Source organism: Diabrotica virgifera, chromosome 5, assembly GCF_917563875.1.
Source record: "Diabrotica virgifera virgifera chromosome 5, PGI_DIABVI_V3a".
Taxonomy (NCBI): Eukaryota; Metazoa; Arthropoda; class Insecta; order Coleoptera; family Chrysomelidae; genus Diabrotica; species Diabrotica virgifera.
This window is the reverse complement of record NC_065447.1, coordinates 86,368,310-86,512,488: the sequence shown is the minus strand read 5'-3', so window position 1 is coordinate 86,512,488 and position 144,179 is coordinate 86,368,310. Positions and strand designations below refer to the sequence as shown.

The following is a 144,179-nucleotide window of genomic DNA, read 5'->3' as shown; positions in this document are numbered from 1 at the left end:
TTTACAATTTTTAATGATTTTTAATTTTGCAGCTTAGGATACTGATTTTAGAGAAAAACTTTTTAATAGAAAGTTGTAGTAAATTAAAAATCCTACAATTTGAGCTGTGGTAAGTTTAATTTCGTTCATTGGTTATTGCAAAACAGCCTGCGAAAGGTCCAAAATGGCCGTTTTTTACAATTGCATTATTTATTGTACAAATAATTTTTTTTATTTTTTAAAGCTTTAAAATGAAGATCTTTCAATTCCAAACATAAAAATGCTGTAAAACCAGATTAACGAATTTGATGCTTAGATATTATAAATTGTTTATCCCAAGAGGTCAAATGTCGAAGGCTATAACTTTTTGAAAAAAAAATCGTAGACAGTTGGTGAAACATCCCATCTCCTTCTAAAAAGTTATATTTTCATATTCTGATATAAATAAATGCGTAAAACATTTTCAAACCTCTAATTTTTGGGTTTGAAAATAAGGGGGCAAATTTTAACGTTATTAACATTAAGAGCTGAAGCGGCCCTGTACATCCTATGAGTTTTTAACTTACAGATGATTGTTGCTGAAGACGAAACGCAGATTTATAAGAAAATAAAAAAATTCTACGACCAACTGAAGCCGAGATAATTTTTGGGTTTGAAAATAAGGGGGCTAATTTCGTTAAAAACATTTAGAGCTGAAGCGGCCCTGTACATCCTATGAGCTTCTAACTTACGGATTATTGTTGACGAAGAAAAAACGAAGATTTATAAAAAAAATAAAAATTTTCTACAACCAACTGAAGTCGAGATAAATGTTTATTTTTCTTAAATCGTGGTGCCTTTATTTATAAAAATTAAGAAATTATTTTACAGTCATTGACTAAAGAAAGACATAATATCTTAAAATAAAAATTATTATAAAATATAATTACATTTAATTATTAAAAATTATTTTTTAAATCGGTGCTTTTGCAAGCGGCCGAATTTTGCAAATTGCCCGGCTCGCTTCAAATCCGCGCGCTCGTAAAATTTTTATGTAACTTGTATTAAATTTTGACAGAAAACAATTTAATAATATTAACATTATAATGTATTGTATTTACTATTCTTTTTGGATTTCACATATAAAAGTTTATCAAATAAACAAATACAGTGGTAAATAGACTGTATATTATGGTAATACAAGTTACGTAAAAATTTTCCGACAGCGCGGATTTGAAGCGAACCGGGCGATTTGCAACATTCGGCCGCTCGCAATATCACCGATTTTAAAAATACTTTTTAATAATTAAATGCAATTATATTTTATAATAATTTTTATTTTAAGATAATATAAGTCTTTCTTTAGTCAATGACTGTAAAATAATTTCTTGATTGTTTTAAATAAAGGCACTACGATTTAAGAAAAAAAAACAATATCTCGGCTTCAATTGGTTGTAGAAAATTTTTATTTTTTTTTAAATCTTCGTTTCATCTTCAGCAACAGTAATCTGTAACTTAAAAACTTATAGGATATACAGGGCCGCTTCAGCTCTAAATGTTAATAACGAAATTTGCCCCCTTATTTTCAAACCCAAAAATTAGAGGTTTAAAAATGTTGTACGCATTTATCTACATCAGAATATAAAAATATAACTCTTTAGAAGGAAATTAGATGTTTCGCCAACTCTCTACGATTTTTTTTTCAAAAAGTTATAGCCTTCGACATTTGACCTCTTGGGATAAATAATTTATAATATCTAAGCAACAAATTCGTTAATCTGGCTTTACAATTTTTTTTATGTTTGGAATTGAAAAATCTTCAATTTAAAGCTTTAAAAAATAAAAAAAATTATTTGTACAATAAATAATGCAATTTTAAAAAACGGTCATTTTGGCATTTCGCAGGCTGTTTTGCAATAAACAATTAACAAAATTAAACTTACCATACCTCAACTTGTAGGTTTTTTAATTTACTACATCTTTCTATTAAAAAGTTTTTCTCTAAAATCAATATCCTAAGCTGCAAAATTAAATATCCCCTAAAATTGCAAATTTAACAAATGAAAATTGCAATAAAAAAAAGCGCACAATATTTTTGGTTACATTTTAGTAGAAATTATTCCTGGCATCGTCCTTTACAACACCTGATAGGTTTCAAAAATTCCTGAGTTATATCCTGAAATCGATCTATTTTTCACCCACAGCCTGGAGTAGATGGTTTGTTATAATTTTAGACCAGGGCGCATCAGTAAAAATATTAGTACATTTGGATGTTGAGAGGTGACTCATATTTTTTTACAGAAATTGCTTGAAAATAATACATATTATATACTAATATTTGAGTTATCCTCCCACTCAAAAACGTCCGGAACATTGTTTAAATAATCAAAATGTCAAAAAATGTAGGAAAATTTCGATTTTTTTTTTTGGTTTGTTGATTATAACTTTAAAAGTATTCATTATCTAGAAAAGTCGGACCAACATAAAAGTTGCGTAATTAAATTTACTACAATATAGGATTAACTGAAAATTTTAAAAAATGTCACCCTTGTTGCAAAATAGAAATAATTTCGAAAAAAAACATAAAAAAACGAGTATTCGCATTTTACGTTTTTCAACCATTTATGCTCCATTTAGGACCTTCATATTTCACCCAAAAAAACTTTATATGATAAAACAATACGGTAAATTTCATTAAGATCGGTTTAATAGATTTTGCAAAATAAGTTTTGCAATCCAGCTTTCGCAAAAAAATTCATTTTTTAAAAATGTTGCAGCACTGAAAATAAAGCTGATAGCAAGTTGATTTTTTTTACATATAAAAGAATACTATACCTTTAATTTGCAATTTGCAAAATTAAAATCGGTTAACTACTACGGCGTCAGGATTTTTTTTAAATAAACATTAATTTTTGGTCCTACGCGCAGGACAGCGGATACGTTCGCTCTGATTGGGCATTCCAATGACCTTTGATAATGATTGATAAATTTTAATTTTTAGTACATTTCGGAATAAATAAATAAATTTGTTTATTGCAAAATAAAAACATAATATGTATAGGTACATAATACATATGTATATATATATATATATATATATATATATATATATATATATATATATATATATATATATATATATATATATATATATTGTTATATTTCTATTTGATATGAAAATTAAATTTTGATAATTATAGACAAAATTCAATTTAATATAAAATATTTTCAATTTTCTCAACCACGGGCATATAAATTTAGAACAACCTGTATACAACAAATTGTTATATTTAATTTTAAGAAGTGATTAAACGAAACTCGGGAAAATGCGCTTAGAATAAACAAAGTGAATGGCGTACCATTATCGTTGTTCGCGGAAGGTTCGATCATTAGCCTATGCTAAATAAAACTCAAGTGAAATCGATAATAGGTCATTATCGTAGTTCGCGGAAGGTTCGATCATTAGCTTATGCTAAATAAGACTCAGTTGAAGTAGATAATAGATCATTAAATTTTGTAATTAGTAGAAAGTAATTTTAGAATGGGAATTAACTATTTTTCTTTTGAAATCCATTAAGCATATTTAGAAAGATTAAAAATTGGTTTTGAGGAATACTGCGAATGAGAGTTGGTGGTGGAAGTTTGATTTGTGAATCTGGAAGGGATATTTAGAAAGTAGGGGAATGAATGACAAATAGAGATCAGAATGTTTTGAGCTGTCGAGAAGTGAAGTCCAGTAGTAGACGGTAGTGTACGGAGAGTGAGAAAGCCGGTGTAGTTCCGTGAGTGTGGAGTATCTATCGTGGAACGAGAGGTAGGCCAGGTTGAGAGTAAAAGAACCTCCTTGAGCCAAGAGTTCCCGGTAGCTGATTGCAGTTTCGAAAAAGGTAGAAGACAGCATCACGACAGAAGCAGGAAACGAGAGCTATACGAGCTAGTTTCAGAGGAGAACATTACTGGAAGCCAGGACGAGGTTTTGATTGCAGCCAAGGATAGCAGGAAACGGGTCTTGTGTGAAGACATTCTCAGTTCACCAGAAAAAGGCCAGTCTCATTTGTTTGGACATGAATGTATGGGTTTTTCGTATTAAATACCACATTTAAAATTGAAGAAACATAATCAATAATATCAGAAAAGCTTCATCAAACTTAAATAGAATTGTTGCTAATAAATCATAATAGTTAAATGTTAATAAAAACTTTCAATTGGAAACCAAAAGGAAATAAGATTCCCATGTGTAAATGTTATGTTTAAGAATAATAAGATATAGCAAATATGAAGCAGTGATTGCCATTTAAATACAATAAACAATATTTTGATTACAATTGTAACCCATATGTGTTATTATTTTACTCTTTTCTTTCCTATCCCGATTAGGAACCATTGAGAAATACTTAGAAGCCACGTATGTAAGTAATTAATTTTATAAAAAGCCCTGAGATTGAAAACATATTGATATGTGATCTGGTAAATTAATTAGATTATTATTAATGCATTGATTAAATTAAATGACATATAAAAATATTATCTCATATCAATAATCAAGATCACATCAATATATATACTCTGTCCTTTAAAATAACACTTTTTTTAGTAAAAACTTTATGTAGTAATAGTATAAGAGCTGTGAGACATTTTTGAGTAGGTATTTTAGGCAACCTGAAAATTTTTTAGGTGACTCTTCCATGATAGCCTAATACAAAAATGCCGGTCTGGCTGGAGGGTAGCGGTTATTTTCCCCAAAAATCCCCCCAAAGTTAAAAAAAGGGTAAAAATTGTTATTACAAAAAATATCATTGACGTGACTTTAAAGTAAATTTAAATATTCAAATATAAAGAAAATAAACAGGCCAGGCGATTTGAGGGCGATTTTTAACTCTGCAAGATACTTGCATGGGCGCCCCAGGATTATTTTCAGGGGATGCATCTGAACTTCAGAAGATTTCATCTGAATCTGTACATACTATTAACGAGTATAAAATATACAACTATACATGAAAAGCTATGTACATTCCTTCCGGACAGGGAAGTACAATTATTATTTTGACAGGGTATTTTTTAATATTAAAAATAATTATTCTAAAAAGACAGGTTTTTTTTGGTGAAATTTTCCAACTGCCATGTGATCGAACAAATTACGCGTGCATATAAATTAAAAGCGCTATAGGTAAGCAGGAGTGTGAGAAAGAGCGTATACCGATAGCTGTTTGCATCCTCTGTTGTACCTGAGCGAGTCCGTTCACTCGAGAAAAATCACGTGACCTGGCGATCCATGTTGTTGTGCCTCGAAACGTCAGAGTAACTATTATATATTATAGTTTTTTAAGTAACTTTTTCTTAATTAAAGGAAAATAATAGGTACTATACAATAGATTTTGCAAATATGATAGAAAAAGACAGATATATTATTAAAAAAGTTATAGGTAGAAAAGTATAAAAGTATAAACTAAATTAATTCTGTGTGCGAATCTTGTACTTCTTCTTCAAACTCCTCATCTGAGCTTAAATATTCACTGTCTTCTTCTTCGTCAAACTCCCCTCGAAACTCAGATTCCTCTTCTACATGATCTGTAAATAGTTGTAATATGTATTTATAATTAATTAAAAATTAATTACTGATTAATTAATTGAGTTGCTACGTATTCTCTGTCCTTTTATACGAAGTCGAAGCCTGGACAATCACGGGCGCATCTGAAGATAGACTTGCCATTGTTGAGATGTGGTGTTATCGAATAATGTAAAAAAATATCATGGACGCAACACGTAACAAACACGGAAACATTAAGAAAGATAAAAAAAGGCAAAACAAACACTCAACACTATGAAAGAAAGAAAAATGAGCTACTTTATAATATAAGGAAAAGTATTAAGTATTAGTTATATAAGTAAGAATACGCAGCAACTCAATTAATTAATCACTAATTAATTTTTAATTAATTCTAAATACATATTTACAACTATTTACAGATCAGGTAGAAGAGGAATCTGAGTCTCGAGGGGAGACGAACGAAGAAGAAGAGAATGAATATTTATTTTGGCTCATTTTTCTTTCCTTTATAGTGTTGAGTATTTCTTTTGCGTTTTTCATCTTTCTTAATGTTTCCGTGTTTGTTACGTGTTGTGTTCATGATATTTTTTACATTATTCAATAACAGCACATCTTAACAATGGCAAGTCTTTCTTCAGATGCGCCCGTGATTGTCCAGGCTTCGACTCCGTATAAAAGGACAGAGAATACGTAGTAATTTAATTAAATTGTCGTTAATTAATTTTTAATTAATTCTAAATACATATTACAACTATTTACAGATCATGTAGAAGAGGAATCTGAGTCTCGAGGGGAGTCTGACGAAGAAGAAGACAGTGAGTATTTAAGCTCAGATGAGGAGTTTGAAGAAGAAGTACAAGATTCGCACACAGAATTAATTTAGTTTATACTTTTATACTTTTCTACCTATATATTTATAATAATAAATCTGTCTTTTTCTATCATATTTGCAAAATCTATTGTATAGTACGTATTATTTTCCTTTGATTAAGAAAAAGTTACTTAAAAAATTATAATATATAATAATTACTCTAAAGTTTCGAGGCACAACAACATGGGATCGCCAGGTCACGTGATTTTTCTCGAGTGAACGGACTCGCTCAGGTACAACAGAGGACGCAAACAGCTATCGGTATAAGCTCTTTTTCACACTGCTGCTTACCTATAGCGCTTTTCATTTATATGTACGCGTAATTTGTTCGATCACATGGCAGTTGGAAAATTTCACCAAAAAAAAACCTGTCTTTTTTAGAATATTTATTTTTAATATTAAAAAATACCCTGTCAAAATAATAATTGTACTTCCCTGTCCGGAAGGAATGTACATAGATTTGCATGTAAAGTTGCATATTTTATACTCGTTAATAGTATGTACAGATTCAGATGAAATCTTCTGAAGTTCAGATGCATCCCCTGAAAATAATCCTGGGGCGCCCATGCAAGTATCTTGCAGAGTTAAAATCGCCCTCAAATCGCCTGGCCTGTTTATTTTCTTTATATTTGAATATTTAAATTTACGTTAAAGTCACGTCAATGATATTTTTTGTAATAACAATTTTTACCCCTTTTTTTAACTTTGGGGGGGATTTTTGGGGAAAATAACCGCTACCCTCCAGCCAGACCGGCATTTTTGTATTAGGCTATCATGGAAGAGTCACCTGAAAAATTTTCAGGTTGCCTAAAATACCTACTCAAAAATGTCTCACAGCTCTTGGACCATAAAAAAGTGTATTATTAATTTTTTACAAACAATAATCAAATTAGTTTGATTTTTGAGGAATTAAAATATGACTATACAACAAAATATAGAGTAAGAAAATAATATATTAGATAAATATTGGAAGGAATTTTGGTGGAAATCAACTTTTGTGAATCGAACACCGCTGCCCTGCGCGTAGCACCAAAAATTATTGTTTATTTAAAAAAAATCCTGACGCCCTGGTAGTTAACCGATTTTAATTTTGCAAATTGTCAAATATAAGGTACAGTATTCTTCTATTTGTAAAAAAAACTAACTTGCTATCTACTTTATTTTCAGTCCTGAAACATTTTGAAAAAATGATTTTTTTTTGCGAAAACTGGATTGCGAAATTTATTTTGCAAAATCTATTGAACCGATCTGAACGTAATTTACAGTATTGTTTTAACGTATCATAAAGTTTATCTGGTTGAAATATGAAGGTCACAAGTGTAGCAGAAATGGGTGAAAAACGTAAAATGCGAATAGTTGTTTTTTTTTATGTTTTTTTCGCAGTTATTGCTTTTTGCAACAAGGGTAACAATTTTAAATAATTTTAACAAATCTTAGACATATTGTAGGAAACTTAATTATGCAACTTTTATGTTAGTGAAACTTTTCTCGGAAGCGAATAATTTTAAAGTTATAATCAAAAAACGAAGAAAAAAATCGAATTTTTCCTTCATTTTTTGACATTTTAATTATTTAAACAATGTTTAGCACCTTATTGAGTGGGAGGATAACTCAATTATTATTATATGGGTTACTTTCAAGCAATTTCTGCAAAAAAATTAGAGTCACCTCACGTCCATCTCAAAACAGATCCGCACTGGACTATTTATACTATTTCAGTATATATTATGTGCTACCTGTGATGGTATGGATGGTATTTTAAGGATCAAAAAGGCGTAGGATGATCATTTTCAAAAAATAGACAAAATTACCAATTATAATGATTGAGTGGAAACTCTTTAACGGATCGGTACTATAATGATACTGCCTTTTAAATGATCCAAATTTTAAAAATACCTAAAAAATAACTTCGTTAATTTCCTCTTGTACTATAACTTTCACCATTCTTTATATTTATCGGCCTTTAAGTAGATTTCAAAATCCCAACATATAATGAGAATCCATTTTCTTCTCAGGTAATGAATTTTCTACCAAAAATAATGGTGTCGTTGTCCTTGATAAGGTCAGTTATCACTCAAAGTTATTGGAAAAGTTAACGACGGTCTGATAAAAAAAGTAGATATAATATCAAGGTAGATGGAATTATTAGGAATTGCAAAGCAGCATTGATCATTCTATAAAAAATATGTCATAGACAAAAGAGCAAAAATCAAAAGAAACAACGCTATAGCGTTTGCCACATTGTCATTTTTAACTCAGTTTTGTTTTTAAACCAAGAGGAGTAAACTAAAAAGACATATTCACACCCAAAAAAGTCACTAGAAATATCATCAAATACATCTTCTTTTTCGGTTGATCAGATCGGCATTTGACGGTAATCCATACATATTATATTATACTAATACGTTTCTAAAGAGTTCTAAAAACCCAGAAAATACAAAAAATATAGCTCAATTACCCTATGAAATGCCAGTAGTGTCAAAATTTTATAAATGTCATTAGTGTCGAATTTGATAACAATGGAGTAAACTTGCCTGAGGTTGGACCAATTACAAACAAGCTTTACGGCGCGGGGAATTTGAATTACTCCTCTTGGTTTAAAAACAGACATAAATAAAATGAAGTTATTATCTTCTTCTTTGAATACAGTGAAAAATCCTAAACAAACTGTATAATATTCCATAAAAAACGTAATTAATGCTAACTGGACCAATGCCGTAAACCGCGTGAAAAAATAAAGATCGTGGATTGTTGATAATAAAAATGAAGAACTTTATCAATCTATAATCATTCCAATGGGGCCCGACAACGAATCTGACACAGAAGAAAATGATGATATGGGAAACCATAATTTTTAAGGAAATCAATAAGTTTCTAATTCATGCACAAATGCACATTGCTTAAATCTTTGATATAGTCAGTTCGCTAAGCTCAGACACAACTGGCTAGTGATTTTAGTAAGTAATTTTGCCAATTTGGTAAAATTGGCAAAAAAAATTAATTACTAGATAGTTGACAATTACTAAATAGTTATTAATTTTGACAATTTTGGTAAAATTGGCCAAAACAAAAAAATTTCCGACTAAAATCACTAGCCACTTGTGTCTGAGTATAGCGAACCGACTATATTAATACGATGTATCCGCTTTAAATTTATTTCCTTTTTAATTCTCCAACACTAGCCCATGAGGTTCATATCTGTTAGGTATTATATTCCAAGGGTTTGTATTGTTATTTCTATGTGAACAGGATGGATTCTTAAAAATAATATCTAAAACTACATTTCGACAGGAGTGGATATTATTTTGAGTCATTTTAGTTTGGTCAGGTTTGCGTTTGCAATGAACTGACAGTTGTAAACAAATAAAGTATAAACAGCCTTTGGTTATATATTTTTGCACATATTTAGAATACTCTTTTAAACGATTTCTGAAGTGAAAAGGGAAACGTTACAGAACAATTATTGTTAAAATGTAATATTTATTACAATAAATTGTGGCTTACACCCATACACAAATAATATGTAGATTTATACATATACACACATAAGTCACAAGAAAAAGTTTCATAGCCCTTTTAATGAATATGATTTTTAACCGAAAGCATTTACTGAATATACAGTGATGAGCACACTAATAACCGGCAAAATAATGTAAAAGATGGAAAACAATAAGTTTGTGAGATAAAAAGAGATGAAACTAGTAGAGGTGAGAAATTTAGCGATAGAAACCTATAAATTAACATGATATTGATTGATTCCCACCTTTAGACGTATCAAAAGAGTATGTCAACTGAAACTGTCACTGTCACAATGGTAGTTACCAAACTCGTCCCATACGCCTAAAGGTGGGAAAAAATCAATATCATCTTAATTTATAGGTTTCTATCGCTAAGTTTCTCACCTCTACAAGTTTCATCTCTTTTTATCTCACAACCTTGTGTTTTTCCATCTTTGCTTTATTGTATATACATAATAATATTATGTAGATTCAGTGTAATTCATCCTTTTTTCTTAATTTACAATTTCAAACTTATCATCAAATGCATGCTTATCTTTCTGATTTAAAGTGCATATATGCTTATTTTGTTTTATGTGTTTGGTTGATGACTGGTAGTTTAACATTAATAGTGATGGTTTGTCATATACATACACTATTTTAGTTTATGTGCTAACTGTGATGGTATGGATGGTATTTTAAGGATCAATAAGACGTAGGATGGTCGTTTTTAAAAAATAGACAAAATTACCAATTATAATGATTGAGTGGAAACTCTTTAACGAATAGGTACTATAATGATACTGCCTTTTAAATAATCCAAATTTTAAAAATACCTAAAAAATAACCTCCTTAATTTCCTCTTGTACTACAACTTTCACCATTCTTTAAATTTATCGGTCAATAAGTAGATTTCAAAATCCCAACACAGAATGAGAATCCATTTGTCGTGTTCTTTAACCGGTTTATAAATTTTTTTCCCACTGCATTAAGATAATTCAGATTGACATTCTTTTAATATTGTAGTCAGTTTGGTTTATATTACTCCCGGTTCGGAATAGTAATTGTATTAATCAGCAATTTGCATAATTTTTAATTTAGATTTAATCTTTGCTACAATGTTGTCTTATTTGAAACGTACTAGGATTAAAATTTCATTAAAATAATGATCACTATGTCATAGATATATGGTATAATACAGGTTTAAACACACAAGTGTTCATCAGAAGATGGTATTGAGAAGAGATATTTTAATTATATATAGGTACCTAGTAATGCTGCAAACTTGTGAAGTTTTCTATTTTTTTGGTGTGTAAACAGTGGCGTAACAAACTACGTCGCCCCCCCCCCCCGCAAAATAGGAAATGGGGCCCCCTTTAAAAAATTACTAAATGCGACTTGTGTAACAAAAACGTCTATGTGTTAGTGTATTTATGCACTGTTTATAAAAACTTATATTTTTGATCTTTATTGTTACAGAATAAAATAGAACAAAAATTGAGAGCGTAGGCGCAAAATTTCGTGCCAATGCTTTTTAAATTAATTTTTTTCGAATCATGAGATAACTAGTAATTATTTTTAAAAAATTTAAACGCAAAATGAATCATTACATATGAACCTTGAAAACTTCTATAATGTTTAATTTAATAAGTTACAGGGGTGAAAAAAAAGAGAATATTTAGTATGATTTTTAATTTCAAATATCCCATTCAAAAGAAACTTTATGTTTATTCTAAGTAACTTTCAGCCCTCGGTAATAATGTAATCTTTCTTTCTGCGTTTAAACTTTTCAAAAATTTTATTAGGTTTCTCAGGATTAAAAAAATGAATGCATTTAAATAGCATTAGTCCGAAATTTTGCGTCTACACTCTTTAAATGATTACATTATTACGTAGTATTATTCTATGAGATGAACAACCTTCTTTGTGCACTACTATTAGCGAATATATCTACAATTATTTTATTAATATCTATATCTGATGGGCAACTTCGTTTTCAATACTCATAAGCGCTAGAGAAGATAACCGTGCTTCTGACATTGTATTACGAAGATATGGTTTTATTAATTTAAGTTTAGAAATATATCTCTCTGAACTAGCGGTCATAACAAGTAAAGTTAAAAACAAGGTGTACGCATGACACACTCCTGGTACGCAAGATGCAAGCACTAGTGCAATGAAAATCTATAAGGATAATTTGGGCTGCATCATAAATTGAGTTCGCTGATTCCACCTGTGTCCTTAATGATTTTCTAACAAATTGCAGTTGCTCCAAAAACTCATTACTTAAATCTGACGAGTACGCAGCAACTAATTTACTGGCTCCTGCAAAAACTTCTAAATCCGATTTGAAAAGATATCCACTTCTAATGTTGTTCTGAAGCTATTTCCTTGTGGCATTTTTATAATCAACTATTTTTAATGGGAATAAGCCACAATTTTACCAATTACCAACCCCAATTGGTAAAATTGTGGCTTATTCCCATTAAAAATAGTTGATCCACTTCTAAGATGTAAGACTTTAAATCGTTGTTCACTTTGTACATACTTATAAATCCAGCTTGAATTTGTTCAATGACTACATCGAGATTTCCGAAAAACACGCCTACTCTATAATATTATAATATTATATTTCTTCAGGGTTTGAGATGCGTTGATTATGTAATAATTCATCAAAATATTTCTTAACTCTACCAAACCTTTTGATTTTAAAAGTACAGGGAAATTCACAATTAGTAGCAAAATCTTTAGATTCGTACAAAATAACGTATCGTTTTGCCTAAAGATTTGACAAACATTCTTTAGAGTTATGTAAAAGTACTACTATTTTGTAAAATAGATGCGAATACATATCCAAACTGTTCCATTTTACTTTTTTAATTATTAGTTGTCATTCTCTACTCACTATCTGTGGTAGTTAATATTACTTTAGACAATGTTTTTAAAATTTTCATGTAGTTCTGCTTTACACCAAAAAGAGTTTGAAATCTGAATGGCCACCTAGTCACTTATAACGTTTTTAGAGTAAGCGATTTTGGTTGGACGTTTTTCTGCATTCTTTGGTAATAAATCGAATCGAGGGAAGTTTTTGAAGATTTCCAGGCACTGCTTAAAATCGTTGCGTATTCATGCGTAAAATAATATGTCAATAACACATTTTTACATATATGAGACGACAAGATGGGGCCCCTGATATATTGCCCCCCCCCGCAAGAGCTTCATTCTGCGGGGGGGCCTCTGTTACGCCCCTGTTTGTAAATACCTAAACCATTTTACTCCTGAGAAATATGCAAAATTTAAGGGGGTTCTAGTTCTAGATATCTCAATACCCAAATATTTGACTTTTTTGGTAATAATATACCTATATATAGTAAGAACCCTTTCTGCAGAAACTTCGGCGTGGTTTTTAATTATTAACAACTAGCTGACCCGGCGAACTTCGTACCGCCTTAGAAATAAATAAAGTGTCAAAGTTCAATTATAGTTGCGTTCGCAGAAGCCTGTCGTAAACAATTAGTCCACGACAAGGCAGGCACACTTTAATTCCATATTATATTTATTTAATGTGTTATCGTTTATTCATATTACCAGAGAACGGCAGTTCTCGCCAGTGGCGCACATCCACACTACCCTACACGCGACACTATATACACGAAATTTTAGATTTTCTAAATCTGACGGAATTGAAAATTGGGCCAACTCCCATCTTAATGTCCAAGAAAAGACTCACCCATTCTATGTCAACCATCCATTTTGGTCCACGGGTGTGGATTTTACGGCTCTTCTTATTTAGGTTCTGTTTTTAGTTCTCGTCCCCAAAACTCCCAAAAAATTCGCAAATTGAACTCCGTCCTTTGCGGCTTCTGATAGTACTGATCATTACCTGTCTAACGCTTGTACAATTTTGAAAATCGGTTATACCATTCAAAAGTTAAAGAGCTCAGAAATATGACTCAACTTTTATTTAAAAAAGGGAAAATGTTTGTCGACATGTATGTATGTATGTGGAAAAGTAAACCGATCTGAATTTTTTTTCTGTGTTTGAAGAGGGGGTCATGGCCGATTCAGAACCGATGTTGTTTATGACTTTTGACCACCCATAAGCCAGCTATAGGACTTGGTAAGTACAAAACGGCATATTTTTGGGGGTATATATTTCGGTTAAAGAAGATACAGGAGAACCGCAAATACACCAAATCAGTAGTATTGAGTTAAGCTTTCAAATAGTGTCTAAGCCGCCAGGATCAGACATACACACGGCTCAGTATAGCCGAAAAACTGAAAAACTAAACTTTGAAAATTTTGGTTTTTCGACAATTACTCAAAATTTCAACCCACGAATTGCGCCAATAACTGAGCGTTTATAGAAGGACTCTAGGTGAATCTAACGGTGTATACCTCATATCCAGGAAAATTCTAATTTTTATGTTATAGGCTGCATAAATATGATCAAATCTATTTCTTATGGGAAAAACGGTTTTTCAAGCTCAATAATTCCTGTAATAGCTTCATTTATCATACTTGACCTTAAATTTATCAGATACTACTTGTCAATACGTTTCAAACTCATGCTAAGTGATCAAAATCGGTTAAGCCGTTTAGAAGTCATTAAGCTACAAATGTATAATCCAATTAACGATTATGCCCTAAATGGTTTATGTAGTTGTAGTGGTTTCGACGCTAAATTTTATCTGGAAACGGGCAATTCGAGTTCATTTACCGGCCATCCCAATATTTTTTTCAATCTATTTCGAATAGAAAAAATCTAGTGTACATTCGATGGACACTAGATCATTTGGGAAATAATGCGACAAATGCGAATATTTATAAAAATTAACGTGTAATCGAGAAACATTGCATTTAACTTAATACATTTAATTAATAAATACAATATTCCAGCTACAAAAGATCTGATATGAATATTACGTGGCGCGAAAATATATTTTCATTTTGATGCAAAACAAAATTCTAGTTTTATTTTAAAATATTTTTCCATAATATTTGATTTTGAAGTAAAACGCGCCACAAAAGAGTAACTTTGATACAGTTTGTATTTTGAAACTCTTCTGTGGCGCGTTTACTTCAAATTTAGAAAATATTTTAGAAAAATCTTGTAAAATAAAAGTAGAATTTTGTTTTGCATCAAAATGAAAATACATTTTCGCGCCACGTAATGTTGAAATCAGATCTTTTGTAGCTGGAATATTGTATGCGACACTCATTTTTACGGCGTTTAGCGGTTTTTTATTCTTGTAATATATACAGTGATGAGCGCGCTAATAACCGGCAAAATAGCGCAAAAGATGGAAAACATAATACATTGCGTAACAAAAAGAGATGAAACTAGTGGAGATGGAAATGATCGTTATAAACGTATAAATTAACTCACAATAAAACACTGAAAAACGTTTGTTTTTCTATACTTCCACAAAATTTATTACAACTATGTTATTACTACAGCTGTTTCGGCAAAGTGCCCTTTCTCATCACTTGAGAAAGGCACTTTGCCGAAACAGCTGTAGTAATAATATAGTTGTAATAAATTTTGTGGAAGTATAGAAAAACAAACGTTTTTCAGTGTTTTATTGTGAGATAAAATGAACTTCCATCAAGTAACGGTCGAATCCATCAATTGTATAAATTAACCTTACATCACATAGTTTCCCACCTTTAGACGTATCGGAGGAGTATGACAACTGTCACTGTGACAATATAATTTTATAAAATACTCCTGCCATAGACGTCTTACGGTGGGAAACTATGCAATGTAATGTTAATTTATACGTTTATAACGACCTCCACTCTTTTATATTCCGATCGTTTATAACGATCATTTCCACCTCCACTAGTTTCAACTCTTTTTGTTTCGCAATGTATTATGTTTTCCATCTTTTGCGCTATTTTGCCGGTTATTAGCGCGCTCATCACTGTATATTGATAGATCGTATATTATAGTCTGTTTTTAAACCAAGAGGAGTAATTCAAATTCAAAAACCTTTGCGGGCTCATGCACAACAATTTGGCTTAAGGGAAATTGAGCAAAATGCAAAATTTTGGCGCATGTAAAAATTTTAAATATGTTTCAAATGTATTAATTTTTTTCGAATCCTGCCGAGACTACTAAAAGACTACTTTATTGCCGAGCGCCGAAAGTCCCCTAGAATAAATAAAAAGTTTCTTTTGAATGAAGTATTTGCAATTAAAAATCACACTAAATTTTCTCTTTTATTTTCACCCCTGTAACTTATTAAAATAAATATATGTTACCCCAAATTAAAAGAAAACATTGACGTTGGCCCATTATTAACAGATATTATTGGAAACAACTCCTCCGCCAATTTTCAGACAAAAAGTTTTCATTTAAGGTGCTACAAAAATCATCATTTTTCAAAATATTCTACAATTTTGATTGTGTATTAATGCCATTGTTAAGAAGTAGGGTTGATAGATGTACTAACAAACTTTAAAATGTTAGTATTGATAAAAATTTAAACTTAGAAAAGCTATCTCTGCCAAAAATGCTTCTAGAAAATTTTTATTGTTTTGTGGATATGTAGAAAATTACCAAGAATACGAATATCGAAAAAAAATTTCGAGATTTTTTATGCCATGTCATTAAAAAAATAAGTTTTAAACAAATTACACCAATTTTCAAACGCCATTTTGGAAGGGTGTCTAATTGAAATTTTGATTTGTCAATACATTCGTCGAAAACATACATAAAAGCAAAACAAATGAGACCTTAAAGCTTGTATACTCTATCGGCAACAACCGCGTTTTTGCAATTGAAAAAATGGTAATTTTTTATAAACAAATTAAATATACCCTATTCCACGAACATACGCCTGTTTTGGATTACTTCGACAACGAATATTTTACTGTGCAAAATAAGAAGAACGAAAATAAATTGCAAATAACATTGTTGTTTATTGGAATAATTATTAGCGCCATGTACTTTCGTACTTCTTATGTTGCACAGTAAAATATTCGTTGTCGAAGTAATCCAAAACAGGCGTATGTTCGTGGAATGGCCCATATCTCATAAACTACTTAATATTTATCGACCAATTTTTTTGCCAATTTATAATGATATTATAGCGCAAGTTTTTCTGCAAAACAAAATATTTTATAAAGCCTATTTATATTGCAAATAATATTTTTTGGAAATTTGTTTTTCAATTTTGATTTACAATTATTTAAATAAATTAAGGGTCAAATTTAATTTAGTAAGTGTCATATAAAGGACTGTTTCTTCATCTCTGCAGAAAAAGATTGTAAAATCCTTAATAAAAACACAAATTACCGCAACAGTTAAAAAAGTAAATTTTGTGCAAAAATTACCCATTTTTAATTATTTAAACAATGATCCCCTCATATGAATCATATACTTTCTTGAAAATATCTTTTGTTTGGACCTAAAATTTAATAAAAAATTTATTCCAACCTGTACGGAATTACATTTTGATTTACATGTATTGTAAATTTATTTGATCGGTCTATAAATGTATTTAATAGCAATAATATCCGAAAAACAAACAAACGAATGGCAGCGGAATTGTTTCAACTTATCCTAAAGTGCTCATTTCACTAATCATTATTTCTTATATTTTACTAGCAAAAACTATTGCCAAAGAATCATAAGCATTTTTTACTGCGATCCTGTGGCTGCCTTTTGTTTCGATATATACTATATTTGCTTATGTAAACAACTTTCCAAGGTAATATTCAACCTTTTACACGAGGTGTAATACAAACTAATGGCTGTACGAAACTAATCTCGGCAGTTTTTATCGCATGCTTTATACAGAACTCACGTAGATCTACCATTGTAATTGATTTCACACTTTCATTTAACAAAAAAACGCAAGTCACCTGAAATAAAAGCTCCTTGCTGTGAGATCTCTAACAACTGCGATTGCGTCACCTCCTTCTTGGCATTGTTAGGTTCATTATTTATTTTTAAACAATATAATGGCCAAAAATGAGTGCTTTTCAATTACTGGATTGGATTCAGGAAGCTTGTAAAGTAGCTTTGTATTCGAGAGAAATTATCAACTACGTGACGGTTATGATGAAATTAATGATCGATGATGTTTTTTAAAAATTTAAATAAGTTGCTAAATAAATGTGGTTTTTAAGTAAAAGTATTATACAACGTGGAATGAAGTAAACACTTTTGTTGTATGTAGGTATATGAATTTATTAAAATTCTTAAAATTTATCCACGTGGAAGTAAAAAATATACCGGGTGTCCCAATAAGAATGGCGCTCGGCCATATCTCAGGAACCGTTTATAGTACAGCTTTGGGAAAAAATTTTTATAACAAAAGTTACCTCGAGAAAAGCCTGAAAATTATTTCCATAATTGTAAGTCCACAGCTAGAGGGCGTAATTGAATATCAAAAATTAAAAAATCGAAATTTTACAAAATTTGCCCAATGAAAGGGCACTGGAAATCCGATTATCGTATTCTTCATAAAATTCTCCGCATATTTTATTTCACAAGTTTAACGACGTTCTACACTTTCGGCAAAGAATTAAAGATTTGCATGAAATTTTAGTATGTTATAGTTTACTTCAAAAAACTAAGACTTGATTTTTAAAAAATTGTTTTACCGTGCCGTTTAATTATTATTAAGGGTCAAAGTTAAGTTTTAACATGGGCTCTTATGGGAATTCTTAAAAAGTTAATAACTTTTGACCCAAATTTACGATTTTTATTTATTTGTGCTTAAATTAAAGGTTTTTTTGTAAGGAATGACATATTAAAAAATGAGGATTGTTTACCGTACCATTTATTTTTAATTTATTTATTATAATTAATTCCGTAATTTCCGTAATTTATTATAATTTATTTTTATAAAGTATTCAATACTGAAACATATGATTTAAGTATTCTGCTATAAATGCATTGTTACCAACTTTCGCTTGCATATAAGTTTCCCCCCTTTCCTCTGAGAGGCATACCCCGCAACGAAGGTGTAGAACGTCGTTAAGTCTACCTGTGCAAATAAGAGGTGGGGGTGAGTGGGAACCTTGTTATGAAAAAATCGCTGTAAGGCCGGTTCTGCTTAATCGATTTTTGCAAACTTGGTCTGGTTGAAAACAGCTCTTTTTCGTAAATGTAATAGTTATAATTTGGAAACAGCCTATTACGTAATATGCCGGCTAGGAGGCGCTATTTTTTTCTTTTTAGAAATCTAGTTTTCTTTGAAAAATATTAAATACAAGTATGTATTTTTTCCCTGTTTTACAAAGTTCGACCAAATTAGCAATAGAATACCGAAAATCGCATGTCTATACCTTTTTTCTATCTCGAGATATCTTAAGAAACGTGTAAATTTTAAACATAACTGTTGCTGTCATATAAGTGGAAATATATAGTAGCAAGTAGTGTGCTATGGAAAAAACAAAGAAACATTTTCCAGATGTCACCGTATATAATAAATCAAAACAAACTATGAAAAACTCTGCTACTGGAGTGACGTCTTTGGGGATATTTCATTGCATATATTCTAGCCGCAACAGTTGCATTTCTCATACATTCAAAGAATGTGGTTATCATGTCAAACGCTTCTTAGTTTGTAAGAATCATCTTGAATTTCACTCTGCATAAATTTTATATAAAATTTAATAGAAAAAACCGCAACAAACCATCAATGAACAAATTTTTATGTTTTACTGATTTGACACATAATTTGACACATGATGACTTTCTGAAGTTAATACTTCTAATAGTTCTATTTTTTCCATAGCACACTACGTGTTTCCACTTTGACTTCCTTGACTTAGTTTACCGGTGACAATAACAGTTATGTATTTATCTTAGTTGGGAGTAGGATAATTGATATTAAAATATAATGAAATAAAAATTAAAAATTTGTGTAGAAAATCTGACGTTTTTACATTTTCTACGATTCATCGAGAGCAAAGCAAATGCGCGGAGGCAACAATTCATAAAAATTTACATATTAACGCTATTTTTTGGTATTATTTTAAGTATTAAAATTAGTGTAATATTTAAATAAAAATAAAATTAAACTGCTTAAAATATATTTATTTCGTTAAAATCATAATAATAAAAATATAACTTCTTACTCGCGTACAAAGTACACACACTCTTTTTTGTTATATTTTATAGTGTTATTTGTCTTATTGTTGTTTTGATTCATTATATACGGTGACATCTGGACAATGTTCCTTTGTTTTTTTCCATAGCACACTACGTGCTTCTATATATTTCCACTTATATGACAGCAACAATTATGTTTAAAATTTACACGTTTCTTAAGGTATCTCGAGATATAAAAAAGGTATTGACATGTGGTTTTCGGTATTCTGTTGCTAATTTGGCATAATTGTGTAATACAGGAAAAAAATACATACTTGTATTTATTATTTTCCAAAGAAAACTAGATTTCTAAAAAAAATAGCGCCTTCTAGCCAGCATATTACGTACTAGGCTGTTTCCAAATTATAACTATTACATTGACGAAAAAGAGCTGTTTTCAATAAGACCAAGTTTCTAAAAATTGAATAAGCAGAACCGGACTTACAGCGATTTTTTCATAACAAGGTTCCCACTCACCCCCACCTCTTATTTGCACAGGTAGACTTAAACTTGTGAAATAAAATATGCACAGAATTGTATGAAGAATACTATGATTGGATTTCCAGTGCCCTTTGATTAGGCAAATTTTGTAGAATTTCGATTTTTTAATTTTTGATATTCAATTACGCCCTCTAGCGGTGGACTTACAATTATGAAAATAATTTCCAGGCTTTTCTAGGGGCAACTTTTGTTATGTATATACACCGTTCTTAGGCGTCAACGCCCTTCGGTAGGGATCTATGGGGGAGTATCACCGAGCCGCAAGCCCTTATCCCTTGCCGTACTGCTCCCTCATAGGTCGATCAGATGCCCGCATATTTCAGTCTAAGCGCCAGATTCATATTTAAAATTTTATACTGACGCGTTAGCCTTTTTGTTTTCCGATGGCCTGGGCTGGGCTTGAACTCTCGTACCTCACGGCGAAGTGAAGTGCGGGTCAGCCGCTAGTCGCACTGAGCTATCCGATCGAGCTGTAGTATAAACGGTTCCTGAGATATGGCCGAGAGCCATTCTTATTGGAACACCCGGTACAAAACGTTTTCGGTCAAACTGACCATCATTAGTACAAACCTGCATATAAGTAAACCACTTAAATTAAAAGCAATAGGGTGAAATTTTGACAGTTGAAAAAATAGAAAATATGGTTACTTACGTCCAGTATACAAGTAGTTAAAACTAGCCACTTCAAGAGGTGTAAATAGCTCTAAATTACATTAAAGTTACATTAGACATTAAAAAGCAGTTGACATTAAGTCGATGTCTTAAGATTTTTAAGTTAACATGTGGATGTACTTCATCCTTGCTCGAAAATTGGACAAGGTAATGTTCAAATGAGAGGTTAACAACCAACTAATTGCTAGACAGATTGGTGCCAGAAGTGTATGACAAGATGTCACAGGTAGGTGAATTTTTGTCTGTCATCCGAAAATTTAATAAAGAAAATTACTATTTTATTTAATAATTGTAGCCCAGTCGGGATACCATTTGACCTTGCATTAGGAGCTGCCCCAAATTTTATTTTTCTAATCTTTAGGGCGGTCAATAGCAGTATAAATTTAAAATCTCGACTGAATTTAACCGTTGCGTTAGCCGCCATCTTGATTTTAAACGAGAACCGTTTTTGCTTAATATCTCCGCCATTTTCAACTTTTCGACAAATATAGAAACTGAAATTGTTGAAAATGCGATTTTCTATAATTTCGTTTATTATAATTTTGTTCGTGCGGTCTTTTATCTGAGTTGCAATCATCGTAGCTCTCAGAATTGTCACTGTTAACAGCAAAAAAGCCATTTAGATTTGAACAACCTGCATTATCATGGACACATAACATTATTTTCATGCTTATGCATGTCCCTTACCAAATTTTAAGAAATTAATCTGGCTCCATCTATTATTAGGAGGATAAACTAAGTCAAATTGCCTGCTTTGCCATGTCCCTTGCCATCTTTTACATACTATTTCGCGAAAAATCAAAAATTGTTCCTTACCATTGTTTACTACCGAGCCCTTCAATTATAAAAAAGATACTTATTTTGCATTAGCAAAATCTTGAAATAATATCACTTACTTCAATTTTTGTTTCATGTTCAATACTTACTAGTGCAAAATTTGTCAATCGACTTTGCGACAATGTTGACCTTAGATAATTTTTAATTATTTTCAATTTAGAAAATGATCTTTCAGTGTTAGACCAGGGCGCATCTGTAAAAATATTAGTACATTTGTACGTTGAGAGGTGACTCAAATTTTTTTGCAGAAATTGCTTGAAAATAAATCAAATAATAATATTTGAGTTATCCTCCCTCTCAAAAAGGTCCGGAACATTGTTTAAATAACCAAAATGTCAAAAAATGACGGAAAAATTCGACTTTTTTCTTTGTTTTTTGATTATAACTTTAAAAGTATTCATTTCCGAGTAATAAAAGGTGCGTAATAAAATTTCCTACAATGCAGAATTGGTTAGAAATTTAAAAAATAGTTACTCTTGCTGCAAAATAGCAATAATTGCGAAAAAACCATACAAAAACAGGTATTCGCATTTTACGTTTTTCAACCATTTATGCTACACTTCGTATATTACCTTCGTATTTCACCCAGAAAAACTTTCTAATACAATAAAACAATACTGTAAATTTCATTAAGATCGGTTCTTTAGATTTTGCAAAATTAATTTTGCAATCCAGCTTTCGCAAAAAAAATTCAATTTTTCAAAATGTTACAGGACTGAAAATAAAGCAGATAGCAAGTTGAATTTTTTTTGATTATAGAAGTGTACTGTACCTTTAATTTACAATTTGCAAAATTAAAATCGATTAACTAGCACGGCGTCAGGAGTTTTTTAAATAAACATTATTTATTGGTGCTACGCGCAGGACAGCGGAGAGTTTGCTCTGATTGGGCGTTCCAATGACTTTGATACTGATTGATACATTTTAATTTTTATTACATTTCGATATAAATAAATAAATTTGTTTAATGCAAAATAAAAACACATACTCTATCCTTTGAAATAACACTTTTTTAGCAAAAACTTTCTTTGTTCATGTATTTTAACTTAGAGAATAAAAGTTTATTATTTTTAATCATATGCAATTGTTTAAACAATATTTCACAAACAATATTAAAATTAGTTTGATTTTTGTGGAATTAAAATAATAAAATACAACAAAATATAGAGTAAGAAAATAATATATTAGATGAAGATTTGAAGACATTTTGGTGGAAATCAAGTTGTGTGAATCGAACACCGCTGTCCTGTGCGTAGCACCAACAATTAATGTTTATTTAAAAAATTTTCTGACGCCGTGGTAATTAATCGATTTTAATTTTGCAAATTGCAAATGAAAGGTACAGTACACTTCTATATGGAAAAAAAATTTCAACTTATATCTGCTTTATTTTCAGTCCTGCAACATTTTAAAAAAAATGAATTTTTTTTGCGAAAGCTGGATTGCAAAATTTATTTTGCAAAATCTATTAAACCGATCTTCATGAAATTTACAGTGTTATTTTACTATATCATAAAGTTTTTCTGGGTGAAATATTAAGGTCCTAAGTCTAGCATAAATGGTTTAAAAACGTAAAATGCGAATACTGGTTTTTGTATGGTTTTTTTCGCAATTATAGCTATTTTGCAACAAGGGTGACTATTTTTAAAATTTTTAGCCAATTCCATATTGTAGGAAATTTAATTACGCAACTTTTATATCAGTACAACTTTTCTCATAAATGTATAGTTTTAAAGTTATAATCAAAAAATCAATAAAAGAGTCGAATTTGTGCTTCATATTTTGACATTTTGATTATTTAAACAATGTTCCGGACCTTTTTGAGTGGGAGGATAACTCAAATATTGGTATTTGAGTTGTTTTCAAGCAATTTCTGCAAAAAAATTTGAGTCACCTCTCAACGTCCATCTCAAAACAGATGCGCCCTGGACTATGTGCGCTACTGTCACTGGCAATGTGAGGTAAATTCTAAGAGCAGTGAACAAATTTGGGAACACTGAACAAATTTGGGAACACTGAACGTAATTTATTTGTATACAAGTAATTTAAAATGAAGCTGGACCATAAATGCTGCATCAATGAAAAACTAGAATCATTCGAGCTGTGCGTGTATATAAGAATTCTGAAGTTATCGTGGACGGAACACGTCACAAACAAAGAGGTTCAAAAGGAAAGCTTAAATACCATAAAAACAAGAAAATTGGAATATCTCGGACATATTACAGATGGAGAGAGATACAACTTGTTCCAATTGATTATACAAAGAAAGATTCAAGGAAAAAGAAGCATAGGAAGACGCAGAATATCGTGGCTGTGCGTGCAACCTGTGAGAAAGGTGCGGATGTACATCAAATGAATCTTTTAGAGCAGCCGTCTCTAAAATCCGAATAGCTATGATGGTTACCTACCTCCGTCGCGTCACTTAAAGAAGAAGAATTTAAAATATCCAAAGGTATAGTAGAATCATCGATAAAAATTTGTAATAATTATATTTCATTAAAGGGCTCAAACCTATCTACGTCTGAAGAGCCCACATGACACAATTTATTTTCTAAATTAGAACAATATGCTCTTTTTGTATCTAACTCTAAATCCTTCTAGGGTTTTTATTTTTGAAGGAACGAAAAAGTGTCTTTATTTTGCTTTAAATGTGCTAATAGCCTTAATAGTAAAAATTTACTTCAAAATGTATTTTCGCGTCAGTTACTGAACCAAATACTGAGATGGGAATCAAAGTGAATGGGGTATTGATCAACAACATACGATATGCTGATGATGCTGTCTTAATTTGTGACAACATAGCAGATCTTCAACAACTTGTCACTCTAATCGGAGAATACAGTAAGCGAATGGGATTAGAGATTAATACCAAAAAGGCCAAATTTATGATCATCTCCAGAAACTTGGATGCATTTAAAAATTTCACGATAACACTGCATACTAAGTCCATTGAAAGAGTGAGCATATTTAAATACCAGGGAACGTGGCTTTTTGAAGACTGGGCATCGGACAGGGAAGTAAAATGTCGCATTGAGCAAGCTCGACAAGCTTTCGTAAAATTCAGGAAGGTACTGACCTGTTCAGAGTTCGATCTTACACTGAAACTAAGGTTAACTAAATGCTACGTGTGGTCACGTGCTATAATGGCATACAGGGCTGGACACTCAAAACGAGTGATATAAACAGATTAGACGCCTTCGAAATGTGGCTTTATCACCGTATAAACGAAAATATCAGTTCCTTTAACTTATAATCCAAGGTAAAATTGAAGGCAAGAGAGGAATAGGACGCAAGAAAATGTCCTGGCTCCGAAACATAAGGCAATGGACAGGGATTAACGACATACAATCTCTGATGCACATTGCAAAAAACAGAGTGTTAATGGAAAATGTGATCGCTAACATCCATTAGTGAATTTGCATCTGTAGAAGAAGAAGCGTCAGTTACCGATTTATCTTCCGCCTCATAATTAAAAAAAAATTCATATTTTATGTTGAAACAAAGTAAAGGACCCGCTCTTTGGCGCTTGGCGCCCCCAACATCCCGGCGCTCGTGTGCACCGCACACCCTGCACAATAGTTAAAGCCGCCTTTAGTCCAGAGACAAAGATGCAAAAACAACAAATAAAATATTACAATTAAAGCTGATGGGAAGACGAAAAAAAGAAGGCCAGAACGAGATGGATGGATAACGTGGAAGACGACCTGAAAACCATGAATATAAGACAATGGAGGAGAAGGGCACAAGAGAGATCCGAATGGAAAGTCATAACGTGACAAAGACTCATCCAGATTTTCAATGTCAAAAGAAGAAGAAAATTTATTAAAAAAACGCAAGTCACCTGAAATAAATGCTCCTCGAAAGTTCCTTACAAGGAGACTTGTAACATACAAGATATAGTACGGCGGGGAAGACAGACACGACGAGAGTGGAATCAGCATGTGACGAAAATGGACAGCAAGAGACCAATAGGAAGGCCCTTAAAAAGGTGGCGAGATAGCTGGCAGTCAGCATCACAGCTACGAATACAAGCTCAAAATCGGCAAGGAACAGGCCAAGAGGCCTATTATAAGAAGAAGAAGAAGAAGAAGAAGAAGAAAGTTCCTTGCTATGAGATCTCTAACAACTGCGATTGCGTCACTTCCTTCTTGGCATTGTTAGGTTCATTATTTATTTTTAAACAATACTGGATTGGATACAGGAAGCTTGTAAAGTAGCTTTGTATTCGAGAGATATTATCAACTACATGACGGTTGTGATAAAATAATCGATGATGTTTTTCAACATTTGAAATAAGTTGTTAAATGAATAAATGTGGTTTTTGAATAAATGTATAGGCTAGCCGATTTAAAGGTTAAATGATCTAGCAGGTTAAGATAGTGAAAATGCCCCCAGGGATATTCCAAAAATAAAAATACCATGTTGTTTTACATCCAAAGGTACTCAACCAAAAAAAAATTTAGTTACATGTGGTGACTTTCCAAAAACTTACATCGGTCAAACTGGCAGAACCTTTAACAAACGCATAGCAGAACACAAAAGGGCTTTTAACGATAGAAAAACAGTTTCTACGTACGCACTTCAGCCTCTATATCATAATCACTCTTTTAATCAACAGCATCAAATTTTTCATCCTCAAAATAAAGCCCTTACGCTACATTTATTAGAATATAAACATTGAAGGAAATATAATCGAACAGATAGAAGTATTCAAGTACTTAGGGATAAGTTTAAATAACAAGGGGACACAAGAAGGCGAGATTGGTGCCAGAATAAACTCAGAAACTAGATTATATCATGCACTATACAAAAACTTCTTGAACAGAAAAGAAATAACAACAAATACTAATAGTAGGGGAGAGAAAACAAAGTATGCTAAATGTGCAGTCATTCGAGCGTTATGGGGACCTATTGGGTTGTGAAGAGTAGGTGCTAAAACCAAAAATGTTAAGTAAAGTTTTCCATTCTAGTGGGCGCTTGCCATTTTTTAATTTAATTTTCCAATTCCAACAATTGTTTTTTCCGATTATAACGCCATCTATCCATAATTCGAAAAAATGTTTTGAATAAAAGTTACGTATTTTTACGTAAGGAATTCAAATCTTCAATAAAAATAGGGGCTCCTATTTAAGATTTTAAAGTAACCCTCCACCCCACCTCCATGGGGGTCGTGTTTGGTGACATTCGATAGATTTTTCAAAAATACTGAATAAGTGTATTTTACAGTTTTTCGATCTGATGTTCATTTCGCGAAATATCGCGGGATTCGTATTTAAAATATTAAATTTACCCCTCTCCGTGGGAAGTCGTGTTTGGTATCATTCGATAGATTTTAAAAAAGATATTTAGCACCAATTTTTTAGTTTTTCGATCTGTCATTCATTTCGCGAAATATTCGCTTTTTTCTTGTGAAATTTTGGGACTCACTCATTTCCTTACGCCCGGCTCAAATCGTCAGATTTTTGAAATATACAATCTTTTGCATGTACTGCACTTACCTTATCTTAATCTGACAATCTCGAGTTTTTTTAAGGATAGATTTTTTTCGGGCGTCCCTTAACGAACTCCCCTGTGTTAAGAGCCAATATATGGTAGAGGTACATCTGCAGGGTACCAGGTTTCTCCCCATATGATAATCTGACGCGCTCGAGTAACTGCAAAAATCCCCGCTTGGGCTCCCCTACCATAAAATGATCGTATACCAAACAGCGTAGCAACCTGTATTAACCTACGGGGCAGAAAACTGGGTAATTGACGACAGACAAACAAAGCGACTGCAAGCAAGTGAAATAAAATATTTAAGGATAGTGCTGGGTGCTAAGAACAGACAGAAGAAGAAACGAAGACATTAGACAGGAACTAGGAGCGAAATAACTAAAGGTAAAAGCAGAAGAAAAGAAACTGAAATGGTGAAGAAGACTAGACAGAAAATCTATGTCTAGTAAATGAAGAAGACTAGAAACTAGACAGGTGAAGAAGATATGGGTGGCGGGAAGAATAGGAAAAAACCGTAGAGGACGACCAAGAAAACATGGAACAAAAGTATAAATGAGATTCTCGAAGAAAGAGGGAAGACATGAAGTGAGGCGAAAGAATTAGCTAGAGACAGAAAAGAGTGGCGTAAAGTAGACAAAATTTAAGAAAGTTTGTACACCTCAACACCTACGGGTATAAGAGGTTTTTGATCGTGTATGTATGTATGTATTCGAATATAAGATATAATTGTGAATGACTAACTTAAGACAAACACCTCTCCAGTCCACAACATTTTCAGTTAGAAATTTTCAATTGCAGTAAAAAAACCTAGTAAAATACTTACCTCACTTGAGAAAGTCACTCACCGAAAATGATTTAGGAACATACCCTTCAAATAAATTTTGTGGAGGTATTGAAAACAAAAGCTTTTAGTGTGTTATTATAAGATAAATAGTATATTGTAGAGGGCACTATAGTTGAGGGTATTGAAAGAAAACAGCTCATATGGTATGGGCATGTGAGCCGAATGGGGGACGAAATATTGCCTAAAAAAACTATGATGTGGCAACCCCCAGAGAAGAAAAAACGAAGAAGACCACCACAGAGCTGGAATCTGGGAGTTAGGAAAGAAATTAGCGCTCGAAATCTAAATGAAGACCTAACTCAGGACAGAATACAGTGCCGTTTGGGAGTCGGACAACGTGTTATGAAACCGAATATATATATATATATATATATATATATATATATATATATGTAAAATATTATACGGGAAATAAATATTCTACCTTCGTCTGTGCTGCCATCTTGGGAACGTTTTCGCTGTCTACAGCTCATCAGCCAAGCTCTCAGAACAGACGAAGATGTAGAATATTTCCTCCGTATACCCGAGGCCGTAAGACAGCCATGCAGTCCTTATGGGACTAGCGCAATCTGAGTTAGTTAGAAGCAACCTACCTTGCTCGTTTCGGTACGAAACCGATCTGTGCCTCTACTTTGAGGCCACGAGATGTCACCTGGTATTTATTGAAAAATACCTACGGCGTCAAACAAGCAGGAAATAATCGCAACTTTCTACTTTTTAAAAGTATGAAAATAATATGTAAAATATTATACGGGAAATAAATATTCTACCTTCGTCTGTGCTGCCATCTTGGGAACGTTTTCGCTGTCTACAGCTCATCAGCCAAGCTCTCAGAAGCTATTTCCCGTATAATATTTTACATATTATTTTCATACTTTTAAAAAGTAGAAAGTTGCGATTATTTCCTGCTTGTTTGACGCCGTAGGTATTTTTCAATAAATACCAGGTGACATCTCGTGGCCTCAAAGTAGAGGCACAGATCGGTTTCGTACCGAAACGAGCAAGGTAGGTTGCTTCTAACTAACTCAGATTGCGCTAGTCCCATAAGGACTGCATGGCTGTCTTACGGCCTCGGGTATACGGAGGAAATATTCTACATCTTCGTCTGTTCTGAGAGCTTGGCTGATGAGCTGTAGACAGCGAAAACGTTCCCAAGATGGCAGCACAGACGAAGGTAGAATATTTATTTCCCGTATAATATTTTACATATTATTTTCATACTTTTAAAAAGTAGAAAGTTGCGATTATTTCCTGCTTGTTTGACGCCGTAGGTATTTTTCAATAAATACCAGGTGACATCTCGTGGCCTCAAAGTAGAGGCACAGATCGGTTTCGTACCGAAACGAGCAAGGTAGGTTGCTTCTAACTAACTCAGATTGCGCTAGTCCCATAAGGACTGCATGGCTGTCTTACGGCCTCGGGTATACGGAGGAAATATTCTACATCTTCGTCTGTTCTGAGAGCTTGGCTGATGAGCTGTAGACAGCGAAAACGTTCCCAAGATGGCAGCACAGACGAAGGTAGAATATTTATTTCCCGTATAATATTTTACATATTATTTTCATACTTTTAAAAAGTAGAAAGTTGCGATTATTTCCTGCTTGTTTGACGCCGTAGGTATTTTTCAATAAATACCAGGTGACATCTCGTGGCCTCAAAGTAGAGGCACAGATCGGTTTTGTACCGAAACGAGCAAGGTAGGTTGCTTCTAACTAACTCATATATATATATATATATATATATATATATATATATATATATATATATATATATATATATATATATATACGTCTTCATATCAAGGCGAGATCCGACTAAATCGAGGACAACCCGAGATCCACCAATAGTAAATTAATTATTGGAGTATATTGTTCATAAGTATCTTTATAATTAACATATTAATCATGGCACACTTAGAGGGGAAAAGATTTTTGTACTTAAATTTTTCTGATAAATTTACAGCGAAACGAGATCCGTAGCTGAAAAGTAAAGGGGAGGACTTATATACGAAATTTTAGATATTTACCGTTCAACGCGAGATCACACACTGATGCCAGCTCTAAAGAGTATTAGTCGAGCGATTGGAGCTCGTGTTGTATTGTATATTTCCCACGATATACAGATATATAGTGGGCGGAGTCAATGGCGGCAGCAACAGCTTTGTCTCGAATTCTTTATGTAACTTTTAAGTATCTCTTCTTTTGTGTCTTTAACGTCTACCGTGGTTTTCTTTAAATATTTTGAATTTATTGTGTATAAACCATATCTGCTACCCTCTTTAACTATAACTATTTAGATTTACCTTTCAGAATGTCCCTTAGATTTGTTACATACATAAGGGTGTGAAAAAAGAAAAAGAATACTTCACAAATAATAACCATTTAATAATGATAATTATTTGCAATACAGTATTTTAAAACTATACATTAATATTCTTAAAAAACACTTACTACAAAATCAAAATGTAATTATTAGATTCTTAAATAATACAAATTGTTACAAAATAATTATTTAAATGATTGCTTGTTTTAAAAATGCATTACAAAAAAATAAAAATTTTTATAATTATTATTAAAATTTAAAAAATAAAATAACTCAATATGTAATTATTATTTGATAGTTAAAAAATGATTTTAAGTAAAATGATTTAAAAGATAAAAAGAAACACACATAATTTTCAGGGTCAACTCCTAATTGCATTAAATTTTGGATTTAGGTTCTACCCATCCCCCACTTCAAAGTTGAATTTGTGCCGTTGATTGATTTTACTTAGAGGTGAAAAAATCATCATCATCATTCTCTTTGCCTTATCCCTATGCGGGGTCGGCTTCCCTAATTGCATTTCTCCACACAATTCTATCTTGGGCCATATCAATGTTAATCCCCTTTACCAACATGTCCTGCCTTATCGTCTCCCCCCAGCTCTTCTTTGGTCTTCCTCTCCTACTCCTTCCAGGAATCTGCACTTCAGCTATTCTTCGTATTGGGTGGTTAACGTCTCGACGTTGAACATGACCAAACCATCTTAACCTATGCTCTCTCATTTTGGCATCAATTGGTGCCACACCTAGACTTCCCCTAATATACTCATTTCTAATTTTATCCTTCTTTGTCACTCCACTCATCCATCTAAGCATTCTCATTTCCGCCACATGCATTCGCTGTTCCTCTTTCTTTTTCACTGCCCAACATTCAGTTCCGTACATCATAGCTGGTCTTATGGCTGTTTTATAGAATTTTCCCTTCAGCTTCATTGGAATTTTTCTGTCACACAACACACCACTCGCTTCTTTCCACTTCATCCATCCAGCCCTAATTCTACTGCATGCATCTCCATCTATTTCTCCATTACTCTGTAATACCGATCCTAGGTACTTAAAACTATTGCTTTTTACAATCATTTCACCATCCAAAGATACCATTTTATTTGTAGTAGCTCCATCTTTAAATGAACATTCCAAATACTCTGTTTTTGTCCTACTAAGTTTTAAACCTTTTTCCTCCAGAGCTTGTCTCCACTGTTCCAGTTTTTGTTCTAAGTCTCTTTCACTATTTCCTACTAACACGACATCATCAGCATACATTAAGCACCATGGAATGTTACCCTGTATTTTCGCTGTTATCTGGTCCAAAACTAATGAGAATAAATACGGACTAAGCACAGAACCTTGATGCAATCCTACTTTCACATGAAATTTATCAGTCTCTCCCACACCTGTCCTAACACTAGTCGTTACTCCCTCATACATATCCCTCACAATCTTTACATATTCACCAGGGACTCCTTTCTTATTGAGTGCCCACCACAGAATCTCTCGAGGAACTCTATCATATGCTTTCTCAAGATCAATGAATACCATATGAGCGTTTGTTTCTTTACTCCTGTATTTTTCCATCAACTGCCTTATAATGAAAATTGCATCTGTTGTTGATCTACCCTGCATAAAGCCAAATTGATTCTCGGATATTTCGGTTTCTTCACGTATCCGTCTATCAATTACTCTTTCCCATATTTTCATGGTGTGGCTAAGCAGTTTTATAGCCCTGTAGTTTGTACATTGTTGTATATCTCCCTTGTTTTTGTAAACAGGTACCAGTATACTGCTTCTCCATTCGTCTGGCATTTGTCCAACTTCCATAATTCTATTAAATAGACCTGCTAGCCACCTTGTTCCTGTCTCTCCCAATGCTCTCCATACTTCCCCAGGAATATCATCTGGTCCTACCGCTTTTCCTTTCTTTATTTTTTGAAGCGCTTGAGCCACTTCCTTGTTGGTTATTTTGGTGACCATTGCTGCTACTGTCTCCGTTGACTCTACAGGCTGTCTGTCAAATTCTTCATTTAATAAGCTGTCAAAGTACTTTCTCCATCTATTTTTGACATCCCTTTCGTGAACTAGTATTTTATTATTTTCATCTCGGATACATCTAATCTGATTAAAATCTTTTGCTTTCTTTGCTCTCTGTTTGGCTATTTTATATATCTTCGTTTCGCCTTCCCTGGTATCAAGTTGATCGTATAGGTTTGAATACGCTTCTGCTTTAGCTTTTGCTACTGCTACTTTCGCTTCCTTTTTGGCGACCATATAGTTTTGAAGATCTATGTCCGATCTGGTTTCTTGCCACTTTTTATATAATTTTCTCTTCTCTTTTATGTTTCCTTGTACTTCATTTGACCACCACCAAGTCTCTTTATCTTCAAACTTCTTTCCTGACGTTTTCCCAAGTATTTCAATAGCCGTCTCTCTAATAATATTGGCCATTTTTCTCCAAATTGTGTTAGGGCTTCCTTTCATGTTCCAACATATTTTTTCTACTATTCTTTCCCTGAATAGACCTTCCTTCTCATCTTTTAGCATCCACCACTTGATTTTTTGTGGTCCTCTCCGATATTTTTGTTTAGTTTCGCTTTTTACTTCGATGTCCAGAACAAGCAGCTTATGTTGTTGGCTTACTGTCTCACTAACTATTACCTTGCAGTCCTTGCATTCACGTATGTCTTCTTTCCTTATCATTAAGTAGTCTATTTGGGATTGATGTTGTCCACTTTTGTAGGTAATAAGTTGAGTTTCTCTCTTTTTAAAGAATGTGTTAACAATCGCCATATCCAATGCTGTTGCTAATTCTAGCATGTCATCTCCAGCTTCATTTCTAGTTCCAAAGCCTAATCCCCCATGTATTGTTTCATATCCTGTCTTGGCTTGACCCACATGTGCATTGAAATCACCTCCTATTATAACTTTCTCCTCCGCTGGAATATCACTCAGTATGTCTCCCAATTGATCATAGAAAGCTCTTCTTTCATTCTCACCCAGACCTGTTTGAGGAGCATACACACACACAACATTCAATACCTCTTTATCAATTACAAATTTCACTGACATCATTCTATCACTCGTTCTTACAACATCTATTACGTTATCTTTCATTTCACTATCAGCAATTATACCAACTCCATTTCTAGTGTTACTACTCCCTACATACCACAATTTATATCCATCACCTAGTTCTTTCGCCCTTTGTCCTTTCCACCTAGTTTCTTGAATACAAGCAATTTGGACTCTTCTTCGTTTGAGCGCATCCACTAACTCCAGACTCTTACCTGTAAGACTACCAAGATTCCAAGACCCTATCCTGATTTTTCTAACCTGCAATGGTGTTCCCACTGAGATAGTCCTCACCCGGAGATCCGAATGGAGGCTCATTTTACTTCCGGAACATTTTACCTCAGGAGATGCCATCATTTCAGTATAAGTTTTTATTTCGTTTGGAGAAGGTCTTTTCATTATTATGGCCTGAAAAGATTTTTGGATATTTGATGCCTGAATGCCTTTTCTATCAGCACCATACCCTGCCCTGTCCTGCACGTTTAGCCAATACACCACCAATGCAACCAAAGTGCAGTATTACCCCACACCCGCCTGCATTTTTCTGTATAGGCCAGGATCCCTACTGTAAGGACTGCCCTATAAGCCAATGTATTGTTGCCCGTATCCCGCCACTAGGAGGCACGTACTTCATTCGAGATACGTTTGAAAATCGAGAGGTGAAAAAATATACGTTTAAAATAAGTCCGGAAACAGATCTGACTAACTTTAAGCAACTTTTGTTCTATAGAGTTTTTTTAACTTAGGTACTAGGTTAATTCAGTAGTAGGTACAAGAGTAATTTGCGACTAAAAATGTTTACTTTTCAACAAAAAAAATACGTTTTCGGTGGTTTTTCGCAAATATTCAAAAAGTAAGTATTTTATCGAAAAAATATTCTTGGAAAAAATGTAGCATATAAAAAACGAAAAAAAGGTATATTCTTAGTCTATAGAACCAAAAGTAAATTTGTAGCTCATAAAAAAGACGATCTTATCCTTCAAATTCCAAATCAAATATTTAAACTTGATACATAGTACCAAAAAATGAAGCTCTTTTCGGGGAAAAACCCATTAAAAATTTTTTAAAGTGTTTACAAAAAGCTTGATTATATTTTATAAAAGTTATATACGCGTAGGAAAGACAACGGAACAAATTTTCGAATGTTTAAACAGACGACATCCCAGATTTACCAATTTCTGGACAATTGATCCAAAGGCTGGATTCTAACAGCGAAACAGTTGTGGCTTTTCAAGTTTTCAATGAGAGTCAGAATGAAAAAACATTAGTGACCTCGAGTATGATGGTTTGGAGAATTTGGCTGGTTATATCTGCCATAAATTGAAGGACTACATTATTCAATCCGAAGATGTTTCAACGTACACGTGGGTTGATCATTTGAGTAAGTGTGGTTTATGTAAACCATCAGACACTCTCTTGTCATATATTAAGTAACTGGAGACAATTTTTCGTTCCACATGAATGGTGATTCCATTTTGGTAACTAAAAATTATTTAGAAAACCTTATGCCCAAAAGTGTAACTGTAGACTGTTCTAACAAAGCGAACAAGTTATTTTTTAGGTCTCGGATGTACTTCCGAATTAAAGAATTAAACAAGTGTCTTAACCTGACATTGCGTAAAAGAAAAAATTATAAAAACTGCTACATAGTTGCTGTATGCACGTCTATTTCACATGCACAAAATTTGAATAAAGTGCATGGCATGAAAACTGTAAAACTTATTTTTGTCTTTTCCAAGCCTCTTACTTAAATCTGATGAAATACATTATTTAAAAAGTAAAAATTTTTGTTTTTTTATCAATCCATTAAATTTGTGGTTTTATTTTGGGGCTTTTCTTCCCCTTGGTAAAAACTATATTTACTAATGTGTAGGCCACTGATCAATTTTTGCCAACTAACGAAATATAATAATTTTATTAGATATCGATTATATGAATATTTTTATTTTCCGGATACCAATTTAATCACGAAACTGGGAACTTTACAAATAACTGAAAATCAATTTAAATAAAAGTAAATAGTTTAATAATTTTCCTCTAAACTATAAAAATCACTTAGTTTCTGTTAGTCATAATTCATTCATTTTTACTATTCTCAAATTTCATTCGCGTTCGTATTACGAACGCATAGACGGGATTATGCTTTACTCTGTTGCTGACGTCATGCGCCAATCGGAAGAGCTTACGTAACTAGAATATCAGGGTGTGCATATTTCCGGGTCCCGGTGAATTTGTACCTATTTTAATCCCCCATCCTAATTACAGGCCAACTGGTAACTCTGGTGCGCAGTTAATTTTTAGATAACCCATTAACTACAGGTGAATTGGTAACTTTAATTTTTTAAGTATTGCTGATAATCTAATATCGGTATTCCAGGTATTTCGCGCTGCACTCCTAGAAAATGGAAAAAATGGCACAGGAAGTGAAACCGATGACGAAACGAAACGCAAAAGAGAAAACTTGGATGACTGTTTTAATAGAAGTAAAATTACAAAACGGTCACCAAGCAAAGCAGGCAACGAAAACAAGGAAGACATGGAAAATGTTATTATTACAATGATGAAAGAGCTAATGAATAAAAACGATTAAATGCTTTAGGAAATAAAACAAATAAGGAAAGAACAACAACAAACCAATAAAGAGTTAATGGATGTAAAATCAGAGAATCAAAAACTAACAAAAGACGTAAAACAGCTACATGAAAGAATGGAGCAACTGGAGAAATTTAGCAAAAAGAAAAGCTTGATCGTAACTGGGTTGAAAGTAGAAACAAATGATTATAAGAAATTAAAAGAAGAAATGGAAAATTTCATAGCACAAGAGTTGCAAACACAAATAAAACTAAGAAGTGCAACAAAAATAGGAAAAACAGTATGCACAATAGAAACAGAAACCCTCACGGATAAAATGGAAATCCTAAACAAGAAACATAAACTACAACAGCATAAAGATCGTATTTATATAAACAACGATTGGACATCGAAAGAAAAAGAAATACAAAAGGAAAAAACTAAAATAGCAAAGGACGAAAGAAGCAAAGGTAAGCAAACGAAAATCGGCTACAAGAACTTAATAGTGAATGGCAAAATCTGGATATGGGACGAAGAGAGAGAACAACTGATAGAAAATTCAAAAAACTAATAAACGAAGAACATCGACAAAAGAAGAAATTGACATGGCAAAAAAAGACTCGGCAATGCAAACGGTTAACGAAAACAAAATAACGCACACAAAATAAAGAAAGAATCTCAATAAGAAGAAAAGAACAAAACCCATTAGAATGGGATCTTGGTATATAAGAACCATGCTGGCAGTAGGTAAGATGCAAGAAATAGCTCTTGAAATGAAAAAATACCAACTAGAAATCCTAGCCCTACAGGAAATACGATGAGGGGATTGATACAAAGAGGGAACGAATGGTACGGCATTTATGGTGAACAAAAAAATGAGGGAAAAAGTGATACAATTCAAAGCAGTTAATGGAAGGATATCTTACATAAGAATAGAAAATAAATAAGCCAACATCTCGATAGTCAATTGCTATGCACCCACCGAAGAAGCAAACCAAGAAGATAAACCACAATTCTACGACATCCTGGAAGAAACCTGTGAAAATATTTCGAGGAATGAAATATTAATAATATTGGGTGATTTCAATGGAAATATCGGTAAGGAGGACTATAATCGTAATGTAGCTGGCAAAGAAACCATTCATGAAACTACGAATGATAAAGGAGGAGAAATCTGCAACCTAGCAGCAGCAACAAACACATATATAGTTAGTACTGGGCATAAACATAAAATAGAACACAAAATAATATGGATGATACCAGGAAGAATGGATGGAAACCAAATAGATCATACTCTAATTTCGAAAAAGTGGACACAAATAGTACAAGACGTAAGGTCATATAGAGGGGCAAATGGAGGCACTGACCACATATTGTTGATAACAAAACTTAAGATGAAAATAATCAAAGCAAATAATCATAAGGAAGGAAAAAGGAGGAAATGGAATATAGCCAATCTGAAAACGCAAGAAACAAAGCCACAATATACAGAACAACTGGAACAGAAATTGGGTCAGTACGAGCACATAGAAATAGAAGAAGAATGGAAAAACATAAAGAACAGCATAATAGAGACAGCAGAACAAATAATAGGATTCCAAAAAACAAAGAATCGAAAGAATGGTTTGATGAGGAATGTCACCAAAAAATTCAACTGAAGCACCTCGCAAGAAACAAATGGCTACAAAGTGCCGAACAGGAACAACTGGACCAATATAGAAAAGAAAAACAAGAAGCATTGAAACTCTATAGAAGAAAGAAGAACACATGGATCTCTGAAGAAGGGCAAGACTTAGAAACGAATAATAAAGACAACAAGAAATTGTTCGTATAGATAAAACAACAATACAGTACCAAAAAATCTGTCACAAAAATAAACAAAAAATATTGGGAAAAACATTTCACGGACCTATACAAAAACGACAACAAGGCATATTCAGAGGATGAGGATATAAGAGATAACAGAGATGAAGAGGAAGGCTCACCTACTTATCAGGAATTCATGGAGGTATTAAAACAACTAAAAGTAAACAAAACACCAGGGCCAGATGAAATCAACAACGAACTGATCATCAACGGAGGAGAGGAGCTCACGAAGCGAAATGCACAAGTTAATGGTTACAATTTGGAAGGACGAAAGCATGCCCATAGAATGGAAAAACGGACACATCGCACCAATCTTTAAGAAAGGAGATCCAACTAAGTGCTGCAACTACAGACCAATTATGCTACTAAATACAACGTATAAGATATTGACCACAATTATAAGAAACCGACTAAATCAATACACAGAAAAATTTATAGGACCATACCAACAGGGTTTTAGAAAAGGAAGATCAACAATAGATGCAATACACGTACTGACACAAACAATTGAAAAAAGCTATGAACATGACATAGAATTACACATACTATTCATCGACTTCTAACAGGCCTTCGACAGCATATACAGACAACAATTAAAAAAAATTAAAAAAATGGAGATACCGGCAAAATTAATAAGACTAACTAGAATGACAATAAGACTCAACAGCAAAAGTTAAAACAAATGAGGGCGATACAGATGACACCAAAATAGAACTTGAAGTAAGACAAGGAGACAGTCTGTCAACGACACTATTTAATATCGCTCTAGAAGGAGCAATTAGGGACACAGGGCTGAAAAAGACAATTGTTCAAAGCTCAACACAGATCATATGTAGGATATGCAGATGACCTGGGACTGGTAGCACGAGATAAAAAAAGACTAGAAGAGGCACTTTTAACCCTGGTAACAGAAGCAAAGACGAGAGGATTAATAATCAATCAGAATAAAACAAAATATCTTATAAGCACACGAGACAATGTAAACAGAATAACAGAAATAAAGATAGGTGAAAATACATTCCAGAGAGTAGATTGCTTTAAATACCTGGGGGTGATATTGGACGGCAAAAACGGAAGGAGTATAGAGATAAACGAAAGAATTAAAGCAGGTAATAGAGTATATTGGAAATATCACCGACTACTCAAGGACAAAAACCTGAGCAAAAAAAAAAAACAAAATCAAAAATATACACAGCAGCAATCAGATCAGTGATAGCCTATGGAGCAGAAGTAATGTGCCTTACGAAAAAAGACGAAGAAAAGTTAAGAATAATTGAGAGAAAAATTATGAGAAGAATACATGGCCCAGTAAAGACAGAAACAGGGGAATATAGAAAGCTGATGAACCATGAAATAATAAATATAAATAAAGGAGAAGATATAGTAAAATTCATTAAAGCACAAAGGCTCAGATGGTTTGGGCACACACAAAGAAGAGGGGTAGAAGAACTGATCAGGAAGATAATGAACTGAAAACCAGTAAAAAATAGACCAAGAGGAAGATCAAAAATAAGATGGGAAAATCAACTGCTAGACGATATATCAAAGATGGAAATTGCAAACTGGAGAGAAAACATTCAGGACCTGAGAGAGTGGAGCAAGTTAGTAGAGAAGGCAAAAAAACATCACAACCTATGAACTACGACCTAAAAGAAAAGCGGACTAATTTACCGCGTGAAATGGATTAAAAGAGCTCATATTTGAGCGAACTATACTCTAACAAGAGCGAACGGTCCATATAATAATTCCAGGTATGTACCTGTATAAATTACCCTCCTTGAAGGTGGTGTAAAAGGTACTCATTATTTATGTATTGTCTTTTGAAGGGATTACTAGAGAAAATCCAAATAAATTTTGAAAAATGGCTGAAATCGCTGAAATTCTTGTAACAGATTTCGTAATGAGTGAACATGGGTGTAAGTTATTGGTGGTAAATTATTTTAAATTTCACTTAAAGAAAGTGCTAAAAAGTGGAAAACATTTATGGTACTGTTCTGCATCTGGTTGCCAGGCAACCTGTTATACCGACGGTTAGTTTTTTTAATATTTTGAGTAGTAACTATGTTGGTTATCAACAATTTGATGTCAAAAATATACGTTTTGCCATTTTTTGTCTACCAGTAAGAAGAAAAATATTCAAAACAAAATTTAAGATAACCGCATTATAGAGCATGTTAAACAATTTAAACAAGGTTTTATAAATTTCGCTATACTTAATTGTTGCTTATAAAACTATAAATTAAGTCAGTTTAACGTAAATAACTTATGTAAAAATACAACTTATATCTCGATATTACGTGAAATAGCTCGAAGGAATGAGTAAAAATACAAGGTTTTTATGACACTCAGTGTAACTACGTAACAATTGTTTTAGTTTCTATATGGACGGAATAACAAAATTTATGTAACTCATGTAAATGTATTATATATTGACAATTTAAATGAAAAATAGCCGATTTTAAGAATTTTCGTCTATAAGTTACAATATTTTACCAAAAAAACTGAAAAAAGAACCGATTAGTTTATTGAAATAGCCTTAAAATGGGTTGAAGTAAAATAGAATTGGAGCTTTGTTTATCAATAAAAATTAATGAAAAGTATACATTTACGATAGTCTCTGTGTTGGCTTAATCCGTTACTGTTTAAATTTATTTCTTACGTTTTAACCTAACTACCTGAGGTACCCCTAAAGCCTAAAAATGTCATCAAAACGACGATTTTGAAGCTCTTACGACTGGATTAAAGAAGCTATTATCGATTCAAACAAAAGTTGTGTATTTTTAATTCTAAATTTCAACTATTTAATTAACAATAAAGTGTTTCAGTTGAAAATTCAAAGTTGCTACACCCACCGCTTTCGCAGGCAGAATAAGAACCCTGCTATTGCATAAGTATATAGATTTTGAAAAACCATTAAAAAAGCATTCCAAAGTTTTTTCGATATGACGTCTAGTTCTCGAGATATTTGGCAATTGCCTTTCTGGACAGAGCCCTTAAATAATGTAAATATTCTTATTCAAGCTAGACATAAGCCGAGTGAGAGAGCTGACCGTGAAATTCATTTGCGATGTTTCCAAATTTACCGGATCTCGGATTGTCTGCAAAATATATATTTAGCACATACACAACGGATCGCGCGCGCTGCCCTCTACAGCGGATTTAGTGGAACCACTGCAATATAAAATTCACCAAAAGGGGTGCAAAATGAGGTCCAGACAAAAATCGATTTCCTTGTACCCCAACCATTGTTACATCGAGATGTCACTATATACACGTGAATACAAGGTGAGATCCATAATCGGATCTCGCCTTGCAAAACGGATCTCATCTTGTATAGCTTATGATACAAACGGACCTCGCCTTGATATGAAGACATATATATATATATATATATATATATATATATATATATATATATATATATATATATATATATATATATATATATATATATATATATATATATATATATATTTATATCACTTAAAACTTTTTTGACTTTTTAAAAAAATATTTTATTTTGAAAATACAAGAATTAAAGTTACATGTACTAAATCTAAATTATTACGAACAAACATTAAACACCGGCAAATGGTTTTATATGATTTACAAAATGCTGAGGTTGTGAGAAAGCCTGGACGTAGTAGTTCTCGCTGACATTGGCATTGAAACTGGATGCGTCGATTCAGATGGCTGACACCTGATATATCCTGATGGGAAATAAGTAGGTACTTCATTATTAAGGTTAGTTGGTAAAAACGGATATAACAGCTCCCCTTGTTAGAAGGAAGTTGACGCGTGGCAGCAACTTCCAGAGTGTCTGTTTATTGGTATTCAGTGCGATTTGCTCTTCTTCGTCTATGGAGTCGCTTAGATGGATACTGGGTTTTTGTCTTGGAAAGATTTTGTCTGAGAAGTGATTGCAGCAACTGAATGGTATTTGAACTGGATGACTTTAGTATGTAACATTGTCGTAAGCGTCGATCAATTTCTGGGAGTGTACTCTTGTACTACCAATAAGGGCATCGCACGTGGGTTGTAGTTTGAGCACGTGGTTAGTTTTGATGATTTCTGACTTGACTTCTCTGAATTAGCATTTGATTGTAATGGGCTCATTACAAAAAATTCAAGCTGATCTTCTGAACGGTGTAGTCTTTGGCAAATATTACGGAAGTCTGGCATGTTCTAGGAAGTTGGGCTTAGCATTTGGCGTCGCTGTCGATTGGATAACAGATCTTGGTTCTGGCTCGAAGTGTTTTGCATAACTCAAGGCTATCTATTTATTGTAAGGTATAACAAAGAATCATCGTTTCGCGCAATATATTTATGAGTTGTTGTTAATATCGAATGTAAACCTGTTCGATTATCCAGTATTGGTATTGGATAGAGACTATATAAAGTATATTGTTCTGTATCAGTTAAAGGAATATTTAGGACAAACACAATTCTTGTGTCTAATTGATAGGCCTGTAATTCGATAATATCGAGATATTGAGGGAGATTTGAAGTATAGATTGATAGGAGATTATTTTTCTGTAATGATTGTGATACATGCCTAAGCGATTTAATTAAATCAAACAGGGTAATAATTGAACTATGTAATATTTTTAATCTAGCAAAAGTTATAGCATTTACTATATCATTTAACGAATCTTCGATAAATGAATAGCTTTCCATTAGCAATTCACAAAAGTTCAGCATATCGATTTGAGATTTATAGAATTTGAATTGGTCAGAGATATTCATTATTGATTTTCTAATTTCTTTAATATTATTGTTGAAGGTTTCCTCATCTATTTGTAATTTTCGGATTGTCGCGTTGAAACTCTTAATGAAAGAAGTGGTAACCGATATTTGAATTTTTAATAGGTTTTCGATTTGATACTCATCGCGGGGTATCTTATTAAATTTATATATTCATTAAATTATTCGCCATCTGACGAATCTAAGTTTCCGGTTATTGTTATTGATTTCTATATTGAACCTATACCGTTAATAAGTTCAAGTTTTTCTCGGAAAGCGTATTGTTTCGTATCAGCCATTATTTCTGTATTTTTAAGATTAACGGAACTAGAGGTTTGAGGAGACTTATGTGAGTTTGGACAGATTTGAATGATTCGAGGTATATTTTATTTAGTGGTATCTAATAAATTGTCTAAGATTCTGTCGTTTTTGTCGATAACATCTCTGATTGAATATTGAAGCATGTCTTTGTATACCAGGAGGGTCCATTTGTCGTTTGAAATTTTGAGATTGAAAAGATTTAGTGGAAACATACAGGAAGCAGCGTTAAACATTAGTAAAGTTATCTTAGTTAAATTAATTAGTTAATAGTTAAAAATGGAAAACAAAAACAAAAGAATGATGTGATGGAGAAATGCTAAAAATGGTAGAAGCAATTGGAAAAATAAGAATAAAAACGTAATCAATAATAGTGACTGTAGTAGATAAAAATACAGAGAATTGAGGACAATGATTAAAATCATGTGCAAGGCAAAAAAAATACAATGAAGATGAACTCAAAAGAGGTCGAAGAAAGATTCCAAACAAAAGGCATTAAATCCTTTTACCAGGAAATAAAGAACAATGGAAAGAGGATATAAGAAAAATATCCCATATTATGAAAAATGATGAAGGTAGGTACATTAATAAATAAACCAGGGAGTTAATGAGAAATTGGCAAATTTACTTTATGCAACTGCTATACGAAAATGAAGAAGAAAGGAGAATAATCCATGAAATTGAATATGACCTTATAGTAATAGAAACTTCTACAAAGGAAGAAATAGAAAATGATATAAAGGGAGAAAACAATAAAGGTCTAGGAAATTTGAACGAAAATAAAAGAGTAGAAAATTTATCAGTCTTTCAACTAATAACATAAATATCGGCGGAAATGGTAAAAGTAGGAGAGAAAAGGCTGCCCAAAGAGATACATAACTTGATAAAAGCACATGGGAAACAGAAAAATGTCAACAGAGTGTGCGATAGCAGGGGTATGTCCTATACACAAAATTTGACGAAATAAAAGGTGAAAACTATTATAGTAGAGACAACTGTAATAGAGATATCGCGCTGTTATAAGTAGTTAGTTTAGACAATCTTGACACAAATCATAAGAAAAAGCTAAATCAATATAAGGAAAATATATTGGTCGAATATCAGGCAGAATTTAGAAATAATAGGTCGACGGCAGACCAAAAGTTTGTGCTAAAAGGAATCCACACTACGTGCTACGAATATAAACATCAGTATTATGTTCTGTTCGTTGACTTTCAAGTACGACTAAGATAAGGTAAAGCGGCAACAGATATACAGCAGGAAAAATGAAAGAATACCCATGAACGAACATATAAAACACGCTGTATTTTCCTGTCACCGTGTCACACAAAAAATTGGCCAGCGCAAGTACATGTAATAATTATTGTTACATGTACTTGCACTGGACAATTTTCTTTGTGACACGGTGACAGGAAAATACAGCGTGTTTTATATGTTCGTTCATGGGTATTCTTTCATTTTTCCGACTGTACGATCTAATGAAAGAGATAAGCCTACTAATTAAAATCGTCATGATGAAAACAAAATGCCTATGGATAACACAATAACGAAATAGCAAACAAGGGCAAGGGCATAAACCAAGCAATTTTGAAAGAAACGAAGGATTATAGTAAGGGTACAAATTATCAATGACTCCTTTTTTTTTTAATCTAATACTAGAAGGAATAATCAGAAAAAGTAAAATAAAGATGCAGGAAATATTTTCAACACGGCCATCAAAGTATGGCAATGTATAGATTTAACACTATTAATGACAAGTAAGAAAGAACTAAAAGGATTAATGAACAATAATATAATAATAGAAAAGAAAAGGGGTAAAAGATTTAGTCTTCTAATAAATAAGGAAATAAGTAATAAATAAGGAAAAGACAAAATGCATGATAATGGGAGAAAGACATAAAGAAAAAGAAGATAATTTCGCCTTAAATAGAATGAAAAAATTTCTGTTCGAATGAGTTTCCGAGTTTACTCAGGTGAGTCTGAAATTATGTGAAAATGGACACGGGGAAGGAAAGATAAAGACAAAAATAGTAAAAGGAAACAAAAAGTATAGAGTGTTGTGATCATTAGTGAAATTCGAATATGTCTCGAGAAAAACAAAAATTATAATCTACAAAACAGTTATCAGGCATACAGCTACATACGCATGTGAAACATGGGTACAAAAATCAGAAATATATTTTTTTAGAGAGATGGGAGAGAAAATACAGGAGCGATATAGAGAGGTGTGAAAATAAATAATAATAGAGTAGAAAGAATAATAAGAGACTTTTTATTTTATAATGGCTTTGGCTTAGTCAACTAGCCAGACTATTTGTTTTTTTTTTGTATGGAATAATAGACTTAAATAACGAGTCAAAAATATTTATTTAAATTAGAGCATATGGAATATGATATTTAGAACAAATTGAAAGAATGGGAAAGGAAAGAATGTTGAAAATGGTACTCTCACGAAAATCAATACATCAAGAAGGAAAGATAGACCAGGAAGGATATTAAATGTTACAGTATATGAAGACTTACGAAAAAGTAATAAATATCGAGAATTGGAAAGAAAAAGCTTTAGACAGAAAACAATGGAAACAAGTAGTTAAGAAAAATTTATGGAAAGACTATAATAAAATTTGTATATTGTAAATATTTAATATTAAGTGTGGTATTAAGTGTTTAATAAAAATAAATGTAATATTGTCTATATTAGGTATAGTAGTAGGAGTAGGTACAGTGTAGTATTATTATGTACTTAATAATAATTGTGAGGAAAAATAAATTTCTCAGCTCTATGGATTAGAGGGCTCTTGAGCTTAATAAATAAAATGAATTCTTCATGAAAGAAGATTCCAATAGTGTTGTTAACTGGGGTTAACATATATTGGGAGTGGATGACTGAAATAAGTCTAAGGACTTTGAAAGGGAATTCATGATAGATAATTTATTAAAATTTACTTTGATTGTTCTATTGGATTGGATTTTTAATAAAGTAACAGAATTTACGCGAGTTTCTTGGGTTTCGAAAGGGCTAATAAACTTATTTTGGGGTTGGATGCAAAGTGCTCAAAATATAGCACAATGGACAAAAATGAGGAAGGCCTATGTCCAGCAATGGACGCAAAGGGCTGGAGGATGAATAAACTTATGTTGGGTTTTGGCTTTAGGATTACTTAAGTCCCTAAAGTACTTTGATAAAGAGTTTTCTCATTATAAAGTGTTTCGGGTGGTCTAACAGAAGTATATCCAAAAATTAGGGCGTAAGGTATAAATCCATGAGTTTTTGCATTATAAAATAATTCGGGTGGTCTAATGGAAGTATATCCAAAAATGAGTTCGTATGGCATAAATCTGTGAGTTTTCGCATTATAAAATATTTCGGGTGGTCTAATAGAAGTATATCCAAAAATGGGTTTGTACGGTGTAAATTCGTTAGTTTTGTTTTTTGTGTTATTAGGACAAATAATTGCATAAGGCAGGATATTGAAAGGATGTTCATCGAAATTTTCAGATTGATTGGCTCTTTTGTTTTTATATTTTAAGAAAAGGTTTTTTACTAGTTCTCGTTCTTCCTTGTTAATATGTTGTATTAGAAGTCGAGACTTGATGTTGTCGTTTCGGTATATTTTATCAGAGCAATAATTTATTATGTTATCGTTTGACTGGAAATTTAGAATCGGGTAGTTTGAATAGGGTTCAGTTATTGCGGTATCGGGAAAATCAATAATTTTGGAGATTGTGTTTGAGTTTACTATAGATGTCAGAAATTTTTCTTTTTCATTCACGTGTACTAATTCGTTGGGGGTATGGACTTTATCATTTTCATTTTTGTGCAAAATTGCATCTGTATTCGACAGATGACATGTTAGATTAAATATTTGCTCGGATCTGGGATCTATTTTAATTTGATTAGGAGATTCATGGTTAAGCGAATTAGTTTCTACTTTGTAGAGAGGTAATGTTTGAAAATTTGTGATTAGTTGTTTGTTCTTGAAATCTATTGTACATTCGTAATGTTCAAAAAAATCGAGGCCTAAGATTCCATCAAAATCAATATCTAAATTATAGATAAATACTTTATGGGCGTTTCCCATTTGGAAAGGGAATAAAGTGGATTCGGTGATAAGAAGTTTTTGGTCTGTACTACCTTGTATGGTAATACTTTCGGGAAAACGCGGTTTGAAATTTTTCGCAGTATTTTCTTTAAAAATAGAGATACCAACACCGGTATCGATAAGTAGTCTAAACTTGTTTGATGCGTCTGTTATATAATAAAGATTTTTATTGTTTAGAGCAAAAGGAGGGCTCAGAGAAATTTCTGTTCTGGAAAATTCAGAGACGGGTTCATGTCGTCTAAATTTAGAGTTTGGATCTGATTTTCTATTTGAGACAAAGGTTCGCTGATTGAAATGGCATTGTCTGGTGGGTGGTTTTGATTTGGAACTGTGAGAAAATCCTGATAGTCTTGGCTATCAATTAAATCGGTCTGTTCATCTAATGAATTGTAATAATCAGGAGGTGAATAATAATTATTATCGGAGAAATTTTCGTAATGATAGTTTTCAATTGGAACTGGGGTATAATCATGAACATAGTCATGTTCGTAGTTAACGAAATGAGCTCTCTGTCTATCGTTAGAAAAATTTGGGTTCTTATGAATTACAGAAGGGCGTATTTGTGGGTTATTTTGATTGAACTGAGATCTTTGTTGGTCGTTAGATCTAGCGTTTTGATAGTTATTATTCGGGCTGAAGTTTTGCCTCTGAAAGCCATTATTTTGGGCATTATTGAAGTTTTGATAGCTAGTGAAATTTCGAGTATCGTTAAAATTCTGGGAATTATTTTGGGAATTTTGTCTAGAGCGACATTCGTTATTTGAGTGGCCAATGCGTCCACAAAAGGTGCATCTAGGTGGTTGAAAGTTTGGTCTTCTAATGGGTTGATTATTTTGATTGGGTCTTGGAGGATTGGGGCGATTGGTTTTCTGTATTTCGAAATAGGATAATTGTAGCTCTCGTCTGATGCGGACCTGAGCTTGAAGAAGGTCTTTCGGATTACTAGCACGAACAATATGTGCAATTTTTGGATCTAGGCCGGTCAATAAGGTATTGAGCGCCATTGATTCGATTAGTACGATTTGGGCTTGTTTCTCTTCAGGAGTGAGGCCAGATTTCTGGATATTGGCATGCATTTTTGCATTAAGGACTTGGACACGATTGAGGAATGTAAGAGCCGATTCATTTGGAAGTTGTTTGACTCTCTGTAAATCTTGTATGAGAGAAGATAGGTCTCTAGTGTCTCCAAAGTGGGAATTAAGAAGTTGCTTAATTTCTACATATGATAAGGGATTTCTAGAGCTTATGAGTTGCGCTGCTCTTCCGCGAAGTTTATTTTTTATGTGAATTACTAATAGTTGTTTTTGATCACGCGTAGACATATTGTAGGCATAGTCACAAGCATTTAGAAAGGTTTGTAAAAATATTTGATCGCCTTCAAATTCGGGTACGATCGAAAATATTTCGGATAGTTTATAAGGTTCTACTTCGGGTTCATTCTCGATATGAGATACGGGGACTGCGGGGCGAGAAGTGTTACTACTGTCAGTCATGATGATCAAATAAATTTAAATAAAATAGGTAATCAATATATCAAAAATATAAAAAAAAATGGTCAAATAAAACAATTTAAATATGGAATAATCAATATATCAAATAGTAAAAATAAAAATGGTCAAATAAAACAATTTAAATGTGGAATAGTAAATATATCAAATAGTAAAAATAAAAATGGTCAAATAAATCAATTTAAATATCAAATAAAAATCAGAAATAATAAAAAAATATACCAGAAAATGTTTTTATAACAACTGTCCGATTAGCGAAATGTGCGTGTTTCAGACGTGTATATAAGAACAATAGTGAAAATAAAGGAATGACGATTAACAGAATAAACGTCAAATAGTTAAAAGATAATCAGAAAAATATTTAGTGGTTGTATTTAATATTAAAAAAAATGTTCTTATAATAACTGCCCGATGAGCGAAAAGTGCGTGTTTCCGGCGTTTTATAACAACAATAAATAAATAAAAATTGACGATTTACAGTATAAACGTCAAATAATGAGAATAAATATGTAGTTGTCTTTATTGATTTTCAGTATAATCAATATTGGAATATCGAACAGTATTCAATAATAATAATAAAAAATATAATAATAATATACGAGATGATTCAATATTACACTTACACTAAATCCAAAAACATCTAGTCGTCTTGTTCTCGACAGCGTCTCTACCAGGGGCTTCACCAGGTGTTCCTAATCCGTAGATATCTGCAAAGTGATGACGGCTCTGCCTTTTGGATGGTTCGTTTCTGAATCAAAGGATTGGAATCCACCGTTGTTAGTTAGGCCTTTCCGTGTTCTAACAACGTTTCCAGATCCTACTGACTGCGCCAATTTTTATATCACTTAAAACTTTTTTGACTTTTTAAAAAAATATTTTATTTTGAAAAATACAAGAATTAAAGTTACATGTACTAAATCTAAATTATTACGAACAAACATTAAACACCGGCAAATGGTTTTATATGATTTACAAAATGCTGAGGTTGTGAGAAAGCCTGGACGTAGTAGTTCTCGCTGACATTGGCATTGAAACTGGATGCGTCGATTCAGATGGCTGACACCTGATATATCCTGATGGGAAATAAGTAGGTACTTCATTATTAAGGTTAGTTGGTAAAAACGGATATAACATATATATATACATATATAAACAGTATATTGTACAACAAGATAGAAAAAAGACATATTTCTCACGAGCGCAGAAGTTTGTTCTCGCCTGCGGCACTCGCCTCGTGCCTCGGTACGAGCCGAGGCACGAGGCGAGTGCCGCAAATCAAGCGAGAGATAAATATGTCATTTTCTCTCGTTTTGTACACTGTACTTTTTCTATGGATGCGTTTTTGTCAAGAGTTCAAACTTCAAAATTAAATAATTTAGGTGCTTTTAGGTATATTATATGCCTAAATTGAAATAAAATACATAAATACACATAGGTATAAAATATTCTTAATATTTATATACTTTATTTATTTAAAATTATAATTCACAGTTGAACAGTCCTAAAAGGTAATTTTTGATAAGTTTTGACAAGTTTGAACACTTTTGTTTGACAAAAATAATTGTGTTTGTATTGTGCATGTTACCATGGAAATAGAGATCATATGTATGTAAACCGGCGATGAACCCGTGAGAAAAAATATTTGTCACTGCAATGGCCGATTTTTCTCACTGCCTGAGAAATTGTTCGTTTTGAATGTATGTAAGTAGTGAGAGAAGTTGCACATTGTATAGCATCCATAGAAAAATGAATTTCCATCAAGTAACGGCCGAATCCATCAATTTTGAAATAGAAAGAAATATTTAAAACAACCGAAGGAAATTAAAAAATCATATAAAAAAGAATAGAGTATAATAAATAACCAATAAAATAAATCACTTAAAGGGCACCTTTCCTTTTTAAAACAATTTCTTTCCCTCTCTAGTGGAAAACATTACTTGCCATCCTTTATTTTCTAACAGAATACATTAGTCCTGTTCAAATATTAATGCAAAAGCAGTACACCAGTACACACATTCAAGCTACAATTTACATAAACGTACCTATGTCAAAGTTATGTTTGTATAATGAATTGTTTCATATTCAGAATCAAATTATACCTAGCGAAATGGAATAGTAACGTAGATCCTGTGTTATTTGTCCTTTGTAAAGGAGTTAAGAGCTACCAGTTCAGCTTCAGACATGAGTCGTGTGTAGTTTAGGAAATCAAACGTATTGTCGGCGAAATTTCCAGAACTGGCTTTAAGGAAATTTCAGTGCAATATCGTAATTAGTACATCACAAACTATTTTGAAAATTATAATTTTTATTCCCTCTTGCTAGTGCCTAATATCTGCAAGTCCAAATATTAAAAAAACAGTCTCATTAGATATCTATAAAACCAATTTTATAATTTTTATTGACAAATAATTAGCTTAATAATAAAATAAAAGCAAGTAGACCAAAAATAATAGTATATTACTTTATGAGGCGGAGAAGCATGACTTTTCTTGATGCGCCCGACATTACGCGCCGAACGAAGTGAGGCGCGTAATAGAGGGCAAGTCAAGAAAAGTCGCTTCTTTGCCGAATAAAGTATACTACTTTTTCTTCAAACTTAGCAATTTTCAACCATAAATAGTACAATTCATACGCTATTTTTACTCGAAATTAACTGTGACAACTATCAAAGTCGTCTAGATGTTAGAAATTAAAATAATTAAGTCGTCGGTGGGATTTGCGTCTCCCTGGTTACAGTTGTTTGACAGTTGTTTGCAATTATTAAAGACAGCTTATTGTTGTTGCAACCGCAAGCGCAAATTTAGTGCGAAAATGGAAAACCTAAACGAAATTGAGTCCGCGGCTAATGATGCAGTAGCACGTTTGGGGCCCTCCAAGTCCGGAATAAAGTATCGGTTAGCGTACAAGCACTTCCAAGAGTGGTGCGATACAAGAGGAGTACGGCAAGTTACCGAAGACGTTTTACTGGCATATTTTAATATAATGGAAAATGAAAATAAATGGAAATCTTCTACAATGTGGTCACGATACTCTATGATAAAATCCGAGTTAGTTGTTAGAAAAAATGTGGATATAAGCAAATTTTTAAAGTTACGTGCCTTTCTGAAAAAGACAAGCGAAGGATATACTGCAAAGAAGTCTAAAGTTTTCACTAAAGACGAGTTTGATAAATTTTTGTTTGAAGCGCCAAAAAATTTTAAACCCTCATGATTCGCCAACATCGGGAATGATTGCTGAAAGTTGTGCTCGACCATCAGTATCATCAACAATTACCAATGCGTATCAAGAGTCGGGAACATTTTTGCACGGTTTCAATTTTGAAAATGCCTCATTATCTAATTGTACTTTTAATATTACTATAAATAAAAATGATGTTTAATTGTTGTTAATGACATTTGTATTGTTGCCATGACAACATTTTTCCCTCCGCCGTAAAGAAATGGGAAAAACAACTGCTGCCGGCGGAGACATCAAACTTGGACAGGAACAAGTTAGATAAGTAATGTCATCATTATTTGACGTTTGAAGAAAAAATATTTATTTATTCTGTAACCTTGTATGTGGGATGATTATAGAAGAAAAAGTCAGGAAGAATGGGAACTGAATGGCAGACTGACAAATGGAAATAAAAAATAAAATTGGAAGACTAAAGTTGGATTTATAGTTTGACGTAGCGTAGACGTAGACGCAACGGAGACGTAAGAAAATTATATGTCAATTTATAATTCGACGTAGCGGAATTTTTGCGCATGAGTAGAAACAATGACTTAATTTAACAACATAGCCTATAAATTATACGAACCGTAAAATAACTTTGTGTTTATTTATTTATACTATTATTTATTATAATATTTATCCGTTTTGTGTGTTACAATGGATTAGGAAATAAACGAAGGTATGCTCCTTGGTGCCGTGGAATTTCCAACTATGTATGTTGTTTCATTTCCTGGTCTTTAAAATGTTCATTGGATTTAATTATCGGATGTGTGGATAACTCCGAATTAATAGGCTAATAAACAACTTATATTTATCTAAAATATTGAAACTACACTATAATATATTTTTATTAACATTAAATCATTATCGTCTTAATTATTCTAACTGTACTAATATCCGTCGATTAATTCTGAATGATTAATGGGTTGTTAAAACATTTTATCTGTAGCGGCTTCTGGAATGTCTTAAAAATATCGAATTTCATTGATAAAATGCACATATCCCACCGATCTTCGCTTCGATCATAAACCTATATAAGTAAAAACCTATATATATTTAAAAATTTTCATGTCCTTTTAAAAAAATGGATAAGAACGGTTTATGGTTTATGAATATAACCCTTATTGTTATCATTTATCATTTCCTCTTCGTAAAATGAAAGAATTTTGAAAATTTATTTTGTTATTGCAATAAAATTATTTTTTGGTGATTGTTATCATTTATCATTTCCTCTTCGTAAAATGAAAGAATTTTGAAAATTTATTTTGTTATTGCAATAAAATTCTTTTTTGGTGATCTTTCCGGGCCCCATTAAAATGCGGGCCAAAGACAGGTGCGTCACGGGCACAGTGGTAAAATGGGTCCTGATGGTAGCGAAGTATGGACAATGAAAAAATCAAATACAGAGTTACTGGAAAGATTGGCAAGGAAAATGCTCAGAGCTATAATATATTTTGCCTTCATATATTTTATGGAGGCAAAAACACAGTGGAACGTTGGGTGCGGGTACGACGAACGAACAGAGAAGGAGGACCAAGCATCACTCGCTTTATAAAGGCACAAAGAGTGAGATGGATGGGGAATGTGATGAGAATGAAAAGGAAGAGAATGACAGAGATGATCCTAAAGCGGGGCCCAATAACAAAAAGAAGGAAACGACGAACCAGACAAATATGGTTTGATAGCTTACAGGAAGACCTCAGATTTGTAGAATTGTAAGATATTGGTGGAGATTATTCGCAAACATTGCTTTTATATAAGGTATAGCAACTTTTTGAACGGCTTAATATTAGCGCCTTACTCCCTTAAAAAATGATTGGTTCCTAGGTCTGAAGTCGCAGAACGAGCTCATTTTAATCATTTACACAGACGGAGTAGCATTATCACCCATTTCAGTTTCAGTTTTAAATTTCAGTCTTGAAATGACTGGATCATGGGACAAATGCAACTTCGTAGTTGTACTGTCTGAAGCACTACAAATCGTATAGCAGGTCTTTATAGAGTAATTTATAGAGTAATTGTTCTTAAATATCGGTTTGCTACCTTTAAATCAACGACACAACAGGTATGGCTGCTTGTACTTCTTCTTTACTTCTACATTCCACGGCGGAGGTTAGCAACCATCATTGTTGTTCTAATGTAAGATATGGCTGAAAAGTTCGATAGATGAGCATATAGACCATTACCTTAACTTAAGCAAACATGAGATTCTTCTCCATTCTAGACATTTTCATCCAAATGATCAATCGATATTATTTATTGGATTTTACTATATAGCCACAATAAACGTAGATAAAGTTTCTTCAGTGTCACCATGTTTAGGGTCCACGCCTCTATTCTATAATATAGTAGTATCGAATAACACCTTGTTAATATGTATGACTCTTAAATACAGCCTCAGATGTTTTGTACAAAGCAGCCTCCTTAGTTTTTTAAAAATTTTACTTGAGTTTTCTTTGCGCACTCTAAGTTTTTTACAGTAATACCTGATTTAATTGAAAAAGGTGCCAAGGGCAAGATGGTTGTAATTCTCTACTTGTTCCAGAGTTTACGTAAACTGCTATTAAATCTTTATCATTACTTTGTAATGATTTTAAAACCTTCATAAATATTGTTTTGTTGTACGGTCAGGTTATATGGTTTCCATTTGTCAGTGGATTCAAGGATGGAGTCGATTTATACCTTAATTTTCGTTAGTGCATGCTTTAGATGTCTGGGTTAGATTATTAGCTACCCTGTTAATTTTTGTATTTATTACTACTACTACTACTACTACTACTACTACTACTACTACTACTACTACTACTACTGCTACTATCAGTTTACAGCGTTCATTGACACCTTCAGACTCCTCTATCCGCCATTTTTCTCTGTTTAACAATAGACCTGGTGAAATTTCTATTTTCTCTAGTTATTTTTTAATCCCCTCTGTCACAAATGTCTTTGCCATATGTAGGTACGATCTCAAATATTGATTTCAGAAAAAGAAAATAAATGATATTAAAATTGTATAAAATATAGTTCTCTACATTTTTTATGCACGTATGTTGTACAGTTAATAATAAACGTGATTCAGTTCAATGATTATGCTTCCCCCAGCCCCGCTATTTTTTCCCTTAACTCTAAAATACCGACCGCACTTAAAAAATGGAACTTTTTGGTTTAACTGGACTGGTCTAGTTGACAAAAATTTATGACAACTTGTACAAAATCTTCAAGATTCTAAGAAATCGTCATAACGTGAGATTACGAAATATGACAAACCGCAATGAGAATTTTAATTTGAATGAGAAGCCACAAATCATAGATGGCTCAAATATCAACTTTAGGGTACCAAGCGGCAGAATAAACTCAGAAAAGGACACTATAAAATAGCTACATAGTAGCAAGAACTTCTAAATAGGACTGGATTGGACCCGGTAACTAAATGTAGATCACAAAACTCTTACAACAAATATTTAGTGTTTGTTTCAGCCAACGTCTCCAGTTCTTTTTGTTTTGCAATTGTTCAACTCTAAGGCAAGCCGCACACCGAAGAAACATGAAACGAAAAACATGAAACATGAAACGAAACACATGAAACATGAAACGTAAAACATGTTTCATGAAAATAAAACACTGCTAAACAAATCTCAAAGTCTGCCTACCAATGAAACGAGTGTGATTCATGCTCATGACACATTTTTATTTTCGGAGAGTTTCATAAATGGCCGAACGTATATTTGTTTACCAGTGGTTTATTTCCATGAAACGTAATTTACGTTTCATGTTTCTTTAATGTGCGGCCTGCCTAAGGTCTCGTTTTTCTATGGCCTCGTTCACTTCATCTTTTTTCTATTGGGCTCCAATCCGTAATCCGGAAACAAAAACAAAATAAAAAAAAACCAAAAAAATGTATACGAGGCTAACATAAAGCATGAGTTGCTAACACCTTATTTTCACCTCTAACCTAGAGGTTACAAAAAATGTTATTTTGGAATATATTTTCGTATCCTCTATGTTCCAATTTTATATCTATACAGGGTGATTCATTAAGAATGTCCAATATCTGAGTTGTAGATCCTAGACCTCAAAATATTAAGATTTAACCCAAATCACTTAAATAAAATGTGGCCCCTTACTGAGTTACAGGGTGTTTTATTTAAACATTTTAAAACTATTTTTACCCAGTACTTTAAAACTATTTGACATATCCTTGTTATCCTCGGCAGAAAGTGCAGTTACCGTACACCCTACTAAATTATTATAAACAAATGTTTCTGTCTACTACTAGAGGCGTACGAAAGGAAAAGTGAATAGTTTACCCTTCCCAAATTCTACGCCACTGGAGGAATTGATGTTTCAGCACAATATTTCCATTCTCCAATACCTTCTAGGTAAATAATATACTCCCTACTCGTATCGATAAAGTCATTAGTTTTCGAGATATTTGAAGTTGAAAATGAAACGGCAAAGCTATTTTGATTAATGTATTCCTCTTCAATTTTAACTTCAAATATCTCGAAAACTAACGATTTTATCGGTACCAATGAAGATTATATTATTGACATAGATAGTATTGTAGAATCTACAAATTGTACTAAAACAGTAATTTCGCCAGTGGCGTAGAATGTGGGAAGGGGCAAACCGTTCACTTTTCCCTTTCGTACGCCTCTGGTAGTAGCCAGAAAGATTTATTTAACATATTCTGGTAGGATATTCGGTACCTACACTTTCTGTCAAGTATAATAAAGATATGTTAAATGTTTTTAAAGTACTGGATACAAATAGTTAATATTTAGGTATAGTAGTAGGGATGTTTGATTTAAAAAGTTAAAAATTATTTGTACACAGCGCTTTAAAAATATTTAAAATATTCTTATCATACTTGTTAAAAAGTGAAAGTACTGTACAGTTCACCCTACTAATTTGTGTTAAATAAACGTTTTTGGCTACTACCAGAGGCGTACGGGGAAAACTGAATGGTTGACCCAAATTATACGCCACTGATGGAATTGCTATTTTGCAATGCAACTTGCTCCGTTAGTGGAGTAGAATTTGAGAAGGAAAAACCATTCACTGTCCCCTGTCGTACGCCTCTGGTAGTATGCAGAAACATTTGTTTATGGTAGTTTAGTAGGATGTGCGATAACTACACTTTCTGAAAAATATGACAAGGATATGTCAAATAGTTTTAAATTACTGTAGCTACACCCTGAAGCTCAGTAACGAGCAACATTTTATCTAAGTGATCTAATTGATCATAAGTAGAATCTACAACTCAGAGATTGGATTTACCCTGTATAAGGATATTTACAGTGTTTTTTCAGCCAACGTCTCCAGGCGTTTCTGCTCTCCCATTCTCCATCTCTAAGGTCTCGTCTTTCCATGGCCTCGTCCACTTAATCTCTCCATGATCTTCGGGGTCTACCTTTTCTTCTCTTTCCTATTGGGCTCTAATCCGTAATATTTGATATCCACCTTGTACGATCTGCTCTTCTCACATGTCCATACCAAATTAAACGTTTTTCTTCGATGTAGCTGAGTATGTCTTATTCTACAGCCATTCTTCGTTTTATCTCCTCATTTCTAATACGGTCTATTCTTGTCACTCTGCAACTTCTTCTCATTAACTCCATTTCAGTTGCTCTAATTTTGGACCTGTTTCGTTTGTTTGTTATTGTTCGTCCGCTATAAATTTTCCTATGCGTCACGATTCATTTTCAAATAAATTAAGTCAAAACATAAAGTGAAACGAACGCCGATGTGTGTAGTAAATAGTATACAGTATACAAAATGTATACCGGGTGGTGAATTGGAACACGGGCCATAGGAAACTCAATGTAAAATTCTAAACTGTTGAATTCCTGCTTCCCTAATTATTTTACATCGAAAGTCATAAGAAACTATTTGTAGAGAATTGAAATCTGTATTGAAAACAACTGTTAATATTGTTCTACGAACAATAATTTTTCAAAATTTTGTAAAAATATAATACAATTTTCAGAGAAATACGCCAACGTTACGCCACACACAGTGCAATAATGTGTATAAGATTGCATTCGGTGACAATGAGTTTATTATATTAACAATTTGAACTGTCAATTTCTTTATTTATTTTATCATTTATTGTTTAAAACACAATAAATAAAGTTGATCAGGTACCCTCAGTTAAGGAGAAAGTATTAATAATAAAGATATTTTCTTCAGTGAATAGTGTGCTCACTGTTAGTTAAATAGTAACGTGTGGCCTAACATGCCCACACATACCTACTGCGGTAAATACATTATATTTTTCAAAATTTTGGAATGTGTTTAAATCGTAGAACAATTGTAACTTCTGTTTTTAATACAGATTTCAATCCTCTACAAATAACTTCTCATGACTTTTGATGTAACATAATTAGGGAAGCAGAAATTCAACAGTTTAAAATTTTACATTGAGTTTCCTATGGCCCGTTTTTCGATTCACCACCCTGTATACACATCGACGTTCGTTTCACGTTATGTTTTGATTTAATTTGTTTGAAAATGGATCGTGACGCATGGGAGAAGTTATAGCGGACGAACAATACCAAAGTCTCTGCTCCATAGGACATTACACTAAGTACCAAGGTGTTATATATTTTCTTCTTTGTATTTCTGGTAATCTGTCTATCTAACAGTACTCCATACATTTGTTTAATACACGTTCTTGTATATGCTGATCTGCTGGTTATCTCTTGCTCGGTCGTTCCATTCTTTAAAAGTATGAATTCTAATATTTAAATTTTTCATTGCCGTTAATTTCTCTATTATAGTCCATTTCCAAGTTTCTCACTGGTTCTTGTTCTGCTGTTAAGTATTCGTTATTTTCTAGGTCTATTTGCAGGCCACTTTTTGTGTATTTCTCTTCTAGTTTTCGGAGCCTATAGGACAGATCTTCTTCATCTTGAGCCGTTACCACTTGGTCATCTACAAAACAACATCTGTACAAGAAGTTGTCCCGGATTGGTATTCCCATCCCGTCATATTTCCTTTCCATGGTTTTGATATTTTTAAGTATTTAAAATTATTTAAAATTCTCTCATCTTAATTTCCTCGGCATCCTGTATGATTTATAAAGTATTCCACCTGTTGTCAATCTGGTGGTATGCAGACGATATTTATTGTCGTTTTCTGTGGTACTTCGATTGATAACTTACTTTGTTTTTCGGTAGATGGCCCTAGTTCATCCGTGACATTTCTTTCTTTGCAATTCGGAAAGGCCCAAAGTATGGTACGTGGAAGAATCTGAGAGAGGAGGATATGGGACTACTGATGAGGGGGAAACAACCCCCGAAACCGGTATAGACTCTTCCTGCACTCTCAGATTTGACCACAGTATTATGCAGCTGCTGTATTTTCATGTTGCAAAGGAATTGAGAATGTTTATAAGGTTTTAATATTTGTTGGAAGTCAACGAGGTGTCTCTTTGATGAAAAGGTATTATAACTGTATAATCATGATGTATTTTATGGCTTATAAAATTGAAACATTTGTTCGTTTTATTCGTTCTTAAAATTGGAACATTTGTTCGTTTAGTTCGTTCTAATATTGGTACAAATATTTGAACGAACAAAACGAACAAATGTTCCATTTTATAAGCCATAAAATACATCATGATCATAATAATATATGATCAACAATTGAATCCATGAATAATCGGAAGCTCAACCAAATACAATTTATACCTTTGTATCAAATAGACAACTCCAGGACTTGACCTACCACCTAGGACTTGGCGCACAATTAATCGCATCAGAACTCAACATGGTCGATGTGCGTTATATTGCGCAAATGGGGTAAACTACCATCATACTCATGCAGCTGCGGTGAGGTCCAATCTATCAAGCACATATCGGAGGAGTGCCATCAGAGAGCCTACAAGGGTAGTTTCCAAGATTTCCTATTTGCAACGCCCGACCCGAATCTATTAACTACGTAAACAATCTCGATGTTTGCCTGTAATTTGTATATGATTAAATATTTTTATATAGAGTCAATTATAAACTAACTTGTTTACTGTTTATTCGAATCTTATAAATGTGTCTAAATGGCCTACTCGAAATAAAATAATAAAGAACAACTAATGATAGTTTCCTCTAATGATATTATTTATTTCATCTTCTCATGGGATCAGACTTTTTTTCAAAAATTTTATCAAGCCGACCCTGCGAGAGTCTGCGTTTGATATCTGACAATTCCTAATCCCACATGCTGTTCCGATTTCTACAAACAAACATCATAATTGCGTTCGCCAAATAGGTGGAATTCTCTATTAATTTCAAGACCAACAATAGTTTCTAATCACGAGATGACAAACTTAAATGCAATAGAGAGAACCGGTCAACGTAACAAGGTATTAAAATATTATTGTTGAATTAATTGGAATTGGAGCATGAAAAGGGGTGGAAAAGTAGGTCAGTGTCACGTGAAGTAGGGTGTAAATTAGTTACACATTGAATCTACAGGGTATCCAGGAACTCTCCTGATAAACTAAGACCGCGGAGATTCCTCAGATAATTTTAACGCAATTTTTTAACACAAAAAAATATTTGGAAAAACGAAAATTGGTACGTTTATTTATCTTCCAGAGGTGAATCGATTTATTTCATTAATTGCAAATTTCTAGTACCGGTCATATGCGGCCGTTTTGGGTAGGTCAACGGTTATTTTATCGCATATCTTTTTGTCTTTAACTTTTAGCATTTTTCGCACTGGATTATTAAATTATGAGGAACACTAGTACTAACAGTAAGTTACTTTTGCTTTAAGTCATTAAAATACACGGCTTATAAATGAAAGTTTTTTTTTCAAATCTTTTTCAAATTCAAAAACGAAAAATTTTCAAATCGATTCTTCTAGAAAACGGTGTATTCTACCGACTTAAAACAAGAGTGCCAAGTATACCTTTTGACATACCTCGTATACTATTGATAACGTTTTATATCTAATGTACGTACATCTTAGGTTTTAGCCTATGCAGAGCATTTTATAACGAATCAGTTTTTTTTCATAAATTTAATAATAAAAAGTGTTGTAAAAACGTATATCTTGTTTAAAAATAGTCCTAGAATTTTTCTCCATACATCATTATAAAGTAAAGAAAATAACATAACATAAAAAATAATAAAAAGTCTCTGGCAACCAAAAAACAATTTTTAAAAATTTGTGCATGTGGAAATTTTGTGAGTGATGTCCCATTATTAAATTATTAAATGTTTTACACTTTCTTAACATTAAAAATAAAAAACAACTGCTAAATCAGACAAAAAACAACTGTTAATGATAAAAAACATACACCACTGGGAACACAGGAATTTATGCCAGGTTCCACATTGAACATATCAAACAACTTAAGAGACTAAGGGCTGTTTGACTGGTCAACTTTTCTTATGGGGCTGGTGACTTCCATGTACATCTTTAGCTGTAGAACAGTTTCAATGGCTCTTATGTAAGTACATACCAATTACTACTAACTTTATATTATGTCGTTTGATCGCATGCCATCTTGTCAGGACTCCATCAACCCTTAACTAGTTAAGGATTGATGGTAGTATATATTAAATTATATACCAAGCAATTCTCATCAGATTGGTCGCTCCCAATGGCAAAATGTCTCATTTTTTACATGCTATAGACTATTGAGTTCAATACTATACAGTTGTTTGGCTTTATTGTGTGTGATTAAAACCAAGACAAAGTTGTTTTTTATGTTTTATATATGTATATGTACTGTTATATTTCTATTTGATATGAAAATTAAATTTTGATAATTATAAAAAGGATTCAATTTAATATAAAATATTTTCAATTTTCTCAACCACGGGCATATAAATTTAGAACAACCTGTATACAACAAATTGTTATATTTAATTTTAAGAAGTGATTAAACGAAACTCGGGAAAATGCGCTTAGAATAAACAAAGTGAATGGCGCGTACCATTATCGTTGTTCGCGGAAGGTTCGATCATTAGCCTATGCTAAATAAGACTCAGTTGGAATCGATAATAGGTCATTATCGTTGTTCGCGGAAGGTTCGATCATGAGCCTATGCTAAATAAGACTCAGTTGAAGTAGATAATAGGTCATTAAATTTTGTAAATAGTAGAAAGTAATTTTAGAATGGGAATTAACTATTTCTTTTTTGAAATCCATTAAGCATATTTAGAAAGATTAAAAATTGGTTTTGAGGAATACTGCGAATGAGAGTTGGTGGTGGAAGGTTGATTTGTGAATCTGGAAGGGATATTTAGAAAGTAGGTGAATGACTGAAAATAGAGATCAGAATGTTTTGAGCTGTCGAGAAGTGAAGTCCAGTAGTAGACGGTAGTGTACGGAGAGTGAGAAAGCCGGTGTAGTTCCGTGAGTGTGGAGATCTATCGTGGAACGAGAGGTAGGCCAGGTTGAGAGTAAAGAACCTCCTTGAGCCAAGAGTGTCCCGGTAGCTGATTGCAGTTTCGAAAAAGATAGAACACAGCATCACGACAGAAGCAGGAACGAGAGCTATACGAGCTAATCTTCAAAGGAGAACATTACTGAAAGCCAGGACGAGGTTTTGATCGCAGCCAAGGATAGCAGGAAACGGGTCTTGTGTGAAGACATTCTCAGTTCACCAGAAAAAGGTCAGTCTCATTTGTTTGGACATGAATGTATGGGTTTTTCGTATTAAATACCACATTATAAATTGAAGAACATAATCAATAATATCAGAAAAGCTTCATCAAACTTAAATAGAATTGTTGCTAATAAATCCTAATAGTTAAATGTTAATAAAAACTTTCAATTGGAAACCAAAAGGAAATAAGATTCCCATTTGTAAATGTTATGTTTAAGAATAATAAGATCTAGCACATATTAAGCAGTGATTGCCATTTAAATAAAATAAACAATATTTTGATTATAATTGTAACCCATATGTGTGTATTATTTTACTCTTTTCTTTCCTATCCCGATTAGGAACCATTGAGAAATACTTAGAAGCCACGAGAGTAAGTAATTAATTTTATAATTCGCCCTGAGATTGAAAACATATTGATATGTGATCTGGTAAAGTAATTAGATTATGATTAATGCATTGATTAAATTAAATGACATATAAGAATATTATCTCATATCAATAATCAAGATCACATCAACTGTCGTCCAACGTGGAAAGCATTGAAAAGTATTTCTAGTGGCAAATTTGAAGGATAGAAAGAGTAAAGCCGGTATTTGAAAATTTATATGCCTGTGGTAAAAAGTGAGATACTTACATTTGATAACATAAAATTTTAGATCTCTTTATGTACAAATTTTACATAACTGATTTAATATTTTATTTTTACGATATTTGCATTTGATATATTTATTGACAATTTATAATATTTGGGTGAGAAAAAGTCGTCTTGGTAACATACTAGTAAAATTTCATATTTGGCGGGGACAGTACTTCTTGAAAACAAATGTCTGTGACAAGAAGCCAAAGCAAAGACAATAAAAAACAAAAAGAACATTCAAATCAAGAGGATAATTCAGACCAAGAAGATATTTTAGACACAACAATCATGGAAACAGGAAAAAAAGGATTGTCAGAATTAGAAAAGATATTACAACTTATGCAAATCCAGTCACAAAAAATGGATGAAGCAAAACGAACAATGGATAAAAATCAGGAAGAAACATCAAAGAAAATGGATGAATCAAATCAAAAAATGGATGAAACATCAAAGAAAATGGATAAAGTGGATCAAAAAATGGATGAAACACAACAAAAACTGGATGACAATCAAAGAGAAACAAAACAAGCAATGGATGAAGCATCAAAGAAAATGGATAAAGTGGATCAAAAAATGGATGAAACACAACAAAAATTGGATCAAAAAATGGATGAAACACAACAAAAAATGAAACAAGCAATAGAAGAGAACAACAAGAAAATGGAGGAACGCATAGGAAAGTATGAAAGGAAGTAAAAGGATGTTTGACAATAATCAAGAACGATATGGGACAACAAGAGACAGAGATTAAAAAAATCAAAAGCAAAATAAAGGAAATAACGAATTGCCAGAAAAAGGAAATAGAAAGTTTGGAAAACAAGTTGCAAAACGCTATTCAAGCAGACATAGAAGAAGTGGAAAGAAAGATTGCGGAAATCAATACTCAACAAAATGTCGGAGAAAGAAGAGAAATGGTTATACATAGCACAGATGACGTGAAGATAAGGTTTGGTGGGGACGTAAGAAGATTACACCCAGTGCCGTTCATAAATAGCCTGAAAAAGAAAATACAGCACATCGGAAATTTCGAAACAGTAAAAGAAACTATCAGAAACCATCTAAAATATGAAGCAAGCCTATGGTTCGATTGCAAAGAAGAAGAATTTGACAGTTGGCAACAATTTGAACAAAAATTTTTGAATTATTTCTGGGGAAAAGTCCAACAATTGGAAATTAACAAGGAATTGCAAAATGGGAAATACAATGATAGGATGGGTATATCAGAAAGGACATATGCATTACAAATTTACTATAACGCAAAACATTTACAATACAATTACTCATCGGAACAATTAGTCGAACTGATTGCAAGACATTTCGAAGAAACGCTGGAAGACCATATCACATTGCAAAACTACAAAGACATAGATAGTTTATGCCAATTCCTACAAATAAGAGAATCACGTCTAAGAGAAAGAAAATCAAGAAGGTCGCGAGAAGATTACAGGCCCCGAGAAACACAAGATTACAGAGATAGAAATCAAGATAGGAGGGACTATACAAGACGAGATTTTAATCCCAGAAGGGAAAAAGAAAATAGAGACAACGGAAGAGGAAATTATGAACAAAGAAATAGGCAATGGAATGAGGACAGAAATCGAGAATACCAGAATAGAAACACCACACGCTCAAATCAAGAAAACAGAAATAATGGTAGACAAAACGAACAGGGATATCGAGAAAACCGAAACAGATCCGACAGACCAAGAGAAAATAGAAGAGAAGTAAATAATACCCAGACAGATGAATATGACGGAGAGAGACATTAGGACGAAAATATAAACAACGATGAGCAACCGGCGTCTTTTCACGACGGCGCTCACTAAAAACCAAAAATCAAACAGGAATCTTTTGTAACCCCAAGGAGTTTATTAAATTGGCAGGAAACAACGAAAAGAAAAACGGAGTTAATTTAAAATTTGTGGATGGATTTATCAAGGAGAAACCAATTAAAATTATGATAGACACTGGATCTGAAATAACATTGGTCAACAGAAAACTAATAGAAGAAGTTAACTTAACAAATTTAATTTACAAAATACCTAGGGTAAATTTAATGGGCGCAAACAAACGGACATTGGCAACTATAAATGAAGGCATACGAGTAATGGTACGACTGGGTAAGAAGATGTATGCACTACAATGTGTAATAATGCCAAACATGTCACATGACATGATAGTAGGAGTTGACGAATTGGCAGAAAAACATGTAGTGATAGATTTGAAAAATAATACGATGAATCTAACAGAAGAAAAAGAAGAAGAACAGGACAAGGAACAGGAGAAACAAAATACGGACAAATCAGGTAAAGAACAAACAGTGGAAATGAATTTGGCAACGAAGCAAGGACAAAGAAGAAAAGGGAGAAAAAGTCAGAAAAAGACAAAAGAAAATGAAACCTGTGGCTCCTCAAAAGAAGAGTTGAGCCCAGAAGAAGAAAAATTGAGAGTATCAAAAGCAAAAGAAAACTGGGATTCCTCAAAAGAAGAGATGAGCTCAGGAGAAGAAGAAATAAAGCTAACAAATGAAAGCGAAAAAGATATAATCGAAACAGTAGCATTTGAAGAGGAGGCATATGAAAACGAGGATGCAGAATGCACGGTAAAAGTATTTGAAAAATCTGAGGAAAAAGACAGAAGATTGATATGGGAAAAACGGAAAGACAACATAATAGCCGACACTCTAACACAGGATGAGGACACTGAAAATAAGGAAACAATTACTCTACAGGTGGGACTAATTAGAGTAATACAAGAAGAAGGGGTATAAGACGTAGATTAAAGTAAGGAAATATACAGGGAGTTGGTTTTGCCTCGAGAAAATTTATTTAAAAATGCAGATAAATTTTATCGAATACAAGGCGGGGATTTGTTATATTTCTATTTGATATGAAAATTAAATTTTGATAATTATAAAAAGGATTCAATTTAATATAAAATATTTTCAATTTTCTCAACCACGGGCATATAAATGTAGAACAACCTGTATACAACAAATTGTTATATTTAATTTTAAGAAGTGATTAAACGAAACTCGGGAAAATGCGCTTAGAATAAACAAAGTGAATGGCGCGTACCATTATCGTTGTTCGCGGAAGGTTCGATCATTCTTCTTCTTAAAGTTCCCTCTCCTATCGGAGGTTGGATATCATAATGGCTATGGTCATTTTGTTGGCTGCTGCTCTGAATAGTTGTAATGAACTACAGTTAAACCATTCTCTAAGGTTCCTCAGCCAGGAGATGCGTCTTCTTCCTATGCCTCTTCTTCCTTGGATCCTTCCTTGCATAATAATTCTCAGCAACTCATATTTTTCTCCTCTGGTAATGTGACCCAAATATTCCAGTTTTCTAGTTTTTATACTTTTCATAATTTCTAACTCCTTATTTAAACGTCGTAGCACTTCAACATTGGTAATCCTTTGAACCCACTGAATTTTCAATATTCTTCTGTAACACCACATTTAGAACGCTTCTATTCTTCTTATGTGTTGTCTCTTCAATGTCCAAGCTTCCATTCCGTATAGCAATATAGAAAATATGTAGCATCTTAGAGCCCTCAATCTGAGAGGCAACTGAAGGTCTTTGTTTGTAAGCAGTGTCTTCATTTTTATAAATGCTTGCCTTGCAGTTTCAATTCGGACTTTAATTTCTTTGCTTTGGTCATTTTTGTCATCAACCCAGGTTCCCAGATATTTGTATGTCTTAACTTTTTCTATTTGGGTTTGCTCTATCATTAACCTTTCATTTCCATGTTCTGTTTTTGAGACAATCATAAATTTAGTTTTTTTCTTGTTTATTTTTAGTCCGTATCGAATGCAATAATCGTTAATTCTATTTAGCAATTCTTGTAGTGATTCCAGGGTGTCTGCCATTATAACGGTGTCATCAGCGAATCTTATGTTATTTACTATTGTTCCGTTTATAGAGATTCCATCACTTAGCTCCGCTATCGCTTCCTGAAATATGGCTTCACTGTACAGGTTAAACAGTAGCGGCGACAGAACACAACCCTGTCTTACTCCTCTCTTTATATCAATATTCTCGGACTCCTGTTCTTCTATCTTTATATTGGCCTTTTGATTCCAATACACATTGATGATAATTCGTAAATCTCGTCTGTCTATATCTCTGTTTTTCAATAATTCTATTAGTTTTTCATGTCGGACCCTGTCGAACGCTTTTTCGAAGTCGATGAAACAGGAGTAAATATCCAGGTTCATATCTAAGCATCTTTGAGAGAGGACATTAAACGCAAACAATGCCTCTCTTGTTCCAAGTCCTTTGCGGAACCCAAATTGGGTATCATCCATATCATATTCTAGCTTTCTGTATAATCTTCCATGAATCACCTTTAGAAATATTTTGAGGGTATGGCTTATTAGTGATATTGTCCTGTAGTCCGAACAATATTTGGCGTATATTGTTTTTGGTATTGTCACAAAGGTGGACACCAACCATTTCTGAGGGATTTTTCCGGTTTTATATACTTCATTAAACAGATCCAGTAGTACCAGTAGAGTTTCATCGTCTAGACATTTCAGTAATTCCGCAGGTATTTCGTCTGGACCTACAGTTTTTCCGTTTTTTGCGTTTCGTATTGCTTGTTCGATTTCCTCCATTATAATCTCTGGTCCCGTTTCGCTGTCGATTTCTTCCGGTTCTTGTCTATTATCCTCAAACAGATCTGTTATGTATGTCTTCCACTTTTTTAATTTCTCTTTGACTTCTATAATAATTTTTCCATTTATATCTTTAAGAAGGCCATCTCTCTTTTTTCGCTGTGTATTTGTGATTTCCTTAATTTTCTTGTGCATGTTAAAGCTTTCATACTTTTTAGAATATTCTTCTATTTCACTACATTGATTTGCCAGCCAGGTGGATTTGGCCTCTTTTATTTTCTTTCTTATTAATCTCTGGATTTCCTTGTATTTTGCCTTACTCCTGCCTTTATGTTTCCTTCTTTCCTCCATTAGCTCTAGGATTTCTGAAGTCATCCATCTCTGTTTTTTTATTATTTTTGGATAATATCTTCTTTCCTGCCTCTACTAACGTTTCTTGTATTACGTTCCATTTGTCATTTACATCTGTTGTCTTTATCTCTTCTTGTTTGATTTTCTTTAAGTTATCATTTATTTCTGCTTTTAGCCTCTGACGTACAGGTTCTTCTTTTATATTTGAGACATCAAATCGTTGTATATTTGTTTGTTTTTGGATCTTTTTCAGTTTTCTCTTCATTACGCCTACTAATGGATTATGATCTGAATTTATGTCAGCTCCGGGGTATGTTCTCACAGACTTTATAGTGTTTTTATATCTGGATTTGATTAAAATGTAATCTATCTGGTTTCTTACAATGTGATCTTCCGAATCCGCCGGTGATATCCAGGTATAAAGTCTTCTTTTAGGTAATTTAAATAAGGTATTCATTACTACCATCTCCTCGCTTTGGCAGAATTCGACAAGTCTGTCCCCCCTTTCATTTCTTTCTCCCAAGCCAAATTCTCCCACACATCCATCCACTTTTCCTTTTCCAATCTTGGCGTTGAAATCTCCCATCACCAACAATATGTCATCTTTTTTTGTGGATCTTATGATTTCGTTCAATTGCATGTAGAACCTTTCTATCTCGACCTCATCTTTGTGTTCGATCATTAGCCTATGCTAAATAAGACTCAGTTGGAATCGATAATAGGTCTTTATCGTTGTTCGCGGAAGGTTCGATCATTAGCCTATGCTAAATAAGACTCAGTTGAAGTAGATAATAGGTCATTAAATTTTGTAAATAGTAGAAAGTAATTTTAGAATGGGAATTAACTATTTCTTTTTTGAAATCCATTAAGCATATTTAGAAAGATTAAAAATTGGTTTTGAGGAATACTGCGAATGAGAGTTGGTGGTGGAAGGTTGATTTGTGAATCTGGAAGGGATATTTAGAAAGTAGGTGAATGACTGAAAATAGAGATCAGAATGTTTTGAGCTGTCGAGAAGTGAAGTCCAGTAGTAGACGGTAGTGTACGGAGAGTGAGAAAGCCGGTGTAGTTCCGTGAGTGTGGAGATCTATCGTGGAACGAGAGGTAGGCCAGGTTGAGAGTAAAGAACCTCCTTGAGCCAAGAGTGTCCCGGTAGCTGATTGCAGTTTCGAAAAAGGTAGAACACAGCGTCACGACAGAAGCAGGAACGAGAGCTATACGAGCTAATCTTCAAAGGAGAACATTACTGAAAGCCAGGACGAGGTTTTGATCGCAGCCAAGGATAGCAGGAAACGGGTCTTGTGTGAAGACATTCTCAGTTCACCAGAAAAAGGTCAGTCTCATTTGTTTGGACATGAATGTATGGGTTTTTCGTATTAAATACCACATTATAAATTGAAGAACATAATCAATAATATCAGAAAAGCTTCATCAAACTTAAATAGAATTGTTGCTAATAAATCCTAATAGTTAAATGTTAATAAAAACTTTCAATTGGAAACCAAAAGGAAATAAGATTCCCATTTGTAAATGTTATGCTTAAGAATAATAAGATCTAGCACATATTAAGCAGTTATTGCCATTTAAATAAAATAAACAATATTTTGATTATAATTGTAACCCATATGTGTGTATTATTTTACTCTTTTCTTTCCTATCCCGATTAGGAACCATTGAGAAATACTTAGAAGCCACGAGAGTAAGTAATTAATTTTATAATTCGCCCTGAGATTGAAAACATATTGATATGTGATCTGGTAAAGTAATTAGATTATGATTAATGCATTGATTAAATTAAATGACATATAAGAATATTATCTCATATCAATAATCAAGATCACATCAGTACATGTCTCTCGTTTTGCGATTTTAACTTTTAGTTTGTATTGAGAAGACTTTTTGTACGGGGCCTGATGATGAGTCATATATTGTAAGACTCGGAACCAATTGCCCCATTATTTATATAACAACTAATAAAAATACAAACATAGGATTGCGAGTATTGACTACATTACGATATCCATTTAAAGAAAATAAGTTATCTTTTTTATTGGACAATGTATATACCTAAATGTTCAAGAAAAAAAATTAAAATGAGAAATTTAAATATAATTGTAAAATATAAATATCAAAAATCATTAAAATTTTGAAAAACCATATCTTGCTTAAACATACTTATACAGCCTTCTACAATAGATTATTTTAAAGGTACCTAATTGACTTAGCTTCCTATTAAATGTTTCATTGCATATACCTAAAGCTCCGTAGAAAAAAGTTACAGAACAAGTTTTGCGAAATAACAAGGAAATGGCCCAAAATGGCTGTAAAAGGCGAACTTTGAAAAATTATATTTCGGAAATTGTAAATCCTAAGGACTTCTACCAAACGTCATTTTAAAGAGGCAGGATGGAAGTCTGTGAAGCAATGCCTACACCTATATTCCCGTGGAAAAAAGTTATGGTGCAATAAACAAAATTGCTTTGTTTCGTGTTTAATTTTTCCTTTTTTTTGAATATATTTAAAAAAAAATATCTTTGTAAATTTAATTTGGAACAATTTTTCTGTGGACTTGTTTGTACCAAAAGTGCATAGATCTCACCCTAATGCACCCTGTGCCTAGGGACTAATTCACGCTTTTCTCAAAAACGCACCTCTTTAAATGGTAGCACTCCGCGGTTTTTTCATATTCAGATGTCCATTGACCGTATGAAACAATAAAATTCCGTTAACGTTGTAGTTTTTTTCTAAAATACATAATCAATAGCCTGTAGTAGGAGACTGGCCAACCAAGAATCAATAATGAATAAAATAGCAAAGAGACAAATGAACTGGTCTGAGCATTTGATGCGGATGTAACCCAATAGAATTGCAATAAAAGTCCACGTAGCAAAGAATATCGTAAAAAGAAAAGTAGGCAGACCAAGAAAAAAATGGATACAGCAAGTACTAGAGGCGGTAAAAGCTAAACAAAAATCACTCGAGGAATTGAAAATAATGGCAGGAAATAGAAAATAATGGAAGAGATGGGTGAATGAAAATTAAAATAGCTAGCCCAAATTCGACACCTTTCTGGTATGGACATTTGATGTGTCCTCGAAGTCTACGAAGCAAAAAACATTGTAAAAGGGAAATGAGGCAGACCAGGAAAAAAAGGATACAGCAAGGAGTAGAGGCGGAAAAAGCTAAACAAAAATCACTAGAGGAATTGAGAATATTGGCAAAAAGTAGAAAAGAATGGAGAGATGATTGAATGGGAATTTAAATAGCTCACCCAGATTCGACACCCTGATATGGTAACAGGAAATGAAGACCAGAAAGAAAGAATGAGTTATTAATACTGTAATCTCTAATCTCTATGTCTAAATATAAGTTGTTCAAAATTTGGTTGTTATATTATTGTTTCTTGTTGTGGTTTTTTTTTTAATTTCTCGAGTAGAAATATCTGAATTTTATTATTTTTATTGCTAATAATTAAAGAAAACTTTTTACTTCTAGCCGACTATTTATGAATCAGATAAAAGACACACATTGTACAAACCCAAATATTTACAGCATCCTCTCTATAAAACTTCACAATGTACATTGAAGCTAAACATAAACCTCCAAGTCCCGGTTTCCCCCAACAATCACTTCTGTTTATTTGGCGGGCGCGCCTAACAGAGGATATATTCTCGGACTTAATAGCCGTGTTGAAAGAAACAACATGAAGGGGAAACAAAGCAGTTAATAAATCGTTCCTAACAGATGGAATTGTTTAAGTTGAAATTGATGATTGAGTACATAAAATTTTACGGTAAATAAACATGTACTTTATGAAGCTCTCATTTACAGAATCGTTTAAGTTTAATTGCTTATTGTAACTAATTTTCTGATTTTAGTCGCAGTTATGCAATTACCAGTTGAAAATGAGAAGTTGTCGAGCGTTACAAGAGATTAGAATATATTTATCATATGAACAGGCAAAAGCGGGTAGACAATATGACCTAAACAAAAGAAAATAATGGGTAAAGCACTTTGAAAAACAAGACCAATTACTTAAGAAAATATAGTTATATGATAGGCTATTGATTATCTTCAAAAACGAGGGCAAAAAGAAATTACAACGTTAAAGAGGTTTTATTCTTTCACATGTTAAATGGACCCTTAAATATGAAAAAACTGCTGAGTGCTTACTATTATTTGTCTAACATTATGGAATGCAATTTTTACTTTTTAAACTTGACATACCCAAGACACTAGCTCTGGTTGTTACGTTACAAACGGCACATCTTTTCTATTTTATTTTTAAATAATTATTCTATTTTATTTTCTTTAATATTTCATTAATAATTATCTTCTGTATTCGTTTTAACTTGCTTTTTCGTTAAAAACTTGTTTGGCGCCCTTTTTTATTATTCTCTATTTCCTATCTCTCTTTTCATCTAACATCTAAATCATCAACTGAACATACTGAACGTACCCCGTATATCCTTACTCTCTAGATATCTGTCTTTCAATATGGAACACGCCTGCTACTTCATACGAACTTGGTCGTCATTTCAAATGTCATTTTCAATGACAGTGACACTTCATCCCTACCCGCTAACACAAATTGAAAATGGAAGGGAATAATTAATTTATTTAAAGAGATGAGCTTTAGATTAGGCCTCATTTTGTTCCGAATCAAATCTTCTATTGGCTTTTTGGAAAGGAATAAAATATTTCTCCCTTCGGGAGCCTCCAGCGTAAAGCCTATCGCCGGCGATGACACTAAGGCCGACAGCAATCAAACCATGACATCTAGACTGCAACGACTACCATCTCCAGCAGCAGGGGCCTAGGGCCGAACATCTGCTCAGATCTACAAGAAGTCTACAGCAGTACCATTCGACATCAAGAAGTTATCAGCGAACCAGATACCAAAACCCATATGTATAATCCAGAATTGTTAGTTTTTGGCAAGAATTCGAATATATTTGTTAATGCATTTAATAAGTCACATATTTATTATATCTTTATTGAACAGTAAACATGATTAGTTAAACATGTTTGCAAAAGTTGCAAAAGTTCGGGTTCCATCATCAGATTGTCTTGTGGTTTCAAAGTTTACTAATTGGCCGTGTTCAGTATGTTAAAATTGGTGGCGACCTCTCTGAAACTATATTCGCTACTTCTGGTGTTCCTCAAGGGGGACACTGTTCTCCTTCACTGTTCAATGTCTTTGTTAATGATATCGGTAATTGTTTTAAACATAGTCACTGTTTAATGTTTGCAGATGATTTAAAACTTTGAAGGATTGTTGAGGGCCCAGACGATCAATTGTTTTTACAGAATGATTTAGACTAATTACACAGTTGGTGTCGGGTTAATAAGCTTGATCTCAATGTTAAAAAATGTTGTGTTATTAGTTTTACCCGTAAAATAATCAAATACCAGTCTTCATATGTCATTGATAATCAACCACTTAAATATGCTACTACTGTCAAAGACTTGGGAATCATATTTGATGAGAAATCAAGTTTTATAAATCATATTAATTCAATAGCTGTAAATAGTTATTTTCGTGCAGAAAGTCATACTTTTCCGCACGCGGCTGCAGTTTGCCGAACGACGCGAAGCGAGAGTTCGGCAAGCAGTCGAGTGCGGAAATGAGACTTTCTGCAAGAGTTAGGAACAATATTTTTTCTACGAGTCTTTAAAAAATTACCAAATCCTAATCAACTAATTTAATTAATATGAAAATACATACACAAATTAATTCTTTGACAAGGTTGTCAAAACCAAACTTTCAGTATAATTAGTTAGCATGACGACGATCTTGGTTTCCATGACGATGATTCAAAACGACTGTTATTGTCTACCGATTTGACTTTCGAATATTATGTCAAAATAATTTTATTTCATCGAATTGTCGCGTTAATTTCATTAAAACAGGAACACAATAAGATATATTTGAAATAAAATAGTAAATAATATCTAAATATTAGTTTACTGCATGTATTATAATTATTTTAAAGTCATATTAAAATATCTACACGCGTGCGGAAAAGTAAAACTTTCTAAACTAAAACGCGTGCGCGAAATTAGACATTTTTGCACGCTCGTAGAAAAAAGTAGTAAAATGCTTGGTTTTGTGCTAAGAAATTGCCAATACTTTTCAGTTCATACTGTCAGGGTTGTTTATTGTTCTTTGGTCAGATCAATTTTGGAATACTGTTCAATAATTTGGTCTCCTTATTTTCAAAATCACATGTTTTATTTGGAAACAGTTCAACATAGATTCTTAAGAGTGTGTGCTTTTAAATGTGGACTTACTATAGCTAATCATAATTACATGGAGATTGAGCAACACATTTCATTAACTCCACTAAGCATCTGTACAGATAGATTTTCACTATTAATCTTATTTAAGTTGGTTAATGGTCTGTTAGATTGTCCTAATATCTTAGAATATGTTACTTTCCACATACCACGTCGTGATCTAAGGCAACAACCAATTTTTCGAATTCCCTTTCATAGAACAAGTTATGGTGTGAATAATCCTCTTGACAGATGCATGTCTTTGGCCAATAATCTGCAGATTGACTTATTTAAATACAGTTTGAACCAACTAAAGAGTTACCTATCTTGTTTTACATAGTATTAGGTTTGTTTTAAATGTTTTTGTTTTAATAGTTTAAAATTATTATTTTTTTAATAGCCTATGTACTAGTTATCTCAATGATCTAGATTTATTAAGTCTGATACAATTATAATTACTTTGAGTTTTTTTAATTTGGATATACCTAGTTATAAGATCTAACCTGTTTTAAGATTTAACTTATATTTTTGTACTCTTAATGGGGGTTTCCCGTAAATAAATAAAATAAAATAAAAAAAGTATTAGTTTTGTTTGCTTCCTTTCTGGATTTTCAGAGTTCATATATCTAATATTAGGACAAGACGAACACGCACCTAGAGATAATGAGCTAAGCTTAGGGTGAACGATAGCTATCTTAGTTGGTTGAAATATTATTTTGAATTAGCTGGGGTAGTCTATTGTGATTTTTGTTTCATGGTAACTCAAATATGTGTAGTAATTCCTTTAGATAAGGTAGAATTGGAAGAAAAACATCGGAAAATTTCTGTATAAATTCTGAGTTGAGACAGGAAACCTGGTCTTAGAATATGTCATGCGAAAAATTTATCCACAAATCAAACCAGACATAGCTACTCGGGGAGCAAAGATCATAGTCGCCTTTGCTGATAACGTAAGTATAATCAAACATACGTTATGGAATTTTCTCGAGCTTTGAAGCAGCTGCAAATATCGGTATAAAAGTAAGACAAAACCTATCTTGTTTTAAAGACAAAACAGAATACTTGGTCATTTTAAAACAACAACGACGGCGAATACGGAAAAAAATACTATAAGCAATCATATCTTCTATTTTTGAAGTGGTTAAAGAATAATTTAAATATCTAGGAGGGACTATCACCAGTGATAACAAAGTAGAACGAGAAGTTGAAACACGAATAATGACGTGAAGTAGATCTTTATTTGCAATGAAACATGCAGTGAAGTCGAAACTTCTCTCACGAGGTGCAAAAGTTCAGATAAGACCACATTACGAGCAGCAGTTGCGTATGAAACTGAAACATGAACGATAATAAAAAGAGAAGTAAATAAATTGCTGGTATTGCAACGTAAAAGCCTTCAAGTGCTATATCGCCCTTGCAGAGATGACGTAACATCACTGCAAGGGCGATATCGATTTCATAACGAATGGAAAAGCAGATATAACAACAAGTTTAAACCTCTCTTAGGGAAAGAAAATCTACTGAGATATACAAAATCTAGTAGACTAAGATATGCAGGACATATGACACGCAGTAACGACGATCGCCTTATAAAAATGTGATTTGGAAAAGACCGTATAGGCGAAGGTCTCTAGGATGGTAACACGATGCAGTCAGAGAGGATATGGAGAAAATGGAAGTGAGACAATAGGAAATAGTGGCACAACAAACATGGACCGACAAACATGGAAAGCATAGTAAACGGGCAAAGACTCAGGAAGGGCTGTAACGCCATTGATGATGATGATTATGATGATGACTTCTTATATCCGAAAAACTTAATACCTTTTTCATTATGTCCTTTTTCTGTATTATTTTTTTTTTAATAGCATAAACTAAACTTTAAATCTTTGTTAAATCTCCTCTGCTGTAATAAAATTGGCTCTTTTTCAGGCATGTTTTATCGATCGACTTTATCGTATTTTATCGCAACAGCAACTTTAGCGAAATCATTGTCATCTCCACAAAAAGAGAAAAAAAAAAGAGATTTACAACAACAATTACAGTCATCATTCCTAAGAGTAATAATAAATGATCATCGGCAGATACAAATAAGCAAAACGCAAGTGACGCAATACGTTAGGTGGCCGGTGTATTAGTCCGGAATGTCTGCCAAGCATTGTCTGCTTGATGTGGATTAATGATCATCGCTGGACCCTCTAGAGGCCGACAACAAATATCTAAAACATTTGCATTAGCTAACTCATAGCCTACTTATCTTTCTCAGCGGTTTGCGGTTTTTGGCCCTTACTGGTCGTGATCTACGTGGCAGAAATTCCGTTGTTTGTGAAAAACAAAAAAGAGAAACGCAAATTTCATCGCAATAAAAATTACTGTTTGAAAATTAAAGAATTTTGCACTAATGGTTAGTGGTTAATTGAAAAAAAAAATAAAAGAATGCATTGGAATACCATATCAATGGCATAAGTTATTAGAGTTTTGAAGAAAACATATGGTATGTATAAAAATGAGAAAACAGTTTAAAAAAATGTTCTCAAAATAGTGCAAATGAGGGGTCTGGATTCAAAACGACATTTCCACTTTATGCCATTCCGAGTAAACTGAAAAAAAAAAAAAAACAATTTACAACTTTACTGTTCCCTATCTCAATTCTCAAATTGGAGGAAAAGGCCATTTTTGCATCTGAACCAATTCTTTCACACTGAATTACTACCACTGTCCAATTTTGCTCTTTATCAAATTGTTAATATATGGATTTTTAATCACAGATTACAGAGGTATATTCAGCTAGTTTTGATCAAAAAGTGGAAATGCCCGGTTTTGCATCTGGACCCCTCAAATCATCTATACTATACAGTGTGGGCCAAAGAAAGCAGTCCACCTCGATATTTGGCAGTATTTATTAGATTTTAAGGAAATGAAGAAACAGGTCCATTTTTGATCTAAGGGGGACATATTTTTACGGTACACACATCTGTCATTTTTCAACCCCCTCCCTTCCACTTTCCCCAACACTTATTTTTAAATAGGGAATAGGGGTCGTGTGCTAGCTCATTTGAAAAGATATTTAATTCTCTATTCACTAATATTAACATTGACATAATTATTTATACAGGGTGTCCAAGCAAAATTATTTTGAATTAAATTAATGGACACAAAAAGAAGAATGTATGTATTTTTTCTGTTTTGTGACAGCAGTAGAATATATTATGAATTAAATAAATTACATACATTCTTCTTTTTGTGTCAGTTAATTTAATTCAAAATAATTTTTCTTGGACATTGTATAAATAATTATGTCAATGTTAATATGTATTACTGAATAGAGAATTGAATAACCTTTCAAATGAGCTAGCACACGACCCCTATTCCCTATTTAAAGATAAGAGATGGGGGAAGTGGAAGGGAGGAGGTTCACAAATGCCAGATATATGTGTACCGTAAAAATGTGTCTCCCTTAGACCAAAATCGACCTGTTTCTTCATTTCCTTAAAATCTAATAAATACTGCTAAATACCGAGGTGGACTCTTTTCTTTGGCCCCCACTGTATAAATAAAAAATAACATATACATGATTAACTATTTTTAATGGGAAATGAGCCACAATTTTACTAAAAAAATGATTTTATTACCGTTTCGACGTCCAAATCGGATGCCGTTGTCAAAATACAAAAAATATTAATAATAAACAAAAATGTTGCTGCCTAGTAAAAAATTTATTTAATCTGACTAATTTATATCAACAATTCATACATATATTATACATTTTAAAGTAGAAGACTTTAAAATGATATTGCCAATATTTATGAGTTGCATTTACTAACATTTTTGTTTAATATTAATATTTTTTGTATTTTGACAGCGGCATCCGATTTGGACGTCGAAACGGTAATAAAATCATTTTTTAGTTAAATTGTGGCTTATTTCCTATTAAAAATAGTTAATTGCAAAAGTGCCACAAGATAGTAGCTTCAGAACAATATACATGGTTGACGTAGATTTGGAGTTTTTATTGAGTGATGAGTTTTAGTGATGAATTTTAATGAACTTGTCGATTGTATTTGTCGCTAAGGAGCATTTATTATATTATACTTACCCTTATTTTGGAAACTTTGGACCACATGGATGTTGGATTTGCTGGCATATTTCCGTAACTGAAAAATATATCCACACTATATGCCGTATTTTTGTATGGATATACCCGATTCCACGAATATACGACCGTCTTGGATTATCGCGACAACGGATATTTTACTGTGCAAAATATGAAGAACGAAAGTAAATTGCAAATTATATTGTTGTTTATTGGAGTAATTATAGGAGCAAAATATTTTCGTACTTCTTATGTTGCAAACTAAAATATTCGTATAACGTACTGGGAGTTCCTAATGGAATTTTTGCCACGATTACTCATTTGGAGTATGGCCAATACATTACCATTGCATTAGGAGACAAGAGGAAAGAATGACGACATACTCAGTCAGAGCAATTAAAACAACTAAAAAACAATGACAAATACATTGAGATTAATCACAAGAACAGAAATATGATAAAGAAGGCAACAGAAAAATTCAATAAAATTTAAACCCATGGTCAAAAAAATACGGACACAGGCATTATGTACATATTTTTTAATTTTGTCAGTGTAAAGTGGTTGACGAAGGCGAAGATGACACTTATAAAAGCAGTGGAAAAATTAAATATGGAAGTGAAGAGAATAGGGCTACAGATAAACCAGACGACACAATAGTTCAGAAATATCTAATAACACATAACCATAAATTTGAAATTGTATCTAACTTTAGCTACTTGGGAGTAACAATAGAAAAAACCGGAAAAGATAAAACAGAGGAAAGAATTCTAAAGTGCAAAAAAACATATGGAATGGATATCTTCTTAGAAGCAAGACTCTAAGTAAGAGAACAAAGATGAACCTATACAGGGTGCGCCAAACCTCTGGTTTTCTTTGATTACGGCTAAATTATGAGATATACAAAAAATGTTTATAACAAAACTAATGTGAATCAAAGAGATCTATAATTTAAAATTATTTTCAATTTTACAGGGTGAGTCAGAACGACGGTGTGAAATAAAGTTTACTTTTTTTAAATGGAACACCCTGTATATTAAATCATTTTTGAATATACTATTTAAAAATATGAAAAATTTGAATAAGGTCTTATAGGCCTAAAGTTAATAATTTTCGAAATATTTACATTTTTATTGAGAAAAATGGTAATATTTATAGGGTTGTGGATTATGTTTCCAAGGAAATAAAAATTTAAGTAATAGGTCAAAGTTTTTAAAATATAGTGTTATTTTTAAATAATTTAATTTTTTTTACTTTTAGCCATAAAATATACAGTGTGATCAGTATTTGCAAATACAAAATTTTCTCATTTTTTTTAAATAGGACACCCTGTATATTAGTTTTGAGTTTTGTAGTAAATATTACAACCTTTCTTTTGGTATAAGGTTGTATGTACCTAGCTTTCGTTTTGTAGATAATTATAAGCTGGTTTTAGAAACATACACTAAAATATAAAATATGAAAATAAAAACGTAATTAAAGATTAAAATAAATCGTATGCTAGTACAATTCAATTGTATTTAATAACTTTAAATTATTTTACAAAAAATATTTTACCATATTAATGAAGGCATAAATTAGTTACTAAATTAAATAAACAACAAATTTTAAATCAACCGTAGTAATTTTTCTACCGCAACAACTTTCCTGTACCAAATTAATTGTTAGTTATGTTGTATTTACGAGTAAGATCAGTTAATAACTTTTTAATTTACCTACATCTTGAGAACGTATAAAGTATGCTTTAAAACAAATGAACGTTATGGAAGTATATTAAAAAGTAAATAGTATCTATGTACCTACTCGTGTCACAAAAACTGGTAATAATTTCTAATGGTTTCGCCAAAAACAAATGTCATATCCAAAAATTTTTCGGTTAAAAAATTTAAATTTAAAATATAAAAAATTGTTACAAAAATTTCAACTACAAAATTATTACCAGCTTTTGTGACACCAGTAAATACTATTTATATTAATAAATAATTTGGCTGATACATTTAACATTCATTTGTTTCAAAGCATACTTTATAATAATTTTTATATTCTCAAGATGCATGTAAGTAAATTTAAAAGGTAAATTAAAAGTTTACCTAAATACAATTTTGGTACAGGAAAGTTGCTGTGGTAGAAAAATTACTACGGTTGATTTAAAATTTGGTTGTTTATTTAATTTAGTAACTAATTTATGCATTCATTATTATGGTAAAATATTTTTTGTAAAATAAATTAAAGTTATTAAATTCAATTAAATTGTACTAGCATACGATTTATATTTTTCATATTTTATATTTTAGTGTATGTTTCTAAAACCAGATTATAATTATTTTTTTTGCAAAAAAATTTTTAAATACAAAATCCGCAAAAACGTAAAATCTATAGATTTTTTAAAATATCTACAAAACCAAACATGCTAGGTACATACAACCTTATACCAAAAGAAAGGTTGTAATATTTACTACAAAATGCAAAACTAATATACAGGGTGTCCCATTAAAAAAAATGAGAAAATTTTGTATTTGCAAATAGCGATCACACTGTATATTTTATGTCTATAAGTAAAAAATATTAAATTATTTAAAAATAACACTATATTTTAAAAACTCTGACCTATCACTTAAGTTTTTATTTCCTTGGAAACATAAACCACAACCCTATAAGTATTACCATTTTTCTCAATAAAAATGTAAATATTTCGAAAATTATGAACTTTAGGCCTATAGACCTTATACAAATTTTTCATATTTTTAAATAATATATTCAATAATGATTTTATATACAGGGTGTTCCATTTAAAAAAATAAAACTTTAGTTCATACCGTCATTCTGACTCACCCTGTATAATCAAAAATAATTTTAGATTATAGACCTCTTTGATACACATTAGTTTTGTTATAAACATTTTTTGTATATCTCATAGTTTAGCCATAATCAAAGAAAACCAGAGGTTTGGCGCACCCTGTATAAGACCTTAATAAGACCTGTTGTTGCATATGGGATGAAAATAATTTATAATACGATTCAAGAACGAGGAAGATAGCCTTTTGAAATTTGACAGAAAAATAATGAGAACAATACTGGATAAAAAGGTTCTTTTAATGTATTTAAATGATCGCGTCACAATATAAACAATATTTTAATATTTGGCACAACATTTGGCTTTATTTTGTTTTCTAGCAACAGATTTTTTGCATTTTTCATTGCATTTACGATAAGTTTGACGTTTATGTTAATAAACTCAGTTAACTGTTCATAGGTGTTTTCAAATCGTGTTAGTATTGATCCCGAATATAATGATAAAGTTCTGGCAATACGTGAATACGTTAAATGGCAAATCATTTGAATATTGCCAAAAGTACCATCCATGATGCTCTTGAGAAGTACAGTAGAAACCCACAAATCCTAACCCCGCTAATCCGAGCGTTCGGCAAATCCGAACCAACAGAAAGTGAAAACAATTTAAAAATTCAAGACAAAAACTTAAAAATATGTTTATTATACAGAGTAAAACTAGAAAATTGAACAATGTAGGGTTAATAGGACTTTTATATTTAAAATTTCTTAAAAATGAATACATACTTTATACATAGTGCCTATAAAGGTTAAATATAAACATACTTCGGTTCTCTTGCAGTCAACTTGAGTCCAAAAATATTGTGCACACTCTTGCTTGAACGTTTTGTGACTCAAAATCAACGACAATGAAAGCTTTGAATTATTAGTTAGGCTAACTTTCGGATAATCCGAACTTTTTTGAATTTGAATAGGCTGTCCCCCCAATTAGTTCGGATTTGCGAACGATTTGGGGTTCTACTGTATCTTCGGACTTCGGAATAAACTACAAGACAAGGATCAGGTAGAAAAAGTTGCAGATATTAGAGTGATGAAAATTTTTTTTAAGATCTTCACATTACGAAACCGTTCTTTGACGTCAAATGTCCTCGCTGGTCGTTTGTTGTTAGAAGCTCGAGGAGCTCATATTTCTACACGAATTGTAAGAATAATACTGCACGAAAATGATTTATATTCTCATAAACCAGTAGCAGGTCCAAAATTAACAGCGAGCAGCTCATCGAGCTTACAGTATGAAACTGACGAATGATTATATGTAGAGACTGGACTGTTCATGGACTACTTAATTACTGTAGGAATTTTGGATTGGCCCGCTCGGTGTACTGACATGAATTCATTTAAATATGAGAAATTTTAAGGAAAAGATTAAAAAGAAGCAACCATTATCAGAAATTATTCAAAAGATGGAAATAGCGTTGGATGAAGAATGGTAATATACACCGTAAGAACAAATTCAGCAACGTATTGCAGGTATGCCTTCTTCCTCTTCGTCTAGCCATTCACGTCCACATCTGAACCTAAACCTCTTCAAGTCTTCCTTTCCTTTTTTCTTCAAGTTCTTTTTTGAACTGAGTAGAGAGCTGTGGAAGAGTTTGCTATGGAACTCTAAGGACCTCTTTGCCTTCTTTATGTATGAATAGAAAACAAAAAAGTTGTGACTGGCTAATTGACACCCAATTCTATGCCATAAAACAAAAAAAAACAAAAAAAGTCTTCCTTTCCATAGTTTTTTGTTGTACGCTACTTGTAGCCAATTTTTCCCGGCAGTCCGTTTCAGATAATTTCTTTATCTCATGGAAGGTCTGCCTCTGGGTCCTTTTCGTTGGTATGGTCTCCAGGTTAGAATTGTTCCGTGTCATTTGTTTAGATCGCTCCTAGCTTCATGTCCAGCGTATTTCCATTTCAATTTTAAAGATTTTTGTATCATATCCGTGATTCTGGTTTTCTGTCTTATCCATGTGTTTGTTTTTTTTGTCTTTAAGTGATATGCCAAGCATTGCTCTTTCCATCGCATGTTGAGGGACTCTGAGTATGTTCATATTCTTTTTTGTGATTGTCCAAATTTGTGCCCCATATGTTAATATCGGAATATTGCATGCATCAAAAACTTTAGATCTAAGATGTAGTTGAATTTGCTAATTTCTGAGTATATAGTTTAGTTTGCCGAATGCTGCTCATGCTAACTTTCTTCTTCTTTTTATTTCTTCCTTTTGAATTTTAGTATTTATTATTATTTTTTGCCCTAAGTGTATATATTCTTCAACTTTTTTTATAACTTTGTCGTTTATTATTGTCACGGTTTCTTCGGAGTGCATGCCTTTTGTTTTATTTAAATTCATTTTCAGTCATATTTAAGAAGATTCGGTGTGTAGTTCTGAAAGCATGGTTTGGAGTTCTTGTAGGTCAGTAGCTATCAGGATTATGTCATCTGCAAATCGTAGATTACTGAGGTAGCGGCCATGTTCATTCCCTTATATTTCCAATTTAGGTTCTTAAAAACGTCCTCTAAAACTAAGGTGAACAGTTTGGGTGATAGAGTGTCTCCCAGTTTGACTCCCCTCTTTAATGGTACAGGGTTCGTGTATTCACTTTCATTTAGGTAGTATGTAGCTGTAGCTTGGTTCATAGGTTTTTTTATTAAGGTAATATATCTGCTGTCTATTCTACAATTTTGCATTGAGTTTATTACGGCCGTGTGTTCTATGGTGTCGAAAGCTTTTTCGTAGTCTACAGACGCTATATAAACTGGAATCTTGTATTCGTTACATTTTTCTATTAATACTTTTGTGGTTAACAGGTGATCGGAAGTTGAATAGAGTTTTCTAAAACCTGCCTGTTCATATGCTTGGCATTCATCTAAGGCGGCAGGTATGCCTAGGCGTATTAAAATTCTCCGGAGATCTAGGGGACGCAATACCCAATACTACTTCAAAAACAGCCAACTATAGGCAAATGAAATTTTATTTCCCTTTTGGTTAATTTTTTAACTTTAAACACAATGTTAATTCTTTTCGTTACTTATTACGTTCGTTTAAGTTACTTATTTTTCCTATTATTACTTTTTTAGTGTTTTACATAAACGATTTCTTCTATTGTTTCCTTCCTCCCCACTTAACACCATGCAAGTGTCCGGATTTTTTTTACCAGGAGTGTATATTCGGAGCATAATCTCATCTTTGTAATAAATAACAAATAGATAATGTTGTACTTCCTTCTAATTTATTCATATCAAAAAATCCCGTTAAGCATACACAAATTTTATTCGAGTAATTAAATCTACACATTATCCGACCACAAGAATTATGATAACGTCATGAAATACAAAAAATCCTCCACCATCTACAACTATTCTTATAAGATTAGCGTAATCAATAATCATAAATTATGAAGAAACCTGTACTGAGGTCTCAATCTGTCTACTCTTCACTGTCGAGTGACGATCGGTCTTGCAGAACAGGAAAGGACACGTTATTAAACCCGCGTTTAGGCTTTCTCGCCTCTTCACTAAAAGGGGACTAGTAGATATATTTGAAATTGAGATATTTTCACAGCAAAAGAGCAAACGCCAGTCGCATCACCGCTTCCAACCAGACGAGCTTTTCTTGGGTTTTCTTTCTTCTTTTCCCCTAGTGTCGGTACCAAGCCTGGAACGAAAACTAAAAACCCAAGCTCAGGAAACAAACGGTTCCTTTAATTTTTTGGGTTTTTGTATTTTGGCAATAGCGTAGAAGTTATCTCTGGCTAGATCCTCACCTAGGTATAGGTATCAATGTGCAATGAAGGTAGAAAAACATAGAAAACTACCTTCCCCTATCCTGTGTGGTTTTAGGCGGCTCTGATGGAGCATATGCGAACGCTCAACCTTCTCTTTGGAGTAATATGTATGTGTATAGGTGTAAGTTTTTTTAATGGATTTTTAGTGTGTTTTTTTTTTTTTGAGTGTTGGGTGAAATGAGCGTTGCTGGGTGTAATGAGAGGTATTATATTATGTATTTACGTGATGTTTGTCTGATATATTTTTTGTTTTCTTTTTGTAAATTTTGTGATTTTTTTGTAGTTATTATAATTTTTATATTTTTTTTTGTATTTTTGTAATTTTTTTTATTTTGTGTAATAAGTGTAGTGTGTTTATATTTGTCTTAGTTCCAAATTTTAGTGAATGTTTGGTTTATGAATTTGTTGCTTGCGGTGATGGAAACTGTGTATCCGTAAAGTTGGTTTGTAACGTTGTTTATGCAGTGCAGTGTCGTTCATTTTGTGGGGAAAATGTTAAATAGGGCAATAGAAAATATGGATTTCATGTCAGCTGTTAGCTCGTGAATCGGTGTATATCTGTTTATTTTTCGTGGTTCGGTGTTTTTAATATTGGCAGCATGGCAGCTGTAGGTTTTCTGTGTGAGCATATTGGTGAGAATGTCGATTGTTTTCCTTTACAGTTCGGGCATTGGGGCTTATCTGTCGTTGGGCATGCAGACTATCTATGGTGCAGTCCACATTATGGACAGATGGTGACAGGATGTGTACACGCTGTGCTTGGATGTCCGCTCTTGCAGCATCCTGAACAGTATTGAAAGAAGCTAGGAACGGAATTTCTCGATCTAGGGACTTCTCACTTCAAACGTTCCCAATCTATTCTGATACCGTTTTAGAGATCATCGGCGAATTTTGTTTCAGAGTGGGAAGTCTGAAGTGAAAATTAATAGTCTGATTTTTAGGAACTGGGATTTGGAAAATTTTTGGCCTTTTGGAGACCGAGCCTTGAGAAAGAGACATTCGTTGACGAGATGTGTATACGCCGTGCTTGGATGTCCGCTTTTGCAGCATCTTGAGCAGTATTGAAAGAAGCTAAGAACGGAATTTCTCGATCTAGAGACTTTGCACTTCAAAAGTTCCCAATTCATTCTGATACCGATTTAGAGAGCATCGTCGAATTTTGTTTCAGAGTGGGAAGTCTGAAGTGAAAGTTAATAGTCTGATTTTTAGGAACGGGGATTTGGAGAATTTTTGGTCTTTTGGAGAACGAGCCTTGAGAAAGAGATATTCATTTATCTCCAGTGTATCTCTAAAGTTTTGTCTGGAATTTGGCGGAGTTTATAGTTTCGGTTGTTCGAATGATGGCTGCCTAATGGGCTGGGAAGAGTTTGATTGAGTCAAAGTCAATAGTAAGGAAATTGTAATTTATGATGAATTCATGGAATAGTCACTGCTGACAAATGTGTTGGAATATGCTCTATTTTATATTAGAAAATTTAGTTGGTTCCGTCGGTGGTTGTTTGTGTACGGTTGCTAGGATTATTTTGAGAAATAGTCCTAGCATATTTGAGTTGTATTTTTGGTAGTGTGTGTTGGTGTGCTGGTAGGGGTGTTTTGTGCTGTTGTGATGATGTGAGGGTGAGAGTGAAGATGTGTTTCCTAGTGTAGGTGTCTGTTTCTGTTTCTGTATTTGGCTGTCTAACTCGAAAACCAGCGTTCACTATGGACGCGCCCTTATTCTCTAAAATTTATCAAGATCGTGCAAGCCGTTTCCGAGATAATTGAGGCGTTCCATATATAAAACTCACTCGTATACAGTGAGCACGTAAAAATTGGAATAAATTAATTTTTTTGTGAATGGCCGATTTTGAAAATAAATCCCAAAACAGGTTTTATTTTTACTTTTAATTTTTTTAGCGTATGGCTTAAGTATATCACAGAATTTATTTAGATTTATGCATTATACAATGCATCACAAACCGATGTCCAGTTTTTTTATATATTCGATTGACCCTTCGGTTGCCATTACAAAGTCTATAGGGTCGCCTGTGTATGCTCTGCGTGGGCAGTCCTGAACAATGTGACTGATCGTCTGTCTTGCAGCGCTGCAGTCACAAGAAGGCGAGGGGAGTTTACCCCATCTGTAGAGGGAGTCGGCGCATCTTCCACAGTTTGTTCGAATTTGATTAAGGGCTGCCCAAATCTTACGGTGACGTTCAAATTCGCCAGGTTTTCCTATGATGTCCGGTAGACTATGGTAATTCGGATCTGTCCTACTTTCGCAATCTTCTCTCCATCGGGTATTTAAGTCAAAGTTGGATTGCTACACCGCTTGAGCAGATTGCAGAGGGGGTAACCTGGATAGGAGACGGTTTCCAAGAATATCGGGGATGTCGTTGTGGACTAGAAGCTGGCGACTCTCCATTATTTTGTTATATTCTTTAACCAATGCATGTTCGCGGCGTTTATTTTGAAATTAGGATTTTACGTAATCGATGATTTTTTAATGAGAGTAGGGGTCGTGTGATAGCTCATTTAAAAGGTTACTCAATTCTCTATTCATTAATATAAACATTAAGATAACTATTTATACAGGGTGTCCAAAAAATTTTTATTACATTTTAATAAATTATTAATATTATGTAAATTAATTGAGACAAAAGGAAAAATGTATGCAATTTATTTAATTCAAAATACATTTTACTGCTGTCTTCGCTTCTGTCCTGTCCACCTGCACGCCCAGATGGATGAAGTCACTTGTATGATATATATGCCAAATAATCGTAAAAATAAAGATCGACCTGTTTCGGGATTTACTTCTAAAACCGCCCATTCATAAAAAAATTTATTTATTCCAACCTTTACCTGCTCACTGTAGATACACAACATAATCCTATCTTTCTAATAACACATAGATAATAGGTACTTCCTTCTAATTTATTCGTATCAAAAAATCCCGTTAAGCATACACAAATTTTATTCGAGTAATTAAATCTACACATTCTCCGACCACAAGAATTATGATAACGTCACGAAAGACAAAAAATCCTCCATCGTCTACAACTATTCTTATAAGATTAGCGTAATCAATAATCAGCAATTATGAAGAAACCTGTAATCAAGCAGAGTATCCAGTTGTCAAATTTATCTAAAATCTGATTGATCAGTTGAGAATTATTAATTATAGGAGTTAATGATATGTCTGTAACTAAACACCTGTCTGATCAATAAATTGATTCTCGTCCGGTGTTTGTTTAGAAAATTTTTATAATTACATTTTTTTATTGCCTAGAATACACCGAACTCTGGATTTAATTAACAATTATTAGCTTTCTGCACAAGACTATCTAATGAAATGATTTATTGGATAATACATTATGTCATAGCAAGTACTAGCGAAGTCCAAGAGATAACAAGAATTACAGATACGGTTTAAGTGAGTAAAATAATCAGATAGGTAGTAATAATCATGATAGGGAACTTGCATAAAATTTTAAATTAAAAAAATGCTATAAATCACAACAGAACATAATTTAAAGTATATATCAAAGAAAGAAAGTTGTTTTTATCTTTCATTTGGCCCCTAAAAACGATTAAAATCAAGAGAAAATTCAAATTATAACAGCCAGTCCAAAACGTGCCCACATTGATGGTGACTTCATAAAGTTAAAAATGTTCAAGGTCCGATCCTATAATTCATTACGTTTGATATTCGTTTACTTGTTGTTTTATTTTCGTTTTGTTCAAAATACACTTGAATTAATAAAAAAAATATTTAGCAGACAACAGATGTTAAATACTTAGATTAAAACTATCTAACATGCATGAAAACCTTGAGCATGAACTAAAATTTCTGTCTTGTCCTTTTAACATGCATGTAACCACTTATTTAAACACCGTTTCTTATTGATTGGTAATCTAATAAATATTTTATTGTGAGTTTTAATGGTTGTTCTTTAATACAATGGTACTACTTGTTCTGATCTATTCAGCGAACGCCATATTGAAATTTTTTATACGATTTATGAGTTTCTTACTCTCAAATGTGTTTAAAATACTTAACTTTTTGGTAATATACGAACAAAGGGAAAATTTACCGTTATTTGATCTTCATTTGTTTATAACTATGTATATCATCAAAATCGGCTGCAGGAAACATAAATGTTATTATTGTAGATGTCCATACTACTCAAAAAATTTGGTTTCAGCCTGGAGGGGGTTGTGTCACCAAGAGGATATTTTTTTCCTTATTTCTCTGAACTACTACTTCTATTTTATGTTTTCCTTTTTGTCTTCCAATTATCATTGTTTTTGATATTTCTTTGTTTATTTTCATGTTTATGATTTTTAGTTCTTCATACAGTATGTTTATATTTTTTGTACATAACTATAAAATATGTTTAATTTAAACAATAATAATAGTTACATTTATTAGTTATTTTTTTTTCTCTGATTCTGGCTTTGGTTTAGAACTAGAACCTTTAGCCACGTAATTGTATAACTTATCACTAAGTCAGGGGAGTAATGTGTAGTGTGTGTGTTGAGTAAGTGTCTTGTTACTTTGCAAAGTCGACGTCATTGTCTTTGCAAAGAGACGCTAATTGTTTCCGAACGTCTGCGGTCCCTCCGGTGAGTACCGATCCCAGTTTATGAGTTATATTTTATTAACAATATCCCTAATTTATGACGTGCAGTTTAGTAATTTTCACCCTACTAGTAGGATACCCCTAATACATACTTCTCGCCTTCTTTTTTGGCTAAAATTAATAGACATATAAAAAAAACTACAAGCCGTCCTGTACACATTAAGAATAAGATTCAGCGAGATATAATTCATTAAATTTTTACCAGTCATCCGACTACCATTTACCATTACTCCATTATACATTCAGAGATCTTTGCAAGCGACAATCGAACAATAGGGTTCTACCAGAAGAAAAGAAGAAGTAACATAAGTATTTGCCATGTAAAACGCAGTAGCCTACACCACCGGCTCCGTTTGTAGATTGTGAGTTCATTAGTTGATATGCCAACGAGGCAACCGTCTTTTGTTATATGCCGGTACGGTAGTGCTCTACTTTATCAACATGTCACTGAGGAATCTATGACTCTTTAGTTGATATGATGCGGTTCAACTTTATTACTTCGGTAGCTATTTAACAGGGAATGTCTTTTTCATTAATTTATATAGCGAAAAAGAATGTTTAAGGTTCATTTTATACATTTTTATTCACAAAAAGGAGATTAAGGTTATTAATTCTTACCTTGTTGTTTGTACATCTTCTGCCTTTGTTCATGCTCTTGAGTAATATCTAATAGTCTAACAATTAGAAACCATGTCAACTGACGCATTCACTTCTAGAAATGTATTTTAAGGAGAGTTACTTTACAATCTGAAAATTATTCATCCATAGCTTTTATGGTGCAGCTCATTTAGTATGATAATTTGATCCAAAAATGGCATAACCCAGACATCCAAAGTGAAAGTTATCCTCCAACACCAAATTGTTCTATATGGTCCACATAATGTTCAGAAAAAAGTCACACCATTTTGAGCGTCGGGTTTGGGGGGGGGGGTAGAGGTGGAGAATTTTTCGTCAATATTTCTAAAACTATGCGGTTTAGCATGAACAACCTTCTATAAAAAATGTTCTACATTAAATTTAAATAAAAATAGTCATATCCATAATCCTTCTAAAATTAACGGTTCCAAAGCTACGGAGGTAGTATAGTATAATTGGTCCAAAAAAAAGGCCTAACCTAGACATCCAATGTAAAAGTTTTCCTCCAACACCAAATTGTTCTATATGGTCGACATATATTGTTCAGTAAAAAGTTACACCATATTGAGAGCCCGGTTTGAAAGGGAGATGGGGGAGAAGTCGGTAAATTAGTAGTTTTTTTACGTTTTTCGTCAATATTTCTAAATCTACGCTTTAGCGTAAACAATGTTCTATACGAAAATGTTTTACATAAAACTGAAAACAAAAAAGGTCCTATACATAATTGTTATAAAATCAACGGTTCCAGAGTTACGGGGGGTTAAAAGTGGAGGTTTTCGATACTTCTTATATTTTTTGGGCAATTGATGATGATTTTGGGTGATGAGTTGGTGAGGTTGACGTTTCTTCAAGGGCTTATCACTAACATACCATCAGCCACTGAAATAGCAAATTTTATTTACAAAACACAATCCTGTTAAAAAAATTTCTTTCATCAGTAATAATATTATAAATTGCCCAAAAATATAAAACGTATCGAAAACCTCTACTTTTCACCCTCCGTAACTCTGGAACCGTTGATTTTATAACAATTATGTATAGGACCTTTTTATGTAGAGAACATTTTTTAATAGAACATTGTTTATACTAAAGCATAGTTTTAGAAATATTGACGAAAAGCGTAATAAACTACTAATTTACCGATTTAAACAATATGTGGACCATATAGAACAATTTGAAGGAAAACTTTTATTTTGGATGTTTGGGTTAGGCCTTGTTTTGGACCAATTATACTATACTACCTCCGTAACTTTGGAACCGTTCATTTTAGAAGGATTATGCATAGGACCTTTTTTATTTGAAATTGAATGTAAAACATTTCTATATAGAAGATTGTTCATGCTAAACCGCATGGTTTTAGAAATATTGTCGAAGAACTTAAAAAACTGCGAATTTACCGATTTCTCCCCTCTCTCCTCCCCAAACCCGACGCTCGAAATGGTGTGACTTTTTTCTGAACATTATGTGGACCATATAGAAGAATTTGGTGTTGGAGCATAACTTTCACTTTGGATGTCTGGGTTTGGGTCTATTTATACCATACTAATTTGCGTTTTATGTTGTTATGCATTCAAAGTTTATCTGTTATGTATACCTACTTGTACAAAATTGAAACAAAAAGGTGTCAATATTTATAATGTTACACCGAGAGAAAAAAATTATTGACTTGAAGAAATTTATTAATATTTAAGAAAGATCGACATGGCATATTGCCTAAGAAATATATCTTTGTATGTAAGATATAATTTTCTAAAATATTTCTAATAAATTTTAATATACCCAAAGAAATATATCTTAAACCTGATTGAACTATCACTTTCTTGCAAACTGCAAACCGATTTGTCAGAAAGAAATTATATTTGTCATAAGAATATATTTTCTTGGCATTACAAAACTCTTCTTTCTGAGCAATAATATTTCTTAGTAAGGAATATTTTTATCTGACCATTATTAATTAATTTATTTAATATTAAGAAATATATTTCGCAGATATAATTTTATAAAACAAACTGAAGAATCTCAGATGCAGAATCCACAAATTTAATAAGAATTAAAATGGTAAATAGTATTTTAAAACTGAGATTTTTCGTGTTGAAAGTTCTTACTGGTACATCCTTAATATGCGACTTTTTCAATTAATAAGACAGCAGACGACGAATATAGAAAACGAAAGGGAAACGATCACATTCCGCTTTCATTCGTCTAGGAAAAACGGACAGCAGAGGAACTTTCAGTACTCAAATCCGAGTAAAGGAAATAAAAATAATAAATGATGGTTTTGCTTGTTTTCGATTCAGAGGTTTGCACACCAGCTAGACAGGCTCTGTTTCTACCATTTCAGGCGTCCTCAGTAGCTTTCGTTAGTGTGCCTACCTCTGGACCGAAAAACAGCTCTACCATCATTTTAATTTATTATTATATTTATATAATTTTATATTTAGAATTAAGTTACATTTCTGAAAAATAAAATGATATTATAGTCGGTTCGCTAAACTCAGACGCAACTGGCTAGATATTTTAGTCGATAATTTTTTTGTTTTTTGCCAATTTTGCAAAAATTTTCAAAATTACTAAATATTTAGTGATTATTAACTATTTAAAAATTATTTTTTGCCAATTTTGCTAAAATTGGCAAAATTATCGACTAAAATATCTAGAAAATTGCGTCTGAGTTTAGCGAACAGACTATATATACGGAGTAAAAAATAATTCTGTTAAGGTAAAATTATTCTTTATTAAATAATAAAAACAGGAGATAAAACGTTAAATATTAATACATACAAATAATTTCTCCACTCTTAAACCACTGGCTTCTATACAATAATAAAAGGATGGAGAGGCAAATCCAACTTCCTTAATTTTTCCTTCTTTATGTTAATAGCACTTTGTATATCAGCAATTACCTAAAACAAAACCGTTATGGAGAGAGAGTAAACTTATTTTAATAAAAAAAATTTTTATAACGATATAAGTACATACTTATTTTGACAAAAGGAATTAAAAAAAATACACGAGCCCACATAAAAACTATTAATTTTTTGGTATAAGAACGGTAGGTATCAGTAAAACAGTCTACAATCCAAAAACATTTCTTGGCATTTCAACAAATAATAATCAATCATATTTAGTTCAAACATGGCTTTATTTATCCTAACTACCATCATTGTTAACTTTTTTCTTTTTTATATGAAATATTAATTATTTATCTGTGTAATATCACACAATAGACATTGTTTAGCTAAAATAAGAAGAAAAATACAACCAATGTAAAACATTGAAGCAGACATATATTGTAATTTTATTTATTTATATAACCTAAAAGAGACAGCAGACCTAATCCTTAAGAAATTTTATTACAGGAAAGTATTATTAGTTTACATCTTAACCCTTAAGTACTAACACCCCGTCTCTCAGATGGCATCGCTTGTCAAAAGTGGGATATTTCCCTTCCTAGAAAATTTTTAGGGTCACCCGTTTATGACTTTTTAAATTGAGTTGTTCCTTAGTAGTATTGAATTCGGCAATTTGTGGCAGGTTTTTATTAGAAAGATATTTAGGCTCAAAATGTGATTTCCGTCTAATAGACGGGGTGTGTTAGTGTTTGTGCCCAGTTTGTCATTACACATAATGTGCCCCAGTTGGTCAAAAAACATCAAATAAGGGAATAAACACCCTGAGAAAACTCTTTTGAAATGGTTTGATGAGGTAGAAGACGACATAAGCGAAGTGGAATCAATTTGTTATGAAAATATTGCCACTGACTACCATTGCTACACTGTTCTAAATATAGTACCTCTCAGTTTTTTTGTTTTAACATTTTTTGAAAACCTTTTTATTTTAATTTTTCTTACTCTTTGTTTAATTCGGTTATAAATTTTTATTAAGATTCTTTAATTTGTTTAATTTTTATCACACTTTTTTTCAGGATTAAAAAGGTACACAAACAATCCTTCCATTCCTGTTATAATGTTTTTTATTTTAATACATACAGAAAAACTAGATTAATTACTGTGTTTTTTAGATAATTAATATTGTCGGTAAGTCATCCAGATATTTTTTTGCATTAAAATATTTAACAAAAACAAAAATTACCACTAAAATGCTAAACCCGTCTGTCAGACGGTTATAGTGTTTAGGTCATTGATTTAAGACGTTAGTACTTAAGGGTTAAGTTATTTTATATCTATTAACTTATTCAGTTTTGGCAATAAAAGTTCTTAATCGTTAAGATGTTTCTTTTAGACTAACTAATATTTGTTTATGACAAATAAAGCACACGCCATGTTTAATATAACGTTGAATTGTAGGATTGTATATAGAAGACGATACTTTCAAGAAACAAATTATAGTTTATACATAAGTATACACATGTTTATAAAGGAACTTACCTGTATACAGTTCTGCCATTTATGGAAGCCCCTAGTTGGTTAATAGCTCCTTTCAATATTGTTCTGAAACTTTATATTATATTATTCTCTCTGAGGTGGAAGTCGAAACGTCAATGAAATCATTTTTTAAGTTAAACTAGCTGACCCGGTGAACTTCGTTGTACCTTAGATAGTGTGTCATAATTAGAAAATCTGTCATAATTTTGATTCTAGATCAGTTGCTTGAACGCAATTGCTAGAAATCAATTACTCAAAACCAACTGCTCGGAAATGAATTGCTAGACATGAAAATTGATCGAAATGCAATTTGCTCGAATAAAAAAGAAAATTATATGTTCAAATATGTTTTCACAATAATGCAAAATTTGTAGGTATGATCGAATGAAATTCGATAGTTTTAAGGCATTCCAGAAGCCGCTACAGATAAAATGTTTTAACAACTCATTAATCATTCAAAATTAGTCGACGGTTATTAAAAGTTTTTTTTTTTTTTTTTTTTTTTTTTTTTTGTTTATTTAATGTTGTAATATTTACAACAATAGGTAAATTATTTGACAAAAATTGAAAATTTAAAAAATTAAAATAAGTTTAGTTATCACAGATTATTCGAATCTTCTTGCTAGATCCACTACTTTGAATCTCTTCAGGCGTCGTACATCATTGTGGTCATCAGTAAGGTTGCTGGCTAACTCATTTGGATGAGATTCTAGTCTCTTGGAATATTTTTTGTAATATTCCGTTATTACTGTTTTTATGGATGGCACATTGAGGTCTTGCTCTATCACATAGTTTGGCACGTACCAAGGAGCATTCAGCATTGTTCTAAGGACTTTGTTCTGGAATCTCTGCAATATTTCTAGGTTAGTTTGACTGGCTGTCCCCCAAAGTTGGATACCATAGGTCCACACTGGTTTTAATATAGTTTTATATATCAGCAGTTTGTTTTCAAGTGATAGTTGAGATTTACGACCGATGATCCAGTACATTTCTCGAAATTTTATTCCTAGTTGTTTTCTTTTTGTAAAAATGTGTTTTTGCCAAGTTAATCTCCTATCAAGATGGATTCCTAGGTACTTGACAGTATCGGTTTGTGGGAGTTGAGTTTCATTTAGTGTTACAGATGGACATGTTTGTCTTCTCATGGTGAAGGTTACATGGATGGATTTACTCTCATTCGCCTTTATCTTCCATTTTTTAAGCCATATTTGTATATTATTAAGGTCTTTCTGAAGGGTTCCGGATGCTGTATTTGGATCATGGTGAGAGGCTAGTACAGCAGTGTCATCAGCAAAAGTTGCACACGTTGTTTTGTTACTTGTGGGTAGGTCAGCAGTGTAGAGCAAGTACAATATCGGTCCCAAGACACTTCCTTGTGGTACTCCGGCTTTTATTGGTCTTAGGCTTGTGTATTCATTATCCTGCTTGACTAGGAAATGTCGGTTGGAAATATAGCTTTTTAGGATTTGATAAAAAGGATGAGGAAGGTTTTTCTTTAGTTTAAAGAGCATACCAGCATGCCATACCTTATCGAAGGCCTGACCAATGTCCAGGAATGCAGCAGAAAAATACCTTTTATTTTCTAGATCACTTCTGATGTGTTTTACCAGTCTATGTACCTGTTCTATCGTTCCGTGTTGTGTTCTGAACCCAAATTGGTGTTGGGGAATTAGTTTCCTTTCTTCTATAACTGGGGATAATTGTTTAAGGAGAAGTTTTTCCAAAATTTTTGATAGAACAGGTAGCAGGCTTATTGGTCTGTATGAAGTCACCTGAGTTTTATTTTTCCCTGGCTTAGGTATGAGAATAATTTGAGCAACTTTCCATTGTTCTGGGTAGTAACCTAGCCTAAATATTGCATTAAATACTTGCGTTATCATTTTCAGACCTTTGCATGTCAATTGCTGCAGTACTTTCCCGTTGATCAGGTCATACCCTGGAGCTTTTTTTGGACTGATTTCATGCTGGATCATATTTCTAACTTCTTTAGTGGTGATTTTTTGTATAGGTAAATCCATCTGGTAGGGCGATTCCAGGAAGTCATTTATTTCTTCCTCTGTGTCACCATCTTCCATGGGATGTGGCTGGAATACATTAGTGAGGTGATTTGCAAATGCTTCGGCTTTTTCCTTATTATTTCTACACCAGTTTCCCTCTTGGTTTCGTATTGGTGGTATTTGTTGTTTCGGGTGTTTGATTTTTCTCGTGGCCTTCCAAAGGGTATATTCACTATCTGCGTTTGCTGATAAACCTGTAAGATATTCTTGTATTTTGTTATTTTTGATATTATGCAATTGTAGTTTAATTTCCTTGGTGATTTTATTTAATTTCGCCTTGTTCTCATGTGTTCTTTTTCTTCGCCACTCTTCCTTTATTTTTCTCTTTCTAGCAATCATTTCCTTTATTACAGTTGGGCAATTCTCTTTCAATTCTGTTTGGTAGCAGTCAGGGGTAGCATACCAAGCAGCTTCTTGTATAGATTTCTGAAGATTTTCTACTGCTGCGTAGATGTCACTTTCTGTTTTCAATGGGATGTTTATGTCAATTAGTTCATCTAGTTTAGTCTTGAAAATGCTCCAGTCTGTTTTGTTACTGTATAGTGATGGTTGTTTAGTACTGTTTGTTATTTGTGCATACCATGTCGCGATTACGCTAGAGTGGTCAGAGGGTAGATCGTAACAAGATTCTACTTTTGCCAATTTAACATTAATTCCTTTAACAATATAAAAGTCGAGTAGATCAGGTATTTTTGCATTGTCGGTAGGCCAGTAAGTTGGTTCCCTTGTGGTGAGGTAATTTGCATTGGTCGCATTTATAGCTTTAAGAAGTTCTCTGCCTTTTGTGGTAATAATTCTGGATCCCCAGGTAGTATGCTTAGAATTAAAATCTCCTCCTGCTATAAATCTATTTCCTAATGTTTTAAAGAAATTTTCAAACTGTTCCGTTTTGTTATTGTGCTTTGGCGGACAGTATATAGCTGATACTGTTAGTGGGCCTAGTTGATCTTCCACAACAATGCTGGTGGCCTGTAGATAGTCGTATTCATGTTTTTGTATTTCGTAGTGCTTTAGTTTACTAACTATTATTGCAGTGCCTCCATGTGCTTTTTCGTTGGGATGTTGCGTATGATAAGTTGTAAATCGTGGAATATTGATGTGGTTTTTGGATGTAAAATGAGTTTCTGTAATCAGCATTATGTCAATTTTTTGTGTGTTAATAAATAGTTTTAATTCTTCTAGATGTTGACTTAAGCCATTGGCGTTCCATAATACTAGCTTTAGTAACTGAGTCATTTCTGGTTGAGAATCATGGTCAGGAGGTTGAGCATAGTGCTCATTTGTTCCGTCAGTTTTTTTAACATGTCTTTCAGTTCTGACATGTCTGTGTGGTTATTAGTTTGATTTGGTATATGTTGTGTAGTAGTTTGGTTGGAGGCTTGCTGGTTAACTGCTTGCGTTGCTTGTGCGTATGTTATTCCAGGTTGCACATAGTTGACTGTTGTAGTTCTATCTTGGTTTGTCCTCGCGTTGTGTCGTCTCAAGTTAGGGAATTTAAGATTTTGTAATTGTTTGTGAACTTCACACCCTCTATAATTTGCCTCTATAACCACAGTTAGCACATTTAACATTACTGTCTCTGGTTTTCCTTGGACATTCTTTAGTGTAATGAGGTTCTGCACATTTGACACAGCACGGTTGTTTATTGCAGAAGTTTTTTGTGTGGTTGTATTTTTGACATCTACTACATTGCGGAATTATTCTCTTGACATGCGGTGCTTCGAATTCTACTATGGAATGCATTACTTGTTTAATGTTATAGATGTCCTTGTTATTATCGTTTGTTTCTAGATCAATGTAGAACATAGGCAGCGATTTTTTAGTTTGGTTGTGTAGTATATTCCATATATTTATAACATTATGGTTTTTGGTTTTAAGATCTTCTTTTATCTCTTCTAAATTTGTCGTGGGGTGCATGCCTTTAAGAACCACTCGGTAGTGTCTTTCACTTTTAGGTTTATAAGTGTGGAAGTCCGTGTTTTTTGTTTTTAGAGCATTTATTATGGCGGTGTATGCTTTGTCTGATTTTGGTTGAATTTTTATTTGTTCGCTGTTGATAGCTTTAGTGATAAAATCATTTTCTGCTACTTGTTGCAATAGATCGATAAGAGGCTTGCAGATCTGCACGCCTGATACAAATATTGGAGGTGGTTTTGGTTTTGCATCTGTATTTTTAACTGTGTCTTCCAAATTGTCACTTTCATCTATTGAACTTAGTGCTTCAAATTGATTTTGTGTTGTTATAGGTTTACTTAACCAGTACTCACCAAGTTTTGTTTGTCTTTTGTTACTTCTAGGCATTTCTGGACTGCTTCTTAATCTTTTTCCGGTAACCTCATTCCATTGCTGTTCTTCAATACTGGCTGTTTGTTCATTTGTTTGGTTTATTTGTAGTGAATCATTAGGTTGTTGGGAACAAGTGGGAATTTGTATAGGATTTTGGATCATTGGAGCCATGGTTTTTACATTTTGTTCATAATTTGGTTGGGAATAAAAGCCTGTTGAAAAGTTGTTCATGTTACCTGCTCGGTTGATACGCCACTGGAATCATTGCTGACGATAACTCGCTGCTAACAGCTTTCAATGAGCCAATGTTCTTTTACTTATTAACGTTAAAAATTAAAATGTTATTAATAAAATATAAACACTCGTAAAATCCGCAATAACTAATTGCTTTGTTTAAAAACTTTAAATATATATATATATATATATATATATATATATATATATATATATATATATATATATATATATATATATATATATATATATATATCCCGTTCACAGCGTAATACGCCTTTGGGTTCCCGTTCGCCAAGCCTGTCTATTCTGCCAGTCTTCTTCAGATAGATTTCTTGCTGACATTGCTTTTGAGATTCCTTGGATCCATGTTGTTGGTGGTCGTCCTCGTTTTCTTTTCTCTGGTGGTACCCATTCTAATATCTTTTTGGGTAGTCTTTCTTCCCCCATACGTCTAACATGTCCGTACCATATTAGTTGTTGTTTTTCGATGTCTTCTATAATTGATCTTTGTACTTTCATTTGTCTCCTGATGTCCTCATTTTTCACATGTTCTAATCTAGACTTTCCCGCTGCTCTCCTCCAAAAATCCATTTCAACTGCCAATAGGTTACCTTTAAGTTTTTGTGATAACTGCCACACTTCTGAGCTATAGACGATTACTGGTTTTAATATGGTATTATATATTCGTTTTTTCGTTTCCGGTCTTATATTTTTTTGCCATAATACTGAATTCAACGCACCTATAACTTGTTTTCCTTTGGTTATTCTGTCTTTTATGGCTTCATCACTTCGTCCTGTCTTTGTCAGTTTTACCCCCAAATATGTACATTGGTCATATTTCTTAATAGTTTCATCTTCTAAGTCGAGGTCATCTGGATTATTTTCTCCTCCTACGCAAAGATATTGTGTTTTTTGGACATTTACTTCGAGGCCCCATTTTTTGTACTCTTCCATTAGTTTTCTAGCCATATACTCCAGGTCTTCTTTGTCTTGGGCAATAACTACCTGGTCATCTGCATAGTGCAACGTATATAACGTTTCATCCCCAATAGATAGCCCCATCCCTTTACACTTCTTCTTCCAGTGCCTGAGTGCTTCATCGATATATATGTTGAACAGTATGGGAGATAAACAACAACCTTGCTTAAGTCCTTTTGTTACCTGAAAACCATTAGACTTTTAGAAAAACTTTAAATACATTCACGAATTTTTAGACACAATAAAATAATAATTGTTTTGTTTTGTTGTCGTTTCGAATAACTCATTAGCGAAACCGGGTTTGTTTTATCACAGCTTTTTCGTACATAGACAACCGTTCGCTTTGGCTGCTCATTGACGATTGATTGAAAGTTAAAATAATTAAAACGATAACTGGACGATAACAATTTAATGAGTGAAATTTAAATTTTTTTCTACTTTAATGACAAAAAAGCAAAGTATTTGGTTGAAAAGTCTCATTTTTGCTGGCAAAAAATATATTAATTTGTCTGGACTAAATTACAGTTCTGTTTGTCTTAAAAGGGATATGTTACTATCAACAATCACACAGTGTTGCCAAACTGGATTTTGTTATTTTGAGTGTAAATTTTCCCAGCAATCTCCGAGGGTACAATACATAGGAAAGATACATAATATGACAAATTATATGATATTCCACGTATACAGTACGCAAATCGTTCAGCTGGACACAGGGAACATACAATATATATATTTAGGAACATAAATACATACATTGTATTATATTGATATAATTGAGGCAACTGAGCTCTCTCGATGACAATATGGTTGTTAGCATTAAGGGGCATTAACCTCAAAATTGACAAATCATTTCGACTGACACAAATAAACGTCAAAATATGAGAATGTAGTAGGTAGCTAAATATTTTTGGCCTAAGAGAATGGAAAAACTGTTTAGTTTTTAAAGTAAAGTAAATTTTATTATTTAAATTCATACCTTAACCTTTAACTACACATAGAGAGATATATTCAACATTGTGACCATTACACTCTGTGCCACTTGTATTGTATTGATTATTTTTCTGGTAAAGATCAATGTTTCTGCTCCTTAAGTTAGGAATGAGAGTACATATTGATCAGAGACCTCCTTTTCAAACTCATGGGATTATCTGATCTAAAGAATTACCTCAGTTTTTCTATGTCTATCCAGCAAATGTCGGTCCTATTCTTCTGTCTAACTCTGTTGTTTGGTTCTCCTTTTATTTAACCTTATGGCTCAGATATTTATAGATATATACTTGTTTCATCTGCGTGCCATTAGTTGATATATTTTTGACCAGTACAAAGTTGGTCATATTGTGCTTTGGAAAAGTTAATTTTAAGACCAACTTGTGTACAAGAGCTCTGAAGATGTTGAAGAAGTTGACAGGCGTGAACAACCCGGTCTGCAATAAAGACTATGTGGTCTGCAAACCACAAGTTGTTCAGAAATTCCTTTTTTATGTCGACTCCAATATTTTCTCAACTATTGTTTCTCACGGTACTTTGTAACAAAGCGGTGAATTGTTAAGGAGAGATGGTGTCTCCTTGCGTAATACCCCTCTCCAAGAGAAATGTATTTGTGTCGCCATACTATGTACATTCTCACTACAGTTGTTGTTGTGCTATTATAATATCGCCGGTCCGGAACAAGAATGACGTAACTGTAAAAGGCCAAATTTCTCAGGAGAGCAAAAAAACGATTTTTAAATATTTAAATTAGGTATTAAATAAGGAGTAATCGTCCAAGAACATCGGTATGGCGTTTATTTTTACAATGATGGCTTTTATTTTTATATCTGTTGGTTCGTATTTCAATATCTAAATTTATTCCCCCCATTTTCAACCCTTTTTACAGTTGCGTCATTTTTCATTTAAAAATTTTTAAATATTTAAAATAGTCATTAAATAAAGAGTAACAGGTCTGAATCCCGCGTATGAAAAAAAAGTTGATTAATAGCAAGCTGAAAATTTGTTAATAGCTTAAGGGGGTCTACTCGGATAAACTTTGATATATGGGAACACTGGAACAGGGGCAGTTTTAATTGTGGAACTGGTTAAAAATTTGGAACGGTCACATCACGAAAACGATACATGTATTTTGTCCGACAGAACAGACTTAAACTCTTCGAACAGAGATTAAACTCTCATGCAAAAATCAGACTGCTATTTATCACCAAATTAGCGTCTTAATGAGTGGAACATGAAGAATATGTCAAATGACAGGAATTATGACAGGTGATAAATAGCAGTCTGATTTTTGCATGAGATTTTATTCTCTCTTCGGAGAGTTTAAGTATGTTATGTCGGACAAAATACATGTGCCGTTTTCGTGGTCTGACCGTTCCAAATTTTTAACCTGTTCCACAATTAAAACTTCCCCTGTTCCAGTGTTCCCATATATCAAAGTTTTTCCGACTAGACACCCTTAAGCTATTAACAAATTTTCAGCTTGCTGTTAATCAACTTTTTTCATACCCGCGATCCAGACCTATAACCGTCCAGAGCATCGGTATGGCGTTTATTCTTACCATTATTGCTTTTAGTTTCATCCCTATTGGTTCAAATTTTATTATCTTAATTTAATCCCCCCATTTTCAACTCTATCTACAGTTGTGTCATGCTTGATAAATTTTTCTCTACAAAAAAATTATTTTTAAATATTTAGTATGCTGTTTATTCTTTCAGCGATGGCTTTCATTTTCATCCCTATTGGCCCGAATTTCATTATCTTAATTTAGTCCCCCATTTTCAACCATATTTACAGTTACGTCACTATTCATCTGAAACAAGGTCTAAAATGGTGCGCATTTCAATAACGACGCAACTCCCTTTAGTGGCTTAGCACATACTAGCTACAGTTCTGTCTCTTTTGTATCATCTTTACACAGTATTTTAGATGTTAATTACGCAATAAACGGGAATTGAAAAAATTTTCAGTAACGTCAGTGTTATTCCGGACCAGCGATATATATGTTACAGTTCAAGTTGATTATCCAGTTGGAGTTGACTCCAACTAGTTGGAGTCAACTCTAACAGCTGGTTTCAGTAAAAGTTGATTATAAATATAAAATGAAGATTTATATTCAACATTTACTAGTAAAAGTAGACTCCAACTAGGAAAAGTATACTCTTCCCAATGCCATTTAGTAAAAGTTGATTCTGATTCACACAAACAGCCGATTCTAGAAATTAAATGTTACTGAATATGTTCAAATTAGTCTAGGCTGTATCGTCGCCCCCTTAGGTAAATTACTCCGATTCGAATTTTTTGCACAAACTTACTCAAAAAGAGGTCCTTATAACAAATCTACTGGGTGCCAGGCAGTACCTTGATCGATAAATTGTTTTTTAAACAATTTTCTTAGACAAATTCACAAAAATAATTTTTTCACTTAGAACAATTTTTTTTTAGATCATTTGGGTTATTCTGAGCAAAAAAAGGTATTTTGTGATTTTTCTCTAAAATTGATTGTTGTCGAGTTATACGCGATTTAAAATTTGAAAAATGCGAAAATAACCATTTTCAAGGCTTAATAACTCGGTTAAAATCCATTATTATGAAAGTCAGAAAGTGACCAAATCAAAGCTTATAGCCCCGTCTACAAGATCCAGCAGAAATTTTTGTCACTATTTTATTACTAAGCTTTATCTTTAATTATTAACAATGGGCGCTAAGTGCGCATTAGGCGGCCGTCAATGGTAAGTGCTAAAGAGATGCACCATTCCAGCCATCCAATGGTGAATCTCACTCGCACTCACATTGACGGCGCCTCAATACACGGTTAGCGCTCATTGCTGATAATTAAAAATAATATCTTATTAATGAAATAATGACAAAATTTCTTCAGGATCTTATAGAGGTAGCTTTAATCTTTGATTTTTTTAGTTTCTGACTTTCATAATATATAACATTGTATGGCAATTTTCCTTTCGGAGAGTTCCGGCGCCAATTACATCTTTAACCCTGTGTCAAGTAACTAGTGTCGATGTACACTAGCCCAGGGGGACCGACTGCTTAACGTGCTCTCCGAGGCACGGTGAGACGGCTCGTGTCATTATTGAAAATGAAAATGGTTTGTCTTTAGCAGGGCTCGAACCCACGTGCGCTGGCGTATGAGGCCAGCGATTATGCCGTTACTCCACGGCCGCTCGCTCGGCTTTCACAATAATTATCTTTAACCGAGTTACTAAACCTTGAAAATGGTTATTTTGGCGTTTTTCAAATTTTAAGTCGCTAATAACTTAGTCGCTAAATTTTAGAGAAAAAAAGGCCCAACGGATCTAAAAAAAAAATTGTACAAAGTGAAAAAACTATGTATTTTTGCGAATTTGTTTAAAATCATTGTTTATCGCCAAACTTCACTAAAATCATTCATTATTGTACTCATTTGCCTCATTTTTGGCAGTAAAGTAACACTTTGTTTTATTGAAAGAAGAATGTTACTTTACCTTGCCGCGATAATTAATCAAATTAACCGAGATTGAATGTAAGTGGTCAATGGCAGCAATCGATTATTTATTTGAGTGAAATTAAAATTTATTTACTTTAATTATTAAAAATATTGTACAAAATTTATCGTATTATTAATAAAATTTATGTCAAAAAGTAAAATTCTGTAGAGTTTCGCAATTATATTCATACAAAATAAATCAAAACTTTACAGATTTAGTCATTAGGTAGGTATATAATATTGATAACTATCGATTAAACATCAAAACCGGCCATCATGCAAAAGTCATCTGTCATTACTCTCATTACTGTCATACGAATTTTTTATTTCGTCTAAAATTAAAAAAAATTCCTCAAAGTTGTAAGTAAGTGTTAATGTTTTTTATGATTAACGATACAATTTTGTACGCACCACCTCAATACTCTTTATCGAACGCGTCTGTTCCTCTGCTCGTAATATCAGACTCGTTCGATAAAGAGTCACTTTACTGACTGACTTTACTGAAATTGGTTAAACAATTTTTCGACAGCGGTACCGCGTGACACCCTGTGTATTTGTTATAAGGATTGTTATACGGATGTATTTCTTTGAGTAAGTTTGTGCAAAAAATCGAATAAGAATAATTTACCTAACGGGGGCGACGTTGCAGACTATACTAATAAGTAGTTGAAACTGTCAAAACAAAGAAACGTACACTCATCAAAAATGCACTTGAGATTCTCGTATAATCAACATTTACTGAATCGATCCAGGAAGAGTCAACTCCAACTAGTAAAAGTTGATTTAAATTTTTAAAATCAACTTTTACTGCTTGTTTCAGTTGGAGTTAACTCCAACTAGTTGGAGTCAACTCTAACTGAGAATCAACTTGAACTGTAACATATGTACTAATCACAAAAAGTATCGCATAATCTCTGAAACAGAAAAAAAGTTTAAAAATAACGTTAAATGTTTAGCAGAATGTTATAATACTCGTTTATCGTCTTTTTTAGGTGTCTACAAACCGATAACATTTTAAGTTGAAGCGTGTTTTTGCCGAAAAAAAAAACAAAAAACAAAACGTTGTTAAAGCAGAATATTTATTTTGGACATTTGTGTTAGAGAATTTGATCTGTGCACTATGTCTGCTTGAGATTTCAATGAGGAGGTGCGTTCTTACAAAAAAATGAGTAATAAAACCTCAGAACAAGCAGCCCAAATTATAGGTTTAATTGGAGATGGCCGATCGCAGCAATATTTTGTTGAAGTTATGGTTATCCACCAATCCAGCGTTTCAAGAGCTTTAAGAAGGTACATAAAAGTGGAGGATACACAAAAAGACCAGTTTCAGGACTTTCCAGGCTTTCCATTTTTGCAGGCTTTGCGTACACATCATGTTACAGCTAGACAACTGCAAAATGATCTTTCCACAGCCCGTGGCCCGTAATGTTCGGTTCGTAAAGTGCCAATTCGGTTAGAAACATATTAGGAGAATTTGGAATCAGAATCAGAATGACGGCTACTGCTCCACTGTTAACGAGGGCACACCGTATGTCACGTTTAAATTTTGCACCAGAATATGTCGATTGGGATATTAACGACTGGACTGATATTCTTTTTATTGATGAATTATAATTTGCACTTTTTGGATCCGATAGACACTTTGCAATGTCGGATCCACAAAGAGCACATAGTAGTTGTAGTATAGTCATTGCTGGAGATTTCAACATACATTATGATAAAAATTGTCAGGGTAAAATTAAATTGAAAGAATATATAGAAAATAATGGAATGCAACAACTTGTAAATGAATATACAAGAATTTTTAAAGATTCAAAATCTATGATTGATCTTGTCATAAGTAGTGACTATACGTTAACTGCTCATGTAGAAAAAAATTACATAATATCTGATCACTGTATTATCCATGTGCTCAATAATAAAGTAACTAAAAGTGAAGTCATTGAAACAAAACAAATTCGTTCTAAAATAATATATGATAATATGGTAAACATGTTGATTGAAAAAGATTGGGCATATTCTTCGGTAAACATCGATGAAGTTGCTGATACTTTCATTAATAATATCGTAGATGTTTTGAATAGAGTGTCACCAGTTAAAACTGTGGAAGTTAAGAACTTTGGTAATAAATGGTTTGACAACACTTATAAATTGGCAGTTAAGAATAAAAATCTTGCTTATAAAAGATTTTTGTTTACAAACGATTCCGTAGATTGGAATAACTATAAAATTGAAAAAAATAACTGTGCTAGAATTTTAAAACAAGTTAAAATTAGATTTTATGAGTCAAATATTGATAGGAATAGGGATAATTCTAAACAAATGTGGAAACATCTCAAACAGTTAGTAGGAACTAATAAAACTATATCACAATTTCAAATTCTTGAACATGAAGGTGTAACATATAGTGTAAATTTGGCAAACATATTAAATCAATATTATGTTGATAGTATTAAAGATATTATTGTAAGTTTTGACCAAAATAGTGATATTAATTTAAATTTGCAGACAGTTGTTTCATCTGATGTAAATTTTGAAACTTTTGAGAGCATATCACGAAACCAACTATATGATATAATCAAATTTCAATATAAAAAAATAGTACGGATGAAGTAGGTCTTGATATTATCAAGAATATATTTCATGTGTTAGGTTATCCTTTATTAAATTTAATTAATATGAGTTTAGAGAAGGGCCTGGTGCCCAAGCAATTTAAAATATCATCTATAGTTCCTGTTCCAAAAGTTCCTAATACTAATAAACTTGATCAATTACGTCCAATAAATATGCTCCCATTTTGTGAAAAATTTTAGAAATTGTGGTGTACAATCAGCTGATTAAATTTATTATTTCAAATAATATCCTGTATAATTACCAGTCTGGATTTAGAAATTCTCATTCATGTGAGACCGCATTACAGTTAGTTGTCTCAGATATGAAAAGTATTTTAGATACGACAGGGGTCGGTATATCCGCAGTTTTTATAGATCTCAAAAGAGCATTTGAAACAATAGATCGTCATATACTTCTTTTGAAATTAAAGAAATATGGTTTTAACGGGACAGTTTTTAATTTTCTGGAAAATTATCTGTCAAATAGGTACCAAAGGACTAAATTAAATAGTGAAATGTCAAATCCACAGTTAAATGATATTGGTGTGCCGCAAGGCAGTGTACTTAGACCTCTACTTTTCATATTATACATTAATAATTTGGGAAACGTATTAAGCAAATGTAAAATTCATCTTTTTGCTGATGACACATTAATATATTTTTATGGGGAAGATTTTGTTGATGTAGTGGACACGATGAATCGTGAATTGCATTTATTAACTGAAAGATTTAAGTTAAACAAATTGAAAGTCAATGAGTTAAAATCCAAATACATGTTTATTGGTAATAATACTCTTTTCGGAAAATTCTTAAGTTTGGATGTTCACATTAAATTAAATAATGAAAAAATTGAAATGGTTCAGGAAATAAAGTATTTGGGATTCATATTGAATAGGGAACTAACTTTTAGTAAACATGTTGATTACATTTGCAGAAAGATAGGGAAAAAAATAGGTTTTTTTCGAAGAGTATCACCATTTTTGAAATTTCAAACTAAATTAACAATTTATAATTCGTTCATATTACCTCACTTTTTATATTTTTGCTCATTGATTTATACAGGATGTTCTAATTATGACAGGCTTCAAATTCTCCAAAATAAGGCTATGCGAGTAATATTGAGATGCAATCGATATACTCGAATTCAAGATATGCTGAAAACTTTAAATTGGTTAAAAGTTAAACATTTTATGTATGTCCAATCTATGACATTCTTATTTAAGATGGTAAACCATTTATTGCCTGAGTATTTGAACAGTCAGTTGGTCCCGATAGCAAATGTTCATGAGCATAGCACTAGAGCTGCAAATTCAATAAATTTTTATGTTAGAACAACCAACAAGTCCAATTCAATGAAAAGCTTGTTTCATAAAGGAATTGTACAGTTCAATAATATACCTTATCACATTAAAAATAGCCATAATGCAACTATATTTAAGAGATTATTAGTCCATTATATTAAAACTAAGACCTACAAACCAATTGGCATTGTTTGTTGTAATTCCAGTGTTTTTGTTTTTATTTTATTTTTTCTTTTTTTATTTGTATATTGAATGTTTCTGATTAATTTAATTTGACAATGCTTATTTCTTTATTTGGTTAGTCTCATGTTTTTAATTTTTTAATACTTTATGATAATTATACAGCGCTCCTTGCCTTGACAATTCTTATGTAATTTGTACAGGTGTGGAGTGCAATGTTTTTGTTTTGTGTATGATCTATTATGATAAATAAATAAATATCTATCTATCTTGACCCCTCAGCAAAAAGAATATTATCCAGTCGTTAATATCCCAATCAACATGTTCTGGTGCAAAATTTAAACGTAACATACGGTATGCCGTTGTTAACATTGGAGCGGGAGCAGACATTCTGGCTCTGATTCCAAATTCCCTTAATCTGTTTCTAATCGTGCTAGTTGAGTCAGCATTGTGGCTAGTTCTTCTTGGTTGGTCGTAATAAGAACAACATCATCGCAATATTGCGGATTCTTCCCGTTTATGTTGATACCCATGTCTTCCCATTCCAGTTCTTTAAAGACGTCTTCCAGAGTTAAGGTGAAGAGTATTGGGGGTAATACATCTCCTTGTCTTACGCCTCTACGTATTTCTATGGGATTAGTTTTGTTTGTTTTATTTTCCCATTTGACTATCATAGTTGCTGTTTTATATATCGTCGGCTTACTGCCAAAACCAACCAACTCCATTTTTAAAAGTTTTGAGAAACCCACCTTTAAACTTTAATTTGAAATGAAAAATCGTCTGAATTTAAATATTCATTTAATAATTGAAAAGTATGACAAACATATTTTTCAGTTATTAAATAATTTTTTTAAATTCAGTCGATTTTCAGTTTCAAATTAAAGTTTAAAAGGTAGATTTCCCAAAACTTTTAAAATGGAGTTGGTTGGTTTTGGCAGTAAGCCGACGATATGTTATGTAAGAGTTGCCTGTACCTGGAGTCTATTCTGCTGTTATTTAGAGCTTTTTCTATCGCCCATATCTTGACATTATCGAACGCTTTTTCATAGTCTATAAAGGCTAAACATAAATCTAGGTTGTATTCGTTTGCCTTCTCTATCAATATTTTCATAGTGAGGAGATGAACTATGGTACTATGGACTCAACTAGCACACGCATCGGAGAAGATAGGATTAAAAATAAACGTGGGTAAAACCACAATCATGACAAATACAAGCGACAAAATAAATGTAAATATAAATAATGTCAATATTGGGGTTGTTGACGAATATAATATATTCCTGGGTCAAATAATCAAAGCTAATAAAGAGAACCAAACAATTGAAGTACAGAGAAGAATCCTATTAGCGTGGGCAGCATTTGGACAGTTAAGATGGATACTAGAAAGCACAAAGATACAACACAGTACCTAAAAACCCGTGTATTTGACCAGTGCATCCTTCCTGTTCTGACGTATGGCTCAGAAATATGGATATTAACAAAGGCCAACATAAACAAATTTGAAATAACTCAGAGAAAAATGGAAAGATCCATGTTGGGAATAAAACTACAAGACAGAAAATCAATCAAATGGATAAGAAGTAAAAATGTAACTGAACGTATAACAGGGTTAAAATGGAGATTTGCTGGCCACAATGCGAGACAGGAAGATAAAAGATGGACTGCTGAAATACAAAACTGAAGACCGTGGACAGGAAGAAGAGGAAGAGGAAGACCTCAGATGCGATGGATGGACGATATTGTAAAAGCTGCAGGAACTAACTGGAAAAGCGCAGCCAAGGACAGACAGATATGGAAAGATTTGGGGAAGGCCTATGTCCAAAGTTGGATAGAAATGAGCTAAAAGAAGAAGAAGAAGTTTCTAATCAAATTGGCACTTTAGAAACCAAACGTTACGGGCCACGGGCTGTGGAAAGATCATTTCGCAGTTGTCTAGCTGTAACATGATGTGTACGTAAAGTCTGCAGATATAAATAACGTTCATCTGCTAGGCTTGAAATACTGGTTTGGTGGATTCCCATAACACCAGCAAGATATTGCTGTGATCGTCCATTTCCAATTAATCCTACAGTTTGGGCTACTTTTTATGACGTTTTATTAGTCATTTTGTGTAATAACGCATCTCCTTATTGAAAACTCATGCAGACACAGTATACAGATCAAATTCTCGAACACAAATGTCCAAAATAAATGTTCTCCTTTAACAACGTTTTGTTTACTGTTTTTTTTTTCGACAAAAACAGGCTTCAACTTGAAATGTTATGAATTTGTAGACACCTAAAGAAGACGATAGATTGGTATTATAACATTCTGCTAAAAATTAAAAAAAAAATTTAAAATTTTTTTCTGTTTCAAAAATTATGCGATACTTTTTGCGTTTAGTGTAAAATCCGAAAAAGAGTTGGGTACCCATGCTCAATACTGCACTCTGTAAAAGCTCTTAACATGGAGCTATTCCGGACTAAGTCAAACGCTTTCCAAAAATCTACATACAAATCTTAATATCAATGACTTGTTGAATTTTGTTAACGTCTCTACTACTTTTAGGATTTTACTACTTGTAGATGGTCATTCGTTCCAAAGCCACTCCTAAATCCGGCTTGCTCTAGTAGTTGTTGAAACTCTACCTTAGGTTACCGTCTGTTAGTAATTATTCTTATAAAGAGATTATACAGGGTGTTTCATTAACGAAGATTTCAAATACGAAGATTTAACCCAAAAAACTTAAATAAAATATTCCTCCTTACCGAGATACAGAGTGCTTTATCACAAATGTTCTAAAATGATTTTAGCCCATTGTTCAAGCACCTTTTAACATTTTTTGTTCAAACTTAACACACAGTTTACACATGTTAGGGTACTTTAAACAGTCTTAAAAGATAGTTTTCCGCTGTTATCAGAGGCGTGCTGTAGGGATATATACTTCATTTTCGCCCCTTTCCCCCATCACAATCTACTCCACTGTCGTAATAATCATTTCAGTATGTTTTTTTATTCCTCGTTACGTTTAACATAAATATAATCCTTTTACCTCATTGCGATAAAGTAAGTAGTTTTCAAGTTATTTGCGTTTAAATTTATTAGCCTAATAAAATAAAAAAAAGTCAAAATGTAAACTCGTACACTGTTAAAACAAATTTTACATCAACGTTTAGGTGGGTACAAAAGATATTTTTAAGAAAGTATCCAAATCATACAAGGGCATCATTGTTTAAATAATTAAAAAGTGGTCATTTTTGCAAAAGAAAATACTTTTTTAACTGCGAGGTAATTCACTTATTAATGAAGGTTTATGGGATTTTTTCTTCAAAGTTGAAGGGTAAATCTTTCACATAAGACTTACTAAATTATATTTGACCCTCTATTTATTTAAATAATTGTATATAAAACTTTAAAAACAAATTTGCAAAAAAATATTTTTAGAGTTTTAAATAAGCACTATAAAATATCTTATTTTACAGACTAAGTTGCGTTATGTTACCAGTATTAAGCAAAAAAAAATTGATCAAAAAATATTAAATATTTTCTGAGATATTGAATTTGTTTATTAAATGTTACTCTATTTTCAATTGCAAAAACGCGGTTGTTGCCAAAGAAATATTCACCAATATTCACCATACTCCCAAATGTATATTTTCTGTAAATGTATTGATAAATTCAAATTTGAATTAAACTCCCCCCTAAAATGGCATTTGAAAATTATTCAAATTTGTTTATAATTTGTTTTTTAATAACGTCGCGGGGATTAAGTATTTTGAAATGCCGTTTCGATAATTGAGTTCCTGGGAATTTTTTACTAATTAACAAAATTTTTTTGTCTTTTTTTTCTTGGAGTTATATTACTACGGGCCCTTTTAGGGTTAAATTTTATTAAGAATGTCGAATCTCTGAGTTGTAGATTCTAGACCTAAAAATATTAAGATTTACCATGTACTTTAAAACTGTTTGACGTATCCTCATCATACTTGGCAGAAGGTGTGGCTATTATACACCCTACTAAATTGTGATTAATAAACGTTTCTATCTAGTGCCAGAGGCGTACGACAGTGGATAGTGAATGATTGACCCTTCCCAAATTCTACCGCACTGAGTGAATTAGTATTTTAGCGAAATTTTTCGATTCTCCAATACTTTGTATGTAAATAACTTTATTGGTATCGATAAAGTCATAAGTTTGAGAGATATTGGAAGTTTAAAATAAATGAATGAATGAATCAAAATAAATATGCCGTTTTATTTTTAACGTCCAATATCTCGAAAACTAATGACTTAATCGTTACCAGTAAGGAGTATATTAATTATATAGAAAGTATTGGAGAATCGAAAAATTTTGCTGAAATAGTAATTCCCTCAGTGGCGCAGAATTTGGGAAGGGTCAACCATTAACTATCCCCTGTCGTACGCCTCTGGTAGTAGCTAGAAACTTTTATTTATCACAGTTTAATAGACTGTATAGTACTCACACTTTCTGCCAAGTATGATAAGGATACGTCAAATAGTTTGAAAATACTTGGTAAAAATAATTTTTAAATTTTTAAATAAAACACCCTGTAACTCAGTAAGTAGCCGCATTTTATTTAAGTGATTTTAGACCACTCCTAATATTTTTAGGTCTCGAATCTACAACTTGTAGATTCGACATTCTTAATGAAACTTAACCCTAAAAGGGCCCGTAGTAATAAACTCCAAGAAAAAAAAAGAAGAGGAAAAAAAGACAAAAAAATTTGTTAATTAGTGAAAAATTCCCAGGAACCCAATTATCGAATCGGCATTTCAAAATATTTAATCCTTGCGACGTTATAAAAAAAAAACAAATTATAAACAAATTTGAATAATTTTCAAATGCCATTTTAAGGGGAAGTTTAATTGAAATTTGAATTTATCAATACATTTATCGAAAATATACATAAAAATAAAAATAATAAGATTAAATACAAGTGAATATTTCTTTGGCAACAACCGCGTTTTTACAATTGAGAATAGAGTAACATTTAAATAAACAAATTCAATATCTCAAAAAATATTAAATATTTTTGGACCATTTTTTTAATTAATCATAATAACGTAGCGCAACTTCTCATATAAAATAAGATATTTTATGTGCTTATTTAAAACGCTAAAAATAATTTTTTGCAAATTTGTTTTTAAAGTTTTATGTATAATTATTTAAGTAAATAGGGGTCAAATTTAATTTAGTAAGCCTTATGTGAAAGACTTACCATTCAACTTTGCAGAAAACAATCCTATAGACCTTCATTAGTAATTGAATGACCTCAGCAGTTAAAAAAGTAATTTTCTTGCAAAAATAACCCCTTTTTAATTATTTAAACAATGATCCCCTTGTATGATTTGGATACTTTCTTGAAAATATCTTTTGTACCCCCCTAAACTTTGATATAAAATTTGTTTCAACCTGTAAACATTTACATTTTGATTTACATGTAGTGTAATTTTATTTTAAGATTACGTGTTTCAAATACATAATCTAAGGGCCGGTTGTTCGAACGATAATCAAAAATGAAATCAACTGATCATTATCAAATATTTTTACTGTCACCAACTGTCAATGCCCACTTTGTTTGGGTTGTTGAAAACATAATTGATTACAATTATGAGATTTATTAATCAATTATGTTAATAATTGTTATGTTAATTAATAATTAATAATTTATTAATCAATCAATTATGTTATCATACTGATAATTAACATAATTGATTATAATCAACTGATTGACGTACGAATGAGGGGTGTTGTTATTTGATGGTTGTTAAGGGGACTTGATTATAATCAACTTCTTGATTAGCGTTCGAACAATCGGCCCTTATTGAATCCATTACATTAGACAACGGATGATATGTACGTAAAAAGTAACGAAGAATCAAAAAAACATGCTGAAATGATTATTGCGACAGTGGCGTAGATTGTACCGGGAGAAAAGGGGCGAAACGGAAGTATATATATCCCTACAGCACGCCTCTGGTAACAGCGAAAAACTACCTTTTAAGACTAGTTAAACTACTCTAGCATGTGTAAACTGTTTGAACAAAAAATATAAAAGTGCTTTAACTATGGGCTATATCATTTTAGAAGATTTGTAATAAAACACTGTATCTCGCTAAGGAAGAATATTTTTTTACGTGTTTTGGGTTAAATCTTCGTATTTTGTGCTAAGGTTTTGTGCTAATTGTTAATGAAACACCCTGTATAAATGAGATGACAAGCTAGTAAATCGGTAGTTTCCAAGCAAAAACTTAATTAATCAATATTGACTTTTATCCTAAAGCCTTTACCACTTGAGAGTCACTAAATATATTAAGCATTTTAAGAAGCACATTAAGAGGGATGTATGTAGTATGTAGCTTCTATAATATTATAAAAAGAACAGCTCTCTTTTTTAATAGCTGCATATTTATCGAACACCCTTCGTATAGTTGATATAAAAAAACATAACAATTGTTCACTTATTGGCACTAAGACGAAACTCAGCTCGTTCGAGAAAAACAGAATACCTATAAATAACGGTAGATTGTGGCTAGAGGAATTTTAACGAAGCTGTTTAATAATTTGTCGTTATGACTGTCATTGTTCTCTCGATGAAACTGTATACAATTGATGCCATTATCTGCTTGTGGCATTTATTGTCGTTACTTTAATTGTGCGGCAAGAATAAATGGTAATGGTAAAAGAAGCATAGAGAGAACACCGATATATTCCATAGAAGCATACAAGGGAAGTTTCTAAATGAAACTAGTCGACTGAAAAATAATATCGATCATACATTAATGCAATTGTATGTGTTTGAGTCTGGTTGCTATATTGATTTCGAAACCTAATGCAATTAAAAAGTGATATTATGATGATCAGTTTTTAATTTTAAATTTAATGGAACTAGATCCCGCGTACCAAAAAAAGTTGAATAACAGCAAGCTTAAAATTTGTTAATAGCTTAACGGTGTCTCGTCGGACAAATTTTGATGTATGGGAACACTGAAACAGGGAAAGATTTAATTCTGGAACAGGTTGAAAATTTGGAACGTCGGACTACGAAAACGTTCCATGTATTTTATCGGACAAAACTTCCAATTAATTTGTTACGCTTTTATTAAACTCTCATGCAAAAATCAGACAGATATTATTAAATTTAGGGTATTATTAAATTTTAAATACCCCCTCTGTAGCTCAGTGGTAAGAGAGCCTACCTTTGGATTCAGAAGTCGTGAGTTTGAATCTCAGCTGGGTAGGTAATTTTTCATTTATTAAAAATTAATACTAGTTTCTATCCTTGTGGGATGGGTATTCACCGGAGGGACCACATACGTTCGGATATAATTTGCCTCTCTTTGTAAAGACCATAAAGTGGACTTTTCATAAGTAAAAAGATATTTACTTAACATAAACACAACACACTTCACTAGGTAACTGATGGCAAAATCAACTGTACTATGCCAATGGCCATGAGTTGTCGAGGAATTAAGCCAAATAAAAAAAAATAAATTTTAACATTTCTAAAATTGAATAAAATAATTTTATTATTTATTTTACGATTCTTTTGAAATAATCGATTAACAATGTTTCGTATTTATATTTATTGTAGGTTACTTACTTTCAGCTCTTTGTATTTTCCTTCGCCCCAACTTCTCTACCTCGTTTTCTTTTTCCGTCTGGTTACCCTTTTTGTATCACCCTTAATATTGTTTTTCCGTTCACTTTTTGTTTATGTATGTTGTTAAGTAAAATGACTGTTTTTAAGTAAATTTCATTTTGTGGCAACTTACAAATAATGAAAATATAAAAGAAAATTTATTTTTTATTTTCCATTAAAACCAGAAATTTTTATAACAGTTATTTTTTCCAGTTAGTTAAAATCATCACACGGACCTGAATGTGATAAGTTCATTACGTGGGAATATTAAAGAACTTCGAATCCAATACAAACAAAATATGTGATTTTATCTCGAAATAATTTATTATGTAAAAGCCGTAATAAACGTCTTTTCGATTCCCCATTGATTAAAACAAATGGTAGCGACGTCCTCAATTTAGAGAATCGTCTACTTAACAGAGTAAATGTTTGTATTCTATCCAGTAATATCTGTAACATTGTCTTGTGATGAAACAAGAAAAAATCCGGGTCGGCATCCTTTGTACCATAGAAACTCATTCTTTCGTGCCAAGCGACACAATCCAAATACGTATAAGGACATTCTTTAGCCGACGCTAGATAAGTAGACATGTCAAAGTATGCCTTTCGATGTAAATTTGTACTCTGAGGCACATGGTGCGTAACAGCCACTGCTTTTCTGCGATTTCGCATTGTATGCGTGTGACTGCCATTTTCTTTACTAACTACCTTGATATACATACGAATCAAAACTGAACTGAACAAATCAAAATGTCCGTTAGACCTCATATTATCCAATTCAAATATAAAGCTACTACATGTTGCACACCGTTATTACAGTTCTTGAATTGCAAAGCATTCTTTTGAAAAGAGCGTGTTCAAAATAGGTGACGAAATATTTTTTACGAATACAATTTATATCAACTATTAGATACAATCCACACATCCGTTGTAGAAAGTTACAAAATTAACAAAAAAAAACTTTATTCCTGCATTGATGATTTACTAATACTAACCGAATATATTTTTACTATGAAAATTAGATTATACTTGATATTGTCACAGCATAATGCTAAAGAATTCTTTATTTTTTAGCATTAAGCTGTAATATTGTATAGCACACGTTTGTCATTCTCAGACGTGTTCTAAAGATGGGACAAAAGTAATCACCCTATTGGAAAACGCTGTAATTTTTACAGATGGCGCCAAATATCAATTTGGTTTTAACATTGATGAAGTAAACAAACCCCAATCGTATTACAAAACGACAAGCCATGAATCGGTTAATAATAATTATTGTTTCCATCTTTTTGCGCAACAAATCCTCGGTTCTGTTGGCGTAGCGCAAAGATATCTTAACGGAAAGTCAGCTCATGAAACTACAAATTCATGAGAACTTTATATAGAAAACTTTACTATTGTATAGCCTCTTAAACGTAGCTATAGGTTCCATCACATCAGTAGTTTTTATTCTGTCACGAAAGTCGGTATCCCGAATGATGTCTCTCAAACTGATCCCGAGCATCGCTATCTCCTTCGGTCCTTAAGGTATACAGCTCAGTACACACAGAGAGTGATGGAATACGTTACTAAAAAGATCCATACGTAGTAAAGCCCGTAAACTGTTACCATTGAAGCTATCGACCTGAAACATCAACCATACAAATATTTACCCTACGTCAAATTTTGTACATCAAATCCTTGCAGATTTCAAACAAGCCTATGATTTTATAAATAGAAATACCTTGTGAAAATTAATAGTGGAAATGGTAGTCCTAAGGAAACCTGCAAGGTTGGCACGTATGTATATACAGAATTAATATTCGCGAATTAAAATTGGCAGTCCCACATCAGATGATTTTCTGAATGAAAAAAACTGTTTTAAGACAAGCAAATCCTATGTCCCCGTTATTGCTGAACATCGCCTTCGAATATACAGTTAGGAAAGCAAGATTAGATTTGACAACTGGATTGACTACCCAAGGTGGTCTGGTCTCAAGTAATATTGTCGTTTGCTGATGATGTGGACATAATCAACTCATCAGATATAGAAGGATACTTTTCCCTCTTTATGAAAATAGAGCTAAGGAAATTGGTCTTTAACCAACGCGAAGCGACAAAAGTACTAAAGTCAGATTGAAAGATTTTACGAACTAATTATAGCACTTATCGAGTCGAAAATAACAGAAGAATATAGAAAACAAAACCAGAAGAATAAATCAGAGTGCGTAAAATTAAAGACAATAATCGTATAAAACTAGCAGAATAGGTACTAAGATCGAACAATGAAAAACTCCTCAATATGTACACTCTTTTTTAACCTTTTGTACACAGAACGGGAAAAGAAAAAGAATCAAAATTTACACCAAAAATAGAAATGTTCTGATGTTATGGCATTTTAACATTATTTAATACTTTAATGGGAATTAAGCATAATTTCAGAGTTTTTTTGACGTTTATAATATAGGATCCGAATCTATGTCGATTTTCACCCATCTGTTTGCCAGATTAAACATTTTTTTATTAAATTTTATACATAGACAAATACGACTTACATGGGTTGCCTATCAAAATCTTGCCATAGCTATCTGAAAGGGGGTGGGGCGTAGGGTTTGAAATCAATATTTCAAACACATTTTTCTGAATTTTTTCTGAAAGTATGGTAGAATTATTTCATTTTTAGATGAGTGCGCATATTCACTACAATTCATAGATCATTCAGAAAAACATTTAAGGAAAAATACTGAAAAATAAGCCAACGGTGGGAAATTTTTAAAGAAACCTCAAAAATCAATGAGTTTTGCGGTGGACATCAGAACTGATCATCGGATGGACAAATGGATGGTAAACAAAAAAGTCAAAAAGATTTTATTAGCTCATGAGTTTCTCGAGATAACGCTGTCAATTTTTTTTCGTTTTATCTATTTTTGACATCTTGGTATCACTCAGAAATCCAAACAAAGGTTTTTTTGCAAAATAGGGTGAAAATCAACATATTTATTATTCTTAAACAAAAAATAAGCACAAAACAACGAATATCTCGACAGTGTTGCCTCAAGGAATGCCCAAAGAAAATATATAAGTACAAAATTCCAGATGGGTCGGCCAAGTCGTTTTTGAGTTACAATGTCTACAGCTTTTGAAAAAAAGCAACTTTGAGGAAAACGCGTTTAAAGTATTGTCAACTTTTATTTTCAATTTCTTTTTTGTCTGTCATATCGTAAAGTGATGCACACCGGAATATCTTTCTGAATCGCGGAGTAATTTACAAAAGAGAATGAGAACAGCAGTTGACCGTTGTCGGTGGCACTAACCTGCTGCAAAGCGAGTCGAAGGTAGGGATATTCAACACTAGTATCGTTCGCGGTAACGATCCCGTACTTGTCCAGGATTACTTCGCATGCGCACTGTAAAAAAGAGCGTTCTCTTTTTTAAAGTGCGCATGCGATTTTTAAAGTGCGCATGCGAAGTAATACTGGACAAGTACGGAATCGTTACCGCGAACGATACTACTATCTCCATACCTCCCTACCTTCGACTCGCTTTTCAGCAAGTTTGCGCCAGCGCTCTTGAGCATAGTAAGAAACGGTCAACAGCTATTGGCCGTTCACAAAAGCATTATCTTTTGTAAATTATTCCGCGATTGACGAAGTTGACTCAAAACTGCTTTTTTCAAAGGCTGTAGACATTGTAACTCAAAAATGACTTGACCAACCTACTTGGAATTTTGTACTTATATATTTTCTTTAGGCATTCCTTGAGGCAACACTGTCGAGATACTCGTTGTTTTGTGCTTATTTTTTGTTTAAGAATAATAAATGTGTTGATTTTCACAATTTTTTGCAAAAAAATTCGTTGTTTTGATTTCTGAGTGATACCAAAAAGTCAAAAACGGATAAAACGAAAAAAATTCGACAGCGTTACCTCGAAAAACTCACGAAATAATAAAATCTTTTTGACTTTTTTGTTTATTTCTTTACCATCATCTAATGATGATTTCTGATATCCACCGCAAAATTCATTGTTCTTTGAGGAGTTTTTAAAAATTTGCCACCGTTGGCTTATTTTTCAATATTTTTCCTTAAATGTTTTTTGAACGATCTATGAATTGTAGTGAATATGCTTATTTAGTTTAAGAAATAAAATAATTATACCATATTTTCAGGAAAAAAATCCCAAATATGTGCTTGATATTTTTAACTCTTGATTTCAAACCCTTCGACCCACTTTACGGATAGTTATGACAATATTTTGATAGACAATCCATGCAAATAATACTTGTCTATGTATGATATTTAAAAACAATATATTTATTTCATTGGACTATTACTTGTTTATTTAAAAATTTCTTATAATAAGTTAATATATAAACATAGTTTTTAAAATTATTCATCACCTAAAATTATGCTCATTTTAATAGTTCATGTTTTCGTGAATAGATTAAGGGATTCCGCTAATTTTTTTTATTATTTGAATTTTTTTTTTGGTACATATTTACACAGTTGGGCAAAGGTTTACTCACAATTATTTTTTGAACTTATACGGGCTGGAAGGAAAGACACGTTTTCGTGATGTTAAGTTTGAGACACCCTGTGGGGGATAAGACCTAAGTGTGGATATACATCGAAATCATATTATAGTCTTATGTTTTGTGAACATTTTATTTTTTGAATGTCACTGATATCTTTAAAAACAAAGGAAATATACGGGTTTATTTTTTAACATGACGTGTTTAACTGCAACAAATTAAATGAATAATACAAAATATCAGTTAACAAACCTTTAAAAACAGAAAGGCACATAACGTTAAAAATTCTGGTCGGCATCCTAACAGGTACAGTGGGTGATCATATTATTAGAGCCACCTCAGAAAAGTTTACTTTTGTTTAATAATGGTATGTAAGTTTTTTCTTTATCCGGTCCACATTGCCTTTGAATAATAGGCACACGAGTTGCCAGCTAGGCTGGGCAGCACTGACAAATAATGGCATCTGAGTCACGCATTGCCACACAAACGGGTTGCCACTATTGTCAGACTATTTATTGCACTTTCATAAAGTGTAACAAGACATCCAAATGGCAACTTCTTCTTCTTCTTTCTCGAAACTCCTCATGCTCCTTAGGGGCGTCGGAGGTTTTATTCATCTTCTATCCATCTCTTCCATTTCTTGCGGTCCTTTGCTAACTCTTTCATTTGTTGATGTGTTTTTCCTTTTTCATGTCCAATTTCTATAATCTGATCGATCCATCTCTTCCTTGGCCTCCCTTTCCTTCTTTTACCATATCTTTTCGATTCCATCACCTGCTTTGGTAGTCTTCCCTGGTCCATTCTGTTAATGTGTCCATATCATTTTAATTTTCTTTTTTGTATCTTGGTTATTATCGATTCCTGTTTCAGTATTTGTCTAATATCTTCATTTCTTATTCTGTCCAATTTCGTTTTTCCTGCTATTTTTCTTAGCTGCTTCATCTCCGCTGCGTTTATTGTACTGTCTATTTTTGCATTGTTTACCCATGTCTCACTTGCATATATTAAAGTTGGCACAGAGATTGCGTTGTATACCTTCAGTTTTATTTCTTTATCTATTTCTTCCTTTCCAAATATTGTTTTATTTAGTGCATAATAGATCTTATTTGCTTTATTCGCTCTGTATGAGGTTTCTTGATCTATCTTTCCATCCTCTGATATTATTACTCCAAGGTATTCAAACGTCGAGACTGTTTCTATATTCAAACGTGGAGAATGTTTCTATTATTTCGTTTTTGCACCTAAATATCGTTTGGTTTATTTCTTCCCTTTTCTTTTGGGTTACTATCATGGTCTTCGTTTTCTTTACATTTACCTCCATTTTCAAATTTTCTATTTTCTCCACCCATACATTGATTAGATTTTGCATTTTCTCTTTATTGTCTGCTATTATTACTAAGTCATCTGCATATAGTAATCCCTCCATTCTCACTGGTACTAAATTCCTGTACCCTATTATTGACTGTAATTGCCTTGACCTTCTTTTAGCGCTCTTCATTACTCTATCCATTACTTCTTCTTCTTCTTCTTAGCCTTCTATCGTCCACGTTTGGACATAGGCCTCTCCCAACTCCTTCCATCGGTCTCTATCCTGAGCAACATATTTCCAATTCGTTCCGGCTACTCTTTTAATATCATCAACCCATCTCATCTGTGGTCTTCCTCTCGGTCGTTTACTTTGGTAAGGTCTCCAATGTTGTATCGTTGCATTCCAACGTTGGTCTTTTTGTCTAACAGTGTGGCCTGCGAAGCTCCATTTAAGTTTGGCAACTTTTGTTGTTATGTCCTCGACTTTTGTTTTTGATCTTACCCAGTCGTTCCTCTTTTTATCTGACAGTCGTATACCTAACATTGCTCTTTCCATAGCTCTTTGTGTTGTGGCTAGTTTATTCATATTTGCCTTGGTTAGGGTCCAGGTTTGACACCCATATGTCATGATAGGAAGGATGCACTGGTTGAACACTTTGGTTCTCAAATATTGAGGTATTTTGCGGTTCTTAAGTATCCAACCAAGTTTTCCAAATCCTGCCCATGCTAGTCTTGCTCTTCTATTAATTTCCGCACTTTGGTTTTCTTTGTCTAGTTTCAGGATTTGGCCTAGGTAGATATATTCCTGGATTTTTTCTATCTCACTGCCATTTATAGTTATGCGTCTGGGGTCATCTGTGTTTGTCATTATTTTTGTTTTCTTCATGTTCATTTTCAGGCCGACGTATTGGGAGCTGCCTGCGAGTTCCTCCATCATAATTTGCAGTTCCTCGAATGTATCCATTACTAGTATAAACAAAACTGGGCTGAGACTGTCCCCCTGTTTTATTCCTCTCCTTAGGTTTATTTTTGGCGATCTGTTTCCATTTATTTGTACTTTAGCAAGTACGTTTCTATACGTAATTTTTACCACGCTTACTATCTTTTGCGGGATTTGCAGATCTTCCATTACTGACCATATTACTTCTCTATTTATAGAATCAAAAGCAGCTTTAATATCTATAAACGTAATATATAAGTCTTCTCCTATTTCGCTTTTCCTTTCAATTATATTTCTCAGTATGTATATATTACCTGTTGTTCCTCTTTCCTTCCTAAATGCCGCTTGTTCTTCTTCTAGTTTTCTTTCCAGTTCTTTCCTGAGCTTCCTTTCTATTATCCCGGTGTAGACTTTATATGCCACTGATGATAAGCATATAGCCCTATAGTTATCACATTCCGCTTCATCTCCTTTCTTGTGTAGTGGTATCAATAAATTTTCTTCCCAGTCTTCTGGTATCTTTTCTGTTCTCCATGCTTCCCTCATTATTTCCAGCAGCCAAAGCTTGTCTCGTTCTCCCACGTACTTCATCAATCTTTATTCTTGCCAATCCTTCTTCAATATCTTTGATATGAATTTCGTCTACTCGATTGTCTCTATCCACTTCTCTTGCCTGCTGTCCTCTCTCCTCATCTTGTTGGTTACTTGCCTCGAATTTTTCTTTATAGTGCTTATTCCATATGGTTAGTATGTCTTGTATGTTTGATTTCAATTCATTTCGCTCATTTCTAATTCCACTTATTTGTTTCCTTTTTGTTCCTTTCATGCTTCATATTTTATTCCAAAATTGTTTATTGTTATTCCCAAAACCTTCGTTCAATTCTTCACCGAATTCCTTCCAGCTCTTCTTCTTCGCATCTTTTACTAGTTCTTTCACTATATTTCTCTGTCTTCTGTATTCGTCTCTGTCTTGCTCTTCATTTGTGTTTATGTATCGCTTCCACATTTCTTTCTTCCTTTTTGCAGCTTGTTTTATCTCCTTATTCCACCATCCAGTTCTTTTATTATTCTTACCATTCTTTCTTATTCCACATACTTGTTTCGCAGTGTTCCATAACGTGTCTCAATTTTTTCCATCTCTCTTCCATATTCCATATTTCCTCATTGTTTTCATACTCTTCCAGTATTTTATCTGTCTCTCTTTGGTATAACCTCCTCATTTCCATATTTTTCATCTTATATATTGCTATTCTTGTATATTGAGGAATCTCTATTATTTCCATTAGTTTCATGTTTATCTCTGCTGTCACTAGTCTGTGTTGGGTACCGAGATCGGCTTCGTTCTCTGTTTTTATATTCTGTATCGTTAGTTCTGCATCTCCAGGATATACTATGTAGTCAATTATGCTTCTCGCATTTCTTTCTTCTGCTACGTATGTATATTTTTCGTTTCTCGGTTGATACCAGAAGGAATTACCTATTAACAAATCATTTATTTGGCAGAAACTTATCATTCTTCTATCATTTCTATTTATCGTCTCTTCTCCATACCTTCCCAAGCAGCCTAATACCATATTTTCATCATTTCCTATTCGTGCATTCCAGTCTCCTAGTAAAATTATGTTTTTGCTTTCCTCTTGTATCTCATCAATAATTTTCTGTATCTCATCATAGAATAGTTCTATTTTTTCATGCTCTGTTCCTTCTACCGTTGCATATACCTGTATTATGTGACATTCTTCTTCTTCTAACTCTATTTTTATGTATATGGTTCTTGATGATACTGGTTTGAATTTGGTTATTCTTCTATTCATTTCTTTCGTTACAACTATTCCCACGCCTTCTTTTGCCCTTTGTCCTATCTGAACTCCAGAATAGTATAGTATGTGCTGCCCTCCAATATCGACAAATCCATTTCCTACTTTTTTCGTCTCGCTTACTCCTATCAACTGCAGCTCAAATCTTTCCATTTCCTCTTTTAATTCACGTTCCTTTCCTGTTATTGAGGTTATATTCCATGTACATATTCTCGTTTGACATTTGTTTTCATTTTTCTTTTCTTCCTTGTTATTAGTTTTCCTCGTTGTTTGCTCTTTCAGATTACTGGATGTTCCATGTCCTTTCCTGGTCGTCATCAAAGTCTCTCCGTCCAATTCGCTTATCAGTTTTCTGGATGGATTGTTCCTGGGTATTTGTTGCTTATCTCAGGTATTAGTTTATCCGCATCATTGTCCCTTATCCATTCTTCGTTATCTATTATCAATTTTTTAAACTTTACTTTGACTTTCTTCCCCTTGCTTCGTTCTTCTTTTGCCTTTATTCTTATTTGTCCTTGTATATCCCTCTCCTTCTTGCTCATGTCCTCGTTAATATATATTTTTCCTTGTCTGTACCCTCTTAGTTTGATTTTATTCTTCATGACATTATATTTTTCAGACTCGTTGCTTAGCTTGATCAAACAGGTTTTACTGCCTAACTTTTTAGCATGTGCTACTGTTACTTGCACTCCTAGCTCGTTATCTAGGAAAGTTTTCATTTCCTCTTTTAGAATGCTGTGTTCATCCGTCTTGATATTTAGGCCTTGGATTAGGATGTTATTTCTCCTTTCTTTGTTTTCTAATTTGTCTAATCTATTATTTATCATGTTTATATGATTTTTCTGTAACTTGTTTTCTTCTTTAATTAATTAATTCTCTTTCACTATTTCCTTCATCTCATTAAAATATTGCTTATTGACCTCCTTTATATCTTTTATTTCTTGATGCACAGCTTGTAGCATCTCCAACAACGCCTCCATTTGTTTCTCCATTTTTATTTGAATGGAATCAGGTTAGGTATCCACAGCATCTCGAGTGCAGTTCATAAGGCGTGAACCCTACTCAATTCAAGCTCACCCAAACCCTGTCTTCCGAGCTGGCCGTGTATACCTTCCTAAAACCTCAAAATATTTTCTCTATTTTTGATGTTGTCTGCCGTATTTGAAATATCTCTTAGGCCGGCCCTGTTTTCTTTCCGCTTCCAAATAATGTGGTTCTTATCAGTACTGATGTCGCTTTTCTGCTTTTTATTTTGGCTCAGCTGACGGCGTTTATTATTGTCTAAATTAATATAATTAAATGTATTTAAATTAGTTCTACTTACAGTTCTTACCGCTTTTGTTTTCTACATGCAATCTATGCTATGGAACTTAACTATACAATCGGTCTAATGAATTAAAATACACCAATAACCTTACAAAAATTGGATTTGATTAGGAGCACTTTATACACAGCTAATCGCTTTCCACTCGCAGGACCGTTTGGACTCGCAGGACCGTTTGGACTCGCAGGACCAAATGGAAACAAATGCAATAATATATGATACAGCTCAATTATATACCTTTCCTCTAAAACATTGAATTTTACTAGGTGACTCTAATGATATGATCATTCACTCTATGTGTCGACCAAGTAAGCGGCATGCAGAGCGCAACCTAAGAGAGACGAGATTGTTTAATGGAAGCTCTTTGATGTTTGGAGGTGGATTTTCCTTGAGAGTAAGTACGGATTTAGTGTTTACGTGGAGGCTCTTTAAATAGCGAGATGTCCATTGCACAGATTTTCGTTGAACTCTGTTCGTTTCGCACTAGATATAGGAAATAATTTCATTTTAGTGATATAGTAAGACATGGCCTTCTAACGTATCGCATGTCGTCAGTTAAAACACATATTAAAGAGAAACCGTCTGCATCTAAACATTCCATATATGCATTTGGCACCTAGGAGTTTTCTATTGGTTCCTTGCTGCACGCGGCCATATTTCAACCAATAGGCGGCGAGGTGCCATTCACGTATACGGAATGTTATTCGGTGCGAAATTCATATACGGAAGCTTAAATGTTCGTAGACGGAAAAAGACAACTTTTTATTAGAGTCGATTAAAAGGAGATTGATTTTAAAATACTTATTAATGTATTATTAAATAAAAATAAAACAAATATAGCATATGGAATGTTATTTGCTGCGAAATTCATATACGGAATGTTAAGTGTTCGTATCTCGTAAATAAAAAAAGACGACTATTTTCGTCTGGTAGCACAGAGCCCTAAACTTCAACAGAATTGAATAGCTGAAACATATCTAATAACATTAACAACACGTGCAAGTCATTAAAATTCTGCTAAAGCGAAACCACAGCGAAACCTTAGTCAAATAAAGAAATAATGTCTCTCAAATATATAACATTCACATTATTTCGCACCAAATAACATTTCATATAGGTAATAATTGCTTTATTTTCTTTAATACTACATTAACAAAATTTTTTACAATCAGTCTTCTTTAACTGACTTAATAAAAAGTCGTCTTTTTTAGTCTATGAAAACATTCCGCATATGAATTTCGCACCAAATAACATTCCAAATACTATAATTATTATTGTTTTATTTTTATTTAATAATACATTCAAATATTTTAAAATCAATCTCCTTTTAATCGACTCTGATAAAAAGTTGTTTTTTCCGTCTACGAATATTTAACATTCCGTATATGAATTTCGCACCGAATAACATTCCGTATACGTGAATGGCACCTCGCCGCCTATTGGTTGAAATATGGCCGCGTGCCGCAAGGAACTAAAAGAAAACTTCTAGGTGCCAAATACATACGAAATGTTTAGATGCTAACCGTATAGTTTCTTTGTTAGTATAGATATCAGAAAAACCCTATCTATCTATCAGCGAGGTTCCTACAGCCTCTGCCGCTTCTCGCATTTCGACCGCCATCGTTTTCTGTCCATCTATTCGTCTTCTTTGATGGCTCTATCTTTCATGATGTGCCGTACATTTTTTTCCCAGGCAACTGAAGGTCTTCCCCTTCTTCTTTGGTATGGTATGTAATTTAAAGCTTTATTTTGCCATCTATCTTCATTCATTCGTTTCACGTGACCATACCACACTAGTTGTCTCGTTTCAATTTTATCTACACTGGAATATACAGTATGTGTCCTCCTTCTAATATCTTCATTCCTGATGTGAGCTTTTTTAGATATACCAGAATATATATCAGAAAAACTCAGAAAAACTCAGAAGAATCAGAATATATATCAGAATATATATTCAGATATATCAGAAAAACTCAAAAAATAAAATGTTTATAAAAAGGTACCTTTGTACCTTTTTCTCCCTACAGGGAGTCTCAAACTTTTGTTTCAGTGAAAATACATGTAAAAGAATAAAATCGTCTATATTTTTTTCTAAAGATATCAGGGGCATTTAAAAAACAAAATGTTTACAAAACATAAGACTACAATATAATTGTAATGTATACTTGCACTTGTACCTTGTCCTCTCGACAGGGTGTTTCAAAATAATTAACATCAGAAAACCTTGTCTTTTTTTCCACCCGCTATAAGTACAAAAAATGGAGTTTGAGTAAACATTTGCCCAGCTGTATAAATACCAAAGAAAAATCTGAAATAATAAAAAAAATCAGCAAAATTCGTACGTCTGTTTATAAAAAAATCAACTATGAAAATGAACATAATTTTAGGTGATGTATAACTTTTGAAACTATATGTGTATTATACATTTCAAAATAGATGATATTGTAAATATATTTCGCGTACGTTCTTGGGACATTATTGGAGGACATTTCATTTAATAACATGAAATTAACTTTAACTTGGGAATATGCGTCAGAAAAGTCGTAGCTTAGATTTAGTTTACTCTCAGCATTAACATTGGTTAATATCCTACTATATCCTGCTGAGGAATTTAAAATGCAGTTGATTTCACTTCACATAATAAGAGCAGTTTCTTAGATTTTTCTCTGGAGAAATCCTTGAAGTCAAAAAAATGAGATGAAAATCATTTTTTAGCAAATATTATTTATTTATTATGTAGTAGGTATATTATTATAAAAATTCTAAAGTATGAAATTTTTGGACGACGAAAGTCACCATCTTTTCACAAATCCGAATAAAAAGATTTTAAAAGCAGCTAAAGGTATTTTTTGACGTTAATTTACTTGATTTTCTTTTATAAAGTACATAAAAGAACGGTAAGAAAACAAAACTGCGAAATTGCAATGCAGATTGAAAATTAAAAAAGAAAAATAACCGTAGAATTGCTTTTCAAGTTTCCGTCAGCCAGAGCCTTTAGAATATCCGAAGTCTGGATATGGTAATGGAAATACCTCCAAGGCGTTTGTTTCCGTCCTCTTCTTTCACAAACAACGCGGATCTTAAATTAGCCCATTTCGTATTTCAGAGTTTACATTTTATTATGAGGTAAATACATTTTTAGAATTATTATCAAATCCGAAGGGGTGAAGCTTTAACTTGTCTTGATTGATTTCAAGGAGAAGATTAAACGTCTTGAAGGGATGGCGTCTTTGAACGTTAATTACGTAAGAAATGTTTGTATACTGTACAAATATTTATTGTCAATAACGATGTATTATATTTTGCTTTACTATGTAAAGAATTTCAAAACGTAAATGTACATAACCGAAAAATAGAAAAAGTTGCCCATTAGAGTACATTGCAACCCACGTGGGAAGAGTCCTGTGATGCCTCAGGTTAAATCCATGAATATTTTCAACATTACATCATTTTAATTACATTATGTAAAAAAAATTTAAACCTTTATAACATCTAAAGGGTTTATACTGGTGTTTTTTAACACACATTCTGGTGGATCAGGCATATACATTACTGGAATTAAACATTAATGATAGAATTCTTCTTCTTCTTAAAGTGCCTATCCGTTATCTTGACTTTGTTTACCGCAGCACGGAACAGTTCAGTGGTAGTCGTGTTATACCACTTTCGTAAATTTTGAAGCTAGGAAATGCGTCTTCTTTCCGGTCCTCTTTTACCATTTACCTTCCCTTGGAGAATCAGTTTTAGAAGGCCGTAACGTTCTTGATTTCTCATTACATGTCCTAGATATTCTAATTTTTTTTTGTTATGAGGGTTATGAGAATTTCACACTCTTTCCCCATTCTACGCAGGACTTCCACATTAGTAATTCGGTCAACCCAGGATATTTACCTAAGATTCGCCTATAAGACGACATTTTGAAAGCTTTGAACCGATTGTAGATGCAACAGTTATTGTCCACGCTTCCATTCCGTAGAGCAGAACTGTGAATATGTAGCATTTCAACAGAGGGTATTTTGTTTTTAATGATATGCCTCGACTGTTGAAAATGGGTCTCATTCTAACGTGCTCATGCTGCTTTCGCTTTTATTATTCGCTGTTTAATTTCGGTCGAGTGCTCCCATTGGCTATTTAAATTGGTGCCCAGATATGTATTGTATATTGCTCAACTCTTTCGACATTCTGTTGGTTGATTGTTAGTTGAGCGTTTTGTATTGGTTTTTTACTAGTTGTCATAAATTTGGTCTTCTTTATGTTTAGATCTAGTCCGTGTCTGTTGCTGACTTGTGGTATACGATTTGTTAATATCTGTAAATCATTCAGATTATCGGCAAAAACTGTGGTGTCATCTGCATATCTAATGTTATTCAACCATTCACCATTTATTAATACTCCGTCTAAAGCTTCCTTAAATACCCATTCAGAGTAAATATTGAATAGTAGTGGAGATAAAATAACACCCTGTTGTACTACTCGCTCTATTGCAATTTTATCAGTCAACTGGTCTTCTTTTTTGATTTTGGCCGTTTGGTTGTAATAAATGTTTCTGACAATTCTCAGATCTTTGTTGTCAATTCCAATTTCTTGCATTAGAGTTATTAATTTCTCATGTTTTACTCTGTCAAATGCTTTCTGGTAATCTATAAAGCATTTGTATTATTGTGATCTTGATTATTGATATGAGATAATATTTTTATATGTCATTTAATTTAATCAATGCTTTAATACTAATCTAATTAATTTACCAGATCGCATATCAATGTGTTTTCAATCTCAGGGCTTTTTATAAAATTAAGTACTTACATACGTGGCTTCTAAGTATTTCTTAATGGTTCCTAATCGGGATAGGAAAGAAAAGAGTAAAATAATAACACATATGGGTTACAATTGTAATCAAAATATTGTTTATTTTATTTAAATGGCAATCACTGCTTAATATTTGCTATATCTTATTATTCTTAAACATAACATTTACACATGGGAATCTTATTTCCTTTTTGTTTCCAATTGAAAGTTTTTATTAACATTTAACTATTATGATTTATTAGCAACAATTCTATTTAAGTTTGATGAAGCTTTTCTGATATTATTGATTATGTTTCTTCAATTTTAAATGTGGTATTTAATACGAAAAACCCATACATTCATGTCCAAACAAATGAGACTGACCTTTTTCTGGTGCTCTGAGAATGTCTTCACACAAGACCCGTTTCCTGCTATCCTTGGCTGCAATCAAAACCTCGTCCTGGCTTCCAGTAATGTTCTCCTCTGAAACTAGCTCGTATAGCTCTCGTTTCCTGCTTCTGTCGTGATGCTGTGTTCTACCTTTTTCGAAACTGCAATCAGCTACCGGGAACTCTTGGCTCAAGGAGGTTCTTTTACTCTCAACCTGGCCTACCTCTCGTTCTACGATCGATAATCCACACTCACGGAACTACACCGGCTTTCTCACTCTCCGTACACTACCGTCTACTACTCGACTTCACTTCTCGACAGCTCAAAACATTCTGATCTCTATTTGTCATTCATTCCCCTACTTTCTAAATATCCCTTCCAGATTCACAAATCAAACTTCCACCACCAACTCTCATTCGCAGTATTCCTCAAAACCAATTTTTAAACTTTCTAAATATGCTTAATGGATTTCAAAGAAAATAGTTAATTCCCATTCTAAAATTACTTTCTACTATATACAAATTTTTAATGACCTATTCTCTATTTCCACTTAGTCTTATTTAGCATCGGCTAATGATCGATCCTTCCGCGAACAACGATAATGACCTATTAACGATTTCACTTGAGTCTTATTTAATCACTTCTTAAAATTAAATATAACAATTTGTTGTATACAGGTTGTTCTAAATTTATATGCCCGTGGTTGAGAAAATTGAAAATATTTTATATTAAATTGAATTCTGTTTATAATTATCAAATTTTAATTTTCATATCAAATAGAAATATAACAAATCCCCGCCTTCTATTCGATAAAATTTATCTGCATTTTTAAATAAATTTTCTCGAGGGCAAAACCAACTCCCTGTATATTTCCTTACTTTAATCTACGTCTTATATCCTACTTACTATCTACTTCATGTAATTCTGTCTTTTATTCGTGATATTTGTATACATCGTGAATATTATAAATTCCTCGGATCTTTTCCGAGTTCCTGTGCCTCAACTCATAACTATTTATCCCATTTTCATTATTCACGATATACGGGCCTTCGAAAACAGGCATCAACTTTGCGCAAATGCCCCCAGGAAGATTTGATACTCGTAATGCCCTCACGAGTACTTTTTCACCCTTGTGGAAAGTCACTGGTCTTCTTTTTCTATTTTGTTCCTGTCTTTGGATATATTTTTCGTTGCTTCGCCGTAATCTTCTCTGTACGGTTTCAATCACCTGTTGATATTCTTTTGGCTCTTGGTCTTCCCATGGCCTTATCGGCAGTACACCCTTCATGATGTATTCTGGGGTCTCTTTTGTTACTGTGCTCGGAATTGTATTTAGATACCTTTCTATTTCCGCCATTTTCCTGTCCCAGTGGCGATGTTGACCATCTGTTGCAATGCGAAGAAATTTCGTCACTTCCTGTATGAATCGTTCCGAAGGATTACTCTGTGGATGCCTGATGCTGACAAAATTTGTCTCTATTCCTCGTTCTCGAAGTTGTCCCTTGAAACGATCATTTCGGAAATACGTTGCATTGTCCAGTAGAATCTTTTTTGGTGTTCCTACTATGGCTATAAAATTGTCGATTTTTCTTAATATTTCTTCCCCCTTTGTGGTGCGGCAACTATATAATTTTACGTATTTTGAAAACACATCCACCATTACCAGAATATGTTTGTTCCTTTTTGTGGTCATAATTAGATCGCTTAACATATCTATTGCTACAATGTCTAGTTTGTTTCGGGCTTCAATATTTTTGGCAACATTTTCGTTTTTGAAATTCCGACTCTTATATTTTTGACATACATCGCACTTCTGGGTAATTTCCTTTGAAATGCGGTAATCCTGTCGGCTTATGTAATTTTCCCTAAAAACGAGCCAAACTTTTCTGCTACCGATATGCCCATGGTCCTCATGTAATTTCTTTATTATCTTTTCGGCCAATGTCTGTGTCACTAAATATAGTTCCTTTCCGTCTATTCTCTTAAAATATATGTTATTTTCTACTTCCGCTCTTCTTTTCTCTCTTTCCTCTAGGTCTTCCTGGTTTGTCCTTATCTCATTTAAAGAATATATCCCTTCTTCTTGTATTAATCTATTTAGTCCCACCTGTAGAGTAATTGTTTCCTTTTTTCCGGTGTCCTCATCCCGTGTTAGAGCGTCGGCTATTATGTTGTCTTTTCCTTTTATATATCGGAACTCAAAATCATACTCCTGTAATAATAGAATGCCTCTATGTATTCTATTATTTACTAATCTATTCTTCATGATATGTACTAAAGCTGCATGGTCTGTTTCGATTGTGAATTTTGCTCCCAATAAGTAAAACCTCAATTTGTTTACGCAATATAGTACACTGGCAAACTCCAATTCTGTAACACTATATTTTCTTTCATGTGTTTTAGTCACTCGAGATATAAAACATATCGGTACTTCTTGGTCGTTTTGTATTTGAGACAGAACTCCTGCAAATTTTTGTATGGACGCATCAGTTCGGAGTATAAAAGGTAAATTGTAAATGGGGTGGTATATTTTCGTTCCTTTTGAGAATTCTCGTTTTAATGTTTCGAAAGCTTCCTCCTGTTCTTCTTTCCAATTCCATTTTATTCCTTTTTTAAGCAATTTTATCAGAGGGATTTCCTTTTGGCTCAAATCGGGAATCAGCTTTTTAAAATAATTTATCGTGCCAAGAAAACCTCTCAATGTTTTCAAATTCGTTGGTCTTGGGTATTCATCTATGAGCTTGACTCTGTCTTCGGCTAATCTTACTGTTTTGGTGTCCAATTGAAAACCCAAATAAATGACTTCTTTTTGAAAAAATTGACATTTTTCAATGTTTAATTTCAATCCCGCTGTGTCCAATTCTTTCAGAATTATTTCTATGTGTTCCAGATGACTCTGAGTATCTTGTGAAAAAATTAATAAATCATCGATATAATGAACTATGAAATCTTCATGGCGATTCAAAATGGTATGTAGAGCTCGGACGAGTGCAGCACAAGCACTCTGCAATCCAAATGGCACTACCTTAAACCGGTAGACAATACCATCAATAGAAAAAGCGGTGTAGTTTCTACACTTTTCAGCTAACGGTATCAACCAAAAACTGTGTTTTAAGTCAATTTTCGAAAATATGTGTGACCCGGTGATTCTTCCAAAAATGGCCTCGATGTTTAGAGGTGATTCATATTGTGATACAGTGTGCTGGTTGATATTCCTGGCATCTAAACATAATCTCAATTCTCCATTGCTTTTCTTTACTATCACAATCGGGTTAACATACGGTGAATCACATCTTTCGATGATTTGATCTTCCAACATTTTATTTATTTCTTCTTTCACCTCTTGTCGATACTTGTATGGAATCGGGTAAGTCTTTGATCGAAAATTTCCCAAGTTTTTCACCTCAAATGAATGTTCGTACTTTTTAGCCACTCTGTTTTCCTCATTGATCAAATTTTCGTAGTTTCTTAACATCAACCGCAATTCTTTTTCTTTCCCTTCTCCACATATCAATTTTCTGTCTTTTTTTTCAGATTCTTCACACATGTTTACCGTGCATTCCGCATCCTCGTTTGCATATACCTCCTCTTCAAATACCACTGTTTCAATCATATTCTTTTCACTTTCATTTTTTAGCTTTATTTCTTCTTCTCCTGAGCTCGTCTTTTCTTTTGAGGAATCCCAGGTTTCCTTTGTTTCTGATACTCTCAAATTTTCTTCTTCTGGGCTCAACTCTTCTTTTGAGGAGCCACAGGTTTCATTTTCTTTTATCCTTTTCTGACTTTTTCTCCCTTTTCTTCTTTGTCCTTGCTTCGTTGCCAAATTCATTTCCACTGTTTGTTCTTTACCTGATTCGTCCGTATTTTGTTTCTCCTGTTCCTTGTCCTGTTCCTTTTCTTTTTCTTCTGTTAGTTTCATCGTATTATTTTTAAAATCTATCACTACATGTTTTTCTGCCAATTCGTCGACTCCTACTATCATGTCATGTGACATATTTGGCATTATTACACATTGTAGTGCATACATATTCTTACCCAGTCGTACCATTACTCGTATGCCTTCATTTATAGTTGCCAATGTCCGTTTGTTTGCGCCCACTAAATTTACCCTAGGTATTTTGTAAATTAAATTTGTTAAGTTAACTCCTTCTATTAGTTTTCTGTTGACCAATGTTATTTCAGATCCAGTGTCTATCATAATTTTAATTGGTTTCTCGTTGATAAATCCATTCACAAATTTTAAATTAACTCCATTTTTCTTTTCGTTGTTTCCTGCCAATTTAATAAACTCCTTGGGGTGACAAAAGATTCCTGTTTGATTTTTGGTTTTTAGTGAGCGCCGTCGTGAAAAGACGCCGGTTGCTCATCGTTGTTTATATTTTCGTCATAATGTCTCTCTCCGTCATATTCATCTGTCTGGGTATTATTTACTTCTCTTCTATTTTCTCTTGGTCTGTCGGATCTGTTTCGGTTTTCTCGATATCCCTGTTCATTTTGTCTACCATTATTTCTGTTTTCTTGATTTGAGCGTGTGGTGTTTCTATTCTGGTATTCTCGATTTCTGTCCTCATTCCATTGCCTATTTCTTTGTTCATAATTTCCTCTTCCGTTGTCTCTATTTTCGTTTTCCCTTCTGGGATTAAAATCTCGTCTTGTATAGTCCCTCCTATTTTGATTTCTATCTCTGTAATCTTGTGTTTCTCGGGGCCTGTAATCTTCTCGCGACTTTCTTGATTTTCTTTCTCTTAGACGTGATTCTCTTATTTGTAGGAATTGGCGTAAACTATCTATGTCTTTGTAATTTTGTAATGTGATATGGTCTTCCAGCGTTTCCTCGAAATGTCTTGCAATCAGTTCGACTAATTGTTCCGATGAGTAATTATATTGTAAATGTTTTGCATTATTGTAAATCTGCAAAGCATATATCCTTTCTGATACACCCATCCTATCATTGTATTTCCCATTTTGCAATTCCTTGTTAATTTCCAATTGTTGGACTTTTCCCCAGAAATAATTCAAAAATTTTTGTTCAAATTGTTGCCAATTGCCGAATTCTTCTTCTTTGCTATCGAACCATAGGCTTGCTTCATATTTGAGATGGTTTCTGATAGTTTCTTTTGCTGTTTCGAAATTTCCGATGTGCTGTATTTTCTTTTTCAGGCTATTTATGAACGGCACTGGGTGTAATCTTCTTACATCCCCGCCAAACCTTATCTTCACGTCATCTGTGCTATGTATAACCATTTCTCTTCTTTCTCCGACATTCTGTTGCGTCCTGTTTTCGGTGACTTGTTTTTCTATTTCTGTGATTCTTTTTTCCACTTCTTCTCTGTCTACTTGAATAGCATTTTCCAACTTATTTTCCAAATTTTCTAGTTCCTTTTTCTGGCCATTCGTTAACTCCTTTATTTTATCTTGAATTTTCATTTCATACTTTTCTATGCGTTCCTCCATTTTCTTGTTGTTCTCTTCTATGGCTTGTTTTGTTTCCTTCTGATTTTCTTGCATTATTCTTTTTGTTTCATCCATTTTTTGATCCAATTTTTGTTGTGTTTCATCAATTTTTTGCTGTGTTTCCTTCATTGCTAGTTTTGTTTCCTCCTGATTTTTATCCATTGTTCGTTTTGCTTCATCCATTTTTTGTGACTGGAGTTGCATAAGTTGTAATAGTTTATCTATTCCTGATAATTCTTGCTGTTCTGATGCCATGATTGTCGTGTCTAAAATATCTTCTTGGTCTGAATGTTCTTTTTGTTTTTTGTTGTCCTTGCTTTGGCTTCTTGTCACTGACATTTGTTTTCAAGAAGTACTGTCCCCGCCAAATATGAAATTTTACTAGTATGTTACCAAGACGACTTTTTCTCACCCAAATATTATAAATTGTCAATAAATATATCAAATGTAAATATCGTAAAAATAAAATATTAAATCAGTTATGTAAAATTTGTACCTAAAGAGATCTAAAATTTTATGTTATCAAATGTAAGTATCTCACTTTTTACCACAGGCATATAAATTTTCAAATACCGGCTTTACTCTTTCTATCCTTCAAATTTGCCACTAGAAATACTTTACAATGCCCTCCACGTTGGACGACAGTTATTGTGATCTTGATTATTGATATGAGATAATATTTTTATATGTCATTTAATTTAATCAATGCTTTAATACTAATCTAATTAATTTACCAGATCACATATCAATGTGTTTTCAATCTCAGGGCTTTTTATAAAATTAAGTACTTACATACGTGGCTTCTAAGTATTTCTTAATGGTTCCTAATCGGGATAGGAAAGAAAAGAGTAAAATAATAACACATATGGGTTACAATTGTAATCAAAATATTGTTTATTTTATTTAAATGGCAATCACTGCTTAATATTTGCTATATCTTATTATTCTTAAACATAACATTTACACATGGGAATCTTATTTCCTTTTTGTTTCCAATTGAAAGTTTTTATTAACATTTAACTATTATGATTTATTAGCAACAATTCTATTTAAGTTTGATGAAGCTTTTCTGATATTATTGATTATGTTTCTTCAATTTTAAATGTGGTATTTAATACGAAAAACCCATACATTCATGTCCAAACAAATGAGACTGACCTTTTTCTGGTGCTCTGAGAATGTCTTCACACAAGACCCGTTTCCTGCTATCCTTGGCTGCAATCAAAACCTCGTCCTGGCTTCCAGTAATGTTCTCCTCTGAAACTAGCTCGTATAGCTCTCGTTTCCTGCTTCTGTCGTGATGCTGTGTTCTACCTTTTTCGAAACTGCAATCAGCTACCGGGAACTCTTGGCTCAAGGAGGTTCTTTTACTCTCAACCTGGCCTACCTCTCGTTCTACGATCGATAATCCACACTCACGGAACTACACCGGCTTTCTCACTCTCCGTACACTACCGTCTACTACTCGACTTCACTTCTCGACAGCTCAAAACATTCTGATCTCTATTTGTCATTCATTCCCCTACTTTCTAAATATCCCTTCCAGATTCACAAATCAAACTTCCACCACCAACTCTCATTCGCAGTATTCCTCAAAACCAATTTTTAAACTTTCTAAATATGCTTAATGGATTTCAAAGAAAATAGTTAATTCCCATTCTAAAATTACTTTCTACTATATACAAATTTTTAATGACCTATTCTCTATTTCCACTTAGTCTTATTTAGCATCGGCTAATGATCGATCCTTCCGCGAACAGCGATAATGACCTATTAACGATTTCACTTGAGTCTTATTTAATCACTTCTTAAAATTAAATATAACAATTTGTTGTATACAGGTTGTTCTAAATTTATATGCCCGTGGTTGAGAAAATTGAAAATATTTTATATTAAATTGAATTCTGTTTATAATTATCAAATTTTAATTTTCATATCAAATAGAAATATAACAGTATATATTACAATTTACATCCCTGCATCTATGAAATAGCACTTGTACAGCAAAAATGACTTTTCGTGTTTCCAGAGCATCACGAAATCCGAATTGTGTTCTTGTTATTTGTTCCTTGCACTTAGTATATATTCTTTTGTGAATGACCTTTAGAAATGTTTTAAGTAAATGTCTTCGCACTTTCTCGCATTGGGTTTTTTTGGAAGGTTTATAAAAGTTACTTCTAGCCATTTTTGGGGAATTATGCCTGTGTCATATATATTGTTGGCCTACTGCTTTACCATCTTTGGTACTTTTGATGGCATACTTTACTTCTTCGACTGTAAGTGGAGGTCCAGATTCGCAAGTGGTGTTTGTTGTGATTTGTGATGCCAGTGTTACTTCGTGCCTATATCTTGAAAAGTGTTTTCAACGTATTTAATCCAAATATCCATTTTTTGCTCTAATTCCAATATTATGTTTCCCTGGTTATCTGTCAGAAATCCAGTGTTCTTGTGTTTATATAAGCCTGCAGCTTCTTTGATCTTTTTATGGAGGTTAAACGAATCATGTTTTTGTTGTAATTATCTCTGTACATTTCGAGCTTAACCAATTTTCTTTTGCTGTTTTCATAGCCCTTTTTATTTCGTTATTTATTTTGTTGTAGTTATTCTTATTACCTTTAGCCTTTCTGCTGTCTTCCATCATACATAGAATCTCCTCTGTTATACATACTTTTTTCTGTGTTCTTTCAGGTCCTAAGTATGTCTCTGACATTTCTTGACTTACTTTGTGTATCTTTTCTAGTTCGACCTCTGGGCTGTCTATTTCTGTTTGAACCCACGTTTTTTCTTATGGTGTTTTTGTACTTTTTTTTGTACTGTTTTATTTTTCAGTTGATTAATATCGTATTTCTGAATTTTTGGTCTTTGAATTTTCTTTAAACTAAGTTTCTTTTTGGCGATAAGTGGATTGTGATCCGATTTTTTTTCGGATCGCGGGTACGTTTTTACAGATGTTATAGAGTTTCTAAATCGTTTGTTGACATATAGTAGGATATAGTCTATTTGATTCCTTACTGTGTGATCTGGAGTATCCTGAGGAGATTTCCACGTATACAATCGTCTTGGAGGAAGATCAGAAATATGTTTGTGACTACGAGCTCTTTTTCAGTTGCAAATTGAATCAAACGGTCTTCACGTTCGTTACGTTCCCCTATCCCAAAGGATCCTACTAAATTTCCACTTTGTCCTTTGCCAACTTTGGCATTAAAGTCGCCCATTATTAGTATTATTTCGTTTTTCCGAATCCTTTTGACAATATCAGTAAGGTCACTGTAAAATTGTTCTATAATTTCTTCTGGGGCGTCCGCTGTACGAGCGTACACTTGAATAATATTTGTTTCTGTGGGAGTTGTGTTTAGCTGAATTAAGAGCATTATTTCTGACACAGGTACAAAGTGACTCACAATTGGCGACTGCAGCATTAATCATGAGGCCCACTCCATTTACCTGTTCGTTTTTAAGATTTCCTGAGTAAAATATTTTGTGGTCTTTGATACCTCGGTGTCCCGTATCTGTCTAACGCATTTTGCTTATTCCCATAACACTATTCGAGAGTTTTTCCATTTCTTGGATGGCATTATAGATTTTTTCCTCTTTTTACATTGTTCTAACGTTCCATGTACCTATCTTTATGGCTGCTCGCAAAAATTTTAGACATCTATCATCTAGAATGTATTCTGGTTAGTGAGGATTTTTCTTGTTGATCACCTGAAAGGCCTCACGGTCTGAACTGGATTTACCTTCCCTGCTGGATCTTAAATTCCGATTTTCATGATCAGTTGTCAAAATTTTTAAGTTTTTTATCACCATGATAATTGTACTAAAGATACTTGCAAGAAGTCTTTAATGCAGTGGTTTCTCCTTGACTTCTGCATCCTTATGCCGTTCACTAATGTCATAGTTCCTCCGCCCTTGAGGCCAATTTCTCAGCTTCTGGACAAAAGAGTGCTCTTTGATCCCATACAAATTTTAAGATCAGGGGTTGCCACGTCCACCATCCATACCGTACCGAAGGTGTTCTTCTCCGCCATGACTACCGTTGTGGTCTTTATCCGTAACCCTGGACAAGGGACCCTAAACAGGGACTAGTTTCCCGGGCCAGGAGACCCCTGGAATCAACGGAGGGCAGGGATTGATCCATTTCCCTGAGTGGACTGTCCAAAGGCGTTCCTACCCGTTACCCGTAATGATGGAATTACTATTCAGAAAATTTTCTGTTCTGTGATATAACCCTTCTTAGGGAATTCTAGATATACCTTTTAGGTACAAAGAAATTTACTATTTAGTGAGATTTATGGAATATAGCCAGCTACGAGAATTTATTTTCCTCGTGAATGTATGTAGGTGCATAAGAATTTTTATATAAACCATGAACTTTACCAGTGAAGTATTAAGATGAATTAAGTATTAGGAACCACATATTTTAAAATCGGAAATAAAAACCGCAATAAAAAAATTGAAAACTAGAAAATCTCAAGGAGAAGACGGAATAACGGCGGAAGCACGAGTTCAAGTGATGTTCAAACTGTGTAATGAAATCTGGAACACAGGAAAATGGCCAGATGATTGGTGTAAGCTTACTTTCATACCCATTTATAAGAAAGGCTCGCCAACTGATTGTAATAACTACCGCACTATATCCCTGATCTCCCACGCAAGTAAAGTCCTTCTAACTATAATTAACGAGAGATTAAAATCAATACTTTTACCACAGATACCACAAGAACAATGTAGATTTGTCCCTGGAAGAGGCACACGAGAACAAATTCTTAATCTCAGACAAATTATAGAAAAATCTAGAGAAATTAATCTAGAAACATATTTGGGCTTCGTCGACTACTCGAAAGCGTTCGATAATGTAAAGTGGCATAAAATGTGGGGAATACTGAGAGACATGGGTACCCCCGAACATCTAATATACCTGCTGAAACAACTGTATATCAACAACACAGCAAACGTAAGAGTCAACAACACATACTCCGATAATTTTAAACTAAAAGCCGGTGTTCGTCAAGGATGTATTATCTCTCCCACGTTATTCAATATATATAGCGAACACATCATGCGCATTGTATTCGACGGATGGCTAGGAGGAATATCAGTCGGAGGCCGAAAAATCAGCAATCTCCGCTATGCTGACGACACTTTAGTACTAGCATCATCAACAAATGAACTTGAATACATCATGTACAGACTACATACTATTAGTCGTGAATATGGACTTAAAATTAATGTACAGAAGACCAAGGTAATGATAATCGATCGAATTAGAAATAACCAGCCGGAAATACGAAACGTAGCGGGGTTTGAAGTGGTAGGCCGTTTCAATTACTTAGGTTCTGTTATCACAAACAATGGTGGATGCGAAGAAGAAATACGCCGACGCCTTACAATGGCCAGATCAGCAACGGTCAAACTCACTAAAATATGGAAAGATACGGCCATAACCAGGAACACGAAACTGCGCCTGGTACGGACGCTTATCTTTCCTATCGCTACCTATGCTTCAGAAACTTGGACCATTAAAAAGTCCGACTCACGACGTATAATGGCCTTTGAAATGTGGGTATACCGTAGAATGATGCGCATACCCTGGACAGCACATCGCACAAATATCTCAATATTATCAGAACTCGACATCAACACTAGGCTTACCACCATCATCAACCAAAATATATTGAGATACTTTGGACACATTACCAGACGAAGAGAAGGCATGGAGAGGTTGGTGGTTGAAGGCAAGGTAGAGGGTAAAAGAACTCGAGGAAGATCGCCACTCCGATGGTCAGACCAAATAAAATGCACCACCGGTTACTCTCTGTCTGAGGCAGCACACCGCGCCCAGGAGAGAGAAGAATGGATAGCAACTATTCGTCAAATACCATAACGTCACCACATCCTTACGAAGGATAAAGGATAGAGGAGAAGGAAGTATTAAGAATTATCATCATAATCATCAACAGCTATTCCATACTTGGCCGGATCTAAGCCTCCCTTAGGTGTGTCACATTCATTTATGTACGTTATTTTTTGCATCCATTCGTGACCTGCCAGTCGCTTGATGTCATCAACACAGGTGGTTTAAGGTGTGCCTCTACTTCTCTTATTTGTTCTTGGTCTCCATTTAGCAATTCACTTCATCCAAGGATTGTTTTTCATTCTTCCTAGGGTTTCTGCCCAGTTACAGTTTAACATGTTTTGGATTAATTCGGTTACATTGGATCATCTTCTTATTTATTCATCTGATTTGCGATCGCTGAGCTCAATGTTGAGCATTCCTCGTTCCATAACTAAGTTACTTGGAGTTTGTGGAATTTTGTTGTTACTTACCGAAATCTGTTTTGTGAAATTACTGATCGAAAAGGTTTGTCTTTAAAGTACTTGCCAATTTTGATTTGAATACGCTTCCAAGTGTATCTTCCAAAAGCTACCCATGCTAACGAACATTTATTTAAATCACTCTTTAGGTTAATCCTTGATAGTTCGATTTGTTGCGCTAAGTATATAAATGTCTCAAACTTTTTACATTATTGTTGGCCACAGCTATATCATTAATTACATCTAGAGATTACTTTAACTCTAGAATATCCATGTTTTAGAGTTGTAAATAGCTTAAGTGCATAATATACCAGAGCTACCCAGACTGTTATGTTGTATTCATTTAATTTTTTAAATAGTGCTCTGATTACGTGTGTAATGATCTATGAAGCTATAACTTTGTATAACTCCTGCTTTTTTCCGATACTTATAGCTATACAATTTGTTTGTTAGTCCTAATAATAATTATCCTCACAAATAAATGATATAAGACTGATAAGAGGCTATTACATACATACACAGCCGAGACAATATGTACCTCACAGATAAAGATAAAGAAAAATTAATAATATTCGGAAGGAAAATCCTAAGAAGAATCATAGGTCCAATAAGAATGGAAAATGAAGAAATGAGAAGAAGAATGACCAAACCATGAACTA

The 144,179-nt window shown here is 33.0% G+C and overlaps 1 protein-coding gene across 1 annotated transcript; it reads right to left on the bottom strand.

Annotated features, from left to right (window-relative positions):
- Positions 1-47,514: 47,514 nt before the first annotated feature.
- On the bottom strand, positions 47,515-126,079 carry LOC126885395 (uncharacterized protein DDB_G0287625-like). Its single transcript, XM_050651959.1, has 2 exons — positions 125,714-126,079; positions 47,515-48,192 (listed from the first exon to the last, which is right to left on the bottom strand). Exons 1-2 carry the CDS (start codon positions 126,077-126,079, stop codon positions 47,515-47,517), a joined length of 1,044 nt encoding a protein of 347 aa, XP_050507916.1.
- Positions 126,080-144,179: the final 18,100 nt, after the last annotated feature.

Excerpts from the sequence above, each read along its gene's own strand:
- LOC126885395 (XM_050651959.1), bottom strand. The coding sequence starts at position 126,079 with ATGATAAATAATAGATTAGACAAATTAGAAAACAAAGAAAGGAGAAAT. Across the intron at positions 48,193-125,713 it reads GCAAGGGGAAGAAAGTCAAA|AAAACCAATCGCCCCAATCC; the intron begins GTAAAGTTTAAA and ends TTCGAAATACAG.